At 43.7% G+C, this 117,559-nt stretch overlaps 7 protein-coding genes and 1 long non-coding RNA gene across 13 annotated transcripts in view; 3 read left to right on the forward strand and 5 right to left on the reverse strand.

Annotated features, from left to right (window-relative positions):
• BTBD18 (BTB domain containing 18) overlaps positions 1–856 on the forward strand; it is a 12,296-nt gene extending 11,440 nt beyond the window's left edge. For all 4 annotated transcript variants that reach the window (XM_081878525.1, XM_081878522.1, XM_081878524.1 and 1 more), the window contains exon 3: positions 1–856. This exon is cut by the window's left edge and continues 3,289 nt beyond it. The gene's annotated coding sequence lies outside the window, so the exon portion shown is untranslated.
• A 315-nt stretch (positions 857–1,171) lies between these two features.
• On the reverse strand, positions 1,172–6,106 carry SELENOH (selenoprotein H). The gene is made up of 5 exons (XM_081878589.1): positions 6,000–6,106; positions 5,014–5,166; positions 3,672–3,817; positions 1,984–2,112; positions 1,172–1,396 (listed from the first exon to the last, which is right to left on the reverse strand). The coding sequence occupies exons 2-4, from the start codon at positions 5,160–5,162 to the stop codon at positions 2,012–2,014; spliced, it is 396 nt and encodes a 131-aa protein (XP_081734715.1). The 5' UTR covers positions 5,163–5,166; positions 6,000–6,106; the 3' UTR covers positions 1,172–1,396; positions 1,984–2,011.
• Positions 6,107–8,299: 2,193 nt separating this feature from the next.
• On the reverse strand, positions 8,300–17,925 carry TMX2 (thioredoxin related transmembrane protein 2). The gene is made up of 8 exons (XM_081878559.1): positions 17,563–17,925; positions 15,169–15,229; positions 14,247–14,360; positions 13,382–13,458; positions 11,454–11,560; positions 10,113–10,178; positions 9,564–9,693; positions 8,300–9,445 (listed from the first exon to the last, which is right to left on the reverse strand). Exons 1-8 carry the CDS (start codon positions 17,749–17,751, stop codon positions 9,302–9,304), a joined length of 888 nt encoding a protein of 295 aa, XP_081734685.1. The 5' UTR covers positions 17,752–17,925; the 3' UTR covers positions 8,300–9,301.
• A 71-nt stretch (positions 17,926–17,996) lies between these two features.
• On the forward strand, positions 17,997–23,060 carry MED19 (mediator complex subunit 19). Its single transcript, XM_081878574.1, has 5 exons — positions 17,997–18,362; positions 19,501–19,757; positions 20,892–20,988; positions 21,146–21,240; positions 21,396–23,060. The coding sequence occupies exons 1-5, from the start codon at positions 18,140–18,142 to the stop codon at positions 21,462–21,464; spliced, it is 741 nt and encodes a 246-aa protein (XP_081734700.1). The 5' UTR covers positions 17,997–18,139; the 3' UTR covers positions 21,465–23,060.
• A 9,509-nt stretch (positions 23,061–32,569) lies between these two features.
• On the reverse strand, positions 32,570–75,512 carry ZDHHC5 (zDHHC palmitoyltransferase 5). Its single transcript, XM_081877428.1, has 12 exons — positions 75,352–75,512; positions 63,093–64,492; positions 44,171–44,292; positions 43,005–43,162; positions 42,243–42,415; positions 41,972–42,074; positions 41,804–41,895; positions 40,234–40,366; positions 39,718–39,841; positions 38,731–38,843; positions 35,197–36,086; positions 32,570–34,280 (listed from the first exon to the last, which is right to left on the reverse strand). The coding sequence occupies exons 2-12, from the start codon at positions 63,194–63,196 to the stop codon at positions 34,115–34,117; spliced, it is 2,178 nt and encodes a 725-aa protein (XP_081733554.1). The 5' UTR covers positions 63,197–64,492; positions 75,352–75,512; the 3' UTR covers positions 32,570–34,114.
• Positions 75,513–80,256: 4,744 nt separating this feature from the next.
• Positions 80,257–88,158, reverse strand: CLP1 (cleavage factor polyribonucleotide kinase subunit 1). Its single transcript, XM_081877613.1, has 3 exons — positions 88,026–88,158; positions 82,630–84,983; positions 80,257–81,359 (listed from the first exon to the last, which is right to left on the reverse strand). The coding sequence occupies exons 2-3, from the start codon at positions 83,233–83,235 to the stop codon at positions 80,688–80,690; spliced, it is 1,278 nt and encodes a 425-aa protein (XP_081733739.1). The 5' UTR covers positions 83,236–84,983; positions 88,026–88,158; the 3' UTR covers positions 80,257–80,687.
• YPEL4 (yippee like 4) lies at positions 88,085–96,225 on the forward strand. 3 transcript variants are annotated; one of them, XM_081878409.1, is made up of 6 exons: positions 88,085–88,225; positions 88,583–88,619; positions 90,353–90,676; positions 90,992–91,035; positions 94,321–94,429; positions 95,056–96,225. In XM_081878409.1, exons 3-6 carry the CDS (start codon positions 90,536–90,538, stop codon positions 95,143–95,145), a joined length of 384 nt encoding a protein of 127 aa, XP_081734535.1. In that variant the 5' UTR covers positions 88,085–88,225; positions 88,583–88,619; positions 90,353–90,535; the 3' UTR covers positions 95,146–96,225. The 3 variants fall into 3 exon arrangements, with proteins under 3 accessions (XP_081734535.1, XP_081734536.1, XP_081734537.1); XM_081878410.1 differs by lacking the exon at positions 88,085–88,225 and adding an exon at positions 88,254–88,454; XM_081878411.1 differs by lacking the exons at positions 88,085–88,225; positions 88,583–88,619 and adding an exon at positions 88,688–89,295.
• A 420-nt stretch (positions 96,226–96,645) lies between these two features.
• Positions 96,646–104,226, reverse strand: LOC309351100. Its single transcript, XR_014160689.1, has 2 exons — positions 103,972–104,226; positions 96,646–97,308 (listed from the first exon to the last, which is right to left on the reverse strand). It is a non-coding gene; the product is annotated as an uncharacterized lncRNA (long non-coding RNA).
• Positions 104,227–117,559: the final 13,333 nt, after the last annotated feature.

Genomic DNA, 117,559 nt, shown 5'->3' on the forward strand with positions numbered 1-117,559 from the left:
TTCTAAATACACAGGAAGTGTGTGTATCACAATTCAGTGAACAAAGTCAGTTGTGCACTCTAGGGTAACCAGAGAGTGACTGTGTTCTCAGTGACTCAAACTTATAGTTTGTTTGTGGCTTTAATTTTAATTTTTAATGGTAGGCAGCTAAAGCAACTTTTAGGCCTTGCTCCCTGCCCCACCCTCTTAAAACCCAATCTGGTGAACAGTTACACCAGCAGCACAACTTGGGAGTAGAAGGGACTTTACAACACTGGAGAAGACATGGGTGGTGGCCTACTGTTCCCACCAGCTGTGTGCACACATCAAACACTTTATCACAAAGGTCACACTGGAGCTAGAAACAGCAGCATGACTTTTGCTGATGCCTCTCACTGCATCTGCTGTACTTTTGAGTGGGTGCTCTTTGGGCTGCATTGCAAAAGCTCGGGGCATTTATTGGAGCAGCTGCCTGGAAATGTTAAAAGCCCCTTCAAGGCTGTCTTTTCACTACTTCCGATAGGACCGACCACTTTCACTGGCTATTAATGCTGGCTAACCGTCTGTGGAAGCTGATTTAGTAAACAGTTACATGCCCTGCTGATTTTATTTTATTTTGTACAGAGATGGCTCTCCAAAGTCTAACAACAGGTTAAATCACTTGTTTTATATTCAAACCATTTCCCTTGTTTACAGCTTATTCAAGGAGAGGTGTATTCAAGTGCAGTGACCCATGCCTCCATGACGCTGTGCCAACTACTTCCTTTTGATAGCCCAAAGCTCTCATTGTACAGAAAACAATCTGAAGAGTAGATGGCACAAAGGCCGTAAGAAATGTTGAGTTGTGACTTTGTTCAATTAAAGTTCCTATATTCCCCCCTGAGTTGTCTTTATTTTGTTTAAACTTATGGCAGCTTATGGTTTAGTTGCAGCATTGGTAGAAAAGAAACAAATGTTTGCCCCACCGCTTTCCCCAGGAAAACCTGTTTAGTGCCAAATTGGAACAAACATCAATCTGCAGAAAACTCAATTGACAGGTTTTTTCCAGGGGAAACAGCAGGACAAGTGGAAGTGTAGATGGGGCCTTAGTGAAGCTGTAGCACATGCTGCACTAAGGTTTGTCTAGCCAGATGCTGTCCTAACTGAACAGAATTAAGAAATATATAAGAATTAAGAAAGTATAAGGCATGGCAACAGTTAAAGCTTTATTGAAAAACAATATTTGCCCATCCCCAAATGACTAACAAAACAAAACAGTAAAGGGGTCAGGAAACAAGCAGCTGGTACGTTCTTCCTTTCGTGGAGGAGGGGCAGCAGCTTCAGAGATGCGACTGGAGTTTCATTATTTACCCCACTTAATCATATCCCATCATGGATGCTCCACCTCTCACACAGGACGAAGTGTTCATCGGCTGTGCTAGATGCAAGGACAGACAGCCATTAGCCACAGATCTTGCTCAGTAGAAAGCAAGCTAATGCACCATTCATATACTATGCTGAGTAGCTGCGGGGGGGGGGGGGGGGTATGCTCTTGATTTCACCTCCTTCCCTTTCTCAGGAGATGCCAGCACAGATGGATAGCACAGCTATGATCCAAGATTCCCAGAGCTGAAAGGGAGGGGGCACCCTTTCCCCCTCCCTTGCTGCCACCTCTACACCCATATGTAATTAGGCCAGTGGCTGCATACTGCCAACCTGTGCTGTAGGTGATAGTGTACAAGACAGATGGATGGATGAGCAGTCCTCGAAGTATGTGACTTAATGATGGGAGCAGTTAATTTGCCTTTCTTCCCAATTCATCCTCTACCCAGCCCGGGGGGGGGGGGGGAGACAACAACAACAGAGAGACCACAAAAGAAAGAGTAGCTTTTAGTCCTATTTCTTGCTCCAGGCAGTAATCATTTAAAACTACACAGGAATTGGAGTGGTGGTGAGGCCAGTCCAATAAGGCACTGATGTCCAGCAGATCTCGGAAAATATGGCTGCTACATTGTACAAACCTACCATTGGTAATCCTGCCCAGTTGTTTGCTTTATTCTAGGTTGCCCTTCAGCATTTCAACCACCTTGTTTGGTTCGGGAAACTTGAGCTTCCGTGGTGGCCCTTTCTTGAGGCCGCTCCATAACTCCACCTCTAAAAAAACCCAATAAAGACAAAATCAATAAAGATAGAAGACAACTCACCAGCAGCATTTCTATTGTGTTACTTCCAGTCAGCCACAAGCACGCAGCCAAGATGCCATGTCCCTCTGCTGGCTTGTAGGTAGGCTGTGCATTCATTAAACTATTGGTTGCTCTCAGAAATAACTGGACATAGCAGTAGCTGAGCAAGTTACATCTCCAGTTGCCCAAGATCTCACACGTTGAGCCAGTTCTACAGCTGAGCTTGTGTGTGGAGTGGTGGAAAGAGAAACCGAATCTAACCGGACCACTGGGCTAAAGCTTGATCAAAGAGCTGCTATGTAGGTCTTGCCAAACATTCAGCCCAGTATCCTGCTCCACTTCAGAGAAACCCTGTGAGCAAGGCTCCAGGTGATAACTGGAGCAGCTAATAGTGCTGGAAGTTGTGCAAGCCACCTCTGGAGAACTCTCAGTCTCTCTTGGCACTGCCTGCCCACTCATCTTCCAGCAGCAACTAGCTTCTTGGACTTGCAGCAGCAAAGGGGAGTAAGGGATAAATAAGCAGGTAGAAAGCACAACAGAACTGGAAGGGGAACTTCAGAATATGGCTATGGTATCTGGTTGAAACCTCAGCTAGCCCAGCTTTTTGATACGCTAGAGAGAATGACCTGGAAGTAGGTAAGTCAGGGGTGGGGAACTGGCCTTCCAGATGTTGTTAAGACTTCAGCCACTCTGATTAGCTCAGCAACATCTGGTGGGCATGTATTGTCCACATCTGGTTTCCTTTTTATGCCAGCACACCCACTCTCTGTACTGTCACTGTTGAAGGTTGGAGGAGTATTTACTGAATCCATCAAATCTAATAAACTGTCACAGGCACCACAAAATAACCATTTCACCTGGGGTGGGGGGTCTGGCAATTATTAGATCCTGCCACCAAACAGTTACAACATTATCAGACACATTCCGAAGCAGACAAAGACTACAGATAAAACATCTGACCACCTCACCCCACTCCCGAAACAGGCAACCCATCCTAACAAAAAACACACAACCCTCAAATTTAAAACTAATTAAAAATTAGGAGAAGCAGAGGATTTTGGTTGGTGCTAAGTGGTGCCCTCAGATGTCACACTAGGGATCCCAGCAATAAGATGTTCAGCTGCTGATGTTTCAGCCTCAAATTTCTAGTTATGTATATTCTGATGCGTACATACAGGGAACCACAGCTACTATTTATGGTCACACAGCCATCCCCCCCACCCAAATTCTATGGCACAAACCACAGCTGGGGAGAGATACAGAGTGTTTTCTGATTTGCAGTGGGATATGGAGAAGAGCACAAGGCAGCCTAATTGCTTTTTGTACTTGGGCACCCTTATGGCTTGGTGAGTGGATTTGTGAACATCCGGTCACACATATTCTAGGCAGATGAAAACTACACCAAGAACTCACTGCCGAAGGTTTCTCTACCAAGCTATATTTGGTGTATCACTAACCCCAAATAGATACGGCAACTCCAGGAAGGTCCCTACTGTCTCTCACTGAAAAGCCTCCCTTGAAAGCACTTACTGGTGCCATCTTCTTTCCACAAAGCAACCTCAAAGCTATTCCTGCGCGGTTTCTCAGGGTTCACCATCACCACGATGTCAGGAAAGGTCTGGTGCAGTGCCTCGCTGACTGCATTGGCACTGCGCCCATAGACTCGTCAGCTTTTACTGTGGAATGAAGAAAAGCTTTCAGAGAACCACCTGAACTGTGATTTGAAAGTCTCTGTTGAACCCATACAGGCCCAAAGCAATGAATGGTTTGACTACGTGGAAGAAAGCACAACCCCATCAGTGTTCAGAGAGTTCAGCCCAAACTTCCCATTCCGTTTTCTACTTCATAGGAGAGATGCAGCATTTAGGGATGAGATTTCCTGTTCAAAAAATGTGTTCTTACTAGAGCTGTGGCAATACTCAGTTAAAAAATAATCAATTATAAATTTGGTGTGTGTGTGTGTGTGTATATGTATGTGTGTGTGTGTGTGTGTGTATGTGTATATATATATATATATATATATATATATATATATATATATACACATACACACATATACACCACCTGTGATTAAATCTGCGGACCAATTAAACTTTTAATACTAGTTCTGATACCAGTTTGCTTGGTGCCTACTGTATTGTCACTTGCAACTGTAGATGCAATTTTAGTCATACCACATTTATAATTTTAGGGCGTTTATTTTTGTATGAACATTTGAATGGTTTTACTCTTTTTTAAAAAACCATCCAGGGAATTGGATTCAAGGGTGATATAATAATTACTTATAAAGAAATAAGTAATCAGCCACAGATGGCAAACAACACCTAAAGAGAGTTATTTCCTCCCAGATGAAGAAAAAGGAGGAAATAATACTTCTACACATACATTATTTAAAACAAAAGCAAAAAAGGTATCTCTTTCTTTTGGAACCATTTCTCCCCTCAGATGCAAATGTATGTAGATTTAATCAATTAAAACTAAAATAATTAATATACTTAAGGGTCGCATCCAATACCATCAGTGTGCTAGCAGTTTTCACTCTCTCTTTCAATGCTGGGCAACAGGTCTGCTGGTGGAACTGCCTCTCATGAATGAAATGTCACAAAAATACCATTACTATTTCTGTCCTTAGGAATTGTATCTGCAGGTGCAAGTCGTTCACTTATGGTACTTCTTGTGCAAAAGGACCCACTATCAGAGCAAATTCAACACTGGCTCACTTTAGGATTGTGCTGGGTGCAACCCCAAGTTTTCTTCTCCCTGGCAGCAGCCAGCTCTACCCAGGAATCCCTTCTAGAAAGCAAAATGCATGAAACAACCCATGGGGGTACCATCCTTAGTCAGATGATGCAAGTAACGGGCAGGTACACACCAATGCTCAATGATCACACGAAAGCCCAATTCTTCATCCTTCTTCGGTTTCTTGAGCGATTCCTCAGCAACATTCATCTCCACTCCTTCAGATGTTGCAGTCTTGGCCTGAGGTGCCTCTGCCTTCCTCTTCCTCCCTTTGGGGGCCATTCTACTACAAAAGAAAACACAGGAGGGTAGGAAAAATAATGCCCCACTCGCCCCACTGGGCTGCACATCTCAATGCATGTGGCCAGCCTTCCTAAGAGGAACAGCCAAGAAGATGCAACTCCTTTGGTTTGCTTTTGCTGCCTTATACCAAATCAGATTATGATGCATCTACCTCAGTATTGTCCAAAGGGAAGGATAGATCTTCTGCATGCAAAATGCTGCATGCATGCATGCAAGTAAGCAAGCAAGCAAGCAAGCAAACTGAGCCTTTCTGCAAAGAACATTATAGTATCAATCCTGACAAAGTAAAATACAGTATCCTAATGTCATAAGGAGGACACTAGAAAGGCTTAAGTGTTAAGCATTTAGAAATTGGGTTATCAATTCTCTTGCAAAACACAGGAAAATCTATGGAGGTTGATTTACGTGTACACACTTTCAAGCAAAGAGAATGCGAGCCTGTAAACCAATATTCTTAAAAACCTTTTTAATTAGTTACACAGGGTGGGGCCTGGGGAGAAAGTGAAAAGCAGCTTTTACTGTACTTGCAAACCGCCCAGAGAATTTTTCTGTTAATGGGCGGCATATAAATACTGAAATTTAAAAGAAAAGTATTAGGAGAGCTGGTTATCCCGAAGAAACGAAGATAACGGCAGAAATAGACCCCCCCCAAAAAAGGGCGCCAAAAAAATCCAACTAGAGGAGGAAAAAGCAACAGCAGTTAACCAGAGCGGCAGGCAAGATGAACCCAAACAGCACGAAGCGTATCCCATCGTTGGAGAGACCGAAACAAAAGTGATAAGAGAGCCAGATTGCAAAAATTCTGGATAGAGACTCCTACCGTTGCACAAGCGAGCAATTTCCCGGGGCTTTTCTTCTTTCTTGCAAACGGCGCTCCAGCCCGCGCGCAGCAAGAGGACGACAAAGGAAATGACACTGTGGCACCAACCACGTGCGCCGATGATGGGAGGGGAGACCCGGGAATATTAACGCTAAAGTCGGGAAAGTCACAAAGCAGCAGACTCCTAGCTGGCCAGTTCAGCAAATGGGACGCCCTCTGAGGATGCCAGCCTTTGCTATCAAATTTTTTTGTTTTGATGAAAGAATAGCAATCGCAGGACTTTTAACCGCCGCCCCCCCCCCGTTCAAAGAGGTTTTGCAAGGTGGTTGCTTCCACTTACACAAGCCCCTCTGCAAATCGCGAGGAAGTTCTGCAGCAGCCAATCCCGGCTCGCTCCCCATCCTGGCTTCTAAGGTAGCGCTGGTTTAGGATTTCGCTGCAATTCCCCGCTTAGTACTGATCGTGGGCAACCAGATTCCTTTTCATGCGATGAAGCAGTGGAAACATCCGCTGCACCATGCTGGGTTGGTTCTTCTACAAAAGATCACTTAATGCGGATGATCCCTATGCATTAGTTTTAAATATAGAGGGTTTCCCCCCCTATCTATTCCGCTATGCTAATTGAAGGTACAGTATAAAAAGAGCGTGGCAGGGCGCAGGAAGTATTAGAGTTGAGTGATAAACGCTACTGTTTTGCACTGTTTCGAAGTCACATCGCTATTACCATATAAAGCTGGCTGTATATTCTAGTAAATAGGCATCAGCTAGGTATTGTAATAACTTCTGTCCGAGGTTTGCTGTTTAGCTCTCTCTCTTTTGCCTAAAAGAAAATGGGTTTCTTAAAACCAAATTCCCCAAACTCTCCCTATCTTCTAATGCAGTACTCTCTTGTGGCATGGCAGCAGGCAAAGGACAGATCCACACATTGACAGTAGACCCTCACAACTGTTCACATGGGAGTATCTGGTTGAAAGCAGCCATGGGAAGCGCTGTCAGTGATGGCTGTGAACAGATGATTCACACTCAAATCATCATATGGCACTGTAGCAAACACAGAACCTTTTGTATTTTTATGTTGTGGCCACTCTGTAATCTTTGGATGAAGGGTAGTATACACATTTGATTAATAAAATACCTGTGGGAAGACACATCCACCTCCTAAGTTAGGAGCCCCCAACTACTTTTAGGGAACTTGTTTCATTATCTAACCTAGCAGAACCGCTTCCTAACCACCTTATGCAGTTCCATTGTAAACTGAGCTGCCTGCTTATAGTTCCCAAAGTTTGTGCTATTTTCCTTTCTCTGTTTATAGAAGTCATTCCAATGATGATCAGCATGGCATCCCTATCCTCACCTTTCCTTCTACTTCATGCTTTCCAAATTGTTCCCATTTCTCAAATCTTTGTCTCTGATTGCATCTGCCTTTAATTAGGAGGAAACAATATAGGCATGCCCTTCAGAAGCACAAGCTGGCATTCTGATCTAAGCAAGGTCCTTTTTATTCCCTTCTTACAGGGCTACCATTATAGTGCTGCCACTCTGTGGCCTACACTGTCCTTTCACATCTGGCTTGGCAGTGGTGTCTTTTTTGGCCCAGCCTATGAACAGTTGCATGTCTGGGGAAGACAAAAGCAATGCCTTTGCATGTGTGAGGAACAGCAGTACATCAGATGATCAGAGGAAGCTGAGGGCAGTTATTCTTCAAACACAATTTCTTTTTTCTTTAAAGGTTTAAAAGCAGGTGTGTGTGTGGGGGGGTCTGGATTGGTACTATGATGCAGGGTGTTAACCCTTCCCCTAATTCAGCCTCACTGACAGTTTTCCCCAGGGTGAAAACATACACCTATCTATAGGATTGGCCTCAGCTGGCTATTCAGGAGGGGGAATTTTAATAAGGAAAATAGAAGAGGAAGACTTAAATCTCTCCCCCCGCCATTGTAGTCCAGCTTCAAACTGATGCTTCCTCCATCTAAAAACTGGTGGAGACCCTAGCTGGAGTTTTCCAAGATCTTCCCAGCAACTGACTTCTACAGCCTGGTAGAGAGCACCAAGAAGGACAGCGTAGCAAAGCCCCCATCCCATACAGAAGAGTCGAGCCCTAAACAGTGAACAAAATTTACTTGGACACTAGGAAACATCCTTTAAAAAAAAAGTACCAAATGCCCTGAGATCTATGGATGAAGGGACAGTATACAAATTTAATAAAGAATAAGAATAAGAATAAGCAAATGCTTGCATAAATCACTAGATTGTGGTCATAGTCCAACTCAGAAACAAAAAGAAGGCCCCAGAAGAAGACATTCCCAAGTTTGTTTATTAGAGATAGCCGTAGAAGACAATTAACAGAAGTGTGAAGGTGGATGAGTACAGTGAAGTGGAGCTTGTTCCTATCCACGAACAAACTCCCTGGGATGGAAATGGAGTTAGCAGCTATAAGAACCCTGTCAATTATGACTCTGGACGGCAGAAGCTGCTACTCCTCCAGTTTGGGGGCAGAAGGGACCCCCTTCTTACTGCACACCCTCAGCATATTACACCACGCAAGCAGCTGATGATGATGATGCAGAGAACAGGAAATCCATAAGGACTGCATGGCTGCTGCTTACTCTCTGGCACAGCAGCACTTTCAAGTTCAGCAAAGAAACATTGTGTGTCCACCCATCGGCTTTTAAAGCCCAAAACTTATGGGAAGAGAGACCACGTAAGCTCTGTTGTCAGTACAGTAGAGGGCAGTGGGTAGCAAGTAGTCAAAACTGGTCAATGATACCTGTAGCTTCTCAGCCACAGATACAACCCTGCATAAAGCCAATTCAAACAGGAGTGAGGTGTCACAGCTTTGACAGGAGGGAGTCAATTCCACCGAAAGTGGTGATTCCTCCCATCCTGCCCATTTACAGTGTCCACCGAGTTCTTGCTCCCCTCCCCTTATTCATTGCCAGAGAAGCCTGCAGCCCCACATCTAGATGCAGAAACAGGTTCTAGCTTCTATAGAGTTGGGGCCACATCTTATCTTGCTGAAACTACATCTAGCAACTCCTGGAAGGAGGATCAAGGGATGGGGGAAGTCCAAACGAAATGTGTAGCTGCCAGCGGAGAGGCACTGAGCCCGGGAGGATAGAAGCTCCCTGGCAACTACACTCAGAAGATAGAAGCTCCCTGGCATGTACAATCATCTCCCAGCACCAGCATTGTGGGCGAAAGCAGCTTGTGGCTGATGTCCCAGGAGAGAGATCAGAATGGCAATGGAAGAGGAATGGGGAGCTAAACAGTAAAGGAACACAATCCAGTCCTCTGGGCTCTATTTGTCCTTCTTGCTCTCTCCATTGGGGACCTCAGGGACAGCAGGCTGTTCTGGAGACTCCTCTGGGACCTCAGGCTGCTTAGACACTTTCTTGGCTCTCTGGTACAGCTCGTTCAAGTTGAATTCCCGAATCACATTCTCCTGTGGCAAAAAGAAAGATCAGCATTGTTTTGTGTTACCTTGTACTGACCCCCAGCTAAATAAAAGGCGCACATCTGATATTGACAGCATACAAATGAAACTTCAGATAAGAGTGTACCTCTGAAAAATTCCATGAGACTGCTCGTCCCTTTTTATCAATCTGTGGCCGGCGCATCACCTCCTTCCCACCTTGGAAAAGGATTAGTGTGGGCAACTGCTTAGTGAGAGGAGATGTACTGACTTTGTACCTGTGAAGAGACAAAGGGCTTGAGTCCAGGGAGAATAAGAAAAGGAACATCTAGCCAGAGATTGATATGGGCCAGGAAATTTTCTAGTGTTTTGTTTTTCCTTCAGGAAATATTGTTCCACAGGTTCATTAGTCATAATGAATGCCAACTACAAATAATTATTAGGTTACCATAGCTGATCCTAAGTTTTTAGCCTTGTTTATTAAATTCAAGTAAAATAAACATGCTAATTACATGTCTCTAGGAAATCAGAAAATTTTCTCATTTGAATTACTCTAATATGAATTACTCACAACACGGCATCTCCTCTTCCCACACTGCCCTGCTAATGCAAAACAAGTTTTCATGGTGCTGCATAGCACACACCTAGCCTTGTGGTCTTCCTCATTCTCCCAAGGTTCCTACAGCAAATAGCTCACCTGGTGCTCACATCAGGGTAGCGGCCCACATCCACCTTCCCAAAGTTCAATCCAGTGCAGTTGTATCTGGGGAGGCACACAATGGTTAGTATGGAGGAAGAAACACCATGAAACAAAGTAGATGCTTATTATTTCATTAATGGTCACATCCTGTTTTCTTCCTGCATGGAACTCAAGGCAGCATACATATGTGTCCCAGACACTTTCCCATCCAGACACTAACCAAACCTAGATGATCTCAGCTTCATCCAAGGTTGTGGCATCATGTGCTTTCAGACAATAACACAGAATATTCAAGAACACGGAAGGCACAGCCTTAAGCTGATTCCAGGGGCTTTCTCCCTTCTCTCAAGTTTGAACTACTCCTCTGATTAAGTACTGGGAAGCTTTAGATTTTACTGTGTTGAGTTATACAGCCACCCTTTTCCTGCTTATGCAACCACAACGTTGATGTATAACTCAACTCTACAGGGACTAAAAATGAAAACACTTTCTACACTAAGGCCATCTACTGGTCATTGCTGGAAGCAATGGGTTGCTTCAAAAAAAGCCATCGGCAGCCAGGCCCTTGCCAAGAGCCACTTAAAGAGTAATCCTTCACTTTGGTACCTCAGTACAAGGGGGGGGGGGGAGGTCTTTGCCTCAACTGAATGTCTGGTGGGGTCACCAGAATCTCCTATGGAGTTTTATCCAGAAACTGCCAGTAGCTAATGAGCTATTGCCACCATCCATTTCCCATTAGTTCAACTACTAGGTCTCATAAACCTCAGAACGGGAACCACAAATAAAGTAAACTCTCTTGGGAACTAATTTTCTTCAATTTTAAATTGTCATTCTATAGAAAGGCTTAGCACTAACCTTCCGCAACCACAAGGGCCTGGATTCATGGACATTCCCTATTCGTTAAGGTACTTTCCCATTAAAGTTTGCTTTAGAAGATACTAAATTTTCCTCTTTTAAACCGTAACTTGCATGGCTATAGTAACACTCTTTCTTAAAACCAGCAATACATTGGGGGCTGCATTCAGAATAACCTGGTGAGTTTATCTTTGTTCATCCAACAAATGAAATATTGTATCTTAGAAATATAAGAATAAGAATAAGTCACTTTTCAGCCATAGATTTCAGGGCAGTTCACAGCATAAAAATACACACTCACCTTAGCCCAATAGTTATCACACTGGAACATACTGGACTCAATGCCTTTCTGTACCCTTCGGCACAACAAAAATGGTGAGTGCTGGAGGTAAAGTATGCTTCACACTTTAGGCATCACATATGCTGAAGTCTGCCTGCCCCTGCACTAAGACACCATACTTTATTAAAGAGTAAACCACTCACTTGAGAGACAAGTCTGCATAGATGGGAGCAAATGACTGGCACTCATTGGACCAATTAGCAAAAAATTCCACAATCCAGGTTACCCGCTTGTCCCGTTCTAGTTCCTCCTGCAAAAGAGGGATCAAGGCTGACACAATGCACATCCCTCAAATGTCCTCATACAACACTTCAATAGAGTTGAAAGGATATAGAAGGACAATCCCTATCCTGAGGCAGGATCACACAACCATCAACACTTCTCTAACCTGGTGCCCTCCAACATGGTTTGTATTCCAGTTCCCATCAGCCCCAGCCAGCATGGCCAATGGGGAGGGATGACAAGAGTTACAGCTTAATAACACCTGGAGGGCACCAGGTTGGGGAAAGTTGCTGCACAGGAGGACCAGCAATCACAATCCAAATCCATAGAGTTCCAGGAGTTGAGAGGCACTGGCAAAGAACAGGAGGTTATCAGTAGAAGCCTGCTGGATCCGAGCAGCCAGTCCAGCACCTTCTCTTACAGTGCCCAACCAGATGCCTATGGGAAGCCCACAAGGGCAGAGTGTAACAGCACTTTCCTTACTTGTGCTTCCTAGGAACTAGGATTCAGATGCAAACCACCTTCAGTATTGGAGGCAGTACACAACCATCATGGCGTAGCTCCAAATAGTTCATATACTAGACCAGGGATGGCCAACTCCCAAGAGACTGCAATCTACTCACAGAGTTAAAAATTGGCAGTGATTGACCCCCTTTTGGGGGGTTCAGGTCAAAGTTGTTGAGTTTTTTCAGGGAGGAGGTAAAACGCCGAACTTTTTTTAGGGGAGCCACAGTTGTTTAGCTTCTTTGGGGGGAGCCAATGATGTACCAGTGATCTACCGCAGACGTCCAGTGATCTACTGGTAGATCACGATCTACCTGTTGGACATGCCTGTACTAGGCTCCACCCAGCAGTTACCTTCATGCTTGCACTTCTCTCTGTGTTTAAGACTATCTGGAAAGTGCTCCCTTTGTCTGAACTTCAGAGCTCAGGGCAAGGCTTTTTCAGTTGGGCTGAACCAGTCCCATTCCACCACCACTAACCGACATCAATTTAGACTGCCAATGACACTCTTTGTTCAGATCTTCATGGGTCTCAATACTCTCAGTTCTCGTGTTAATATGTACCATTTCTATAAAATATTTCAAATAATATTTAATATTCCATATCTATAAACAAAATTTCCACAATGCTCACAGGGCGGTAAGACTGCATGCAACTTTAAAAAAAAAAAACAATCAGCAAGAGGAAACAGTGGTACAGAATAATAAACTTGGGGCCTCTTTAAGCAGAACTAATGCAGTGCAATGGTTAGATAAAGTGTCAAAGTAGAACCTGGAAGATCAGGGGTCAAATCTGCACTCAGTAGTGAAGCTCATTGAGGGACCTTCGGCCAGATACTTTCTCTCTGGCCAATCTACCTCAGAAGGTAGTTATGAGAACAAAGTGTGTGTGTGAATGTATAGAATATATGCCTCCTTGAGCTCCAAGAAAGAAAAGGTAGAACATACAGTTGGAGCAGCAACAGTGACCATCTATGGCCTGGGAAGTGGACAGTTATCATCATCATCATCATCTCTCTGCTGGTTCAGTCACTGCTGCTGCCAGGAAAAGCCAGGAGCTGCAGACTACCCACTTGCCCAAGAATAAATGTTCCAGATCCAGGGACAAAAGTGGGAGGGGAGCATATTTTCCAAGGTGGTCACTGTGGAGCCTTGTTGAAGCAGTGTCTCCTTTTCAGCCAGCACTGCCTATTTCTGTTTTAACAAGGGTTTTTATTGTGTTCATTTTCTTACTGTAAAGAAACGAAGTCAGCATAATACAATACACTATACCCAAAATAATAAGCTATACCCATTTTATCCAAGTCCACAAGAACAAATGAGAGTGCAGAGAATAAAATACTCACATCTATTGTTTTATCACTGAAATATTTGATGTATTCAGGACCCAGGTACAGAGGTGGCTTGCAGGTCATCAGGAACACTGAAAAGGCACACACCAAGCACAGCTTAGCTAGCACATTGGTAGGCAAGCTAAGGCCCGGGGGCCGGATCCGGCCCAACCGCCTTCTAAATCCGGCCCGCGGACGGTCCGGGAATTAGCATGTTTTTACATGAGTAGAATGTGTCCTGTTATTTAAAATGCATCTCTGGGTTATTTGTGGGGCATAGGAATTCGTTCATTCCCCCCTCCCCAAATATAGTCCGGCCCCCAACAAGGTCTGAGGGACAGTGGACCACCCCACCCTGCTGAAAAAGTTTGCTGACCCCTGGTTTAGCACTATGCTGGGATGGGATTAGGAAGCTGCTTTATATGGGACCAGAGTTTTTGTCCACCTACTACAGTATTGAATTAAAATGACTAGCAGTTGCTCTCCAAGGTAGGTGCTCTACAAAAGCTGTGGTTCCTCCCTGCTTTTGAGATTGGCAGAATTCTCAAAAGCTTCCCTGGATTATATTCTCCTCTTGCCAGGAATGAAGATTCCTCCAGCCCACAGCCCTCCTCCAATAGCTCAAGAAAATGGAATTCAGGCAGCAGGTTCCAGCTGCAGTGTTAGATATGGCAATCATAGGGTAGTCTTATTTCCACTTAATGCAAGTTGGCATTGCCCTATAAACAAGAATAATGCTCCAAAATAGAGGAATTATGAAATATTTATTATGTGGTAATGCAGAACTGGTGGATTTTGCATCTAAAGTCCTATTATTTATGATGTCCAAGTCCTCCTCAATTGATAGAACTAGAACTAGGATATAACTAGGATGACTCACCTATACAGAGGGTGAGGTAGAGCAGTCCCATTCTGATGTCAAGGCGGAAAAAAAGGATGACATTGGCTACTTTGCTGAACATGAAGATGTTTCCCACATGCTGGTCCACAGTAACTTGAGAGAGAGAAAGAAGCACATTCTTATGGCTGACAGGCCCAGTAACAAGCTGGAATTTTGACTGAAGCTTAACTTTTTAAAAATTTGTGGAAGCTTTCTGTGTAAGACAATTACATATTTAGAATGCCTATTGATAGATACACACACACAGTGTAGTTTTCTTGTCAAACGAGTGCTGTCCTAGGCTAACTGTACAGTTTTGTATTTTACAGCATTTGCTGTGGCTTTTCCTGCGAGCGGTACTAGTAAGTGTGTTATTTTCCTGCTTCCCATATCATTTCAAGCTAAACCCCACATTCTGCATATCCTTTCATCGTAGGCGGTCACTGTTCTCTGTTATATTCTTATCACCTCCATATTGACCTTCACTTAATCTCACCCATAATACACCAAGTCTTGGCACATGGAAGCTTTGCCCTGCTGGTCTCCATATCTTTGTATTGTGGAACAGAAAACAAAAGAAACAGACAGGTCACCTTTTGAAGCCACTCCTACACCAGGAATGCACAGGGACAATGCACCGATTGTGGCAGAGGAACATGGGCCCAGCAGCAGCTATTCATCTTAAAACTTTTCAAATCATTTAGGTGCTTTCTGTTTCTGTGTGAATTTTTGGCACAACCTCATGCCACTTACATCCTATTCTGTACCAGCTATTTGTCCAAAACATACTGACTGGACCATACTGATTTTAAAGAAAATAAGATTTCGATACAGGTTAAAGCCAGCTGTGAAATCTTTCTTTTCTGAATCATTTGTAAGCTTTACTCCAAAAAGAGAGAGATAAAGAACAAGCATTACTTACTGGATCTGCGGTTCTTCATCATCACAATGGCACTGAGGAACATAAGAATCTCCACCTCGCGCTAAAAAGAAAGATGGCAGTAAGTGGTTGTACAAGCAGTGGGGAAAAGGGACCAGCTGGCCTATCCTTAGAGCAGATGTCACATTTATCCATCAACTAGCTAGCCATACTGCCAGTTCCAAAGGAAGCTTACAGTTGCTTGGAAGTTTCAGGACCACAAACCAAGCAGGTGCACAATGAAATAAAACTAGAGCTGACTTTTATGTGACGGCATATGCAAGGATCACCCTTATTTTGTACATTTAGTAAATCGTGCAAGTCCTCTATGTTACCTTTTTCTAGTTACATGAAAAACAAATTATGCAGTTAACTACCTCCACGTAAAGGATGATTTGCAGCGGAAATATTTTTTCACTAAAGCAGCTAGTGCAATCTTGCATAAACATCCTGCTCAAATGTTAAAGTGTTTTATGAGGCAATTACAAAAAGAATAGCCATGATATCTTGCTGCAGCAAAACCAAACAATTTTTGTGGCCATTTACACAACAAAATACAGTGTGGTACATCTGAAAAACTAGTGTCTAGCACAATATATCTCTGTTGTAGACTTAAAATACCAAAATAAAAAAATGTTTTTGCTTTATGTGCAGCGCAATTTACATTAAGTGGTACACGAAAACTTTAGGGCCAATTAATTAATATAGGAACTGGTACAGTGGTAACCTACACATGATGAGGTGTTAATAATAATAATAATAATAATTTTATTTATACCCCACCCATCTGGCTGGGTTTCCCCAACCACTTTGGGCAGCTCCCAACAGAATTTTAAAAATAGAATCAAACACTAAAAACTTCCCTAATCTTACAAATGGTAACAGAAGTCCTCTCAGCCTGTTGCTTACCTGTTACAGACCAACCTACGGTCACGCCCACAGAATTACACAACCAGAGATGACCCAATCAATACTTTACTCCTACCCATATGATTAAAACATGTATCACATCTAAAGAATTCAAAAGCTGTCTGTCCAAATGTCTCTTTAAGACTGCCCATAGACTGGATCCCACAACTAAACTAGTTTTGTGATCACTACGTTCTCCTACATGATCAATTCATACAGGCAGGAAACTCCACAGTGTGATATGAGAACAAGTGCTATGGATTACCACACTCAAAGCAGCTTCTTTTGAGGTTTGGACTGGAGATACGAAAGGAATTTTGACTTATTGATTTGCTGAGTTGCTATGCACACATGTGCCTTACAACAGAAGGGGAGCACAAAATGAAATGGAAGTTTTCTGGCAGAGTTGCCAAGCATGAAAAAACTATCATAAGATGTTGAGAACTCAGAGACACCTTTATGAGCTCTTTTGAACTTCTGTGTGCAGTTCAGTGCAAGCACAGGAGCCATTTGAGGAAAGGGCAGAAAATGGTAAGCAATAGGAAGAAGCAGAGGAAGAATGGGAGTGGGAACCACTTTGAATTTACTATCTAACCAGGGGCTGTTTGTCATGCGAACAAACACTCTGGTGGTATTAGAAGCATTGAGATTTGAACAGGACAGCCAGACAAATACCAGCATATTGGGAAGCGGAGAACAGAGTAGGCCTCCACTACTTTAAAGGGAGACTAAGTGTGAAAGTCGGCAGATATTCCTGGAGGTCACTCCCATCAGAAGTTGGGAAGAAATTCACCTGTGCTTGGGGTCCTCTTCTGAGGTGGAGGAGCTTATTACATTAAACACAAACTATTATCATGTCTTGCCTTTGTGTGTGTCATTCTGACAACAATTAAAACAACTGGGACCTTACGAGTGTAGGGTGGGTGATTAATAAAATACTAAGCAGCAACTAGTCTGCAGCCCTCCAGATCGGGTTGGCCTCTTAACTTCCACCAACCCCAAATAGCATGCCCAGTAACCAAAGAGTGTGGGAACTGGGGCCCAACAATTTGGGGAGGGGGTATTGGGTTGTTGTTGTTTTATTATATATTTTGTGGTTTTCTATTTTGATTTTGTTCTGTGAACCGTCCTGAGACCTCCGAGTACAGGGCGGTATATAAATTCAATAAATAAAGAAACAATATCTGGAGGGCCGCAAGTTAGTCACCCTTCACTAGTACATGGCCACTACCAGCCATCAAAACAACAACAGCGCTATCAGTTGATGGCGCCCAGGAAGAAAAGAAAGAAAGAAAGAAAGAGAAAAAAAGAAAGAAAGAAAGACAGTCGAGAGTCTCCGGGACGAGGATGCCAAACGGCAGATCTCGACTTCTCTGGGCAAAGGGGAGAAACGTCCCCTTCCCGGCAGTTGGCCGGATGAGCCCCATGGAGGAAAGAGGGCGTGAGGGGGGCGCCAGTCAGAAGGGGCTCCGGGCAAGGCCTCCTCACCCAGTCGAAGTCACAGGGGTTCCCGTCCTCGCGCTGGGTGGGCAGCCCGTGGCATAACGGCGGCACCTTCCGCACCAGCAGGAAGGCAGCCGAGAGCAGCAGCGACAGCGGGTAGTAGGGCTGCGCCAACCACCGGCAGATCCCAGGCACGGAGTAGATCAGGGCCAGCAGCGGAGCAAGCACCGCCATCTTCACCTCACCCTGACCGAGCCCCCGCGCCGACAGCTTCTAGCGCCTGCCGGCGGCGCACGCTCGTCGTTCCTCCGCTCGGGCTCGCTGGTCAATGCCTACGCCAATCAACGGAAAGGCGGAGCTTAGAGCAACACCGCGCACTATCATTGGCCGACTTCAGAATCGCTGGGATGGATTCGGAATACAAATGCTTTCTTGAGGCCTCTCGACGCATGCTGCCGACGTCATGCAGCCATCTAAAAATACGTCATGAGAAAGCAGAGGACCGTCCAATCGGAACGCGGCCCAGTTTCCAGGTTAGTTAGCCAATCATACATAAGAGGAGGGTTCACCGCCCTCCAATGAAAACAAGGCGAGCCGAGGGGACAGCCAAGATGCGAAGCCAATGGGAGGAGATTGCGCGGGGCACGCCGGGATGATGGAGAATTTCTCCGCTCTCTTCGGAGGGACGGAACCGCCTCCGCCTACCACAGCCGCCGCGCTGGGCTTTGGACCAGGGAAACCCGGAGGACCGGGGACTGGGCCACCTCCCGTCCCTGCCGTGACCCCCGTCGGGGAGAAAGCGGCGGCCGCCAGCGGCCCCTTCTACCTAATGCGCGAGTTACCAGGTAAGTGGCTGTTGGAGGGGGCGGGCTTCGGGGGGCCACTCAGCCTACCGGAATGTAGAGGCGGGCCTTGCATCCTTGGCCAATGCCAACGAAGTGCCGCGGGGGAATGGCCCAATAGAGGTACGCGGCTGCGTCTTGATGGGCACTCCTCCCTCTTCCTGTGGGAACTTAGACCCAACAGGCGAAGCTGACGACTTGGCGGAAGCGCAGGTAGTGGTGGGATTTCGACTGGCAGCTGCCGGGGGCCAATGAGGTGCCGGACCAAAACAGGGAGGCGGAGTCATGCAGTGCATCCGCATTTGGCGCTGCCGAGGCGGAAGCCACTGAAGTTCATTATTAACTTCATGGCAAGCCCGTTTGTCTTTTCTGCTTTAATAGATGCTTGCTGTACTAATCTACGGTATATGGAAGGTCCGTCTGAAAAGCATTGTCTAAATACCATAAGCAAATAGGGCCCAGTGAGCATGTAACAACACTATGCCAAAACCTGGCTAAGCACATGAGAGCAAACATTCCCAGAGCAAAGGCTGTGGCTGTTGCACTACCATGGTTTGGCTCAGCACTGCATGCCAACTCGGGGATCATGGTTGTCCCCCCCAAACTATGAGTGATCAACAACAAGCAGCTCATGGCTTGTCGGGAGAGACAGAACATGAGCCCAGTTTGGATGTCATGCATAGCCAAACTTGACCTTGAGTAGTGCATCAGCAGGATTCAGGAAGAAGCACAGCAACCATGATTTGGCTTAGTGTTTTGTGCAAACTATTGCTTTGCTACCAGACGAGGGTCCTACAAACCATTACCTTGAAGCAACCTCCCATGGCATAAGTGGGACCTAATTTCAAGTATACATGAATAGGACTTTAGGGATTTTCTTCCCAGGATGCCTCAGCCTATCAAGAAGAGAAGTACATTTTCAGAAAGCAGAGCAAGGCTTTATCTTGATCTGGCTTCACCAAAAGCATTTTGGGTGTATGAGGCTGAACATGTCCTCTTGTCATCTCAACAAAGAAGTCAGTTGCAGGTGCAAGTAGTGTTGTATTTGAAGGACTTGCTTGCCAGATTCTATCTGCCTTTGTCCTGTTAATCCCAACAGCCAAACATAGGCATTATTGTCATGTCCTTTGTTCTTTGCCAGGTACTACAGAACTAACAGGGAGCACAAACCTGATCACCCACTACAACCTGGAGCATGCCTACAACAAATTTTGTGGCAAAAAGGTGAAGGAGAAGCTCAGCAACTTCCTGCCAGACCTACCAGGGATGATAGATTTGCCAGGTTCACATGACAACAGCAGCCTGCGTTCTCTCATTGAGAAGCCTCCCATCTGCAGCAGTTCGTTCAACCCTATCACCGGTACCATGCTAACAGGCTTTCGTCTCCATGCAGGCCCGGTAAGTTAGAGGTGGGGGCTGCAAGGGAAGAAGGAAATATTGACTGTCGGTTAGAATGTGCTAAGATAATTATAGGATAGAAAACAGAGGAAGATGGAAAGGAGTTGCTGAAACAATTAACAGAAGTGGAATACAAAAAGGGAGGTGTGAGGAGGTCGCGGAAATAAGTGAATGAAATATAAGATACTGAAATTATTTGATGTGTTTTAAACTGTTTTTGTTTTGTTTTGTTAGTTTAATGTGTTAGTGTTATGTAGTGTTTTTGTATTGTATTGTATTGTTCTTTTTTTCTTTTTGTAGTGTTTAAATTGTTGAAAAAGTAATAAATATTATTTAAAAAAAAGAAAAAGAAAATAATGACCTGAATGACAAAAAAATTATGCCAGAGTTGGAAATGGATGTTAGGGTGCACTGGAGAATATGAATACTGGGAGAAACTTCTAAGAGTCCAGCAGAATGGGATCCATCTCCCTTGATGGAATAGGCAGTAGTAGGTAGGCTGAAGTTAGGGAGGGATCCCAGGCAGGAGGAGTCACAAAGAAAAGTACAGTGGAACCTTGGGTTGCGTACTGCCCTCCTTATGAACGCTTCGGATTACGAGCTCCGCTAAAACCCGGAAGTAGGTATTCTGGGTAGTGAACTTTGCCCTGGGGTGTGAGTGAAAGTTGTGTGGCGGCAACGGCGCGGCAGCAGCGGGAGACTCCATTAGCAAAAGCGCACCTCGGGTTAAGAATGGTTTTGGGTTAAGGACGGACCTCCGGAACGTATTAAGTTCGTAAATGGAGGTACCACTGTACTGCCAAATTTAGTGCTCTCTTTTGCGGAGCAGGTATGAAGAGGAAGGTTGACTCATATGTGAATTCCAGAGTATATCTTTAGCCATATTCTGTGGAGGGTAGATTGCCAAGGAGTCTAGGGAGCTCCGAGCTCATAACAGACCCAAGTACTAAGCTTAGTGAACATAGTAGAAACTTTTCTTGCAAGTTTTGATGGGGGATAACGGTGGGACCAGGTTACCAAAGAAACAAGCAACCCCCTCCCTGCAAATGATTGCACCTGTGGTTATTTACTGGAACAACAGATGTGGTATTCAGTGGACTAACATGCTCTTTTGTTTCTTTTGCACTGCTTCAGCTGCCAGAGCAGTGTCGCTTAATGCACATCCAGCCACCTAAGAAAAAAAACAAGCACAAACACAAGCAGAGTCGTACGCAGGATCCTGTCCCTCCAGGTAAGAAGCTTCCTCCTTGGGCCCTGTGGTTGCATTTGCCTTCACCAACCCCTGCCCTTCCTTTCCAATTTAGCATTCCACAGTCTAGCGGCCTAAGCTACCGCAATTCCAGCTTCATCCAAAGTTCCTGCTTCAGTTCCTTTTCTCTTCTTGGCAGAAACTCCTTCAGATTCTGACCACAAGAAGAAAAAGAAGAAGAAAGAGGATGACCCTGAGCGGAAAAGGAAGAAGAAGGAGAAGAAGAAAAAGAAAGTAAGTTGGGAAGAATGCTTCCACCAGCTCAAGTAATTGTACCCTCAGGTGCCAGAGAACTGACTGAGATGTGGGGCCTTTTCTTCTGGCCTTTCATTATTGTTGAGAACTTTCATTCTCATTCTTGCATGTGTGTCCATTTTATTTTTCTTTAGAATCGGCATAGCCCTGAACACCCTGGTGTGGGCAGCTCTCAGGCCAGCAGCAGCAGCAGCCTCCGGTAAAGTCCTGCCACGGAGTTATCTTGGAAGGTGCTACAGCTTTGACAAGAAAAGGAGGAACAGCAATAATGGGGGAGTCACCACAGACTCATATACTTCCCCTGCTTCCCCTTTACCCCCACTGAGTGGAACTTCTGGGACTCCATTGACCTCTCTATAAGGAACACAGACTTTGCCTGCGACACAATGCAGACTGGTGTCTTTATATGGGAGCCCTGTCAACTCGGGGAGGGTTTTTTTCTTTTGTTCCTTTTACAGAATGGTCCTGACTAAGTTGGGATGTGTCTGCCTCGTGATTTAGTTAAACCTTTGTTGGAGCACTTGGGAGGGTCTGGAACCTCCTCTCGTATCATGGGCTTGGAAACTGCACTGTGAATAGATAAGGAGAAACTCTAGAAGTGCTTTCTTTTGTAAAGTGTGGCCCAAGGCTAGTGGGTGAGTTAGTTGCCTAAGTAGAAAGAGCTAATGTGATCGGGCTATTTCTAAATAGGAAAATGGGAGAAACTGCAGAACTGTGAGGTGGGAGTAAAGAGAAGTTGGTTTTACCTTCCCGGAGTTGATCCATGCTGATAAGTAGGCCTGCTTTAGTATCATCAGCTAGAGTGTTAAGTCGAAAGCATTGACCAAATTTCTTTTAACTGTGGAAGCATGTAAGTCAAGAAGCTATACTGTGAATCCAAGGACAGAACTGGGTATATGGTGATATTTTCCCCTAAGGGCTCACTTACCAGGTAAAGGCTTCTCTACATGTAATCCCTTTAAAAATAAAACTTGAAAACAAAAAAAGGTGACATCATTTAAATCTTTGCCAGCAGAAGGGAGAAAGTGGAATCTTCAGCAACAGACTTCAGCTGTGAACAGATGGAAGCCTCTGTCAGGAACCTGGACAAATAGAAACCATTGTTTTCCTCTGTCCTATTCTTCTGATTTTTTTCTGAATTACTACCTCAGCAGAGCACCCTGGCAGAAATGGTTCCTTAAACTGTCAGCTGGTCATCTTGCTGGCTAGTCTGTCCCACTTTTAAAGACAAAGATGGTGATGAATCTGCCCCTATCTACTGCACCAAAATTCTTTGGAGTGACAAGAGGAACGTGCTTGGAAATAGCCTGCCGTCTTAACTGCTTCTTCTTTCCTATAGGAAGGGAAATTTAATCCACAGTAAAAACATCTCTTTCCTGAGCTTAAAAATCAGAATGAGGGTGGAACTGCACTTTGATCAAGACTGCCTCTTAGGGACAAACTGGACATGAGAATGTCAGGACCCTGATTGGAGTTCCTGTAACTTCTTAAAATCAGATTCCCTCAATATAAATTTTCTGCCTCAAGGGGTAAATGTGGGTCCCACCCCCAGTGAATAAGCTGCTCCAGGGAGACTTTTTATCATGGAAACAGCTAACCCTCCCCCCCCCCCCAGTGCTGTGGATCCAGTCCAAACCTCCCACCTGCCAATTTTAATGAAATAAAAAAAAAGTTGAGAGATCCCTGCACAGATCACCTTATCAGTCCTTTCACAGAGATGATAGATGTCACTTGGAAATGAAATGCAGGTGCTCTGGCTGACAGTATTAATAAATTGCTTTCTAGTGATATGCTCTATACTGCTTGTCTCTTATGCTGGTCTACTTGCACAAGAAAGCTTGCTTAATGTCCAAGGACTCCTATGAAGTAGGAGTTTGTGCAGACTTCATGTTGCTCCATGGGGGAGCTTGCTTTACAACCAGTGCTTTTTGTGGAAAAGTATAGATTTTTTGGTAAAGTAGGCCTAGTTATGCATTCAGATACAGAGGTCTTTCACCGATTGCAGCAAGATGCAGTAATTCAGTTGATAAGGTAGAAAGTGGAAATCATGAAAATCTACTCATCTCATTTATTTATGTTTGTGTCCTACTTCCCTCTAAGAAGCTCAAGACAGCATACATACGGTACTTTCTGCCCTCCCTCTGCTCCACTTTATCCTGTAGGCTAGGCTGAGTGTGACTGGCCTAAGAACACCGAGTGAGTTTTTGGTTCCCCTACTATGACACCATAATCATTACACTACACTGCCTGGGTACCAAAGGAAGGAGAGTTGGGTTCTCCACCTGTATATCCTCCTCCTGATATACCAGGCTAATAAATATTAAAAGAGGGAAGGGTGGTTGGACAGACAGTTAAATTATTTCTTTTATTCTCTTCCCGTTACATCTTGAAGACATTTGTAACCAAAATTACTAGGTCCTGGATCTATTTTCAGTACACTCCCGTTGCTGCCCCCTGAACAATCTGACTGCCATTTCCTTTGCTCTCAGTACTTTCAGAAGAGCAGTATGAGCTGTTTATTCCATCACCATCCTCTTCACGCTTTTGCTACAGAGAGCAAGACTGAGCCGAGGCAGTAAATGGGGATCATATAATAATGCTTTGCTTGCTACTCTTCCACGTGCTTACAAAAGAAAGTTGATGATAATAAAGGGAAAGGATGAAAGTCTACTCCACTCCCGACTCCTCTCTACCCCCAATTATCCCATGCATCTAAATTAAAAGCCATTGCTAGTAGGAAAGGTGGGGCAAAACTGGCTGGTCCTGTTCCTCTAAGTCACTGGTGATTTCTGCATCCTGAAGAACAGGTAAGGAATACTTTCTGTTCCCAACCCAGAACCATCAGAAAAATACTGTCATCTCTGCAGCCCTGGGGATGTTTCAGGGAAGGGAAACATGCCTTCAGCCTACCCCCCCCCCGGAATGTTAGAGAACTTCAGCACCCATTGGCCATGTTCACTGGGGTTGATGGGCATTGTAGTTCAAGAACATCTGGAGGACCAAAGATTCCCCACCCCAGATCATCCTATGTGTCAGGTGGGTGTTCCCATGCAAGTAGCTCCACAGGCAGTATTTTAGTATTAAGAAAAAAATCCAGGCTGAACTGGGCAGCATCAATGGGAATTGTGGAAGGTAACAGAAACTGGTGTGAACAATCTGCTTCTATATTCTTTAGAACAACGTAAATAGGCAGCACAGGCGGACACACCTGAGAGGAACGAAGTCACCATGTCAGCCACAAGACAATACAAGCAGGACTAACCATAGGGTTGCCACTATTTCAAACAGTGCAAAACCAAACTGAAAAATTGTTGAGCTTTCTTTAGTTTTAAGGGAAAATGAGCACTGCCCGCATGGGCTGCCATATGTTTGGATTTTCCCAGACATTTGGCCAATTTCTGCTGGAAAATGTGATATTCCAGTATGTCTGGGAAATTCTGGATGTATGGCAATCTTACTAACACCCAAAGCATTGCACTGGAACAGTTTTGAAATGAGAAAACACCCATCAACTACTAGTAGCACCAGGAAGGTGTGCAATATTTCTCTGTACGTAGAAATGCATCACACCAATAATGCGCAAATCATACATTAACAAAAAAGGATAGTGGCACTTTAAAAGACTTAATGGTTATTGTGTCATAAGGTTTCATAGGCCAGAGCCCACTTTGTAAAAGGCACAAAACGGCTTCCTTGGTTCACATGTAAAAGAGGAGGCAGCATTATAATGCAATGCAATCCTAGCAGAGTAGGTGCAAACTTTCCCAAATATTAACAAACTGCCGAAAACAAGATGGTGAACAGGAACACCGAAAGTGGGACAGCTGTGAGAGAGGCACTCCCTAACTATACTGAGACATAAGTTAGGGTGTCAGATCTGAAAATGAATTCCAACTCGGCAACATCATTCTGGAGCCTCCCTTTGAAATCTTTTTTGTTCCAAAGTACCTTAACTTTATAAAGTCTCTTACACAACGGCCAGACAGACTCCTGCAACATGAAAGCTGCCATACTTTATTAGCAGTTGGGAATGCGCCACACCCTAGCTGATTATATCTTTCATCCTTTTGCCTGATTATTTGTGCTCTGCAGCATAATGTAGCACAACTCTCTCTTGTATTACTGAGCCCTCTGACTGTTGTGTTTCTGCACAGATGTACATCTCCACCCACTTGGTGCTATCTGACAAAGTGATCTCTAGCTCATGACAGTTTTTTCTGCAATAAATTTTGTTAAAGGTACAATTAAACTGCTAAATTTTGTGTGGAGATTTGCATATTTACAGGAGAGCTTTGGGATGAAGGTTCGAGTGGTGTGCTAACTGCAGAAAAATATGCCTCTCTCCCTTTTTACTGGTTTCTTTTAAACTTTTATGTTAGCCTTTTTCTCTCTGCACCCCACAGCACCTCTTCTCCTGCTATACAGCCACAGGGCTCCCTGCACCACCTCCTTCAGCCCACAGGTAAATCTGCACCACAATCTCTTTAACAATGCAGTAGCCCAGCTGAATCAGACCAATACCCATCTCATCCAACATTCTGCTTCACACCATGTTAAACCACCTGCCTCTAAGCAAGCCTATGAGGACAGGAGAGTGACAGCCCTTTGCTGCTGTTAACCTAACAGCATTTAGTGGCATAATGTTTTGTAAAGACTGAGGCACCACTGACAAACCTATTCTCCAGCCATCTAATGCAGCAACCATCACTGCTTAGAGCAGTGAATACCATACCTTTTAAGTATGCACTGGATGAAGTGCTACTTTTTTAATCTTCAATCTACTCCCCAGCAAAGTTCACTTGGGAATCCCAATTTCTGGTGTCAACAGAAAGGCAGTAAAGCTCATCCAACATTATGCATAACATTACAAGCCTCTGCCATATTTTCTAACCCTCCCCCACCAATCTAAAAAGTTTACACATTGAAAGAGGTCCAGTCCTTGGCTAGCTTATCCGTTGACAGCTGGTAGCTGGTCCCAGATCCACTAGCAACCTTTGAATGCAGACACCTGCTGGTGTAATGATGTGTAGACAATCCCCCTCTTTTTTGTCTGGGTCCTACATATTCCCACAAAGGAGAAGAAATGGGTCACAAAAAATGAGGTTTTGTCCTTCTGCCAAGGAAATAGTTAGTGGTCTGAAATCTGCTACCAGGTCATGCTGTATGGCAGACATTCAACTTTTGCAGACCCAGGGCCCACTTTTAACTCAAACATGCATTTAGGGACCCATTTCTTAATCTCTTACCTTACTATTTGCATGGTGGCACAGCTCCTGTTGCGACCCACTTTGGATCAGGCCCTAATGCACCAGCTGAAGACCAGTGGTGCATGGAACTATTATTTAGATACACAAATATGCTTCAACATTAAACATCCACTGTATTGAACATTTTGGTTTACCTATATTGACAGCAGATACTAGCACTGAAGAAAATTGCAGTGAAACAATGATTAAATTCAACAAAAATTGTGGCTTTCCCTTCAAAACAGAAGTCACAACAAAATCACATTCCATTCTTCCTTCTAAGATTTAGGCACAAGTAAGCTTAGATGGATTACAAGTGGCAGATACCAAGTTAGGCAAGGTTAAAGACTATTCTTTTGTAATTTGGGAAAAATTATGGCCCTGAAAGGTCTGCTTTGGTGGGGTTTCTTTCTTTTTTTGTGAAGGCTGTAAAAGAACTTGAGTGGTCCATAGGGCGTAGCTGCCTCGCAGACCAATGTATTCTATGCAAATACAGCAGTCTTTGTGGACATAACCATGCTATACATACAGCTACCTATGTTTTTAGTTTTAGTTTTAGTTTTAGTTTTGCAAGTCACACAGATATCTGTGCTTCTGTCAAATTTTTTGAGGAGTAAATAACACCTTATTGAGTGATGGGAATACCTACCCATGCTCTTATCTTTGTCAAATGTACATTATTTTGATTTCTATTTTTGATCAAGTATTATATTTCATTTTGTGGGCAGCTGTTTAACATGCAACACAGCCAATAGTTTAAAAATCTGTAGAACAGACAAATTAATGTTACACAACTGGACTATTAACCATTAACTGAACTATTACCCAAGTAGACACCATCACCAATCACGTCTGTGGCACTTTTAATTAGCAAAGTGTGTTACAATCTTTATTTGAGCCCTCACAACAACCCTGTGAGGTAGGTCACTGCTGTACTCCATTTTTAAAATTTGGAACTGGGATCAAAAATGATTTGCTCAGTGAGAAACTATGGCAGAAGCAGAAGATGGATCCAGATCTCCTGCCTAGTGCTTAGCCCTATTCTTTACTCATGACCACATCTGCTTTGTGGGGGTGGGGGTGGCAGACTTACAAGCCTGGAAACATGGCAGCCTTCTTCAATGCTAACCATTAGCTTCTTGCAGCCAAAAGCCCATATTGTTGACTGAAGCTCAAAAAGTCACTCCCTGTTCATTGGTTTCCGTCTGCAACGGTGTGACTCAAACATAATTTTAAGTTAATTTCATCACAAAGTTACATCATTACTCTCCAAGGGGGTCTCTTGAAATTTGGTATGACAAGACTTGCAGATTCTTAATGCGTCACTGTGTGAGAGGGGGACAAGCCTGTGCAAAGCTGTACAGCTAGGCCAATCCAACCTGTATTAGCAGAACCCATAATACTATTCTGTGCAGCAGTGTCAGAAAGAGATATTTAAAACAGAGTACCACAGTTCAAAAGAATATGAGACTTATGAATACAAGAAGATAAGGAGTGGAGTGTGTTCAGCTCACAGAAGATTAAGGGATGCTGTTGACCATCTCAAAAATAGCAGATACAAAAGGGGTTATTAAAAAAAAAAGGGGGGGGATGACCAGATTTAAAATTATAGGAAAACTGCCAAGAGGAAAGTGCTGATCAGCAATGGAACCAGCTGCTTAGGCAAGTTGTAGAATCTTCTCCCTTAAAAGATCACCAAGGAAATGCTGGGAACGGAAGCTTAGAAGGTCATCAGTTTCAAGTAAGGACCCTCTGCACAATCACTTACAATACTGCAGTTGTTTTTCACACAGCACCATCTATGTGTTTGGCATGTTATAAAGTACAGGTCTGACATGCCCTTATCCCAAGCAGCCTTCAATCTAAAAAAAGGCAAAGAACAGAGGCAGGGACAGATGAGGGAAGAATATGCAGTTATCACAATTATAATTGTGGGAGGGGGACCTAATAAAATCTCCAAATCAAACTGCCAGCAGAGCCCATAGTTCCAAACAACTAAAGGAGCATCCCATAGGGGAAGCCCCCACCCTCTTTATCCCTGACAAAATATACCATGTTTCTCCCCCACCCCCAATATAAGGCTGTGTCTAGGTGCTATATGTTGAGTAGAAATTCAACAGGGACAGTTTTCATAATAATTTCTGTGCAATTTGCACCAGAAGCTGGTTGAGGCTGTCCCTTCCAACTTACACTGCATGCAGATTTGCCGGTATGGAAGCGTACCATGGCAATGTGCACTGTTGTAGAAGTTAAGTTAGTCTTGTCTCCTAGCAAAAAGGCAAATGGACAGCAGCTAGTGAGAAGCCAGGGTTCCCAAGATTACTTGAATTAAAATTTATTACAGAGCAGCCTAATGAGTCCCACCCACAGGCTATGAGAATTACCGGTAAGCCTTTCTACAATCCTACTAGTCTTTACCAGGAACTCCCTTTTCTTGAAGACTGCCTGCTATAGGATTATAGCCTGCTTTCATGAAGGTGTCTGTCAGATGCTTCGTCGCCATTACTGTCCTACCACAGCCTTACACAGCTCTTCCAGATGATGAGCAGGTATTGGGAGATACAAACTAGGTTCAAAGGCTTCTCCTTGAGGCAAAGTAAGCAACATCAAGGCTCTGGTTCAGAAGTGTAATTGGGGCAATTAGCACTCTTGCTGTCATCAACAAGAAGCAGAACACTTAAAAGAGCCGTTGAAGAGCTTAAGCACACAATCTGGCATAATTTAAGCTAACTCACCAAGGTGGAAACATCTATGGAAACTGAATCACTCTAGAAGGACCAAGCAGGCCTAAAGCCATTACTGCTGTAGCCGGTTCTGAGCCAAGCCCCTTCCTTAGTCTCTAAAGTAGAAGAATTAAGGAGAATCTGTTTCCATAGTTAATAAAAAAATTAATGAAATAAAGCACTGACTTTCTGAATGAACATCATGGTTGTTATTAGCACTTATGACCTATATATTTTACATGTTTATCTACCAGAAATTAGAAATCATATTATGTGGATGTATACAAAAAGCAATTGTGCGTATTTATTTATTTAATGCACTTTTATACTCCACCCTTGTTCTATAAAGCATCACTCAGGGCATCTCTTTTATCTTCTATATAAACGGTACTATTTAGGTAATATTGGCATGTCAATAACTTTCCCACACTGGAATCAATGACAAGCATGGGTTTAATACTGAAGTCAAGGGGACTTTGTCCTGCCTTGTTTTGGCTGGATTAAGACATCTCACCCGGCAACTGTTGCCATATAGATAGCTGCATCACTTGCTCATAGCTTTCTCCAAAGTCCTTTAGATTACTTTTCTGTGAAATTCTATTATTCGGATATAAAAATTACCGGCTGCAGCTGAGCCGCATGCTCCTCACAAGAAGTGGTTTTCCAACCATCTGTATCAGAACTGCAGGGTAAGGAGGATATATGCTTGATGTCCAATATTTTCATCAAGGTGTGAAGGAAACAAAAACAAAGAGAATGTAGACTTGAATGTAGTAAAGATGAAAATTTCACCAATAACACAGAACTTCAATTCCCAAGCCTCATTTGGAATGCTGTGCTGTTTTATCAATTGAGATGGAACAGTTTAGAATGTAGCAAGTGCAGTTGAGGGTTATTTACAAAATTTTTGTTTTAATGGCATTTTAAATTTGTTTTTTTACTTTTATATTGCAAGCCACTTTGAGGCCTAGCCCTCAACCTAGGATATAATATGAAATTTTTTTAGAACAAGAAAGCTCAGGTTCTGAGATCAGGCTTTCTAGCCCCACAAAAAGATGGCAAAATACACTTGTACTTTAAATGTATAATACATTAAAGATAAAGCAAAACATTAACACAAAATGGTTCAGCAATAAATTCAGCTTTGCGATTAGAATGTTACTGGTTAGAAAAGAGCTACATGAATTTCAAGCTTTTCAATTAATATAATGAAATAAGGTAAGTTGTAATCACTCTTTAATTGTTTCAGGTAGTGGCTGACAAAAATCTCCCCCTTGCTTTCTGACATGAGAAAGAACTGTGCTTAGACATGCTGAACTAGAAAGGCTGCTGAACATTAAAACTCACCCCATTAAAAAACTGGATTTAATCCTAACTTCCACACTTAAGGACGGAAGTTCCCCTCTTTTACTTTATTTGCTGGCAATCTTAACTGCTTTGTATTTTTTTCACAGTAGCACATCTTCTGTCATAACAGATAATTTTACGAGCCCCCAACATAGTACTATGGGACGCGGGTGGCGCTGTGGGTAAAACCTCAGCGCCTAGGGCTTGCCGATCGCATGGTCGGCGGTTCGAATCCCCGTGGCGGGATGCGCTCCCGTCTTTTGGTTCCAGCTCCTGCCCACCTAGCAGTTCGAAAGCACCCTTAAGTGCAAGTAGATAAATAGGTACCGCTTTCTAGCGGGAAGGTAAACAGCGTCTCCATGTGCTGCGCTGGTGCCGGCTCGCCAGAGCAGCTTAGTCACGCTGGCCACGTGACCCGGAAGTGTCTCCGGACAGCGCTGGCCCCCGGCCTCTTAAGTGAGATGGGCGCACAACCCTAGAGTCGGACATGACTGGCCCGTACGGGCAGGGGTACCTTTACCTTTACCTAACATAGTACTATAGTGCACTCAAAGGATGCTGACTGGAAATATTTGCTTTGGTTCAGGAGAGAACTGTTGGACTTCCACTTTCTATCTGCTTTAAAGTCATAACAACATTGAAGTACAATTTTTATTCTTCCTCCTGCTGGCTTTTGAAACCATCTGCCACACTATGTCAGCAAGGTTACACCTTTTATTAGTACACTCCTTTTAGGACTCTTCTCTGTCTCACAACATCATCTTGCAAGCTATCTTCAAAAAGTCTTGCTGTCAATATTACCATGCTATATAACACTTGCAATCAAAAACTGTGCCATATATCAAGGTCAACATACAGTATTTTAAATTCAGAAAAATATTATTTTCAACCCCTGAAAATGAAGTTAGTGGGAGGAAACTATATTTTTCTGTATGAGGTGCAGTCACCTTAGAGCACTTGTATGATCAAAGAAATCTCCAGAGGTTCAAGATTAAGAGGCAAGCTACATGGACCACTACTTACACAGAAGGAATTAATGTACATCCTTCTCTAACAACTGCAGCAGGATTTGGACTGTGTTGGGCAGGGAGACGAAGTTTAACACTTTCCCTGCTGAAGCCTGCTATTTGCATCAGAAGGGAAGTGCTGACAGAACTTCCCTCCTCAGATGAAGAGCACTTACAGGGAGGGCTTTCTGGCAGAAATGTGGCTGAGAGGGGCAGGGAAATCACCATTCTGATCTTGCTTCACTCCCCACCCCACCCCCCTGTGCATGTTTACTCCTTTAATACAATGTCACATAGGTGGGATGGAACTATGTTCAATAGTTTTCTTTCAGGTTACTCAACAGAAACATATCACTTAGATTCTGATATATAATTATTTGGTTTTAAGAGGAAATTCTTCACAGGTCAGACTGATTGGAGGAATTGCTACTTCTTCCGGGAGGGAATTTTGCCGTCCCCCGTGGTTGATGGCTTGGTTTTCTTGCTTGAATTTGCTGGGATGTATTTGCTCTGCAATAACCTTGTGTAGGGCATATGAGCTATGCTTATGGTTTGGGTTCCAAAGCATAATGCAGTTGGTGAAGGATGGCCTTTGTTTCATACTGGAGATGTGTAATAAATGGCGGTTGCTTCTTTTCCACTGCCTGAAGATGTTCATTCTAGATGCAACTACTTTCTGAACCAGTCCTCCATTGTAAGCCTCCTCTGTAATGAGGTTTGGAATGTAGACGACTGAATGAGCATTCCTCACTTACCTTCTTGGGAAACCTTTTGCACCAGCTTTGGGAATCAGCACAATGCCTGCAGTTCAAATTACCAAGGATCAGAAACTAGTAATGTCCTTCCTATGGAACCATTTTGGGTGACACGGCAAGCAATACTGAAGGACAACCACCAGGACCTCTCTCCTCCCCAGGTAAACAAAACAAAACAAAACAAAACAAAACAAAACAAAACAAAACTACACAAGCATGGAGGGAGTGGCTCATTATATAATTTTTTATTCCTCATTTTAAAATGGCTAGTCATAATAAAAATAAAAGTGTGGCCCATTGCAGGCCACAGTAAAGATATTGCCATAGAGAAAGAGTCAGTAGCGACTGGAGATTGTTGGATTCCTGGGTTGCTCTGATTTTTACTCATGGGCTTTTAGGGGTTAAAAGATTTTTGGCATATGGAAAAATATTGCTTTTTGGTTTGTTTGTTTGTTTGTTTTCCCTCTTCTTTCTCTTGCCCAGTTTGTGAATAAAGAACCATGATACCACAATAAATCAATATGGAACAAATCATAAAAGCAATGTAAAAAAGCAGGGGAAACCACCTGGGGGAGGGATTTACTAAATACAAGTAATATATCCACATAGGCGACACAGCTCTAATGCCACTGCCACCCTCCTCCTGCTCAGCACCCAAAGCACGTTCCTGTATCCTAATAGTATGCAACTGGCACCTGTGCATGCTGATTGGCCTGGTTTGTAGGGTATGGCATCCTTTCACTGGGAGTCATTTTACTGAGAAGTCAAAGCCTGTTTGGAGCTGAAAACATGGGAAGCCAAACACTCCCATAGTCTTCTTACCCCCCCCCCGAGCCCCCCAGAAAAGAAGGATTTATTCATGGGGGAAATCTTCCAGAAGGATAGAGCAGGGATTAGGAAGCCTTTGTCTATTCCCTTCATTTCCTGGAATCCAGAGTGGGGCAGAACAAGCCAAACTCAAGCCTGGCCACAGGCACTGGGATGACCAGGTCAGTGGTACCAATTAGGTAACATATTAGCATTTCCTCAGCCATACTTGTCCAAGGATAGTGATTTAACAGCAGTTTTTGTATTTTGCCTGACCCATTCAAAAGTAAACAAAATGATTCATCTGATACAGCCCTTTGGACTCCTCAAAAATTAAAATGCTCCACACATGGCTTCCTCAGGCCCAGCTAATGGGGTCTGCCAGGGCCACCCCACGCTCCATATGGATATATATATATATTTTAATATTTATATTTATATATTTATATTTATATATACACACACCCAGTAACTCAGAACAGGAAAAAATAGCATCCGTTAACAATAAAAAAAAATATTAAAAATGATCCACTCCTACCGCACTAGGCGAGCGATTGCACAAGGTCCACAACTGACTGTCCTGTTGGTAGTGGGGCAGCCTGCAGCCTATACCTTCTCTCACAGAGGGTGCTGAGAGCAACTCCCTCCCCTTCTCTCTGGGCAGTGTGCGCTACAAATTGCAGTCTCTTTGTTGGTTGAGAGGAAGAGTGCAGGCTGTGGAGATGAGCAAGGCTAGAATCCTGCTGTAGTGTTTAGGGACTCTCCCAATCCCAGATACTTTAGTTTAAAAAGGTAGCTGTCCCTTCAGCTCTCCCCCCCCCCCCCCCCCACAAAACTGTATTTGTAAAAAAAGGTCCATGCATCTGATGGGGCAACCATTTGTTGAGCAAGTCCCAATCTCCTGCTCATCAGGGATAGAGCATTTTGGAATCAGCCAGGGAGGAGTCAACAGTGGGGATATCACCTCCTCATACAGAGATCTCATACGTAGTCCCACCCACTCCAGAGACCTTCTTGACTCCTCCACGAGTGGGGCTGCTGAGAGGTGGCTGGCCAGGGGTGGGTGAGGTTGAGCTCAGGCTTTTGGGCTGTCCATTGGACTTGCTGTAGGAGGGTCTCATCTGCATCTCGTCTCTGGGGAAAAGGAAGGATACAAGGATGTCAGGAAGTGACCACTCATTCAATGGCAATGGAAATGGAGGATGCCTCACACTCGGTAAGGAAAGGAAAGCTTGGGATACATCTTACACTGCTTAAGGAACAGTGCACTTTTTGTATCTACAGAGAACTTATTCTAAATACTTTCACCACCCAGGTAAACACACTAATCTAGAAGAGGATAGGATACTACACACAGAGAATTATTAAGAAAAGATGCTACATGTACCCAATACAACACTCTCTAGAAGGAAAAAAAAAAAGAGGTTCAGTGGGAAGAAAGCTTTTCAGGAAACTGACAGAAGGGCTCATGCTTCCACCATCATGAGAGGAGCAGGTGATTTCTTACAATCTGTCCTTTCCCTGGCGGACCCAAGTGTCTCTTTCATGCATGCCAACAAGACAGGGAAAAGGACCACACTTGGGTAAGGTAGAAAGGCAGACTCATATATAAAAGTTTTATATATATAAAAGTTTTATATATGAGGTAGAAACCAAGCAGCTTTCACACAGATCCGGGTATCTTCTAGGAAAGCCAATGGCCACCACACACACCCAAGGAAAGTAGGGGTGTTCAAAGCCACACACACTTCACAAAAAGGAATGTGGTACTCTAGAGATATGCACTGCATTGTATAGTGGAGGAAATGGGCTGGTTCACACACTGGAGGGAAGGAAGGAAAGGAGGGAGGGAGGAAGGAAGGAAAGGGCAGACGAGTGCAGGCATTATTTGTAGATCTCCCCCAGCTACTCCCTCCAAATGCTGCTGAAAGAAACAAAAATTATCTTGGGGTCTCTGGTCAGATCAGAGATAGGACAGGGTTGAATGCGGCTGATCCTCCACCAAGTCAAGGAACACTTAAAGCGCGAGGCAGGTGTCACTTGTACTTACTTTGGTGCCAGTAAAGGCTGCAAGGCCACCTCCTCAGTCTCTGGGACAATGGCCTGCGAGGACTGTTTTTGGCTGCTGTAAGACACAGATTTGCCCAAGTGTGGGGCTGCAGGCTGGTCTGGTGAGCCTAGAGAGCGCACTCTTAGTGCATGTGGTGGTTCTGGCTTGCCAAAGCGAGGTGGCACTGGGCGGGTGAGTGGGTTCTTGCCCAGAGGTGAGCGTTTTGAATCGTCCGAGGAGGAGCTGGTACGTGGAGCATTACTGGAGCCTGGGGTGGACTGGATGCCTGAGTCCCCCAGTGCTGTATCCTCCTCTTTGGCCAGGGGTGGTGGCGTGGGTGACTGCTGTAGCAGCTTCTCCCGCTCCTGCATGGAGGCCACAATGTGGCGTGAAAGATTGTCATAACGGACCGGTGAAGGGTCACGGGGTGGCTGGTGCTTGGGTGAGCCAGAACTTGGGAAACGACTGTGCAGGTCAGCCTCCCGCTGCTGGGCAATACGTGCCGAGAGGAAAGGAGATGTGTAGCCCATGGGGGCCTCTGGCTCTGGGCCTGCCTGCACTGACTCAAAGTCAGGGCTGTCAGAGGGTGTGAGAAGGCTGTCGTAGGACAAGCTCCCATTGCGCGTCTGGTTCACCAAGCTCTTGTAAGATGTGGATGTGGTGCCCTCGGAGCGGATCGACTGAAGATGGCCCAATTCAAAGCCCATGCCTTGGGCAGACTTGAGGCTGGACGAACGGGAGCCACTGGATAGTGGATCAAAATGGAAACTTTTGCCAAAAGTAGGAGACCGAAAACTCTCTGGCTCCAGACTTGGCTCAGAACGGTAGCTGGGGTTTCGACTGCCCTCAGCAATGGAGGTTGCCTCCTTCAAGCTGTCTCCTCGGCTTAGCTGCAGCAGGAGAGAAGGAGGGAAGAGGAACATATGTAATAGTCATTAGCAAGCCTCCTGGGATGTGGATATTAATTCATAACTATTGGGTGCAGAGTTTGCTTTCTCAAAGCTCCCATAAGCAAGGACCTCTGCTTAATGTAAATGAAGTTCCCACATTTCTTGATGCAGAAACCCCATTTTTTCAAAAACACTGTAAACACAATTATGTAAGCTAGATAATCAAGTTATTACTTATTAAGAGTCAATGTGGTGTAACAGACTGTTACATTTGGACCTTGGTTTAAATCCTCCCCAAAGCTGTAAATTTCACTGTGTGCCATTGGCTCAGGCAAATTCCTTTATCTACCCTATTTCACAGGATTGCTTTATACATAAGGATTGAACCTGGGATCTTCTGCTTCCAAGCATATATTCTACCACTGAGGTATACAGACCATTCCTTATATAAAGTAGAAGAACCTCATTTACTTCACTCAGAGCTCCACTAAGGGTATTTACAAATGTAAAAAGAAATTCATTTTTTGGGGCGTCTTATTTAATAAATCATTACTTCACTGATCAAATTCTAGCCAGCCATGGAAGAAGCATTAAGAGTTTAATAGGGGAGCATTTACACGTATTCACCATTGCATCTAACATCAAGCTGAAGTGGTTGAGTGCCAGTAATTTGGAAGCGAAATAGAGCCAACCCAAGATAAGGTAATGGTTTCTACATACTAATGGGACTCCCTAGGTAGGAAGGAATACATAGATTGGTGAATTAAAAGAAAAGGCAATGCTGAAAGGATCTTAGCTTCCACATTTACAAGAAGGGACTAAATCAGGGTAGCTAACCTGTGGCTTATATCTAACCCACAAAAGGACTTTTGTGCTCCCTCAAGACTACCCTCAAAACCTGACAAAAAAATTTTAACTGATCACTCTTGTTCCCTCCCCCGTGCTGCCATGATACCATAAAGTTTTTGAGCCCCCGTCCAAAGATTTGTCCATTAAAAAAAAAAAAAAAGGAATGATAAAAAGTATTTAGAATATCATACAATAACTGACAGGAAATCCGTTTGGAAGGCAGTCTCGAGAACTGCAATTCTCACCACAACTACTTTTACAAATTGGCCACATCCTTTGAAATGTGGTCCGAAGAATTGCCAATGGGTCAATGCAGCCCTTGGCTCAAACAAGATTAGCTACTCTTGGTCTAAAATGAACCAGAAGCTGGTCACTCATAATGAGTCTAACTAGTTTATGCTTGAGAACTTATGTATTTATTTAAATTTCTATGCCGCCCTTCATCTGGGGAACCACAGGGCAGTTTACAATACAGAAACACAAAAATACCTAACATAGTAAGGTAAAGGTAAAAGGTAAAGGAACCCTGGACAGTTAAGTCCAGCCAAAGGCAACTATGGGGTGTGGAACTCATCTCGCTTTCAGGCCGAGGGAGCTGGTGTTTGCCCACAGACAGCTTTCCAGATCATGCGGCCAGGACGACTAAACCGCTTCTGGCACAACGGAACACCGTGACGGAAACCAAAGTGCATGGAAATGCCTTTTACCTTCCCGCCACAGCGGTACCCATTTATTTACTCACACTGGCGTGCTTTTGAACATAGTAACAGATAATAACAACAATAACCCCGCCACACACACTTTAAAAGACCATAGTTTAATTGGCCAAAGGCCTGGGAGAGGAGGAATGCTTCTGACTGGTCCCTAAAGATATGTAACAAAGGTGCCAGGTGAGCCTGCCTGGGGAGAGCATTCCACAATGGGGAGCCACTGCAGAAAAGGCCTGTTCTCGTGCTAACGCCTCTGGACCCTTCATGGAAATAGCACACCAATGAGGGCTTCAGATGATGAGCACAGGGTGCCAGTTGGTTCATATGGGGAGAGGCAGTTTTTGAGGTATTGTGGTCCTGAACCATTTAAGGCCTTATTATAGTTCAAAATCAGCATTTTGAATTGGGCCCAGGAATTAATTGGACCCAGTGCAGTCTGGCCAGGATTGGCTTCATCTGCTCAAAATGTCTTACCCTTCCTCACATGCACTGCTACCAAATTTCCTTCTCCGTATTTTTTTTTTAGCGAGATTCGAACTCAGAACAAGGGCAGTCCTGGGGGGAGGGGGCATTAATATTTTGCTGTATGTACCACTTGTCTCTGTCTGCTAACTGAAGACAATGCTTCATATATTTGATGAAGTGAACTCTAGTCCATGAATACTTATGCTGCAATTAGGTTACAATCATATACACACTTAGCAAACAGGACTTGCTTTTGAAAAAAACAAACACACTATTGCACTGTAAGACTCTCAGCCCTTAATAATAATAATAACAATTATTATTATTATTATTATTCATGGGAAGAGACAGAGAACTGAAATTGGTGAAATGGTTATTCTGGCCAATGAAAGACCCCTCTCAGCCCCACGATTCCCAACATTGTACCATGCTAGAATTCTCCATTTATGGCATAATAGCAGCTGTACAATACACTAGAGAAATTTCTTATAGAGAAATTGTCAAATTAAGGCACTAAACCACTGCACAATCTCAAAGAGAATTCCCTTTCCAACTCCACACCCTGCATTGTCTCCTGAAAACCCCACTCTTCATGTTTAACGCCCTTAGTTCTTCATTACCTTGGCGCTGGTGGAGTGAGGCAGTGCAGCTGAAGTACTGCTGCTGCTATAGCCAGGTCGGTACTTGTACATTGTTGGAGTTGGAGGGCTGTCCTTGCTTAGCAAACTGCTGTCTGTGGAGATAAATGGGAATCACACACATACTTACAAGCAATATAATATAGTTACTTACAGCTTTTCCTGGGGAGTTCCCAGCAATCCTGGTTTGAATGCTTTTGCTGAAATACCACATATCACAAGTGACTGATCCGTGAGAACCAGTTAAGAGCCTCAGGCAGGTGGACACACCATGGAGGTCAAGGTAAGGGGTGTATTGCAGGAGTGGAGGTGAAATGGAGCAAGAGGAACATTTCCTCAATAAAGACATCACACAAGAAGCTTCCAATCTGTACATGCACACCTTGCTAGTCCTGACCCTTGGGGTGTTCAATTTTGAGCACTGCTAGATGGGAAACAGTAGCACTGACTAGAAAAGAAAGCTCCAAGCATTTCTCCATAATCACATTTTCTTTCAAGGCACTACACCCTGGAAACACTACAGCAACAGCAAAAGCAGGTGGTTTCACAACTACACGAACTGGAAAAACCTCTAGCCTTCTGTTACTGTTCTATATAAGCTCTATGACAGCAGAACAAAGCACAGACCTGTCCTTCCAAGTAACCCGTTTCCACCTGAATGTGGAACAGTCAACAGAGGGAGGAACAGTTAATAAATCCCCAAATCCTGACAGCAGCCTTCACGTGTGGACAAGAGCTAAAGCTGGAGATTTACATGATCGTAACATCTAAAAGGTCATAACCTAGCTACCAACTCAGCACCTGCTCTAATAACCTGCCTGAGCACTGAGGCAAGCAGGTTGTAAACAGTTCAGTATTGACCAGCTTCACTACTTGGCACTGCAGTCAGAGACTACTTCTCTGATGGCAAATCGCTGTAGAAGTGCACAGCTGATTGGATCCCTTGTCTCTCTGGAATGCTCCTCTTACCCTCATTGGTGGCCAGGGTTAAATGCGTCCTCAGACCTGTGTAGCGGCTGAGGTCTGGCTTGGGTGGTGGCGGTGGCTCAGCATCAGCAGACTGGCTCTCCGTCACCTCAAGGCTTCCTTTGGACTGCAGAGACAAAGTGCAGAAGAATGAGACAGGACCCAAAGTCCTGAGCATTGTCCCCAGCTCTAAAAGGTTGAAAGTGTTATTTGAAGGACCTGCAGCCATCTAGCATTTCTGCAAGTGTAGTTGTAGACTGTGCATGTCTCAGTTGCTGGATGGGAAGGGAAAGGGCAAGTAAAAATTATATAGGATATAAAAGGGGACAACTCTCATGCAGCAATAGTCACATGGGAGGAAAACAGACCTTCACTTGTCAGGGAAAACTAAGTACAAGTTGTGATAACATGGGGGAAGGATGTCCAAGAGGCTCATTTGGTTCCTACTCACGAATGCAGTGGCACCATCAAGGTCTGGAGAAAGCCAGTGCCTCGGTAGCACCTTCATCTCCTCCTTACCTTTGTTCTCTTTAGCTCAGCCTGGATACCATTGTCCATTATCTTTACAGCTATCTGTCCATCTGATATTTCTGGTCGCAGGAATGGTGGCTTCACTGTAACAGTCTGCTCTGCCTTTGGCCGACCAAGATACCTAGTGAATCATGGGAAGCCAGCAAAGATGAGACAGTGCCTCCTGCAAACATGTGAACCAATGATGATGTTTACATGCTCTGGCAAGAAAGTCTGAGGAATGTTGGAGGCATTTAGTTATTTGTATCCTAAGAACTGCAAAGGCAATACTGCAGGTCACAGTTCTCTCATTCTCTAAAATCGAGTCCTGGTATCACCTGTGGCTTCACTGTACATTCCCTTATGCGCTTCCCAGCTGTACAGAATGCACTCAAAGTAGTGTCTTTACACCCTTTGAGTTTCTGTTACATTACAGGCCATATTGCCAGAGTGAAGGAAGAAAGTCAAGCAGTGATGTGACAATATCTGAGAGAATGCACATTTCCCTGATGTAAGTGTGCTGTCAAAACAATTATTATTTTTAACAAAATACTTAACAAACTGATGTATAACAGGCCTAACTAGTTGAGAACAGAAACAAGCCAAGGTGCATTTTTTATCCCTTTGTTTCTCTGGATAGGAACCTAGGATTAAAAACTGAACACAGCCATCCTTCAAGGATATAAGGCATTGGGGAACAAGATACACCTTCTATCTAGGAAAACTGGAGAAAATTAGAGGCCAAGAGATAACAGTCACCAGAACAAAACAGATGAATAATTACAAAAAGTGTCAAATCATGGAGTAAGTAATGCATTCCTTCTTCACAAGTTACATTCATTGATGTAATAAAAGTAAACAGCTTTTTCACACCTGTAGTCTGTTCACACTTATAGGCAGCTGTGATGAGTGCAAAACACAGAGCATGCTGAAATAGTTTATACAAGAAACACTAATAAATGCGCAGCAAAGTTACTGGATTATGATTTACATGAGTACAGACATGTAGTGATATAAAGTCATACAGAGTTCTGTTCTCTCTAACGTTACATACATATGTGTGAGGAACACTAGAGCTGTTGGAATTGGAGGTATCAAGGAAACATAACAAGGATCTATTGTTAATGAGCCTTGCATATAACCTCAAGCAGGAATACCACATATTTTTGTTCTGTGGATAGTTCAAGTAAGCTCACAACCCACTCCCAAAGACTGATTATACTCAGTGGTATAGACGCACCTTGACATACAGATCCCAGGAAAAACAGCCACTATAAAAATTAATTAATCTTTCTGCCACATCTTTAAATAGTTGCCAGCAACCCCTTTCTTTACTTCAATCTACAAGAGGAAGAAGCTTATAGCTGCTGTGTTAGACAACTGTACTTCAAGGTGTGATCTGGCTGTGAGCAATGACTTCCCACATCCCACCACCTCACTGTTGGAACCATTCATATGACTGATCCCAGAGAATCTTCCTCTGCTTCTCTGCTTGTCTCCATTAGCAATCAAGACAATCTAGCTCTTCTCTCTCCAAGAAAGAAGCCTCTACAAATTTCTTAGGTGAGGCAGAATTTACCTGGGGGCTGGGGAGCTGCAGAGAACACGACTGACGTTGTTACAACAGCCATTGGTGAATGGGTTTACTCCACCCCGGAATTTGCCTGTAACCTGCAAGGAGAAAAGATATGTCAGGGAAATAGAGATACTATGTAGTGAAGTCAAAAACTAACTGTAAAATATCTACCTGCTCATTTGTAGTACGACCTCTGGCTACCAAGACCACATGGAATCCCGTAAGGCCTACAACAGGTATGAAAAACAAGCCAGCCACACACATCACAGCCATACTGTCAACAAAGTCAAGGAAGCAAATCATGAAGGAACAGCCTACAACTTTGTTTTTGGGATTCCTTTCCCTCCCACCACCCATCAGTTGGAAGTATCTCAGGTGAACAGCCCAATTGTTCACCAGAATTTGATTAAGGAATTCTTTGCACTCTAGAAAAAGAGGATACGTGACAGCCATACGGATCCCAGAGAGCTCTTCAACTTGACACAGGACAAACAGCAAGCCAAAACCGAATACACCCATGATATGTGCTGTAAGTGAGAGCAGGAACAGGAAGAAATAGCGATAATTGCGCCGCCCAATACAGTTGTTTACCCAAGGACAGTGATGGTCAAATTCCTATTAGTGAAAGGATAAAGAACAGAGTTAGAAGGACATCACCTCTGTAAAACAATACAACACCTGTAGAACCCCTCGAAACTCCAGGAAACCTGAATCCCACCCAGATTTTCATTTCCACAACAGAAGATGCAACTCCTATAACAAGGGTAAGTAGAATGGTTGTGGTCAACCGGCAGATTATGAATTATAATTGAATGGTGCCTCATCACCTCTCCTGCCTTTCAATATGTGTTGAAAACACTTGTACACACATCACCTTGAATTTCATTATGGAAGGTGAAAAATAAATATAAAATAAACAAACACGAATACTAGATGAACGCATTTGCTATGGATTACCTTACCCACAATTATGCAATTGATTCTGCCCCCTCCCTCTCAAACCACCCTGGAGCACTGGTAAAAAAGGAAAGCATGCAAGTCTGAGGTGTCTATCCTAACCTGTAACACACAAAACTGAATCTTGCAGCCCAAACAGTTCCTGAACTGGATCTCAAAGATTACAGAATGTCCCAAGTTCATTATCAACAATCCAGCAAGCAATTCCAATCGCTCCAACACAGCTCTTCTCTTCCCAGTCTCTCACCTCCACACAGTTGTCGCAGACACTGCAATGAGAGCAGCGTGGGGGCCGGTAGAAGCGACACGTTGCACACCATTTCATGCGCACTTGAATACCCTTTATCTCCACAGTCTTGTATAATGGAGCTCGGAAATCATCCTCCTTGTCCTCATCTTCTTCAGCTGAAGCAGCAAGAAAAAATTATAAAATCCAATGAAGTACAGAGCATGTCCAACATGTCCTTGCCCCCAGTTTCACAAACCCATTCACCCTGGCACTGACTTTTTGTTTTTGTGCTTCTGGTGAGACACCCTATCCCCTCTCAGAAGTCTAGAGAAAAGGGAATGGATTATGCTGACCCTTGATACATTTTGTAAATAAGCCCACAACAGCTTGAGGGTTGCTGGGTTTTTTTAAAAAAAGTCTAGGAGTCTAGTATTCTGCATTTCCATGCTGGTCACAGGAGGAGAGGAAGTCCCCTAATTGGTGTCTGCTATGGAAACCCAGGACACCAGCTTCTTAGCAGGCTTGTAAAAACCTGTTTTGTCAAGAATGCTCCCATAGGCTCGGCAGAGCTAAAGGATTGGCTTCCCTTCCTCCTCAGCCAGTACATAAAACAGACCAGCAGTGGAAAAATCCATCTCTCCTCTACTAGCTCACTCAGCTGCCTGCATGGAATGAGCCTTGCCACCTACAGTTATCAGTGAGCTGCTACATACTAGGCTGTCCTGTAATAAGCCATGGAGAAGCTCTGAAAGCAGAGATGCCTGGGTCTTCTGAGTGATCCCAGGATAGGGATAAACTCCCAGTCAGCTTGATGCTAGGCAGAAGAACAAGGTTTGTCCCCACAGCTAGGGCCTTCAAAAATTTATAGTGTGACACCACAATCAATACTTCCCCCCCCCCCACCACCTTAGACCAGATTTGGTGGAAAGAACACATTTGGCTAGCTATCAAGACCAACCAAAATTTGTAGAACCTCCCCCCTCCCAAATATAGCAATAGCTTCCAATAATGAATCCAGCATAATTCACACTATAAACACTGTTGAGCTGGAAGATTCCTACCTATCCAGATTACAATAATTTATGCTCTGGATCTGGAGAGTGGAAGTAGCCATCCCTAATCAAAACATTTTCAGATCAATCAGTGCCTTGGAAATTGCTTCACAGGCAATTTTCAGTTCTCACCTCGAGGAAAAATGCCTGGATCCATGAAGGTGGCCATACTAAAGTTGGCCAGCACAAAGAGGAAGACCACAGCATTGTAAATGGGGATGATTGGGGAGATATGCAAGCTCAGCCCTGGGCACCTACACAAAGAAAAAGTAAGTTAAAACAGATCTAGTAACATTTTAAGATTAACTATAAATTTATTCAACCTTAAGTAAAAGCACTGAGGTCATTCCACCTAAATAAACCTGGATAACCAGCAACTGAAAGAGAAAACTCATCAGGAGTTTTGGAGTAAAGTGTCATCTGTAAGCTGAGGGCACACATTTCTATTTCGCTATAACATCTGAATCAGGAGTAGTTGTGCAAGCCCTGGACCAGTACCTGAATGTGGTGATGGACTGGATGAGGGTTGAGTTTGAATTCTTGGAAGATGGAAGTCCCATGTCCCAAAGATAGAACAGTTGCCTGTTCTGGATAGGATCACACCCCCTCTAAAGGAGTATGTAGGTAGTTTGGGATCCTACAAAGCCTATACTCCGCTCACTTCATGGCAAATGGCCAGCGTTAATCCAAATATACACAGGAACCCATTAGCAGTGTGGAAGCATCACTCTGTCAAATCACTTAAGAATTAACAAAACAATATAAATATGCATTTGAACACATGGCCCCACACTACCCACTTTGGTTCCCAAAGATGTGGATAAAGTTCTTCAAAATTATTCACTGAACAACATTTTCCAGCACAAACCTGATTGGCTGTAATATTTGGATAACTCCAAAATGTGTAAAGTTCTTTAAGGTGAACCACTGCTTATGTACCACTGCCATAATGATCGTGTAGCATTGAGATCACCCAACTCTGTGTAGTACTGGTCTTCTGTGCTTTTAATAGTTGCATTTAAGTGGCATTTTCCCGTTTATAGCAAATGTCAGCTCTGCTGAGGCCTAAGTACTGTAAATATTTTAGTTTCTACTCACTCCAGTGATGAAGAACCCATTAACATACATAGCTGGAATTCTTAATGATATAATGCTACCAGTGTTCCTATAGATGCCAATGTGTACCTCTCACATTTATGTGAGCTCAATTTGTGCACTCGAAGTGCTGGGAAGTTTAAGCAAGCAGTTAGTATAGTAAAGTGCAAGCTGGAATGCCCAGGTTCCAATTTTACCTCAGCTATGAATTCATTAGATGGTTTTAAAGCAAGTCAATATTCTGAGCTTCATTTACCAGTATGCAATATGATACCATTATTAACCACCTTGCAGAGCTATTGCAAGGATTATGGAGATAATGTGCATAAAGTACTTTCAACACTTAGGAAAAGTACAATAAAACACATTTTTGTGAAATAGCAACATTCATCATTGGTACATATATCTAGCAGTTACCAGTTTTAAATGGTTATTGCTCTCTATTCAATGTACACAGCATGGAGCGTTAAGTTAATACTGCTGAAAATGTTTACATAAATAAGAAAGTACCATTAGTAACATTTGCTTTCCCAGACACTACTTGAGTTTGCGTATGAGCTCTATGAGGTTTGGCATTTTGGACACACTATAATCAGCTGTAACCAAATTTGTCAAGGAACAGAACACAGTAAGAAAGAAAAACAAGTTTAGCTTGTTTGACTAGAAGATCCATATGCAGAAGAACATCCCACATAAAACCTACAATAAGGCTACGGGTTAAGGAGGGAAGGCGCAACAAAAGTCTGCTTAGAACTAAGTTAGATAAACCTAAAATATTTGCCCACTAGATTCAAAACTTTAATGGAGCACAGCCAGAAGAGTATCAGAGCAAGCTCCTGTTTATTTTTAATTAGGTAGACAAAAAAGCTAGGCGTAGCCTTAAGTTATCTGAATGTAAATGTAACTAAACTATAAAGTTTGATCAAGGATGATCAAAAGTAGATGCATTGAGATCAATGAACTTAAATTGCTTTGGTCTACTGATTTCAGTGGGTTTACTTGGCAAACACTGGATACCACCCAGTAATGTTCCCAGCCCAATGGGGAAAGGAATTACACCTCCATTTGTATCTTAAGACAAATGAGTCAATTCATTTCAGATCAGTTGCCCCATAACATATTATTTTCATTTACACATTTGTGAAAGACTGCACTTTTTCATTTACTTTGGCCACCTCATGAGAAGAGAAGACTGATGTTGGGAAAGATTGAGGGCACAAGGAGAAGGGGACGACAGAGGACGAGATGGTTGGACAGTGTTCTCGAATCTACAAACATGAGTCTGACCAAACTGCGGGAGACAGTGGAAGACAGAAGTGCCTGGCGTGCTCTGGTCCATGGGGTCACGAAGAGTCGGACACGACTAAACAACTAAACAACAACAGCACCTTTTCATCCTTTTAAACACATGGTTATGAACGAATTAGGATTCTAATCTATGTTAGTAAATACAAATCAAGAGCCTGGAGATAGGTACTGCCAGTGAAAGAAAAGGATGTGGTTTTGTAAATTTGATGTCAAAATAAGCTCTGAAACTTTTAAAGCTTTCAACTTAAAAACCCCCAAACAAACATTATTTATACTGCTTTGGGCAACAAGGTTTTTGAAGTGGTTTGCAATAAACACCATAAAACTGATAAGGCTTAGATTAGGGCCTGGATGAGAGAAATATGTATAGCAGGCTAAAAAAAAGTAAATAGGCAGGCAGATAACTGCAACTGGTTCTGTACATAACAGCCTTATTCCCTAAGTCCACATAGTGGTACAAGAATAATTTAGAAATCTAAGGTTTTATTGGAGTCTTTAATTCTTTTATTATGCAAGAATGTAATTATAGGTGATATTAGAATTGTAAATAGCCATTTTAAAAACTGTCACACCTTTTTTTATTATTTTTGGTTTGCATAGGTAAACTGATGAGATTTAGAGGCTACCGCTACCCTGAATAAGATATTGCAGTTCACCACAGGGATTGCACAGAACAGTCTGCACTGGTTCTATTGCATGGCTTCCCATGGGGTGGGCGGGAAAGGTGTTGATACGGCATGTCAGTCCTGGCAACTGTCCTACTATATACTAGACACACTGGGTTTACATTTGCTCTAACCTGAGACATCTTTAGAATGAAAGCCAGGCAACTCCCTCACCTCGACTTGTCTCAATCATAGGACATAACCTGAAAAGTAAGATGTGTAAGATATACCTACCACAATGCTTCTTTTAGCAGCACAACCTCACCCAATTGTATTAGGGATTACTCCAAAAAAACATTGTAATTTAATTATGCTTCTGTACCAGCCAATTGGCTGTATCCAACACTGAAGCTCCATTCGGAATACAAAACATATTCTTCCTCTCTTGTCCTCTCCAGCCCACAGAACACCCTTAAAATATTTTATTTTTAAATTGGGGGCATATATGGGGATGAAAGGAAATTGTAGTCCCATTGAACTAACAGAACTCTGCTTGTTCAGCATTCAATTCCCAATCTGACCCACCCTAAACACTTTCTTGGTGCAGTGAATCTTAACAGTGAGTTTGCTATTTTACTCTTCAAGTTATGGCATATGCTGTCATACCATCTCTAGTTAAATCATCAAGTATTTTTCTCGAGGACTTATTTCCCACTAAGCAGACTGTGCATGAAAATAAGATGCATTTATTTTCAAGAGACCATGTATATCAGGCACATCCAACAGGCAGATCGTGATCTACCGGTAGATCATTGGCTCCCCCCAAAGAAACTCAACAACTTTGGCTCCCCTAAAAAATGATCAACATTTTAGCCCTTCATACCCCACAAAACAGGGCTTCCTCCTGCCTCAGAAAAGCTTAACAACTCTGACCTGAACCCCTGAAAAATGGGCCTTCCTCCTTCCTAAAAAAAATCTCAACAACTTTGACCTGAACCCCTAAAAAACGGGGGTTTCCTCCTCTCTGAACAAAGCTTATCAACTTCAACCTGAACCCCCCCCAAAGGGGGTAGATCACTGCCAGTTTTTAACTCTGTGAGTAGATCACAGTCTCTTTGGAGTTGGCCACCCCTGATGTATATTAAAGCTATGTTGCTGTGCAAAATGCAACTTAATACAAAAACTTGAGGTCACCACTCTTAAAAGCTGTTTTTAATTTGGTATTTACCCAGTGCTGTAATCCAGGAGTTGCCTGGTCACCAGTGGGAAGAGAACAATTGCTCCTGACAACTAAGACTGGCAGAAAGAAAACCTTGGCACACCTGCAACACCATGTGGGATATGGGTGTGCCTATGCCCTCTTCATGGGCAACTGGCCTTTTCATACAGAATGGTAACTGCTGCATAATGCTGCACATGCCACCCACCAAGTAGCCAGGGCTGCTCCTTTCATTACATTACTTGTTTGAGCACTACATAGAAATAAGTGGGATGTGCAACAAAATATTGCAGTTTGGAGTGTTCATGTTCAGCGTGCCAGCCAGCAATGTATTCTCCTAGAAGGACACTTCATTCCACTCCTCATCACATCTAGTAGCTGCAGTGTATGCTCAGTCCTGACTGAGAAGCGTAAATAAAAACCAATTTAAAAATTATAAACATTTAAATCAAGATTTTATTTTATTTAAAAAGATAAGTGCCAAGTTTCTTTTCAGGAAAGTTTAGGATATTAATCTGAAGAAATGGATATTAGCTCTACAGTTAGTCTCTTAACTATAGCAATGTTACATTGAGTTAAGTGACACTTTCCTATAAAAACTAAGGATAAACAATTTCTCAAATTTCATTATTTACACTCATCCACCAGACATTAGCTTTTCATTTTCACTTGAATGAAAATAGCCAGCTCTACTCTGCCCACTAATTATCTGGGCATACTTGGATGTCATGGGTATTCCCCCCCCCCTTTTTTTGTTACTTTTTTGACAAGTGCAAGATGCAATCCTTTGTTTTAAGAAATAAACCATATAAATTCCATTTAGTTGTAAATTAACATGATTTAATGGTCAAATATGCACCATTGTGTAGGAAATATATGAAGAGGAAATCAATAGAAAAAATTATTTAAATCAGCCTTTTCCCCTTTGCAAATATACGCCAATTTAGTCAAACTTAATTCAAGCACTAGAGCTAATCACAGATTGTCTACATAACCCCCCTGACAATGACAGAACCTCATCCCATCACTCCTAGGGGGACTTGCTATATTGCATTCAAAGTGCATGGCAGCAAGGCGTATTGCATTCTAGTCACTCCAGGCTGTGGGCAGCTGGATTTCCCATTTTTAAAATGCTAAACAACAGAAATTGCTTTAAGAGGGAGTGCTTCAGCCCTTGGGCTACCTTGTAAAGTGATCTGCAGGGCTGTGAATCTGCAGGGCTGAAGTGGACTCATAATCTGATGCAGGTCAGTATCCACCTGTATCAGATTAGAATTAGAGTTGGAAGGAACCCGAGGGTCATCTAGTCCAAGAATTTGCTGATCCTTATTGCGATTCTTAATATTTTTTTTGTTTTGTAGATATTTTTAAGCTGCTGTAACCTGCCCTGAACATTAGACTACAATGGAAGGGCAGAGGATTTTTTTTTCTAAATCCAATGTGCCAAATAAAGGTACATCACCATGCACCATCAACATTTAGCAACTTGTTACTTCACACCCCATTAGCCACCCTGGATAGCCACACAAACTTCCCAAATAACTGTGAACCCACCACTGTGTTCACTTGACCTCCTGCATATCCTATAGTAAGATGAAGGTTCTGTGAATGTGGTGGTGGGGAGTTAAGGAAGAGAATATCCACCTTGAACCAGTAGAACCAGTCTGTGGTACTGGGAGATGTCAGGAAAATTGAGAGCAACAGTGTGATTATAACTTGTGCCTCTCTGGGCTTGTTCACTGCAGGGTATGTGGCCATATTAAGTGATGGGAATGGGGGGGGGAGAGAGATTTACCTTTGCATCTGTGTAGCCAGGTATTTCAGCTGGCCACAGTATCTATGTGCTGCTCAGAATAGGTGTTAATTACAACTCTGGCAATATTAGTAACACCACAAGTTAATATGCCACAAACACCATACATATCTCACATGCAACTGTGTCTTAGGACAGAAGCCAGACCTATGTCATATAATTCCATTCCTTAGAGGAACAATGCAGGTCAATTCTTCCAAGACAAGGTACTCATTCATATGATTAATCCACAAGCAAACACACAGGCACAGTCTTGGAGGTTGGAAAATGATAAGATGGTACCCACTGACAAAATCACTATACTGAAGAATCCTTTCTACAGAAAAGCTTGGGCTCAGGACCCAGCGGGCTTCCCCCTTGAAGACGCCAGTGTAATACCCTAATCTGCTTTGCTGCTGGGAGTTTAATCCCATAGATTTAGGGCAGCATCTGTCCTTCTTTCTCCAATCAGAGCAGTCTGCGATAAACAGATGGATTTAGGCAGCAGGAGCAAAGAGCAGGGAAGGGAAATGCAAGGCTACCTCTAAAAAATGACATATGGAGTAAACCAATTGACAGAATGCTCAGAGCCCACTAAGGGTATCTAAGGGGCATATATTAGATTAGCAGGGAAGGGTGAGGCATCCCTCCCAATATAGTCTTCCTCTCCTCCCCCTCATTATCAAAATATCTATAAGGCAAAGGCCAGTTCAACTCTTTTCATTTGTGGGTCAGTGAGAACACAGGCTTAATCTACAATACAGGCCAAAAAGAAGCTGAAGCAGCAGCTAAAAACCGACTCAACAAACCCTGCCTACTGGCATCAGGCCTGTGAATCATTAATGGTGGGCTGGTAGCTAGAGGCAGAGAGGTACTGTCAGTGTATTCTGAACAGCAAAATTAGGCAATACAAACACACACCAAAGCTAGGAAGACAATAATCCGCCGTGTATATACAGAGAATACAACAGAAGTTGATATTTCCTGTAGGAGCTAAGGATAGAAACTTGAGCTTATGGGTGAATCCAAAGAACATGATATGGAGCCTTTTTGTTCCATGAGACTAGAGCTATGTTGTCCAGGTGTCACAGTGATATGCAAAAGGATAAATGAACACATTCAAATTATTATATATGCCCACATCTCAAAGACACTAGCATTCAATATGTCTACAGAAACAGTCTTAAGGCCAGACAAAACCATGGGAATTATAAGCCTCTTGCAGAGTGAAATAGTAGATGACAATGATGTTGCTGATTCTTGATAATTTTTTAAAGAAGTTATTATGTACTGCATATACATCACAGGCCAAGCACCTAAAAGATGGGAATAATACATCTTTTACCAAGCATTTACATGCCTATATTTTAATGATAAAGCCTTCTACTGTGGAAAAAATAAAAGAAATGAGGGAAAACAAGTAAGAAGGCTAGTGACAAAATGAAAGGTGGTCAAGGTATTCAAAGTAGACAGGCAGATGCTAGAGACTCCACCCTGTCAGAGGAGGTAATGTTTAAAGAACTCAGACAGGAACTTTCAAGTCCTATCCCAGTAGTTAACCCAATTTATTTTATAACTTTCTCCCTACAGAAGAGATCTAGGTCAGAAACCTTCCCAAACATCTAATGACACAGACATGCCCAGCCCGTGTTTGTATTTTCTCTGCTACAACTAAAGGGATGAAGAGGTGAGGTGACTCAATCACAGCTCCACATCCATTAGTGAACTGTTTTAGGCCATAAGCTATACACTAGTGAAGTTCTAAGTTTGGCTGTTGCAGAGACAGCTAACAGTGCAAAAGGAGAATAGAATATAGGCCCTACTCTGAAGAAGTTGGATACCCACATGGTGTTCCTGATCATGCCAGTCATAATTACTGCATTTCTGCTAAATTACTGTTTGAGTCCAAATTTCTCATAACTTCTTATATGTAGGCCAACCAACATTCAACTTCTTAGAAATTCCTTATGGGTGCCACAAAAAGCTATTATGTTTTGGACAAATGAAAAAGTTACTCAACCTGCTTGGAAGTGATTGTTTTACATGCAAAATAAAATATGAAAAGTATACATACTTATATGAGAAGACACTTGCCAGTAAGCACACTACTGACATAGTTAGTGCCCATTTAATCAACTACCTTAATGCAGGAGGGATGGTGCTTCCAAAATGCTACATTAAAATCTCAAATTGTGATATGGATGAATGAATTTTTTGTGGCATCAATGATCCATTGGTACCAACTGTTTTTCACCTAGACCAGGGAAATGGGCCTGGACAATGAATTTCAATGACACATGGAAACTGAGACTTATACTTTATGGAACTTTCTCTATTGGAAGCACAACCCATTCAGTTTCTTAAGATGCCTATGTAACCTGTGTCTAGAACCCTGACCCAATCAGGATCTACCAGTATTAGAGAGAAAAGTTCAGTGGTTTGCTCTTACGATTTTAGCCTTCTAGTTCAGGCATAGGCAAACTCAGCCCTCCAGATGTTTTGGGACTACAGTGGTGCCTTGCAAGACGAAATTAATTCGTTCCGCAAGTTTTTTCGTCTTGCGAGTTTTTCGTCTTGCGAAGCACGATTTCCCATAGGAATGCATTGAAAATCAATCAATGCGTTCCTATGGAAACCGCCTTCAGACCAGGTCCGGGGACAGTCTGTCCCCCGACCTCTTCTGAAGGCTGGGGGGGGGGGACAAGGGCTTTTCTTCCCACACCCAGCATTTTAAAAAACCCCGGGACAGCAGAAAGCCCATAGGGAAATCTCCGGGGACCTCTTTTAAATGCTGTCGGTGGGGAGCAAAGCCTTTCCGCCCCTCCGGCCTTCAGAAGAGATCCAGGAAGGCCGGCGGGAGCCGAAAGGCTTTGCTCCCCACCGCCAGCATTTTAAAAGCGGTCCGGGATAGCAGGGAAGCGCTTCCCGCTATCCTGGACGGCTTTTGAAGGCAGGCAGAGGGGAGCAAAGACTTTCGGCCCCCGCCGGCCCTCCTGGATCTCTTCTGAAGGCCGGAGGGGCGGAAAGGCTTTGCTCCCCACCAACAGCATTTAAAAGAGGTCCCAGGAGATTTCCCTATGGGCTTTCTTCTTGCGAAGCAAGCCCATAGGGAAATTCGTCTTGCGAAGTGCTTCAAAAAACGGAAAACCCTTTCGTCTTGCGGGTTTTTCGTCTTGCGAGGCATTCGTCTTGCGGGGCACCACTGTACAATTCCCATAATCCCTGACAACAGCTAGGGATCATGGGAGCTGTAGTCTGAAAACATCTGGAGGGTCAAGTTTGCCTATGCCTGTTCTAGTTTCTAGATCCCCTAAGAAAAGAGATGCAAATGGTATGTTTAAGAAAACTGCTTCACTAACATGCTTGCTCAGGTTTTTTTTCTTTCATTTCACTTTATACATCCTGTCCACATGCATGAATGGCATTCTATTACTTGAACTCTAGAAATTCTGTTCACATTAACATTCTGGTTTATTATCAGGGAGGGTGCAAAGAAGAGGAAGGGGGAGCAGGTTTCTGGAAATGTGAAGCTGGTACTAAGGCATTTGCAACAAATTTTAGCTCTTTATTTTTGTACAGCCATCAATGGAAAGGCAACTACATAATATATACGAGAATCATTTAACCAAGTACCAGTGTTCTGAAGATTAAAATGAGGCAGCTGCTTACTATTACTCTAAAGATATTTGCAGGCAAATATGCCAGTTAGTTATGCCAGTTAAGCTTGCCAGAAGAAATATCAACAACCTCAGATATGCAGATGACACAACCTTGATGGCAGAAAGTGAGGAGGAATTAAAGAACCTTTTATATATTTTTTAATGATATTTATTCAAATTTTCAAAAATACAAAAGCATTTAAAAACATCAACAGAATAGAAAAACAAAAAGAAAAAAGGCAAAAAGAAAAAAGAGAAAAAAGTATATAAATTCAAAATTACTTCATTTCATTATCTTGTGTCTTAGACCTCCTCATACCTCCCTTTTTGTCTTCCAGTTTAATCATTATTTCAGCAAATTCTTCCCATATTTGTCAATGATAATTTATCTTAACAATCTATCTCAATTTAGGAATATTATCTGAATTAAAGAACCTTTTAATGAGGGTGAAAGAGGAGAGCGCAAAATATGGTCTGAAGCTCAACATCAAAAAACCGAAAATCATGGCCAATGGTCCCATCACCTCCTGGCAAATAGAAGGGGAAGAAATGGAGGCATTGAGAGATTTTACTTTCTTGTGCTCCATGATCACTGCAGATGTTGACAGCAGTCACGAAATTAAAGGATGCCTGCTCCTCGGGAGAAAAGCAATGACAAACCTAGACAGCATCTTAAAAAGCAGAGACATCACCTTGCCAACAAAGGTCCATATGGTTAAAGCTATGGTTTTCCCAGTAGTGATGCATGGAAGTGAGAGCTGGACCATAAAGAGGACTCCCTGGTCCTGAATGGGGTTAACTCTGCCCCTGAAGAACCAGGTGCACAGCCTGGGAGTCATTTTGCTGTCCATGGAGGCACAGGTGAATTCTGTGTCCAGGGCAGCTGTCTACCAGCTCCGTCTGGTATGCAGGCTGAGACCCTATCTGCCCGCAGACTGTCTCACCAGAGTGGTGCATGCTCTAGTTATCTCCCGCTTGGACTACTGCAATGCACTCTATGTGGGGCTACCTTTGAAGGTGACCTGGAAACTCAATCCATAATCTAGCGCAGCTAGACTGGTGACTGGGAGCAGCCGCCGAGACCACATAACACCAGTCTTGAAAGACCTACATTGGCTCCCAGTATGTTTCCGAGCACACTTCAAAGAGTTGTTGCTGATCTTTAAAGCCCTAAATGGCCTCGGCCCTGTATACCCGAAGGATTATCTCCACCCCCATTGTTCAGCCCAGACACTGAGATCCAGCACTGAGGGCCTTCTGGCGGTTTCCTCACTGCGAGAAGTGAGGTTACAGGGAACCAGGCAGAAGGCCTTCTCGGTGGTGGCGCCTGCCCTGTGGGACACCCTCCCATTAGATGTCAAGGAAATAAACAACTATCTGACTTTTAGAAGATATCTGAAGGCAGCCTTGCTTAGGGAAGTTTTTAATGTCTGATGTTTTATTGTATTTTTAATATTTTGTTTGAAGCCACCCAGAGTGGCTGGGAAAACCCAGCCAGATGGGTGGGGTATAAAATTACTACTACTACTACTACTACTACAACTGGACCTCCAAAACCTACCTGCTGCAATAGGAGTGCTAAGAAGCTGGCAGTTTCCAGATAAATCCCAGAAGGCAAACAATCCACCCTGTATCAAACTGCAGCTTCCAGCTACATTATAGACAGTTTCAGAAAGGTTGGTTGCCAGGGGTTTTTCTCAGAGGCCACAAAGGCCTTAACCCCCTCCCCCCACAAAAAACCTCCACACCTGAGCAACCTATTTTCATGCAAGATGATATAAGAATTTTGTAACTTAAGAATATGGTGACTGAGACTACTTGTTTTCCTCTCCCCTCTACATCATTTTCCCTCTTCTGTTATGGCTTTTTAGACTGTACACTGGAGAACAATTGATTTGTAAGCCACTCTGGGCAGTTTTCCATCAGAAGAGTGGTATATAAATATTTTGAATATATAGACATGAAATAATGTATGAGAGGCCCCTCAGAGGCTCTAGAAGAAACTCAAAATGCCCTGTAGTAAGTGTATTTTTAATAAGCTTCCAAAACATTTAAACAAAGGGGGTAGGGTGGGAATAAAAGTGGGATTCCTGGAAAAACCTGAAATTTGCAGGTGGGGGAGCGGAACTGAAACTATCAAGTAAAAAAACAAAAAATCTAAACCACTTTACTACTTTAAAAATATGGACAGCATTATACATTATACATTACATAGAATTGTATCATTCAGTCTATGAAGTGTAAAAGTATTTGTAGCAACATTTTCCAAACAGCAAATATTTAGTCCCAAATGTTAGAGCGAGCTGCAAACACCTGCACCTTAGCATACTCAGTAAGAGTTTAGTTTGTACCCTTGCATTTTGCAAGGTTAATTGTGGGTAATATTCCTACCACAAGACAGGGTTGTCCACTATCATCATTATTTATACAGTGGTGCCTCGCAAGATGAAAATAATTTGTTCCGCGAGTCTCTTCGTCTTGCGGTTTTTTCGTCTTGCGAAGCATCCCTATTAGCGGCTTAGCGGCTTAGCGCTATTAGCGGCTAAGAAAAGGGGGGGGAGGGAAAAAACTCGCAAGACGTTTTTGTCTTGCGAAGCAAGCCCATAGGGAAATTCGTCTTGCGAAGCGCCTCGAAAAACGGAAAACCCTTTCGTCTAGCGGGTTTTTTGTCTTGCGAGGCATTCGTCTTGCGGGGCACCACTGTATTGGCCTTAGAAGTCTTGGTGCAAAGAATAAGAAGTAATCAGGAGATTAAAGGAATTGCAGTGGGGCAACGATCCTATAAATTAAAAGCTTTTGCAGATGATGTGGTGTTATCACTAGAAGAACCATTGGAGTCCACCCCAAAGGTTTTAGAAGAAATTTTTAAAAATATTGAAGAAATGGCAGGCTTTAAACTGAATAAAAGCAAAATGTTAGTGAAAAATATGAAGGAGTGCAGGGGGGAAAGAATTAAAGGAAAAAACAGGTCTTATGATAGAGAAAAAAGTAAAATACTTGGGGGTATGAGAGAAGAGTGAGTAGTTGTGCTTGCACTAATAGGTGAGGAAATGTAGTTAGGAAGCCCTGGAAGTGAAATTTAGGCTGTGAGGTAGGATGATGAGAATCTGGACTTTCAAGATAGCTTTCTCTGAAATCCTACCAGTTTCACACACAGAGCCAACTAGACAGGCCAGGCACAGCTTTGCAGTATCAATGAGTGGATGAGACGGTGGTGTCAGGAGGAAGGATTTGGATTTTTTAGGCACTAGGGAATGTTTTAGGACAAGCTGAGCCTGTACAAAAGGGTCAAGCTCCACTTGAAAAAGGATGGAACCTGACTGCTGATGCTTAAAATAAAAAATGTGTCAGAGCAGTTTTTTAACTGATTGCAGGGGGTGAAGCCAACGGAAGCAAATCTTCCCACTAAGGTGTAAGGGGTATGATTGTTTAAATGGGTACTGGCAGTGGAGATGCACATGACGGAAGTTCAGAAAGAAGAAAGCACCATAGACTAAAATGAAAAATGACAAAGACAGTCACTTAATGCTATGTTGCATACAACTGAGTAAGTGTCCCATTAGTGCAAGGATTTCTGCTTGTGTGTTGGGCCTTTCTTCTCCTTTCCTCTCATCTGGTGCCCTCTTAATCTGTTCTAGGGATTCCCCCACCACTCTGAACAATATCTGAGGACAGCAAAAAGAGCCATTTACTTAAAAGTAGGTTGAATACAAACAACAAAATTTAAGTGTTTATATACTAGAAGACTTGAGTCAAGATGGATGAGCTGGACTACTTGGACTTTGAGGAAAATACAGAAATAGTAGGTGTTATGTCTGGAGCTTTAATCCTAGAATAAAAGGTGGGTAGGATTTCAGAATGTAGTGATCTGATTGGCTGTTAGAGCCATCCAATCCGGCCCCAGAAGGGAAGTTTAAACCAGCCTATCAGGTGTGACCAAGGTGTGAATAAAGGATATATAGCCTGGGGTCTGGGAGGGGCAAGCAGGCAAGCACAGACAGAGCCACACCCGATAGGCTGGTTCAAACTTCCCTTCTAAAATTTTACATTCTAAAATCCTACCTGCCTATTATTCTAGGATTAAAGCTTAAGACATAACAGTAGGCATAACAGAAACCTGGTAGAATGGACAGAACCAATGCACACAGTTATCTCTATATACAAACCCTATAGGAAGGACAGGATGGGGCATACTGAGGTGGTGTCACTCTGTATGCCAAAGAGGACATGGAGTCCAATAAGCTGGAAATTCCCAAAGGCACAGATTCTTCCCTAGAGTTGTTGTGGGTAGTGATATCGAGCCTCAAAAAGTAATTTAGCACTAGAGAAATGCTGTTGCTCCCCCTGACCAAAATGCTCAATGATCTTGAAAAGGAGAATGAGAAATCAATGGAGAATTAAATCAAGGAGGCATCTAAAAGAGGAAATGCTGCAGTAATAGGTGACTACCATTATCCTCACATGGACTAAGTGCATATTTGTTTCTAGATACTCAAAATGACTCTGCCTTAGAACAACAGGTAACGGAACTGAACAGGAGTGATGACCCTGGGGACTTAATCTTGAGTGGTCCCCAGGACCTGGTGCAAGTGTAGTTGAATCAGATGAGAACTGTGGTCATAATACTATCAAATTCAATGTATATGTGAACAGACAATTGCAAAAACAAACAAACAAACAAAAACAAGAAACAACAACCCCTGAACCCAGTCACATGTGACTTCAAAAAGAGGAAACTTCCCAGAAAAAGGAAGTTAAAAAAGGAAGTTGAAAGGCAAAGTCAAGCAGGTCATATCTACCCAAAATGTTTAAATGTTGTTTTAAATTATAAATTAGAAGTTCAGCTAGAATGTATTCTAGAGATCAAGAAAAGTACACCAGGGCCAAGAGAATGCCTGCATGGTTAACAAGCTTGATTGTGACAATCAATCTCTGTATATTTTGCTAATGGTTAATGTTACAAGGTAAGATATTCTGAAGACAGCAAAATAACACTACTAGAAAAACAAGATTTATTCCTGCTGTCACTCTGCAAAAAGAGTAATCAGCATTTACAATGCTATACATTTACTGCTCAGATTCTCAGGGCCATATCCCAAACTAAATGAAAGGTGAGGCGATTGAGAAATTCGTAGCATACAACACAGAAGTCTGTAAGATCATAGTTGTGGGAGGGTTCATGCAACTGCTTACCAAATAATCATGAAAAACAACTTCAAGTACTCTTGAATGTAGACACCCCCAAGATCTGTTGAATCATGTTTTTCACTGTAGATAACAGGCTTCTTGGAAGCTCAGCTATTACTGCCTGCCAAATATACTGAGTCACATCTTCAGACCTAGAAGGCTCTCTTTTCATCAACAACTGGAACTGGACTGAGATATTTGCTCCAATTTTTTTAGTCAAATAGAAGCTTTAAAGCACACATTCAAGAATCTTGCATCTAGTAACCTGCAAGGTTAAAGCATGTCTGCTACAAGCAGCAAATAAATTAGTGAAAGAAAGCTAAATTATATGTGTGTACTGCTGAGGAGCTCAGCTTAAATGAACACTACAGGAGCCAAACAATAGTTCTGCCCTCATCACAGCATAGCAGAATTGCATCATATTGTGAATGGGAAACCGTGTAGCACAGTCCAATGACCACTGCTGACATGCCAGCTCATACTAATCATCATCAATGTATTATTAATTACTACTTATTTATTAATTACAGTGTTCAAAACCCCACAGGTGCCAGGCACGTTTTGCGACTGGCGCAGGTTGAATTATTACCATGTGGAGATCTCTGGATGCCAGGTTGGCGACTAATATCTCCATCTGTCTGGGCCCTCCAGCTTTCTTAAGCAGGTAAGCAGAAGAACTTATTTATTGCATTTACATTCCATCCTTTTCTCCAAGGAGTACATGGTTCACCCTCCTCCTCAGTTAATCCCTACAACAACTCTGTAAGGTAGGTTAAACAAAGAGGCTGTGACTGGTCCAAGGTCATCCAGTGAGCTTCATGACTGAGTGGGAATTTGAACCCTGATCTCCCAGGTCCTAGTCTGACACTCTAACCACTACACCACACTGACTTCCAAGAGCACTTCTGCTATGGGGCAGCTATAAAAATTAAGTGGATATATAAATATGGGGAAAGCAAAATGTCACTTACAGAAGGATCTGAAATATTTTCCATGAGGCTTGAATTTGTTTTATTCAGAATAGCTTTACTCAATGTTTTAATGCGTTGTAAACCACTTTGAGCTTTTTTCTTTAAAATATAAAGCAGTATAGAAATAATAGCTATTATTTTTATTATTATTTCTTCAAACACACACACACACATGGCATCTTGGTTTAAGATATATAAGGTTAGCTTATACATCTAAGTTCCTAACACTGGTGATGAAGTTGACAGTAGACAACAAAAGCTTATGTCATAATTAATTTGAACTTTTGTATCATCTCAGACACAAGGCTTCAATGGAATAAGTACAGAATCAGCTTAAGTCAGTCAAATGAGAAAATAAGTGATGCAGATGCGGGAGTTAAAGTTACCTTTATACTTCAGTAACACCCTGCATCACTTTTGAAAGAAACTATTAAACTCGTACCCCTATTCCTACAACAATGTGAAAATGCTACATGCCCATCTCAGGTACATGTTGGGAAGTATTTTTTAAAGTATGCTTCAGACACTACATGTTAACAGGTCTTCAAACATCAGGAGTACAACTATGTTGCTTGTGGAACTTTCAATTATGAGACAGAAGCAGCCCTCAGAAATAGAGGTGATGTTCAGAAATGCCATGGAGCATGGAGAGAATTACATTAAATCCATGGCTCCCACCCCAAATGACTCTGAATAAAACTTAAATGTCAGGAGGGCTTCAATCCTTCTTGAAGAGAAGGATAGTTATGATTCAATTTTAAAATGTTATAAAGTAGGCTAGCCAACTTCAACTAATCTAGAACTAACTGACTGAATTTTCATTCTGAACAAGCCATATATATGTATACATATTTCTAGCTTATAAAGCGTAGGAACATCCAGTAAATACAATTGTAGCTCTCTGCAGAATGCTTCTATAGTATACTTATGGTGGGGAAAAAGCTTAAATGCTGTACTACTTTTTATGAGTACCTTCTGTGGATCTGAAAATACATACCTGTTACAACTAGCCCCATAAATGCCATCAAAAATTGCTTTCCTGTTACTAAGTTCACTGATTATGTATTAAATAGAAGGATTCCACTACTAGAATTCAAGCACATCACATGGAAGTGATATATACTATTCAGACAAGGTCTGCTAACAGTTGTGGTATATCACCGAAGTTATGAGCTGCTGAGCTGTTGGTAGAACATGAAACTCTTCATCTCAGAGTTGTGGGTTTGAACCCCATGTTGGGCAAAAGATTTCTGCATTGCAGGGAGTTGGACGAGATAACTCATGTGGTCCCAACTTTACAGTTGTATGATTCTAAGATAGCCCCTTCCTTAAGCATTACTTGTTATACTACCTGGTGAAGAAGTGGTATATTTATTTATCCAGAGGCTATGTGCTAGCAAACTTAAACTTTCTGCTATGCAGCACTTTAAACAATCATATTTTGTATGACCAAAAACTTCTGTGCACAAATCACTATTCTCGCCTGTACATTACTTAGTTCAACTTGACTTCACAAAAAACTATCATGGAAAACTCTATCACTGTGTGTGTGCAAATGTTTTAAAAAGTATTTGAATCATATACAGTGGTACCTTCGGTTAAGTACTTAATTCGTTCCGGAGGTCTGTACTTAACCTGAAACTGTTCTTAACCTGAAGCACCACTTTAGCTAATGGGGCCTCCTGCTGCCACTGCGCCGCTAGACCACTATTTCTGTTCTCATCCTGAAGCAAAGTTCTTAACCTGAAGCACTATTTCTGGGTTAGCGGAGTCTGTAACCTGAAGCGTATGTAACCCGAGGTACCACTGTATTGCATAAAATTATCCCTTCAAGTGTGCACAATTTAGCCATTTTTTCATACACATCACTGCAATTATTTAACATGAAGACCAGTGACAACCTCAATGGTAAACCAGGATAACAGCTCATGAGACAATCCCACCTGTGGCTTATTTTCCTGCCCAAGTATCCAAACTCCTTGTATGACAAGCATTCTGTTCAACAGAAACTGATGTTTTTGTAGTATGCCATTCACAATCTCAGATTGCCTATTGCAATTCTCTTTTATAAATGTCAGTGGACATTTTTCACAGCAACAGATTCTGAAACACAATTGACAACTTTGAAGGTAAGGAGGCTTTCAGTTTTTATAATTAATTGTAATTGATTTTACTCACTGTATGATTTTTAAATACACCATTTAGACTCTGGTAATTAAGCAGCATATAAATATGTTAAATAAAACAAATAACAACCAGACAAGTTATTTAGGCTATTTTAATGGTCTCACAGCCTTCAATTAAGTTATGCTTAACAGATATTACTCTATACAGTCAACATATCTGATTATTTTGACTACAAATAAGCCTCCCAATGCTGAGCAAGCTTTCCCTTTTTATCTGGCAGATAAATCTTCCCCTATTCACCATGGCAAAAAACATCACTCCTCTGCATTACAGGTAGAATTGTGAACCCCAATATATACAGTAACCTCAGTGCTTGTGCCCAAACTAAGCTCTCACACTTCCCAGCACAGTGAAACATTATTTTATCTACTGGGTGTGGGTGTGCATTTTAATCTAGGTTCCACTTACATTTCTTTCCAAGAGGTCCCTATAATAAAAGCTGTAAGAATGGCTCTCTTCCACCAGAGAAAAACTGAAGTGTAACCTTGGCCATTGCATGTGAGCAAGATGTGGTGGCCTGGTTTGCACAAACAAATCCTGCCTTAGTAAGACAGGATATACCCGAGTATTATACACTCACATGGTGGTTCTTTGCTAACTGAAAACTATGGCTTCTCTGGCAGTCCTCTTCCAGAATCTAAAGCCAACTTCACTTCACACATAATGGGAAACTATGCTTAACTTTGGCTTCCTGGTTTGTTTCCACATACCTATACAGTATTGTAGGAGCAAAAGCAAGTGCATATACAACCAATACCTTTCCCCTTAAACTTATATTTAATATGCCCATAAACATGACTGCAAAGTTCAACAAAACTAAACAAAATTAGTCATCAAATCAGTGGGTTCTGAGTGCCCTGATTCAGATTACCATTTCTGTAAAGTCAGCATAACAAAAATGAGTACACAGCTGGTTTTTTCTATCCAGGAGTACTGGATTTTCTTAACAGCCTCTAAACTTACATGCAAAACTGCCAACCCAGTCTACCCTTGCCCCCCTTCCCCAAATACTATATATTTTCTTGACTCACGTAAAAGCAAAGAAGAGTGTGGTGGATCCTACTAGGAAGATTGCAGCCGCTGATACAGGGACATACTTGCTGGGTTTGAATCTCTTTCCAGATGCTGCTGGCATGTTGGAGCTCTGATCGATGATCCGCCCTGCAGCATAGCCTAGGCCCAACTGGAGTCAGAAAGGACAAGAAAATGCAGGAGGGACCTTCAAAAAGAAAAGCAACTGTGCAAAGGAGAGACTTTTAAATCTGTATTCAAGTTCTTGTAGTTAGCTGTTACGAGTCAGATCAGATGTATGAGTCACTACGATCCAGATGAAAATGAATAGTAGTATGCACAACCAAAGTAAGTGTCACAGAAGACAACAATGGGAATTCTATATGTAGTCCCAAGATTCTTGTGGGGCAAGGAAAATTAAAAATATAAAATGAGAGCTTGTACTCCAATTGAAAATTCTAGTGGTTCAAGAAATTGCGCAGGTTCCTGTACCAGGAAAGCCCTGTAAAAATGTGCGCTTCCTAGAGTAGAGATGATCCTCTTCTGAGGTGACACAGAGTTGAAAAATGCAGCAAATGAAGTATCAGAATTGGGCTAGAAGTTTTAGTGCAAGAGTGCAGGATGAGCCAAATAAGCACCCCAAGGAAGGTGATCAATGAAAGACACAAAGTATATACTAGGTTTTGATGGTTTGCTTTGTTATTATTTTTGTTTCAGAAAACACATGGTAATTTTGCAATGTAGACTCTGGAACAAGTTTCTCCTTTTTAATCTGTTTGTTGTTGCTCAGCGGAAGGTTATTGTGTTAGCAAATCTGCCATGCTTGTGCACATCATTCTCTGCCCCCCACCTTGTGCCGCAAATGTTCTCTTCTTTTAAAGTAGGAGCACTCTCCCCTGATTTCACCAGGAACTAGGGTTGTCTGGCATTCGTTGTTTAATTTTGTTTATTTCTCTCTTGACTACTAAATCCGGGTAACAGCTGGCGCAAGGTTGAGCTGAAAATCCTTTTCTTTCAAGGGGGAGTAGGGGGCACACTGCAAGGCTGGTCTTGCGTTTTAGTCTCCTTATTTGTTCCCTTGTGTACAACACCAAAAATCCTTCAACAAGTCCAGTTTTACTGGTAAAAATTGAAAATTAAGTTTGAGATTGCTTCATTAATTATGGATCAGTTGTGTCTGGAGTAGACCCAGTTAGAGACTGAGTTTTCAAATGTTTTCCTAAAAATCCAAAATGTAACTGACAGTAAAAAGAAAAGATGCCTGGGACCTCCACACCCATGTCCTAGAGCACTTTGTCTGCTCCAAGCTGTTGCATTCTCACGCCCCCTTCACACAAATAAAATTAATCCTTATTCATTCATATTAGCTTTAAAAGTCTTTAAATCATTTTGCCAACTTGTCATCTTGAGCTTCTTGTACCTAGAAGAGATAAAAATAAGGTTAAGCATTCAAGAGAAAGTGCAGTGCAGCACTGATCCTTAGTACAGATCTGAGAGTTAAGAGCCAAAGTACTTTTCCCATATGAGAACCTATAATTATGGGTAACAGTCTTATGTGACTCAGTTTCCACATCTGTAAAACTTGTGAGACATGTTATATTTAGGACACACATCAGGACATATTTTGCACTCAGGGAGCTTCAAACATCCATTAACTCATTCCGGATTGTGGGATTATCTAAAATTATCTATTAATGTTAATAAAACTGAAGCCCAAACCCCGGTGGTTTACCTTTATTTTCAGCATATTCAGAGCCAGGACTCCACTCTTTTAAAAAGGCAGATTTACAAAATTACTACACTTCAAAAGAAAGTGTACATTAAGGCAGCTAACTCTTTGTTCTACTAGAATTAGGTGATTTGTTTCTCAAAATGTCAGGGTCAAATATTTCATGGCTCGTATCTTAAAAGGCAGACTCTTTACTATTATAAAGTTTTTATCCTTAAAATAGATTTGCAGAACCTAACTTTCAGATCTGTTACTTTGCCCATCAATCCTTTAAGCCTCTCTCCAGCTATGCACATCCCCTTTGACTGTATTTCCCATTGGTCAGATTCTCTCTCTCTCCTTCTGAACTGCCTTCTGGATGTTGCTTGCAAGATGATTAATAGCCCTCTCTTTCCCTTGTAGGTTTAACAAATAGATTCCTACAAGCAGGAACCTTGTAGTGTTTTCCAGCTCAAAATGCTGTTGTGCATCCCCAACTAATAAAAGAACTCCTGCTCAGCAGCCAGCCTGGATCAGGAGCTTTGGAATGCTGGTCAGTGTTGCTCCCCCCCCCCCCCGCCATGGGGTGGGGTTTCAGGGAGATTATTGCTGAGTCCCCCAAGCCTTTCCTTACCCCACTATATAATACCAAAGGGTTCTGTACTGGTTGCATGCCCAGTTGATAACTGAGTTTATAACAATATGCGGGGGGGGGGGGGGCTTCTAAGAAGTGTGGTAAAGGGAAAATCTGTGCTTTTTTCTTTTTAACTTCATGCTATTTTTCTGCAGGGGCATCTGGAAAAACACCATGCCCTGAAGGAAGGGGAGAAGAAAGAAGCTTGGGGATTGGGGATTCCACCCATCCTGCTCCCATTGTGGCCCCTCCATCATCCAAATGTCATCACATGGATTCCTGTAGAACCAACTTGCCCTGAGGAGACTGGAAAAGAGAAACAGCCTGGTGAACAGCCAACACCCAGCTGCCATAGCAACCCTTCCCCCAAACTGCAGTCACAGTTTAGCTTCTTTGCTACCTATCAACAAGAACATCCCACAAAGAAGGGAGGTATGATCAGTAGTAATGAAAAACGCATATGAGAAATGAGACACCTGAAGAGTGAACTAATTGACATGATACAGGGAACTGTGGGATTAAATCATTTAACAAAGACGTTTCAGAACCTTAAAACCCACTTTTCTAATTATTTACTAAGTATGATAGTACTGTCTCTCAGAACAACTTTTGGAAAAAAACATCAATGATCAGAGTAGAATAAGACTATTGTTTGAGATTACAGGATGAGTCAGGTCCCTAGAAATACAGTAGGAGGTCTGTATACTTTGACTACCCAAATCCAAATAAAATTTCACGAAAGAGCTATTCCCTAGGGCCTAGAGCCAACTATAGGCTGAGTTATTTTAACTGGACCAGACAATAAATTCCAAGGCCAATAGAAACATAGCAAGAAGGTGTGGTACTCAATGTCTAGGAGTAACTATATTAAATGTGATGATCCCACTAGAATATCACAGAACACTGCAGGACGGTACAATAAATGAATATGTACAGAATTTTTTTTACAATACCTCAAGTTCAAAGTTACCCATCTCCAATAAAAAAGGGAGTCGAAATACAGAGGACAAAGGAACTAGAGAAAGGAAGAACCTAAGGGGGGAAAGGCAATGAATCTGTATATAATTTAACTGTACATCCAGAATGTAGCCATTTGGGCTCTCTGGAGCAAAGGGGTAAGAAATGGTGCTAATGGAAATTCCAGGGCAGGCAGTGAGAGAGGACAGACAAGACCTTGCAGACAGTAACTATACTAAGACTATTTACTTATGGAAACCATCCTCCACTGCTGTTTAACCATGCTGATCCCCCTTTGTCTTATTTGCATCTTTTTTGAGCAGTGACATGAATTTTATTTAACCTTCTACATAGCTTTAAATAACTTCCAGGCTTCCTGGTGGGATCTGATACTTCTGTGTCTTACCACTTCTGTGTCTTACCATCTTCCTTTTAACAGATTCAAAGGGTGGGATTAAACTAATGGGTTCCCTCAGTGGAAGTCCTGTGCAAAGACTAATAATAATAATAATAATAATAATAATAATAATAATAATAATAATAATAATGTATTTATACCCCGCCCATCCGGCTGGGTTTCCCCAGCCACTCTGGGCGGCTTCCAACAAAAGATATAAAATACAGTAAGACATCAATCATTAAAAACTTCTCTAAATAGGGCTGCCTTCAGATGTCTTCTAAACGTGAGATAGTTGTTTATTTCTTTGACATCTGATGGGAGGGCATTCCACAGAGCGGGCATCACTACCGAGAAGGCCCTCTTCTGTTTCTCTGTGCAATGGGGCTTCCCCCACCCCGTACACATGCTAAAAGTAATTGACTCTGGGAGGATCAGGGAAAACCCTGGAGGAGGGGGGGATTGCTATGCATGGCAAGGAAGAACATGACACTGAATTTCTAATTTGGTAGAACTGCTGCACTCTACACACACACAAAGAAATATAGTGAAATGTTGGCCTTTCTGGGAAATTTCCCATACTCACATGCTAAATTAAATTAAAAATAAATCTGATAGCATTTGTTCAATTATTTCCAAGCAGACTGACAGCATTTCTAGAAGTGACCAGAGGAGGTTGACTACTGCAGAGAGTGCAGAGAGAAGAAACACCAAGATGCATCTGCAGCAGCAGAACAATCTGCCCCAGCTGCAATAACCATGCCTGTCCCGTATCAGTCTCTACAATCACAACAAGCGCTGTAACCTTCCAACAGTTTAACCCTCAAATTGTCTCCTACTGTCTCCAAAGACAGATGCATGCCAACCAACCGGACAGCACTTACATCTTCTATTAGATCCTGAGGACTGCTTTGGATAATTCAATAGTTGCCTCATTTTATTGGTTGTATGACCAATTGTTGCATGGCAAAATGTGTGGGGGTTTTTTAAACCAGAAATGTTATCTGACAGACCTATGGTCCCCCAAAAAGCTTTTGTTGCTTTGCCCACCAGCAACTGAGTGAAAACAACAAGCATTTATGTTCCTACATTTTCTACTTATATGCCACTTGAAAAGAAAGTGGTTAAGAATTCAGAAACTGATGCTAGTCAAGGCACATTGAAATTAATGGATCTAAGTTAATCACATCAATTAATTTCAACAGAACTTACTATGAACAGAACTAAGATTGGAAGCAATCCTGAAAACTAACCATGATTTAACTCTTGCATGTAACAGCAGTAATTTAGCTATCAGTGTCAACCAGTGATGTGGGGTTTCTGGAAAACTTCTGGAGAGAATTTCAATACAAATTATAGAGTAAATTGCATGAGATAATTTCTGGTGCCTTAAGTGATTTAAATTAGAATATTTATTTTATTTGTATTTAGAGGAAAAAGCCAAAAACACTGCCAAGCTTTTAAAATATTTATTAGTAACTGGTGTGCATTCAGTATTATGAACAAACTTATGAAAGTGAAAAGTTTCTATGGAGAAATAAAGCACTGGAAAATGTTACACCCACATCACTATCTCAGCTAGACAATCTACTTCCAGAATCCTTTTAAAAGCAGCAAATCTATTTGTTTGCTCCATTATCTTCAGTATAGGTTCATCTTTTCCCAGGCACAGGTCAAATAAATGCATTTCTCTCTAGAAAAATACCAGTCGCAATATTTTCCTTTCAAGATGCCCGTTCCCCCCCCCCCCGCCCAAAATGCTCAAATTACAACCGCTTATATGCAGATTTGCACCTCCATAAATTGTACAGTTTCAACAACATCCTGCTAGAGGGAAGGGCATATGCCTCCCTACAGCCCCCCAGGGTGACCTACCATACTGTTTTGAAAAGTACCCCAGTGCCCTATATCAGCTTTTTAGGGGGCACATAGGGAAGAGGGTATTGGCAAAAATCATCTCCCTGTACCCTTCCTCCATCACACCACTACTCTTACCACAAGACTCAATCCAAATCAACACTTGCTATTTCAAACAATTGCCCTAAATTTCAACTGTATATAATAATGAAAACTCAATGAGTACTATGTTGTTTGCTGGCATACAGAATAAGAATTCTAATTCAGGTAAGAGCTTGTCAATGGAGTTTCATGCTGCAGCATTACCTGAACCATCCTCGGCAAACTGCTTATTCTGTTATTCATGTTATATCAAATTAGAAAAAAATACTTGGTGTTCAGTTTTAATTTTCTACAATCTCTTCTTCCAATGTGACTCAGATACCTCATTTCCAGCACATCTGATATTACCCTCTTTATTCACTCTTCCTTCTTAAAAAAAATATTTTCTGACTTGAATTATCAGCCCTCACACTTTTCACACATTATCATCTTCCTATAGTTAAATAATGAACATGTACAGTGGACGCTTGGGTTGTGAATGTGATCCGTGCGGGATGCACGTTCGCAATCCGTGTCTGCGCACGCGTGGATTGTGGTTCGGTGTTTCTGCGCATGCGCAAAGCGCGATTTAGCACTTCTGTGCATGCGCAACCACTGAAACCTGGAAGTAACCCGTTCCGGTACTTCCGGGTTTTGGCGGTCCGCAACCCAAAAAAACGCAACCTGAAGTGGCTGTGACCCGAGGTATGACTGTATTGCTGATTTTCACCCTGAAGCCCTTTCATTCAGCCACCATGCTTCCCGATTTACCAAGGTTACCAATACAGTACAGTGGTGCCCCGCAAGACGAATGCCTCGCAAGACGGGAAACCCGCTGGACGAAAGGGTTTTCCGTTTTGGAGGTGCTTCGCAAAATGAATTTCCTATGGGCTTGCTTCGCAAGACGAAAATGTCTTGCGAGTTCCTGCGGGTTTTTTTCCTCCCCCCCCCTTTTCTAAGCCGCTTATCTGCTTATCCGCTAAGCTGATAAGCTGCTAAAAGCCGCTAATAGCGCTAATCCGCCAATGGGCTTGCTTCGCAAGACGAAAAAACCGCTAGATGAAGAGAATCGCGGAACGGATTAATTTCGTCTTGCGAGGCACCACTATATAAGTAAAACGACTCTCTAAAGTGTTCCCTGGTATTATTTTCTTCATGTTCAAATATTACCTTCTATAGCCTTTCTGGTTGTCTCTTATCCACCTAAGCTTCCTTTTAGATGAATCTGTTTCGTGATTTTCCTCACCTTTCCCCAGACACCATTACTCAGGTCACCATTACTTACTTACCCATACTGTTTTTTCACCTCACTGAACTTAACTCCAAACCCTTAGTCAAAGCAGCCAGTTTTGAAATTCACCCATTCCCCCCCCCCAGCTTTCCCCAATTCCTTATCCATTACATTTTCATTAAAGCGTCAATAGTCTCAGGTGAACCATCACAGCAGTACCTTCAATCTGCCTCCTTACACAAGCTCCAATATTCTTTACACCTCCAATTCATACATATACAAAGGCTGTACTACTGATTTCAATTTCTTCAGCTCCCTAAACCCATAATTTCCTCACTCTAGAACACTATCAACAGTGTTTATATTAGGCATTAGTCTTCCTGAAACAATACCATATTCTTTTTTCAAAAACTTATTGGCATCTCACTCACCACCTCAAAGTACTGTATTTTTCGCTCCATAAGATGCACGGTTTTCCTCCTAAAAAGTAAAGGGAAATGTCTGTGCGTCTTATGGAGTGAATGTGTGGTCCCTGGCAGCGGCGGAGCTGGGGACTTTGGTTCCCGGAGTGGCACGTCGCCCGTGCGAGCGTCCCCCACCTGTGCGAGGGGGTGGGGAGAGGTGAGGCGGGGGAAGAGGGCTTTAGAACACTCTTTAGAGGGGCTCTGTGACTTGCATGAGAGCAGCCAGGAGCCAGCACGTGCTCTGTCAAATTGGGACGGGGAGCTTTTTTCTTGCTTTCATTCTCTAAAAACTAGGTGCATCTTATGGTCAGGTGCGTCTTATGGAGCAAAAAATACGGCAATGCTATCTGTATTTACCAAGGCTTACTAGACTAGAATTCTAAGGATACAATTCTGTGCCACATGCTGCAGTGGGTTTTTAGCTTTTTCTATTTTATCTGTAAGCTGCCTTGGGTCCCAGACAGAGCAAAAGGTGGGAAATAATGATCATAATAGGTGGAGAGGAAGTAATGGCATATATGATACACAAGCCCACTTCTTCAAGCCACTTTACAAATTTAGCTGTTGTTTTGTTTCTCAAGCCACTTTGCACAATATAGATGTAACTGCGAAGCTTCCTAAAAACAATCTCACAAGAGCTAGTAACTGTTTAAAGATGTTTATCCAAATAAGGCCCAGTTTTTAGCTCTAGTGCTGCAAAGTTCCAAGAATATATTTATTCAGATCCTAAAGAGGAGTTGTCTCTTAAACAGCTAACTTCAAATTATTGTCAACAGTTTTCCATCATATTAAAAAAAGTTTGGCTTGAATAGTTGTTTTTAAAAATGTCAATTTCCTGCCATCTTAAACAACTAGGTTAATATTAATTTAGCCATAAGAATGCTAGTTCTACAGTTCATCATCAAACAAAATCAATGCCCTAACACAGGGATGTCCAACAGGTTGATTGTGTTTGACTGGGAAACCCCCCCCCCCCCACAAAAAGGGACATTCCTCCTCCATTCCTCCCTAAAAAAAGCTCAACAACTTTGACCTGAAACCTCCCCAACAAAGTGGTAGATCACTGCCAGTTTTTTATTCTGTGAGTAGATTGCAGTCTGTTGGGAGTTGGACGTCCCTGCCCTAACAGATTCACTGTGTGAAAAGAAGATATTCTATGTAAAATTAAGAACCATTTTTTCAGATATGAATGAATGCATAAACATATGCATTTCATTCTCATTGATAAAAAAAACAGCTCTAGTGTAACCAGTCACCATCAGATCTTGCTTCTACATGTAAGTATGGACTTTTTTGCAGGGTGGGAGGCTGGACCAAGGCAGAATAAAGTAGAAAACACATTACAGCAGCAATGACAATATTACCCAGTCTGCAGGTTCCTATATTCCCATATTTAAATGCACAAACTGTCACAAGTGCTATGATTCTTATATAGGGATTTTAAGGACATTACCTCTACAGTGGTACCTCCAGTTACGAACTTAATTCGTTCAGGAGATCCGTTTGCAACCCGAAACCGTTCTTAACATGAGGTGCGCTTTTGCTAATGGTGCCTCCCACTGCTGCTGCGCTACTTCCAAAGTTCCCAACCAGGAGACCTACTTCTGGGTTAGCGGTGCTCGTAACCCGAAGCATTCATAAGGTGGGCGGTACATAACACAAGGTTCCACTGTATATAAAAAGAATAGCATGCAAAATATATACAGTGCAATGTCACATACTCAGTTGCTAGATTTTGCACTGCCCTGATGGACATATGTCAAAGGACGTTTTGTCTCACAAACCAGGCCTAAACAGAAGGCCCATAATAACAAGACCTGTGCTGCTTCACGTTCCCTCCCTTATAGTCACTTTTAACCGTTTGTCTTTTCTCTCTTTCTGCTTTAAATTTATGTGAGTTATAACCACTTTTAACTATTTGCTTTTACCCCTCTCCTCTTTAAGACTTATGTGCTTTATTTTATTCACGTGTTTGTATCTTATGCTGGTCTGCGACCTTAATAAAGTTTGTTGTTGTTGTTGTACAGTGCAATAAAGACACACAGTCTTGTAGTAATATCCACCCTGCTCATATTAAATTAAAGCTTGCTGGCTGGGTAGACTCAAGCTGGTGCTCTTGAGCTCACTAAAGAGCTTCTGAACCAGCATATGCCTCTACTAATGGAAGTGTGGGGGCTATATTTGCATATTATCCCCCCAGCCCCTGAAAACAGGCTGCAGATAATTGGCAGACCTATCAGAAGAGGGAAGAAGGTGACACAGAGGCAGGAGAGGTGAAATCAACAAAAACTGCTTGCTTTCTCTTTGCCGGATCAAAAGCACTTATGTGAAAGTATGGGCACCAACTGAAATGCACCCACACTCAACTTAAAAACGTACACTTATTCTTTAAAGTGCTTTACAATTCTATTCGGGTTCAATATTTCCTGCTTTCCTTTTATTTTTCCAATCACATTTGAAGGGATCTCTGAAATATTCTGATATGTGTCCTTGCCTGAATAGTTGCTAGAACCTTCTTTTCTCTTCATTATCTACAGGGAAGGGCAAAGTTCTCATCATACAGTACAGGATACGTTTTCTTGCACAAAGATCAGCTTATCACTATATACTGTCTCTTCTAAGTGAACCAGGTTTTCCAAACAACTGGAAAGAACGGGAAACACATATACAGCTATGATTCATTACTGTGATTTATACTTTTCATGATAAAATACATTTAAGGAATGGAGACATTACCACAGTATACTCACTAATTAGTTAAACTTTATCAAGATTTAGATATGATGTAGTGTAACTTTTACCTAATCAAAGCCTCTATCACATGTGAATCACACTGGCCCCACCTTCAGACATGGGTGTTGATTTCACACAAACACACCATGGAAGCAAAGCTGAAAGCCCAATAACTCTCTGTGAACCACATGTACATCGCCTTGGGTTCCATAGTGGAAGAAAGGATATAAAAAGAATAAATTTTCAGAAATAAAACAATGCCATGTGAGTCTCTCTGGGTATTCCACAGATGGGCACTACTACCAAGAAGGCTATACTCAGATGACAGAAGTGCCTGGAGTGAAGTTTCCAAAGACGACCTTAATGCACATACAGGTTGGTATGAGAGCAGGCAGCCCTTTGGGTACTTGAGTCCTAAGCCTTGTAGGACTTGAAAGATAAGCTGCAGCACTTTGAATGGTACTTGGAAATGGACTGGAAGCCAATGTAAGTTTCTGAAGACCAGTGTGATGCATTTCTACTGATTAGCCCCAGCCCCTGGTGGCTATATCTAAAACTAACTGCAGTTAATTCTTCAAAGATTCCCACATATAATACATTTCAGTAATTAATCCTAGGTGTTACAGAGCATAGAAAACAGTGGGCATCAGAATACCGTATAGGTGACATGCCATATAGAACAGAGGGGAACAGTTGGGGTTGCAGGGAGAATTATCACTATGGAAATATAAAGGAGGAAACAACTGATAAATGATTGTACTGATCAAGGAGTTGTGCATACTGTATAGGTGCAGAAGGAAAGAGGCTTAACAGAGAGAGGGGTTCAGGAAGAAAAAGGATTAACAGGTAATGACTTAAAAGGAAAAACAACAAGCTAGAATAGTACCCCCCCAAAAAAAAATTTCCTAGTTAATGTTACCATGCAATCTAAGTTAATATCTAAAAGCGGCCTTCAAATTCATTTAAATTGTACATGCCTGGTATTCTTGTTGAGGAGTTAGGATAATAAGGAAAACATAAGATACTTCAATTCCTGAAGTGCTTCTTGAAGCAAACATTAACAGATGAGGGAGGACCTGCTCCATCCATTACCAAGGTGACTTTGTGTACAGGAGATAAAAAGGTTTACTTCCTGAAAAGCAGGGCAGAGGCAAATGCTGGGATGTCTTCTTAACACTTTCAATCAGTCTTCTTAAGTAAAAACATGGGGTCTATATAACTGCCCAGGAAGCATTTGTGAGAAATACAGATGGCATGCTCTCCTGAATAATCCCTAGAGAAGAAACTAAATTTCTTCACTTTTCCACCATATGAACACAAAGTAAGAAGCAAAGGAGAGGAGGGCTTGGTAAAGGTAAGAAGTGAAATATGGTGTACAAAATATAAAAGTATCAGCTAGTTAACAAGTAAGTATCTTTGCTTTTCAGCAAGATCTTTCAAAGGGTTACTTATGGAAAGCGTTATCGTCAGGAGAATAAGTAATGCCATCTACATTTTGCAAGGCTATGATTACACACCCAACACAATATGGAAGACAAGCCCCGTTTCTACATTTCCAATTTGGTCCCCTCACTCCAGCTATCGCCAGGCCGGGCCCAAAACTATAATTACAAACCTATTAGTAGATACGTTACCCTTAAAACAAGCGGCCTTAAGTAGGCCACCACCTTGTCAAGTGACCACGGTTTTATAGAACAGAAAGTGGGGGAGGGGAGAGAGGGAGGGAGGGAGGGAGGGAGAGAGAGAGAGAGAAGGAGCTTATCGGGAAAGGAACTTATCCACTCATAAGTATTACCGACAACACAAGCTGCTACCGGCACGGAACTCAAAAGAAAACCACTTCGCAACCCTCTAAAAGCGAAAGTAACAGTAGGTGTCGCCAAGAGAGAGCGGGGGTGCGGCTGGGGCCACCTACGCGGGAAGGGCCCGGAGGGGACGTAGGTGGGGTGGAAGTTACACTCTCGGCCAGCCCACGGCAGGAAAAGGGTGGGCTGGGGAGGCAAGGCAAGCGAGGGGGAGGCACGCGACGCGGCTACTTCCTTCTCTACTCCCTCACTCTTCACTACCCCGAGGAAGGGCAGGGAGACGTTAGGCCCCGCCGAGCCGTTGCTGAGGGAGTCCCTCTCCACGCCCGCCTCGCCCTTAGGTGGAGGTGAGCCTCTCCCTCCCGTGCCCTCGCTACCGTCACCCCCCGGCCCGCCTCGCCTGGCAACTCACCCGCCAAAAACGTTCCCGCTGGTGCCGCCGCCGCCGCCGCCGCCGCGCCTGGCTCCCGCCCTGTGAGGCGAGGAACTCGCTCGCTCGGCCCAAGCCGTGAGGAGAAGCACCAAGCAAGGGGCGCGGGGCGCGCACGCGCGCTCTCAAAGCCGTCCGGGCTCGCGACGCGGCTCGCCGGTTGGTCAGGTTGCTGCTCGCCCGCGCTCCCCCACGCGCGCGTGCGCACTCGCTCCCCAGTACACCCAGCCTTCGCCTTCCTTCGCTCGCGCTCTCGCGGGCATGCGCGGGAAGCGATAGGCTGAATGAAGGAAAGGATTCGCTTGCGTAAAAGGGGAGGAGCCGCGCGTCTACAAATCGTGATTGAGGGAAGAGAGGAGCAGCAGCAATAGCAACAGCGGCATTTCCACACGCATGCGCCGTCTCGTGGTACCCGAGAGGACCAGGACCACCTTACGAAAGAACTGGGAGGGGGAACTGGGAGGGGTAGGGACGAAAGTATAGGGCGAGCATGCGTGAATCGTCCTCCCGTATGCAGATTATTTCTTGACGTCCCGCTTCCAAGCACCTTATTGGCACGCTGCGGCTGAGATTGACAAACCTGATATCCAGTCGTTTATTAGACTTCATATAAGGTGACGATCTAGTGGTGTCATTGATTTAATACGGAATTGCTGATTAAAATCTCTGTTGCAGTTTGTAGTGGATCATTTGTAATATATACAAATGTGGTTTGTGTGTGTATATATATATATATATATATATATATATATATATATGAGTTTAATTAAACATTATGCAAACATTTTCATCTGCATCTTTTAAAAAAATCTGTTTTTGTTTTTTTAATTTAATGTTTAAAATGTGCTGGGCACTGTCCTGCAGCACAACCTTTTACGTGTATACTCACAAGTAGTGCTCATTTATTTCAAAGGGTCTTAATCCCTGGTAAATTATAGGATCGCTGCAGCCATTAAACACACTTCTACTTTTGAGAAAAGGACTCATTGCACAAGACAAGTTTGGACTCTTAAACATAAACATTTCACGGTCAGCATGTGTGAAAACAAAGTTGCATGTCATCTCGTGTTCCTACCTTAATATTTATACAGTTCTGTATCTGAAGAAGTAGGCTGACACTGATCAAAAGCTTCTGTTGTATTTAATATTAGCCTGAAAATGTATTATTTGTACTTTAATCTGTACTTTAATTAAGGGTGACCATATTTCATCTACACCTTGTGAAGCAAGCTCTCCATCTAGCTGTGAGAGATGTGATTTTTTTTTTAAAATGCAATTCTTGTATCCTGTACAGTATTCTATTTTCAGAATAAAACTTACTGTATTTGGAGACATGAAATGTAGAAAGTCAAGAGAGCGATTGTCTAAAAGGTGATGAAGGAGGAATGGTGAGTACAGTGTCACACATCCCTATGATTTGGAACCTGAGGGCAATACTTGAGATCGATGACAAATAAACACCATGGGATTGCAGGTTTAATGAAATGACAAAAAAACATAAGTTGTGGAGAAAACAGAGAAGCAAGATATGTTGTGGTAAGAAGGAAAGCATATCTACAGTACTGCATAGACTTAAAATAGTTTAAACAGCCATTCATTCCTTTTTCCCAAGGAATGATAATTTTGTGCAGAAAGGCTATAGAAGTTTCCAGCACATTTGCTAAATGGTAGTTTACAGACATGACTGTTAAACATAGAAGTTTGTGCTTTAGATGCATTCAGTGTTTTTTTTCCTGGGAGTACTCAAGAGTACGCATTACCTTTCCCCCCAAATGTTAAAAGTGTGGCACTTACTGTAACAACTTCATGGTGAGTACCGGCACCTTTTTTCTATTAAAAATCAAGACTTCAACACAAGGAAGCACCAAGATATACTGTATGGACATTTACAGTGGTTTTTTGAGATATGCAGGCATCGTATCAGTGTGTGACACTGAATATTTTTAGGGGGCACTGAATACTTTGAACCTACAATTTTGGTTTGGCTGAATTAGCATCTGCTACAAAGCAGGGTGGGAAATGTCACATAAAACTGCTCCATAGCACATATTTTGTAGATAAATAGGGCTACAGTAAGATAACATTACTAAAATAAATAAGCTTTTGTATTCATGATCATATGATCCCTTGATCACTTTCCTCTGTGGTGTAATACTTCACAAGAACTAAGATGTCCAGACACAAGCCAGGCAATTTAAGTAGCAGTGGTTGGAACAGACTAAACTGAAAATGATTTAGTTCCAGATTATTAAATTGCAGCTAGTGTCTACAGTTTTTTCCACCTAAAATCCAGTGGTAAACAAATGGCAATTTGAAGAAGATATGCAGCAACTGCCCAGAGAGCCAGGGACTTCTGAATGGTACTTCTGAGGCTAGTACAGGCTGACAGCCATGGTTGACTCAAGACATTTTGCTTCCTGAGGCAAAGAACACAAGCGACCCCACATTCTAAATGGACTGGGAGCAAAATCTTATTTCCAACACTGACAATCGAACAGCATCCTCTACCACAGTCATAGGCAAACTCTGGCCCTCCAGATGTTTGGGACTGCAATTCCCATCATCCCTAGCTAAGAGGACCAGTGGTCAGGGATGATGGGAATTGTAGTCCCAAACATCTGGAGGGCGGGAGTTAGCCTACGCCTGCTCTACCATACCTGAGGACAGAAGGCTAGCTTAAGGGACACAGGGCAGCCTGTATGGCCCACGCAGTTCTTTTCTCCAACACCCAACTACTCATTCACTACTTTGCCTAGCCCTGTCTGCTGTCCACACAAATAACTGCTCATCTCACAAGCAGAGCAATGCATGCTGGAGTGTGCAAGCTGGCCTGGCTCCCTTTCTGCCTGCTTGCTAAATCAGGAGCCTTTCCCAATTGTGATACACTGAGAGAAGGCAACTATGATTTGAGAAAGCTAGCTAGCCAGCCAGTCTGCACAGGTCCAGGAACAAGGAAACATCACCACAGCGGATGAGCAGGGAACAGCCAGTGGTCTTACTAGCTTCTTCACCCCCACTCCCTCAGTAGCTACTGCATGAGGCAACCATCTCTCTCCCCCTAACGGTAGGGTCAGCTCTGCCTTTGATGGGCTATATCATTGGGCTGCAGCTAGGCTGCCAGACCTGCTCTGACAGTGGTACAGAGGTCTTCTTTTTTCAGTCTAGCCAATTGCTGTTAACTCTTCAGATTTTTATCACACAATTCTGTGCACCTTTATGCAAAAGGAGATTTTACAGTGCTCAGTGTGGCTTATGCCCAGGTAACTGTGAACAGAATTGCAGCCTAAACAATGTAAATGCAATTTGTTAACATCTTTAATTTGTGATCTCAACTCCATGTTTCTTTCTTTTTTCTTTCACTATCCATAATCACAGATGTCTGTTGAGAAAGTTTAAAACAGCGGGCTTAACTTCTCACAAGATCTGACAACTGCAATCCATGTTGTGGAAACAATTAAAAGAACAAGTGATCACTTGATGAACTGCTCAGGGAAACCTACCATTTAACAAATCAGTTATGTAAATACTGATCCTTATATCAATACAAAATAAAAAAAAATTTCCTTCCAGTAGCACCTTAGAGACCAACTAAGTTTGTTATTGGTATGAGCTTTCATGTGCATGCACACTTCTTCAGAATTCTTTAGAGTAAAAATAGAGAGTAAAAATAGGTTTCAACCACCACTTTAAGAGCAACAGTGACTGTCTGAGCACTACAACATGGGGGAGGGGAGTACCCTGCAGGGGACAGAAATGTTGTCTTCTTCCCCTTCCTCACCAGGATGTTTATCTTCACTCTCTGTTCTGATTTTCAGACTTTAAGCAGCAGGATTTCATCCTGCCTGCTGTTTGCCAGCTTTGGAAGGGGTCACAGAAGCTCAAACAATCGCAAGCGTGTATGAAAATTCTCTGACATCACTTTTGAGTATTCATGTTTTATTTAAATTGGGGTCACTTGTAGCTCATTGGATCACTTTTTAAATACAAACTTTTAGCCTGAAACAGTAACCTGATTTTAGAGGTATGGGGAGAACCAAACCGTTCTCTTCTAGGTCAGGTTCAGTTGAGACTTTCTAGTATTGGTTCACATTCTGGGAAACAGTACAATCCTATTCAAGTCTACTCAGAATTGTGTTTGAGTCACTTGCATGAGTAAAGCAACTAATAAATATTAATATACTAATGATGATATCTGATTTAATTCAATGGAGCTTACTCCAAGGTATGTAGAGTTAAGACTGAAGCCCAAATTTGGTAGTTTTCAGTGCAAAGCTCTAGCACAGGGTGATAAAATGGCCCTCAACATTTGACACCCACCAGCCCTTGCACACAGGGAAAGCTGGGCTTGGGGAAGGAGGTGTGAGGCTCTGGCAGGGTGCTAGAGTCCTCCCACCTCCTTCCGAAAGCCTAGTTTCCCAGCTTTCAAAAAGAGGTGGGAGGTTCTAGGATGCTGCCAGAGCCAGCTTTGGGAAGGCAGTATGAAGCTGGGGGCGGGGGCGGGGGTGGGCGAGGGGCACATGTCACAAGTACTCTTGTAGCCCACTTGGTATGAGAAGTTGGACCGCCCTGATCTAGCGTATCAGAATGGATTTTCATTCTATGTTTCCATTCATAAGCCTAAGTCATGTGCCTAATTGCAAGCTTCCTATATGAAAATGGCTAGTGGTATTAGTAAGCCATGTTCTTTGAAGTCAAAATTGCCACTACTTTCTTATGCACATTTTTATGTATGTCTTTCTGCCCGATGGAATATTTCTTCTCATCCCTGTATGCTTATTACCCAAACAGTCCCCCTTTGTCCTGCCTTACCCTGTATCTATATGTACATGTTTTTTAATGCTGAAACAAGGTTTTAGTTACATGTAGAGAGAAACACAAACATGAAACTATCAATATTTGGGAATTTATTAAAGTTAAAAATATCTATATATAAAGTTTTTTTTTAAAAAAATGCCCTCTTTACACTATTGTCACTTTCAGATAAGACCAGTTTAAATGAATGACACCTCAAAGGAGACCAATTAACTAGCTAGCAGACAACACTTTTGTCCATTATAGTGGTTCAATAAGTCAAACCCGTGAATTTTCTAAGCTTCATCTTCTACCATTCTACTCAGGGATTCATTCCAACAATGAAGAGAAAACAGAAAGGACTATTTCAAATTGTTCAAACTATGTTCATCCCTTATTGTGACTGCTTTCTCTCTCTTGCCTGGTCTGTGTGAGATGCTGTTCCATCCAGGGTTGTAATGGGTTTGTTTGTGAGGGAGCTAGCAGTTGCCTGGTGCAGTCTTATCATTTTCTTGCAAAGGCCGGTACTACTTAAGATCCATGAAACGAATGTCCATGATGAGCAGAAAGTTCTTGGGCAACGGGCGAGGTGCTGGTGAAAGCACGGTGAAGACCTGGCGTTCAAGGTCAACTCCGGTGACTACAATGAAACCAGCCACACTTGTTTCAGATATGTTCTCATCAGTGCCATCAGCAGTACTAACACTTAACAGATGGTGTACCATGTCACGCCCAGGTGTAACTGGTACCAGTTTGAGTTGGTTGTCTTCCTGCGACATGCCCAGAGGCAGGCAGGAATCAGGGATAGTGGGAGCGCCCACTTTGTATATCTTGACATCGGAGAACTTCACATCAAAGGCATGTGGGTAGAAGCTTCCTCGGAAACCATAGAAATATTCGCGTATGCGGTCATCACGAAACTCCCGCCGGAAGTCCTTGGAGCGCTCGACCACTCCACCTGACTTAGGGAGCAGCACTGTCCGAACAAAATGAGGCAAGTCCCGCTTCAGTTCATTGTAGAGGCGCTCCTGGTCCAGAACTACCACAACATCAACTTCAAAGGCAGAGGCAGCATGTACAAGTGCCTGGTACCCAGATCCCTTCACCCAGCCACAGGTATTGATGACACAGCCACTGACCGAAGCCCGGCGGTTCACTTCACAGCGCTGGTTAAATACATCGGCCAAGCGGGATGTAATCTGCAGAAAAAGATGAAGCAGCAGCATTAACCAACAGGAAACCACACATATCTCATGGGTGAAAGTCTTATGAAATGAAGATAGCTGGCCTCTTTTAGAAGCTTCCGTCCTTGGAAATCTCCAGATTGTTTACTAATACTGAAGTTTTAGCTTAGTCACACCCCACCCTGCTTTTCAAAGTGAATCTGTATTACTTTTTTATAAACATATGAAGCTGCTTATTCTGAGCCAGACCATTTATACAATTAGCCCATAATTGTCTACTCTGACTAGCAGCAGTTCTGCACGGCCTCAATAACTTTCCCAAGCCTGTGACCTGAGAACCTTTTAACTTTAGATGCCAGAGAAATAAATTGGAAACTTAAGAGGCATAGCATACCGTCCCCAACCTGCTGCCCTCCAGATATTGTTGGATTTTGATGGGAGTTAAGCTGAAATAAGCTCCATGACCAATTCACTGTGTTTGCAAAAGACTAAAGCCTGCTGTTTTAAAGAGAAGTTTCCAGATCAACCAAGCAGCATCATATGTTTATTCAGTGCAGATGTTGTCTTCATTAATGTTTTCATTAATGAAATTATCAGAGTGGTTTTTAAATATTTGCCTTCATCAGAGACACATCAAGTCAAACATATTAACAAGATCCTTCCTAAACTGTCCTGCCTTACACAATTTACTTCTTAAACCAGTAAAACCAGCATGTCTTGTGTAAATGTCTTTGTGTAAAGGATAACGATCTGGAGTTTCATTGGTGTGGTTTTTAAGGATTTGCCTTAATCAGAGACAGGTCTGTTATCCAAGTCAAATATATTAACAAGACTCTCCCTAAACCTGTCTTATACAATTTACTCCTTAGATAAGTAAAACCAGCATATTTTAGTTTATTGCCTTGTATAAAAGATAAGGATCTGAAGAGTTATCGACCATTAACAGCCTAGTCCTATGAAGAGTTGCAGGTGCCTATGCCGGTTCAAATAAAAAGGCTTGGGCAGCCCTACATCTACATTGGTCTCCAAATTAATGACAGTTGGAATATAACAGCATGCTGAAGCAGATTAACAGGGTTCATGATAATAATTTATTGACTAGCCATCTCTTGTTTGTCCTCCAGCATAACATAGTCAAAGGTGAAAATGGAAATTCAATTTCTAACTATCATCCCTATTCTCAGTTTGATAAGGATATAAAAAACCTAGCCCAGCCCAGCTCCATGAGACTAGGATGCATGCAAAGGATCACCATATCGCATACTATTTCAAATATGCTGCTTACCTTGTTATAGAGTTTGATGTTAGTGCCAGGTGTGGTGGACCCAAAGTGATAGACCAGAGGGGCCTGAACCGAGAAGCCTTCTTCAACATCTGCAGGTCGCTCAATATAGAGTGCCCCCATGGTGCCTGGGATAGAGATTGAGCCCTGCCCTACATCCAGCTCCACAAAAGTGGGCCGGCGCCCTAGGCGCACAGCATAATTCAGCAGCAGACGGCAGACTGTTGACTTTCCTACATCTGTGGGGCCCACCACCATAACACGAGGTCCCCGTTCATCCTCACGCTCAGCCTGCCACCGCATCTGTTCCAGGGCTGTATGGGTGTTGAGGTACAGCAGCATGGGAGTGTCCTTGGAGACGTAGGCTACTTCAGTCCGACCGGTTAGCTGTACTGAACAGCCATGCCAGGTGAAGACAGCCACTTTGGCACCAGCATCAAAGGTGAATTTCTTGTTGCGTGTCAGTTCCGTTCCAAAGACCTCAGCCATGCCTGTCAGAAGCTCTAGTTGGACCATTTGTGAAGCTTCAACCTCAAAGCGGAGCTCAGTCTCCCTCTCCAACTCAAACTTGGCCACCAGTTTCTTTTCATCTCCAGCTTCCTCTGCCATCTTGTTTCCTTTCCTATGGATACAAAAAAATAATAATTAAACCAACTCATGTTTTAAAAATGAAACATCTACTCTTGTTAGAAAGCTTGCAAAAGTACTGAGGTATCTTTCCTCTCCTGGTGTCCCACCTTATATAACATGTTAAGTTGGACAAAAATGCCCCCTATTATATATGCATTTTTCAAAGGGTGGACACCTTGTTTCCTGTTTATTCTCTAACCTAAATATGTTTCTGGTTAGGCAGGAAGTTTCCCCAGGTGGTCCAGGGAGTCTGAGGGTTTGCCGTTGCTGGGGGACTGCTTATTATCACTGGCCAAAACGATCTGGATGGGCTTGTTAAACTATACATTGAATTGTAAAGATCACAGTTGCACACTCAAATCTCAGCTTAATCAGCCAAGATATGCACAACTTTCAGACACCTGCACACATCCCCTACGCACTATGCTTTGTGTGAATGAACAAACAAGCCAAGAAACTGCAGTTAGCCACAGCTTCCGTTCACATACAAACCAGGAGCAACAGTGAATTACTTCCAAATAATCCAGGATCTGGAAGCCAACTTTAAACCATAGCTTTATATTCTGGCTTTAGAAGCCATTGGCAGCAACGATTAACCATAGCTTTATGAGCTGTTTTGCCAAATGAGCTGGCTGAAAATGCTTGAAGCTTCTGCACATCTCAGCTTAAACTGAGATATGATTGTGCAAACACAGTACAGCACAAACTTCGTCCATCCCTCTTCTTTTGCTTGTAGTACACATTGTAAGCTGGATGATGCGCCTCTGTAAGTGGCTGCATGGGCTGGCTATGAACGTGTGCCTGGTGGCTCTATCTGAAGACAGCTAAGGCTCCGTTTTATTTAGGTCCCTAATCAGCAAGCAGTTTCACTGGAGGATCCTTCTGAAGAGAGGGTGGAGGGGAGCAGGCCAGTGTTCCCATATCACAGCAGAGTCTCAGCAAGACTTCTAGCGGCAACCTTTCCCCCCACATGCTTAACTACTGAATTGGCATTGTACAAAGGGAGGAGGAGTTCGATCCTGGGGCTGAAAGTTGCTGATCTGTCATTTTGATCCATCTGGAACAGTTTCGTTTCCGTAGAAGCGAAACCGTTCCAGATTTAACCAACAGCCAAAGATTAGGATCTATCCGTATGTCGTTGACACTGGGCGAGACACTGCTTCCCCAGCGGGGTTTTAACCCCCAACCCGTTTCGAGTGTTGACAACCGCGTAGCTATCGCCGCGTTTTAGTGCCTGCCCGGCAGAATAGAGGGGAAGGGGCCTAAAGCGAGGCGACGGGCAAGACTCTTCCCCACGAAGAGGCAGTTGCGCTCCTGCCTTCGCGAAGGCTGCACGTCTCCATGGAAACCGACCCGAGGCCTTGAGGAGCTGAGGAAAGTCACCCACCTACTGAATCCACAGGGATCCAACCACACGAGTCCCGGATCGGGCCAGGCAACGGAAGTGTCGGTTGTCCTGGAAGTGACGGCCGCAGCGATTGTGTGATGTACGCATGCCCCCGAGCCGCTCCGCCTCCTTCAATTACCTGACGGGAAAGCGGTTGGTGTTCGCGCGGCCCGCTGGGAAATGTAGTTTCTGACCTCCATGTTTAACCCTTTGTTGTTCAGCTGCTAAATACAAACAAACAACCGCGGAAGCACGTTTCCTACGCTATAGGGTAGGGTTATTTCCTTCTCACCATCTCAGATCAAAAACACCCATCTGGAAAATTTCACTCTCCGTGGTTCTGAAGAAAGAAAGAAAGAAAGAAAGAAAGAGAGAGAGAGAGAGAGAGAGAGAGATTAAACCCATGCAGCCATGAATAATTTCTGCTTCTCATCTTTTGGCAGAAAAAGGCATACTGTATCATGGTCTTTGATTATTTGCTTACAAATTCACCAAACATCCACCCAAAGAAAAACAAGGCAGCACACTAACGATTTATTGTGGAATAAACTGCCTTGGACCAGAGACTATAAAAGCGTATGCCACAAAAGGTCTCATGAAATTTGGGTTTCCCCCGGATTCTCTTTTACTATTTGTTTACTTAGAAAAATACACAATGTTGGGCATCAAAGCCAGTACTAAGTCTTTCCAAAATAGTCCGTTTTGTTTTAAGGGTTCAACTGATGAACTTCCAAGTTCTTACTACTCAGACAGATTGTACCTGCTGCTTGCTACTCTGCACTGAGTCAGTTGTGGTGTAACTGCCCACCCCTGCAAATCTCCAGTCATACCATTACAAAGTTCTCCTTCCCGCCAGCATTGTTCAGTAGCTAAATGTGCTTTACTGGGTTGAGCAGCAGCTTAGAGGCAATGAAGTTGCAAGGATGTCACTTATGGAAGAATCCTATACATGTCTATACAGAAGTAAGTCCCATTGATTTCAATGGACCCTACTCAAGGCAAGTGGCTATGCGATTCCTGCCTTCGTCTGCCTTGTTGCCCTGAACAGGTCCACCCAACAGGATATTTTATGCTTTTCCCCTTTGCATCTTTTAAAATGTCAGTTCTAAATTAGGGGAAATGTTCATAATATTTTATTATTAAACCACAACTATGTTACATAGCTTTTTTTGGGGGGGGGTCATGTTGCTCCATTCTTCAGTTGCAGCTATGGAAGGTACCCTTCTCACTCCACTTAGTTACTGACTGAAGCAGAAACAACAGCAAGTGTAGGTGGGGGGCTTTTTGGAAGTGGTCCCCAGACTGTGGAACTGTCTCCTCTTGCAGCTCTTTAGCCTCCAACCTGCAAACCTTTCAGTGGGTTTAAAAAGCCCATTTATTTCAGAATTGCCCTCTCCTAAATAAAGCCTTCATTGTTAGTGGGGGGGGGCAGAGGCAGGGGGGGACTACCCATTTTAAAACAATTCTTCACATTTGCAGGAAATTTACATTGCTGTTTTCAAATTTACATTGCCTTTTCAAGTATTTGCTAACACTGCTGCTGTTGCTGGGTTTTTGGATTGCTGTATGTATTGTGTTTTTATGACATTGTGAACCACCTTGAATGGGCTGTGCCAAAAAAGTGGCAAAGGGCCTATAAATAGTATTATAAATAAAAGGGACCCTAGGTGTCTGGATGTAGGCTAAGTTTGAAGGAGATCAAAGAGGCAGCAGAAGGTAGGGAGAAAAAAGATTAAGCGAAAATGAGAAAAGGAAACAAAGTATAAGTCAATATAATCAATTCCTTTGGTACAGCCCATATTCATCTTCAGCAAGAATAGAGTCATCTTCAGAACGCTATTACCATGACAGTGATCTTGGTTCCTTTTTATTTGAAGGACATAACAAGATACAGCTTCCAGATGCTTCTGTACCAAACATGATTGGATCAAGTCTGTTGAAGTCAGTAGCACAACCAAGAATAATGTTCTGAGCATCAGACCACTGATTTAACTGTAAACATCACTGTTAATCAAAAAAAGACTTTTCTCCCCTGTTTGTGGTTCATTAAAGGTAGCTTATTAACCACAGAAGACCCAAACAGTTTTTATACTACTATTTGAGTGTTAAAATGAGAAAGAAAGAATGAGATGTCTGCAACTTACGAAAATGACATAGTACTTTGGTGGAAACTGAAGTACAAAGGATCAGGGAGTGCTGTAATTCTAGAACAGCAAGAACAGCCTGTTTGTTTGTTTTATTAGGGCCCTACTTGCATGACTTTCATTCAGCTTGCAGCAACTTAGGTTTTGATCCATCAATCGGGGCTTTTAGCACCGGAAGCAATTGCAGCTCCTCAAGGCAAACATAAATACTGTACACAAAACAGTTTAGCATGCAACCTTCCTAAGGGAGATGAACTGGGTGACTGTGGAAGTCCTTAAAACAAACATTGATGCATTGATGCAGCAACTGCTTGCTGAAGAACTCAAGAATTCAAAAGCTTGCACATTTTTAAGCCGGCAGAAGCTGATCTATCATATCAGATAGGTGTGCCTCCAACTTGTACCTTCAGCCTGCGTGGTGTATGCTTCCACGGAAGAAGGCTAGTGTTTCTTAGTCTCTATAGCACCAGCAGGACGTGTTTGGTCTTCCTGCTGCTGCTTAGTAACAGACTAAATGGATGCGACTCCTCGTCGACAGAACTGGACGCCCAAACTCCTCTTGGAGTTAATGGCCCCACATTGATCCCAAGGCCAAATTCGTCTGGCAACCACGTTGCGGGGGGGGGGGGATGATGAGGTTGTCAACCTATTCGTTAGGGGATGCCAACTGGGGTGCGGGGTAGCGAAGAGAAAGTCTAAGCAATGACAGAGCCTGTGAAGGTTGAAGCGCGTTGAGAGATCTGGGCCTTTGCGTTTCGGGGTGTCGCCAGGATCCTGGAAGCCCTAAAGTGAGTGGCTAGATGTTTTGGGGGCTGGGGTGATGGTGGAGAAGTGCACCGGAGAATGATATTGCAGATTTGCAGCCCGTGACCCTGAGCTGCGTCTCTCGCCTCTCTCCCTGCGTCAGAGTTTGCCACGGGCGCGCAACGTGGGATTTATCACCTGCGCGTCCTTCTCCCTCCCCACCGCCATCCTTGTCGCCGGAGCCACCCCAGCAGCGCCCCCGCTTGCCCGGCTCCCTGGTCGCCAGCTGCCCGTTCCGCCGATCTCTCCACCCCAGCGTGCCCATTGCGCCTGGCATCCCTGCTGCGGTGGTGCTGGTGGCCCCTGCTTATCCCCTCCCTCTCTGATCCGTGTCTCCGGCCCCTCTCTGACGTAGCAGCAGGCTGAGAGCGGGGAGGGGGGGGGGAAGGAAGAGAGTCGAGGAGGAGGGAGGGAGGGAGGGATGGATGACTCACAATGTTATGATGCGGTTCCACAACACACAGCCACATTCGTCTACCGACGAAGCACAAAAGCAGCCCTTCGGCGGCCCTGAAGCTGCGCTCGCCTGGACGCGACCCCTCGCCGCTCGGCAGGAGGAGCAGGAGCAGACACGGACAGGCAGCTCCTCGCCGCCGCCGCCGCCGCGCACACGCGCCCGGGCGCAGGCTTCAAGGTGAGCAGCGCGGAGGGCAAAGGCGGCGGAGGCGGAGGCGCCGCTGCTGCAGCCGAAACTTTGCCTCCCTCGCTCGCGGGGCTCTTGGGGAGTTGCACGTTTCGGCTCCACCTCCGGGCCGCGCCGAGAGAGCCCGATCCCCGCTCCCCCTCCCCACCTGCGGCCAAGTCCCTCTGGGAACTTCGCGACGCCAAATCCGCCTTTATTTTCCTTCCGCGCAGGCAGCCACGTGAGTCAGACTCTGCGGTGATTAACGCTTCGAGTCCCCCCCCCCGCACGCCCCCGACACCTGGACTCCTCCCACTTCACTTCTTTTTCCTACCCCTGATTTCTCCCTTCTTCCCCCCGCCCTTCTAGGAGAGACGAAGTGGACGGGTGAAGTGCGAAAAGCAAGGTAAGAAAGCAGCGCGCAGGGCTTTCTGCTGGGACGCTTCTCGCGCGGCATTGCTCTGGACCCGGGCTGCTTTTGGGGGGGAGCTGGAGTTGCGCGCGGCGTTGCTGCTGCTGCTGCTGCTGCTGCAGAACGGATTGGGAAGCGCTAATGGCCCATGCCCGCACGGTGGACAAATGCATGAGGCTGCTGCTGGGGCTTCCGAAAGTCAGCTTTTTGCGGGGGGGTTGTAATGCCGCTTTGCTGCCGACAGGGGGCGCGCCCGCGCCCCCGAGAATCGCTGTCGGAACGGGGGCGGACGGGAGGAGGCTTTGAATGAACACGCATGGAAATGACGTCGAGGCCCCGGTAGAGGGCCCTCTTGCAGCCACAATAAAAGGCCCGTGACAAGGGTGGGTCGGAAAAGGGAATATTATCTGAGGCTGCTGCTCCTGGCGGGGGTCGTTTAGTTCAATGGGCAGCGGGGTACATCACGAGAGGGTTGGGTTTAGGCAATGCAACGTTGCTGACCTCTTTTCTCAAAGGTTGCTCAGAGGCCTTAGGGCACTCTGCATATTTCAGAATGTTTTCCAACGTTGCCAGTCATTGGTTATGTGACATGCTGTGTAATAGCAACATCTACAATTGGAAGGCTGTAGCTCAGAGGGAGGACAGCTGCTTTGCATGCAGAAGGTGCCAGGTAAAATCTCTGCGTAGGTCTATGACAGCCCCCTTCCTGAAGCCCTGTACCCAGTTAGCGTAGGCAACATTGAGCTGGAAGGGACAATGGCCTGACTCGATATAAGGCAGTGTTGTGTGTTCATATGAATAAGAGCAAAAGCAGAAAAGCTGTTTCTTAATCAGATGGGCCTTTTAGATCATGGGCGTTGCGAAACCCAAGACTCTGATTCTGTGCAGGCTTAACTGGGAGCAAATCATACCATACTCAGTGGGATTTATTTCTGAGTAAACATACGTAGGCTTGAGCTGCACGGATACAATTATGCTTTAAAGCAAAAGCATAATGAAACCCTGGCCTTAACCTACAATTAGCTGACCAGGTTACGAAAGTTGTGAGGATAAGCTGAACATGTTGTTCAAGGCACCTGAGTTGTGGGCCTGTTTGTGTAAACAATGAGAACAATAGGCTGAACCAGGGATTTGAATTGTGCAGACCCCAAACCGCTTAGCACAAATTACAGTGGTACCTCGGGTACTTAATTCGTTCTGGAGGTCCGTTCTTAACCTGAAACTGTTCTTAACCTGAGGTACCACTTTAGCTAATGGGCCTCCCGCTGCTGCCGCACCACCGGAGCATGATTTCTGTTCTCATCCTGAAGCAAAGTTCTTAACCTGAAGCACTATTTCTGGGTTACCGGAGTCTGTAACCTGAAGTGTATGTAACACGAGGTACCACTGTACTACAGTCCTGTCTCTCTTTGAGTTCCCTCTTGAACTTGGTAAAAACCAGGCTGATTTCCCCCCCCCCCCGGTTTTCATTGCCTTTTTATAGAGGTGGGTGGAGGATTCTAATTACCGAACTGTCTGAATGTGGAGCAAGGGCCCAGTGGTAATTATTCCAGATGGATGAATCCACTGAGCTTTCTATCTGCTCAAATACACATTCCATGCTGTGCAGTGCAGAACATGCCATAACTTCCACCTCCAGAAGAGGCCCAGATCACCTCCTCCTGGGTCTGACACACACAGTAGGCTTCTTCCAGGGCTGATAATTACTTGCCGTTGTCTCTCCGCAGGTGACTCCGCTTTCGGTCTGGTTCTCATCTGGGGGGGCCCTGGCAGTGCAGCCCCCCCAAACTTCACTTTTCTGAAACACGGCTCTAGCCAACCTGCTTCGCTGTTTCACTTGCGACCGCCTGTGCGGGGGCTGCACAGCGCCGGCTCCCCCCCCTCGACAGGGCATTGCTCTCCAGCCTGTCATGCCCAGCTGTGAGCCAGCGCCACCCGCCGCCTGCCTCCCTACCAAGACCTTCCGCAGTTACCTGCCCCGGTGCCATCGAACGTACAGCTGTGTTCACTGCCGGGCACATCTGGCCAAGCACGATGAGCTCATCTCCAAGGTACGTGCATCCCTGGGACATGGCAGCAAGTTTAGCTATACCGCTGTTACTTATCTGTGGTCTTCCTGGATCTCTGGCATTGTGTGACCCCCCCCCCAAAGCAGTGCCACCCCAGGGCCCGACTAGGACACTTTCTAAAAGATGGCACCCTACTGGTGGGATACCTTGCTAGCAATACCTATCGGTCTGTCCAGGAACAGACCTGATCTTTCTGGGGATTTTTGCCTTGAAGCAAAGCAGTTGGGTTTGTGGGGGGAGTGGGTCAAAGAGCCTTTCAAGGGAGAGGGTCGTAACTCCTATACTTTATTTCCACAGTCTTTCCAGGGAAGTCATGGTCGCGCCTATCTTTTCAATTCTGTGTGAGTCTCCTACTGCAATTGGTTTTATTTGGTGTGGGTGGGGATGCGGGGGAGATTGGAAGAAGCAGAGCAGAGGCAGAGGGAGAGAGGTGGTTTCGTTTCACACCGGAAGAATGTAGAGCACTGCTACATCTCATCCGTTCCATTAGAAGGAGGGAAATCTAGAGTGATGCTGCTAGGGTGGGGTGGGTTAGGGTTACTTTTGAGTATTTCCAGGGGGAGGTCTTATATATAATGGCCTTGATCCATCATATCTCACTCAGCATTCCATACTATGTAGGCATTCTGATAATCTGAGCTTGACATACTGAGCTCTGGAACTCAAGAGGAAAAAAGCAACATTACCTCTGAATATGTGCCCCTCAGCACCCACTACCTGGGGCTTGGGATAAGGGCATCAGCCAGCAAGGATGACTTCTACCTAGCATTACACCTGAGCCATTCTCTTTTTAGAAATGAAGCACATCTAATAGAAATTAAACAGTGCGTTTAATTTCTGTCTTATTGTAGTCTTTGTTCCCAAAGTCTCATGGTCAATCCTTAATTCAGCGCTGGATTCCTCCCTACATCATCCTGCTGAACTTAATGGTAGCACCACCAGACCTTGCACTGGAACTCCTCGCATCTTGCTTTGTGTCCTTGCAGCTCTCTCTCTCTCTTGGGTGCTGGCTCAACCATCCACAGGATGTTGCACTCTTGACCTTCAGGCATGATCTACCCTTGATTCTGAATTGCTGGCAATGAGAACTCTCTTCCCTCTGATCTAACAATCAATCAGAATCTCTACAAAGTGTTTCTTATTTATGTTGTTTCCTTCAAGATGAACCCTTCGTTCCTCTGCTCTTTTGACGACTCTTGCTGAATGCATCTGCAAAGGCCAATGTATGAGTAATCTCCTGCCTCACTACATAGAGATGTGTCAGAGGATTGCTGGTCATCCTTCAGACCTCTCTAATATATGCAAAATATAGCTCATAGTGCGGAAGGCTCTCTCTAGGTGCCTCCCTGTGTGCCATGGTTTTGACAGTGAAGAAAAGCACATAGCTTTTCCTTCTCTTCATTTCTAATTGGCCTTTGGCAGGGAGAAGGCCTAGTTCCAGGGCAGACCGACGTGAGTCATACAGATCTAGCATTCCTCTGTCATACTTGTTGAACCTAGCCAAGCAAACTGTTGTTTTGGAGTGGCGAATTCTTTCTGCCTGAGAAGTAGATGCTCTTTTCTCAGTGGTAGGAACCTGTGGGATTTGCAAAAGCAAGGACCTGCTGGGCCAGTTCTGCGGGGAATGGCCAATAGGATGGCTTTTACAGTTTGTGGAAAGTTCCTATTGATAGTTTCATATTGGTGAATTGACCATTGTCTGACAGCTGGCGCATTTCATAAGCGAATGATGATTCGATGGCTCTCTTTTCCAGCAGCATTCTGGTTTTGCCCTTACTTGGCCAAACGTGAATGGAACAGTTTATCTAAACAAATGTTATAGAATAGCTTTTATTCCAGCTATGAAACTGGATTTATCGCTCTTTTGGATGTCAGCCCAAAAAAGAGATAAGGAACACAGTTATGGTTCCTTACACCTCACTGGAGAGTTAGTCTGAAGTAATTGATGGGAGACCAAATCTTAGTGTAAGGGTAAGATCTGAATTTCTTTTCCTCTGCCCCAGAGCCCCCTAATTCCACATCTTAGAAGAATTTAACTTTTCTTTCAATGTAGATCGGTTTGAAATCATGAGGGGAAAGCCCTAGTCTTTTGATGGTCCTTGGCTCCAGTAACTCAAGTCTGGCTGCCTCCTGCTTCCACCAGGTTGATCTAGCATTGACTAGGATAAGAACATGACCTAAAGACATAAGAAGAGCCCTGCAGGATCAGGCCAGTGGCCCATCGAGTCCAGCATCCTGTTCTCACAGCGGCCAACCAAATGCCTTTCGGAAGCCTGCAAGCAGGACATGAGGATTCTCTATATAGTAAGAGATTCTTACGACGAGCTGAAGAACCTTATATTTAGGAGATGATATTTGTACTTTCCAGGGCAAATGAAAGTGACACTTCCTGAGTTATTCTAGGTTCCTCGTTGTTTCTAGGCCCCTAGTTAACAGGGGAGCCTGTTGTTTTGTTCCTTTCCCTCTGCTGCTGGATTGGAGAGCATTTTTAAGCTTCCCTGAAGTTTAAACCTTTGGCACTTCCTATGGCTCTCAAGTTGTCATAGGCTGAACACCCCACGTTTCAGCTGACAGAACAGCAAGCTTTTAAGACAAACTCCTAAGACAATTGTTCAGCTGGCTGCGGTAGCCTCTGTGTTACAGCTAAGCATGTACCATCAAGCCTGTGACGAGGCAGAGATATCGTGCCTTGAGTAAAGATCAAACACATCTGTCAGAGCTTTCTCTTCCCAGGGACCAGTGTGGAATTGGAATGGTTCTTCCACTACAATGTGAATGTGTCCCAGTCACACTGGGTATTTCTCCTCATGGCCACAGGAGGCCGCTGTGGGATTGAATTCAGAACTCTTCTCTTGTTTTCAGTGCCCCATCTTGGTTCCTAGATGATGAATAGGTTGGCTTTTCTTTTCTTTTTTGAGACAAATGGTAAAGGCATGAGGAAGTGATTTATTTGTTTTATTTAAAAAGCTTATATCCTGCTCTTTCCCACCAGGTGGATTAAAAAGTGGCTCACAATGTAAACTTATTAAAACCACATCAAATGTGATTATATTTTAAACTGCCATATAAAAACAGCAAATTTATACACTTGTATAAAAGAACCACATGTATGGGAACAGCATTAAACACATTATCAGCCAAAATCCTTCTTAAACGGCTTAGGTTTCAGTCAGACGCCTGAACGAATATAATGTTGGGGTATGACTGTTCTTAAATCTATTTATTTTTAAAGCTTAGGAGATGTCACACTTCTGCATCCTAAGAAAATAGGTGCTTAATAGGTTTTTATCTGGAAACAGGAACTGCTGAGATGTGGTTTCTCATAACCAATTGTGTAAGTCATGTTTCAGTTGCTGAGAACTTTCCATGAACCAATCACATGAAAAACGTAGTGGTGGGGCTTGAAATCCGTTCTTCTTCTTCTATTTTCTTTTGTCTGTCTCTGTCTGTCTGTCTGTGTGTGTGTGTGTGTGTGTGAGCAAATGCACAAATGTTAGGACAAACATAGTTCCTCACACCCTCTTTGCGTAGTGTTTGTGGTAAACTCCCTGTGAGGTAGAACAGAGAAGGGTGGAACTCTGAGAAGGATAAAAAGAGATAGTGCCTTCTAATTTCTTTGACTGCAGGGTTAATGTGGGCTGTGGTCCGGCCGAACAACGCCTCTTGCTCACCGGCCTCCATTCAGTCGCTGACATTTTCTGCGAAAGCTGCAAGACAACACTGGGCTGGAAATATGTGAGTACTGAATACTAGTAGCTTACAAGTCTAGACAATAAATCCCCTTTCGAAACAGGATTCTTGCAAGCAACCTTGTTGGAAAGAGTCAAAATGAGGCAGCCATGGAAAACCTGTCTCTGACTCTGCCCAATTGAGGTGAAGGACCAGGCTGACCCCCTGCCCTACATGTGGGCAACAAGGTCCTTGTCAAAGCCTTATTATTTATTTATTTATTTACCGTCTTTATCTTCCAAGGATCTTAAGGTGGTGTACATGGTTCTTCTCTCCATGCCATCCTCACAACAACCCTGTGAGGTAGATTAGGCTAAGCGATGGTGACATGGCTTAGTGGGGATTTGAACCCTGCTCTCCCAGGTCCTGTCAAACCATTACACCACACTGGCCCTGAGAAACCGTGGCACTTAGAAATGTCAGCCTCTAGCTGTCAGGCCACACTAGTAGAAACTCTTGATTCCTACTTCCCCTGTTGTAATTGTGGGTGGTTTTTTTGTTCACACACCCCTTTTTAGAGCAACTTTTGTGTTTGGGGTGCTGCAGATTCTATGGACTTTGTGTGTGTGTGTGTTTTTAGGCAGATGTCTGAAGCAAATGGGGTTAATTCTCCCAATCTCCTCATTTGCCAGGAACAAGCCTTCGAGACCAGCCAGAAGTACAAAGAAGGGAAGTACATTATTGAGATGTCACATATGGTGAAGGACAACGGCTGGGACTGAGGGGGACTCTGGGCGCACACCCTCCTGCATAGCATGCCTTGCCCTTTCCCAACCCCACACCCACAGCTGGCATCCCGGCACAACCAACCCACCCCACCCCCCACCCCACCCCTCCTGCATAGCATCACCTGTGGGAGTGGAGATACCAGGACCCTTCTCCCAAACCTCTTGTACTTTCTAAGAATGCTGGATTCGCAGAGTGGAGGACCCCACCCCTGCCCTTACAGCAGAAGGGGAAGCTCAGAGGGTTCAGGGGACAGTGCTGGGGGTGTTGGATTGGATTCCACGTGATCTATATGCTGCCCTCCCCCAACCGCTGACAGCGCCTTTCGGGTGGAGCAAGCGGTGGCACCCGGAACCGCACGCAGGTTTTGCACTTTTGCAGTCCGTTACGTAGGACAGAAGCAGTCCTTCCTGGAACCGGACAGAAAGGGCTGTGGGCACAGGGCAAGCTCTTGAGGAGATGCCATGGCTTAGTGGCAAGTGTTGCATGAAGGAGGTTCTAGGTTCAATCTCTGGCATCTCCAGTTTTTTTTTATTTTAAAAGAACCTCACGGGACGGCTAGAACAGGCCCTGGATAACGGCTGCCAATCAACATTGACCAGGTTGAGCTAGAAGGGCCAAGAGGGTCTGAGTCAGGAAAAGGCAGCTTTTTATGCTCTTCTCCTTTCTTGGGAGAATTAAAAAATGCGTTTGACAGCCTACCAGTGTTGGGGAGAGGAAATCCCTTTCAAACAGGAAACAAAGGGATCCTAGAGGTAGGGGGTGGGGGGGTGGGGGGAGAGCAGCCCCTCTCCACATGGAGCCATGGTAGTTCACAACCCCTTTCACCCCTCCCATTCCCTGACACTGCCGTGGTGTTTCCCCCCATGTCTACTCTATGGAGTCTATTTCTTTTGTTTTGGGTCGCCGTGTGCTTGTGATCCTTGGGCACCATGGCTCCCCCACATCCCCCCACCCCACATGAAGACAGGATGGGGGGCAGGTGGGGGTAAAGCCTCAGCACTGTCACCAGCGCAGGAATTTTTTTTGTATAATAAAGGTGTTTTATATTTAAAAAACAAACAAAATCAAAAAGAGCCATGCTACTAATGGCTTCTCTTTTCCTGCTTTCTTGCGCAGCTGCAGCCCAAAGCTAGCAGTTATATTCACAAGGATTAAGCTTGCTGGCCAAACGTCCCAAGAGGACTTCTCTAAAACAAGAGCGGCTGATTGCTTGAACTTGGAAAGCCCACTATACTTCTTTTTCTTTTAAAATAACCAAACATCAGCACCATTGGGATGAGCATCTGGAAACCCACATATACAAAAAAATACAAGCCACAAAGTTTCTCCCCATTCGAAAACTTAACAGAACTGTATGTGCAAAATTACCATATTCTAGGAAGTCGCTGCCCATGTCTTCCTTTCCACATCTAGAATGAGTCAGAGCTTTCTTTCCCACAAATTTTAACATTTACCAGCAATTCAGCAACTTTGAGAACACAGGAGACACCCAGTTAAAGAAGCGGTAACATTTATTAGGCAATAAGCTGCTGTAACGCCTCGGAAAGAGAACAGTCAAAGGTGATTTGCAAGAAAGCAACACAACCCTTCAGCTTCCACTCGGATGCCAAACCATGTTGGCTGTGAACAGGTGATGCTGAACAGCCCCATATATATTTGGGTTGGATGGGAGCACTTCAGCTGTCACAGGAGCTATGTTTTGCTGCTGCTGGGCACTATCAGTTTTCTCAGTTACACCTTCCTTTTGCCTCACATAGCAAGGCTCCATGCCTATCCCCTGAATATTGCCAGTAATGGACGTATAGAGGCTTCATGCTGCTGTGGCCACCCACCCAATGCCCTTTTTACATTGCACTGCTTGCGTTGGGCTCAGACAGTAGCACAATGTGAAAAGAGCCTTGGACAGGGGCCATGCCCAGTGCCTCAGGAGGCTCTTCGCACATTCTTTCCCTCTCTCCGAATTCCTATGCGGAAACAAGAGAACCAACTTCTCACCTCACCCAAGACAAGGGGGATTCATTTTAACTCTTTATCAGTTTGCTTTCTTTGGGGTGCCCTCTGGGCTGCTGTAGTGCCCAAATAATTTCAACCGTCCTCTCTCGTCTTCATTCAGCAGGAACATCCAGTGTTTCTAGAAGGTGATTCAGAAGGTCCACCTAGAGAGGGAGGGGAATAAAGTAGATGGAATAACTTCTTTCTACAGCTGAACTGCTCTCTGTCACTGCACCCACCAGCTCCACATCTGCACTGAGAAGGCTATTCACTAAGTGTGAACTGGAATGGCAGAAGATTAAGGAAATGTCTGTTCTTGTTAGAAGACGGCTAAAAAACTCCCTACTTGCCACATCAGAAAAGTCTTTATTCTAGTGCAAGTATGGTGTCTCATTGGCGTAGCCACTGAACAAACAGCTAGATCCAGAAAGTTGGATTCAACTCTTATCTCTCCCCACAGATGCCTCTGTCTTAGTATTCTTTTAATTCCAACCTGAGATTTGTGGATTGTTGTTTTAGTTCTACAGAGGGATAATACTTTGCATCAAGATGGGAGTATAAGAAATAAGCCACCTTAAAAATAATAATTAGATACTAGGATGGTAGGATTCTTAGGGATGCAGGTGACACTGTGGTCTAAACCACTGAGCCTCTTGGGCTTGCCAATTGGAAGGTTGGTTGTTCGAATTCGCTCAACGGTGGTGAGCTCCCATTGCTGTGTCCTAGCTTCTGCCAACCTAGTCGTTCGAAAGCACACCAGTGAAAGTAGATAAATAGGTACCGCTGCAGTGGGAAGGTAAACAGCTTTTCCATGCACTCTCACACTCATCACAGTGTCCTGTTGCACCAGAAGCGGTTTAGTCATGCTGGCCACATGACTGTGGACAAACGCCGGCTCCCTCGGCCTGAAAGCAAGATGAGTGCTGCACCCCATGGTCGCCTTTGATTGGATTTAACCGTCCAGGGGTCCTTTACCTTTTAAAACCTTTTAATAGAATTCATGTGTTCACATTTCTGGGTATGGATTCAAACCTGTACCGCTCATCTCTTACTTTTGGCCCTACATACAATCTCATATACAAATACTGAAGATCTGGGATTCTCCATTTCCATCATGCCCTTGGAAGATTGAGACAAATGGAGAAAAAGTAGCTTTACACTCCAAATCATCTAGTAGGCAGCAGAGTCAGGGATAAGCAACATTAGGTTTCCTGATTCCATGTCTGTTACTGTAGCTATCAGCTAATCCTCACTAATATTCAATACACAGAAGTCATTTTTCCATTAACAACAAGTATGTGTCTCTGCGCCAACCAAATGCACATATTCCAATCTAGTGGTCTGGTGTGTATGACAAGAGTGTGATTTCCATGTGAACTACTATATGCGCCACAATATATGCTGAATGGTTGATATAGGTTATCACCATGCAGAATTTTGTGTGTGTATGTCCAACGAGCAGCATATAAAGGCTTTACCATAGCTCTGCAAATATATGCAACAAAGTCCTCTGACAGTCTCTCCTGCAACTGTTGCCAGATGCAGACAGACAACTGTGGCATGACTGGTTTGGCTGTGGTCTGTAAGGCTTGAGGGCTGAAGCATTCACTTGACCTAATCTCTTGATCCTATGGAATTCACTATGGATGCTATAAATATCACCATGGGCCTCCAGCAGGAACTTTGGGTGGAATTGTTTTCATGTAACAACCAGAAGCTCTGTTGCAGCGAACAGGGTTGAAAGTACAGGGTAAAATACATGCTCTACCCAGAGGAACTCAAAGCAAATAGATAATAAGGGGCAGAATGGCAAACAGGTGCAGGTGTGGAAGGTTTATTTTCCAAAGCTATGAGTGCTGTCAGTCAAGGCTGGGAGTCTCACCCCACTGCCTTAACCACATCCCATGCTAATCACACCACAAGACCTTGGAATTTGATTCATGTGAACACTAGGTTAAAAAAAAGTTGTAACCCAAGGCAAAACTCTGTCCCCCAGAACCAAAACCTTGCTATCCAATATGGATATGCCTATGGAGACCTCTGAAAGAGAACCAGCAAACAGCTCACCAGTAAAAATTAATGCAGATGTATTTATAACAAAATGCCTAAGTGGTTTGGCTGGGAATTGTGCCATAAATGAAATGGAGAGGCCGACTGATTGTTTTGTGACATGGGCTGGTGGGAAAGGGTGCCCTTATTTTTCACCAACAGGTCATTCACCTACCAGTAGTGCTGAACCTTGCAACTAGAGATGAAGCAATTGGAATTTTTGGGAAATGACAACATGCTTCTGGAGCAAAGGGAGCAGAGAAGAGGCTTTCAAGTGAAAGAACTAGATAAGTGAGCTGCACCACAGATATAATCTCTCCTCTCTCATAAGTCTCCCACTCCCTACCCATATAGGCTTTTATATTCTGCACCAGGGGTGGGGGAGTTATGCCCTCTGGAAGTTGCTGGACTACAACTTCCATCAATGCCAGCCAGCATGGCCAACGGTCAGGGACGATGGAAGTTGTAGTCCAGCAACTCTGGAGGGCTACACCTCTTCTTCTACACACAGGGATCTTTGCTGGATCCCGACTTTTTGTTGCAGTTAGTCTGCATGGCTTTCTTGGCTGCACAAATTCAGTGGTAGATAGCTGCAGTGATCTAACAAAGATAGTGTAGGCAAACCTCTCCTACAATGCAGTTCAGTTCAGACTGTATTATATTGGTTGAGGCCATTAAATATATATCTAATCACTGAACCTTTTAAAGAGGGGAACCGTATGTTTGACAGATAGTGGTTGTATGTTTAATCATTGCTAACTTCTAAAAATAATAGAGACAAGGGCAACCCAAGGCATTAACAATCCGCAAAACCTTGGAAGACAAAAATACCAAACTTGGCTTCATATAAAAGTCAAAAAAAGTGTAAAAGCAAACATAAATGCAATTAACAAAATCAAGATGATCCAGAGAAATGAAATGAAAGTATGCATGACCTTAGAATCATAGAATCATAGAATCATAGAATCATAGAGTTGGAAGAGACCACAAGGGCCATCGAGTCCAACACCCTGCCAAGCAGGAAACACCATCAGAGCACTCCTGACATATGGTTGTCAAGCCTCTGCTTAAAGACCTCCAAAGAAGGAGACTCCACCACACTCCTTGGCAGCAAATTCCACTGTCGAACAGCTCTTACTGTCAGGAAGTTCTTCCTAATGTTTAGGTGGAATCTTCTTTCTTGTAGTTTGGAACCATTGCTCCGTGTCCGCTTCTCTGGAACAGCAGAAAACAACCTTTCTCCTTGACAGAGACAATTTCTTAATTGAACTCAAGCATGTTTTCTGATAAATTAAGGTAAGTAGTTTACTGGGTGGATGCCTCCAAGGATTCACAAGCATGCAAGTTTTGTTGGAACTACAAGAAAATATTGCTTCAATGTGACTGAGCTCAGGAGCAAGGAAACTGCTTGTGAACGCAATACTACGTAAGACAAGGATGAACGCATTTGAAACTGCCCATTTAGCCAAGAACTTTGCCCTTTTCACAAACAAACAAAACCAGCCTCTAGTATACAATATAGAGGACAAATAGTTAAAGACCACTGAAACACGTCCCCAGAACTCCAATCAGCTTTTCCCCAAAGTTATAGTGCTCTAAACAGAAAAGGTAACACAGGGACCTTCTAGAGTTGTTCCCTGAGATTACATATATGGGTTGTACCATAAGGACATCACATCACTTTTGAATAAGACAGTTTAAATTGTAGTTACTTCATGTGACCCCGGAAGAAATATTTCGTCGCGGTTTTTGTTTGTTTAAAAAAACAAGACCGGTTCAAGTTTATTACACCCAGCAACAGAACGGATTGAGTTACACATGTAACTAGAATATATTTTAAAATGTTTTTAGAAGAGCACTGGAATCTAAAATTCTGACTAGGTGTAAAGACACAAAATTCAATGATGCTCACATGTCCAAACTTGAGTGTTAGGAGCCAGTATACAGAGTGGAGGCAGTTTGTCAATTCACACTGATGCTTGAAAGCAGGTAATTGTGCACGTCTGTGAAAGAAAGTTGGTGGGCTGCATCAATTTATGCACATTTAAGGCCTTAGTATTTGGTGGCAGAGCAATCTATTGTCTCTTCCAGTCTGTGCAGGATGCTCTGATTTTTCTCACACACTCAGGTGGTCCGATCAGAGTTTATGGAACGGTCACTCCAATACAACTGCCCCATACCAGGATGCAATGTTGTAATTCCAACCCTTGTTACCTGGGAGTAAGCCCCATTGAATTCAATAGGACACGCTTCTGAATAGACATGGTTAGGCTTGCACTGTAAGCGATCACCAGATCAGGGAGAACAATGGGAGTTTCAAACACTGCTAAGAGGTACCTCACCTTGAAGCTCCCACCCTACTCCACTCCAACTACTTAGAAATGTAGTATCTTAGTACTCTATATAGGCTATCAGAACATGAAATCTAATGGAGAACAAAGATTTCCAAACAGGCTATGTAAAAAAATTGCTGCCTTCACCCCTGAAAAAAAATCAGATTGTTGGCATAAAGATGCTTACAGTATTATGTTATTGTTTCTAGATAGGGTTACTACCTACTGAAATAAAAATTTTAGTCCCTGGGCAGGCCCAGTGTTTTCCAGGACTCAGCAGTTACCAGGGGGTATCTATCCACCCAAGATGCACAGCTCCAGAAACAAGCAAACTGAGGAGGGAGGAAAAACCCCCTGACGTTTCGTGGTTTTTCTGACAATTACTTGAAGCAAAATAAAAATTGGCCAAGTCAGTTCCTCTTCTCCCCCCTACCCCATTGGGCTGGCAACCAAATTTGTATACAGTCTAGTCTTGCTAGCAATACTTATTTAGCAAATTGCTTACTCTCTCAACTTTAATTCTCACTTTATGCAAAAACATGATCCTCAGGGTCCCTTCCAATTCTGATTCTATGATCCTATCCCTTCCTCTGTTTAAATTGCAAACCCCTTCGGGGAGCTGCTGCTTTATTATGTATGAACTGACTCTGCATTAATGATGGCTGTGTACCACCTAGTTCAGGCTTCCTCAACCTTGGCCCTCCAGATGTTTTGAGACTACAATTTCGATCATCCCTGACCACTGGTCCTGCTAGCTAGGGATCATGGGAGTTGTAGGCCAAAAACATCTGGAGGGCCGAGGTTGAGAAAGCCTGACCTAGTTTAAAGGAACTGTAATGATGGGAACTGCAGGTCTGACTTAATACGGTTTAACATTGGCAGCATGCCATAAACATATACCTTGGTCAAACTGCACCCAAAGCAAGGATGAATTGCTTAGGTCAGGGATAACTCACACAAATATTTCTTAGGTCTTTTTCTCAATCTGTACAACATATATATATTGTCTGCACTGAATGCGCTCGTCCATTGCCAACATACCAGCCATTTGAAATTGCCTTTAGCCACGCTGTGAGTAGATGCTTCTGCCACAGATGTGCACAAAACCCAGCAGCCTCTGCTAAAGCTGAAAAATAAACCCCAACAAGTAACCTTGCATGTTTCCCCTTAAACGGGAAACTATTCCCCAGGAGGCAGCAGTGCTATCCTAATGAAAATCACTTTCCCCCGGACAATGCAAACATAGGGAGCTGATTTATATCGGATCAGTCTATGGGTCCATCTAGCTCAATATTGTCTACCCTGACTGGCAGTGGCTTTCCAGGGTTGCAGGCAGGGATCTTCCCAGCCATGCCTGGAAATGCTGGGGGTTGAATCTGGGACCTTCTGCACGCAAAGCAGATCCTCTACTACAGAGCTACGCCCATTACTTGTGCTTGGTTTTTGCATAGGCTTGGATCTCCAGTGGGCAAAAATGTAAACAGAGTCACCGGCTGGAGAAGTCCTCTAGATATTGGGAGCTTGAGGTCTTTAGAATCCCTCTTTTACAGACATCCTAGGCAGTCTTCCTCCTCAGACTTGCTGGTTGCTGAGCTACAAAAGTGTGGCCAATGAGGACATGCAAGGTCCTCTCAACTCAAACCGCAATGTGCATATGTCCTAGTTTGGGGGGATCCAAATATGAACTGAGAAGAACACAGAACTTTTTGTACACGTGATACAGGGTCCCCGCCCCCCAAAGAGCACACTCCAAGCACCTTTTGCGTTTCCTGTAAAACATCCATAACCATGGTGGCTGGAATTGTGGTGCCTACATAAAACCCTTCCAGCTTTTTCTACCCTGCATTCACATTCACAAAAGAGCGCAAGCCCTGAGAGGAAAAAGGTGGTCCGAGGTACCTTCGTGCCACATTTTTTTTTTGGGGGGGGGACGGACGGGCCAGGGAGAAGGGGTGCCTGAAATCCGGGACTACACTTGAAGACCTGAAAAAGCTCGGGGGGGGGCTCGCTCTTCCGGACTCTCTGATTCCCACGGGACCCCTCTTTCCTGGGCCCAGGACACGGGAGAGAGTGGCCCCCCGAGGGATTTTGGGGGACTCTCGCCTCCTGCTTTTTTCACCAGCCAAGGGTTGGCCGGAGGAAGCCTTTCCCCCGCCCTGCCCTCCTTCACGCCACTCCCGGAGAAGCCTCGCTTGAGTGGAACTGGCGGGGGGCTGGAAGGACGGGGGCGGGGAAGGCAGGTTAAAGACTCGGAAGGTCGCCGCCCTCCGTTCCCCGGGGGTCTCTAGCAGCACTCCGGGCGGGGCCCCGTCCAGCCTTCGCCCCTCTCCACAGAGCCGCCACACGAAAACCCCCCCGAGCCCCCGCGCTTCAGACTCGGAGCTTGTGCGAGGGGCGCCGGAGGAGGGGAGGGGGACCCCCTCGCGAGCCATTGGACGCCTTTACCCTTTCAGCAGCTCTCGGGCTTCTCCTCGTCTCTCGCCTCCCCCAGTGGCAGAGGTGGAAACTTGCGGGGAGTTTCCTCCCCCTTTCCCCCGGGCATGGAAGTGGAAGGCGCTCAAAGCAGCAGCTCCCGCTTCTCCTCTCCGCATTCCCTTCCGTCCATCTTGAATACTTGAGATTCTTGAATGGAGCGTGTGGGGGATCCGCGCCGTGCGGCTCCCATTGGCTGCTCGTTAACCCTTTGGAGAGGGGCTTCGCCTTCTCATTGGACGCGGTCCCGTTTCCCCCCCGCCCACGCGCCGCCGCCGCCCCCCACCCCTCGCGCCCCCCCCCGGCAAATAGGGATTCTGCTACAACCTTTCGATCTGTTGTTGCAGCTTGTTTGTTTCGGTGGTCGGTGCGTCAAAGTTCGTTCAGAAGCAGAGGCGCCCGAGGGGATCGTTGTTAGAACAGCAATAACAACAACTACTACTACTACAACTACAACTGCAACAAAGATAACAACTACAACAACAGTACCTTGCCCATTTGACTGGCTTGCCCATCTGACTATACTTGTATAACTAAGTTGTATAGTTGTTCATCTCCACTTCAGAGAAGGCCCTCTGCATGGTTCCTTGTAACTTCACTTCTCGCAGTGAGGGAACTGCCAAAAAGCCATCAGATCTCAGGGTCTGGGCTGAACGATGGGGGTCAGGGGTGCCAACTTGAATGAAATGGGGGGCAGGTAAACCCCTCCCCTCATAATCGATTACAAGAAGCAGTGCACCACACACACCATTTGAATGGCAATGCCCATCAACTTGGGCAGCCCCCACAAATATTTTATGGGGGGGGGGCGAAGGCACTTTGGCTCCTAGGAGTTGGCTCCAATGACGGGGGTGGAGACACACAGAAGCAGTGAAATGGGGCGTCTTGCCTAGTTTACATGAGATGGGGGATGAGGAAGCAGGAACCCACTCTTCCCTTGACTCCTGGTACTAAGAAGGTGGGTGGGGTGGGGTGAAAGCAGGAGCTACTGTCCAAAAAGGGTCGTGAAAATGTTGGCCTTTGCATGCTTCATTTTGGCTCTGCATCCGCAGCAAAATGCCCTGGGCTGCAACTGCTCTCAGCGCTGGCATGCAGCTTATGTGCACTTTTGGGGGCATTTTTGTGCTGTCGTTCTGCCTTCCCTGGATGGTGACAACCCAGCAGATGGTGCTAGTGCCAATAGACATGCCAGTTTTGTTCTGACAATGGCCCGGTTTCAAAGCTGCATACACACCTGTGGAGGAAAAATTGCCCCCACATCCTTTCCCCTGAAGCTTTGAGATCACATGGGTGGAAGCAACTTTCAGCAAGGTAACTGGGATGGTGAGTCCTGTCCTCCAGCAACAACTGGAAGGCTACAGGTGAGTCATCCCTGGTATCCAAGAACACACATCGTCTCTTAAGAGAACCAGGGAACTCCCCGCAGTGCATAGTTTGGCCCTTAGGCACTTTTATCAAATCCTTCACCCCAAGTGACCACAAATTAAAGGAATGCAGAGGAAACAAGTTGCAGACAGAACACGGGTGAGAAAGTCCTCACAGCCTGTGTTGACATCTTGTGTATCTCCATTAGTAGGGCATTTCCTAAGAAAGGCAATACTCTCGACATAACAATTGGGACATTTTGTATTCACTTACACCCTGCACATCTGTGAGACAAAGACTGTTCAGGTTTTCTGAATAAGTACCTATTTTCTACATTTATTTGCATATTTTCCCAAAGCATCGTCATCATTTTTTTCATTGAAGTATGTCGGTTTGTACATCCATTGTTTTTATTTATGGATATGGTAAAGGTAAAGGACCCCTGGACGGTTAAGTCCAGTCAAAGGCGACAACACGCATCTTCTATAACAGGAAGTTATGCCAGCCAGTCATGGGCACTGTTAAAGAATGGTTTGGGTGGCAAATCTAAAAAAATGTAGTATGAACACCGGCAACTGGGAAACATTGGCCTGCGAGCACTCCAATTAGAGAACAGCCTTGACCAAAGGTGTCAAAGGTTTTGAAGACGCTTCAAAGGTTTTGAAGATGCTCAAACTCAGGACAAAAGGGAGAAACATGCTAAGAGGAAGGCACGCTGGGCAAATCCTCACCATGATCAACTCCCACCTGGAAACCTATGTCCCCACTGTGGTTAGACTTGTGGATCCAGAATTGGCCTCTACAGCCACTTTTAAAACTAAAGACTCACTTTTAAAACTGTGTTTATGGAAGACAATCTTACTCGGCTATGAGTGATTGCCAAAGCCCCAGGTCTTTTGTGCTGACTCCCAATCGCTGCTGTCAAGATGATCAAGGGTCTGGAAAGCAAGCCTTATGAGGTACAGTTGAGGGAAATTGGCATGTGTAGCCTGGAAAAGAGGACACTGAGAGGAGAGATGATAGCCATCTTGAGATATCTAAAGGGCTGTTACATGAGTGATGGAGCAAGCTTGTTTTCTCCTGCTCAGCTTCAAGTTACAAGCAAGGAGCTTCCAACTAAATATCAGGAAGAACTTTCTGGTGGTAAGAGCTGTTCGTCCCTCAGGAGGTGGTGGACTCTCCTTCCTTGGAGGTTTTTAATCAGAGGTTGGATGGCCATCTGTCATGGATGTTTTAGTTGAAATTCCTGCATTGCAGGGCGTTAGAATAATAGAATCTTAGAGTTGGAAGGGACCCAAGGGTCTTCTAGTCCAACCCGCAGCATTTGACTCAAATGGTCAAAATGATGAAGAATGGGAAGACCAATGATAAAACTTGCTGACATATATTCAGCATCACAAGGGTATAGAAGAGGCTTCTGGACACCCTCAGAATATCACTATAGTGCTTTGAGGGAAAATAATTTCCTGCTTGCAGATGCTGGGAAAACCAAACATTAGATTTCCCACAAATACCTCCCACAGGCAAATACGTACAAGCAGAATTTCTCACGCACAATCCTGTTTGATTACGGTAAGAGCAGCCCCAAGCAATGCTTTTTACATCATTTCCCGTTAGAGAAGGAAACACAGAAAAGCTTCCACTGGGATTCAGGGAAGGCTCCTCACAGAACCATGAAATAGCAGGAGATTATGGGACTTTTAACACAGTTATTTGTACTGGAGGCTATCATCGCACACGGCTTGCATAGGAAAGGTCCGCACGTAGAAATAAAGAAAAGGGAGCAGGGTGTGTTGCATAAAGAACAGCAATAAAAACTGAATTTTTAAAAGTTCGGAACTTTTCAAGACAGGTTGAGATACTCGAAATCAGCATCAAGATCAGAGAAGACATTCAATACTTAAAAAGCTACAGATTATTATTATTATTATTATTATTATTATTATTATTTGAATTTATATACCGCCCTATACCCAGAGGCCTCAGGGCGGTTCACAGAAAAGATCACAATATATAAAATCAAAACAATAACCCAATAAATGAGAGCGCAGTGCATTTTTGGCATGTTGTTAAGGTTAACTAAATTGAAAATTCCTCAGATTTGTCTTAAACATGGCCGGGGGGAGGGAGTTTAGACAATGTTGCCAAACATTTTGTGCTTACCAATCTTGGCTGTTGTTCACAGTTAACTGACACAGAAGTCTGAAGATGGCCATTGACCAGCTCCACCCATCCCTTTGTGGTCTCCCAGCGATAGACAAGGATTGCGAAGTCTATCCTCTGTAGGTTGTCAGTATAGGAACAATCCTATCCCATTGTTGTACAAATACAAACATACAACAAAGTAGAAGGTAATGAGACTTCCCTGTAAGAATTCACTTTCTTTGTTTAGATAGGGGCTGAGATAAAGGGTCGAGTGTTCCAACATTAGGGATGTTTCCAGACAGGAGCTTTATTTGGAAATGGATCATTGAGATATTGCAAATGGATAATTGACAACAGGTTTTGTTTTGCTTTAACTTACTGGAATTTTCCTAGAAATAGTAAATCTTTATTAAATAGGTTGTGGGGATATGGAATACAGGCAGGGAGTTTGATACCGAAAACATTGTATGGATGCTGCATGCAGGAAGAGCATAGAAGCCTCCAGTGTGTTTTGTGTGGAATTGCCACCACTTCATTCACTCGTTTTTTTACGGGGCATCCACACAGATGAAGCTATCATCCAGTCGTTGTCATGCTGCATTTTCCCATGTGATTTTTCTGTCTTTCTCCTATTTTGAGGGAAGGATTTAAGCATATACCTAGAAATTTAGATTTGCGTAATTAAATTGGATTAAACTCAAGTGCAACAAATTCAGATTTCATAAGAAACAGACTTTTGTGGTTTGGAAAGGGGCAAATACACTGGAAAATGTGAAATGAATGACTAACAAGGAATACATACTGTATATATGCCCCACAAGCAAATCAGGATGAATGATTGTGGTTGTATAATTTCTCTGCAAAGAAAACAAATGCTTAATAAAGACTGGATATAATCTAACATCTGCAAATCATGACAAAAGTTTGAATAAATACGTCATCTGGAGCAGCCCTCAGGACACAGGAAGTTCAATCTCCCCCCCCCCCGAAGAACTGAAGAACAATCTAGTCTCCACAGGTGTAGATGCTTTTAGCACTCATTACTTCTCCATCTGTATAAAAGGTGGGCTTTTCATGTGGGCAGCAGCTATCGGACCTATCACAACTCGGCAAACATTTACTGTAACCTTTGGGGTGGATTCCATTTACCCGGTAATCACCCTATTTTTAAATCAGTCTTTAGCACTAAGATATTATATATATATATATATATATATATATATATATATATATATATATATGAACGAGTTTGGGGTATTAGGCTGTATGCTGATACCCTTCTAATCCCTGGATCCAGCCAGTGTTTGATGATGCATGCTCTAGTCCTCTTCACCTCTTCAGCACACCTTTGCAAGAGCTTCAGAATGTTGCAATTGTGCACAGGAGACTTTAGCTGTTCACACAAATGTGAACATTTTGAAATAACTTGGAGACTTTGGAAGAAATGCCCAAAGGATGTTTTATCCTGGAAGAAATGTGGTGCCATCAATTACTCTCAGTAATTGGATGCTAGTCAGTCACACCCTTTCTTTAAGAACTTCCCAGAGGAATTCAGCACTTCTTTTGTGTTTCCCAGTATTGCTCCATCTCATAAAGTGATATAAAGTTACTGGAGCACCAATAACTTACAGTCGTCATTTCACATTTCCACATCCGTAACTTTTGATTTATGAATCCACCATTTCCTCTGCCTCCTGGGGGCATCTCTCAGATTTTTAGCTTATTCACCTTGCCTGTCATCTCTTATACAACATCTCCGCAGACGTCTAGCTCACAGCATCATGCCCACAGCTGTTGCACATCTTAGAAGATCTAATTTGCATTTTGAAATTTTAAGAAATCTCTTCCTCCTAAGATAGCCCTTCCTTTATACTGGTCTCCCCCCCCCCGCCCCTCGTGCGTAGACCTTTCTACAAGTAACTTTTTCACTTGTGCTTTAGTGTTTACTGTTTATTTACCTTTGGCCAGCAGTTAAGTTTTCACAATTGTCTGAAAAGTGAAAGCTTTTGTGTGTATGGTTGCTACATGTTAAGTTTTATAATAAACTAAGCTGTACACCGGCTCCCTCAGCCAATAAAGCGAGATGAGCGCTGCAACCCCAGAGTTGGTCACGACTGGATCAAATGGTCAGGGGTCCCTTTACCTTTACCTAACTAGACTAGCTTACTTACAACTTTCATATGAACGTAAGAGCCAGACCAGCATCAAGGGTGCAATAGAAGAGGCCTACTAGATTTGACCCAAGGCCCATCTAGTTCAGCATCCTCTTCTCAGAGTGATCATCCACAGTGGCATAGCGTGGGGGGTGCAGGGGGGGCCGGTCGCACCGGGCGCAACATCTGGGGATTAGGGTTAGGGGGCGCAAATCCACGGGTTAGGGGGCGCAAATTACTTGCCTTGCCCTGGGTGCTGACAACCCACGCTACGCCACTAATCATCCAGGTGCTTGTGGGAAGTCCAAAAGCAGAATATCAACAGCATCCTGCTCACTTGTGTGCCCTGTGACTGATATTCAGAGGAATACCACCTATGATACGGAAGGTAGCACACATCTATCAAGAACAGCACCACCAATAGCTTTATTCCCCATGAATTTGTCTTAATTATCTCCTTCCAAAGTCTTGCTCGTGTACCTTGAAATTTGGACTTCTGCACCTTGTGCTTGCTGTTGAATCTGTCCCTATTACTATTAGCCTGAACAAAGATATCTTCCTTACTTTCAAGGAAGGGTTACTGCCATTGTGTTTTGGGGAGCCTGACAATGATATTTAACTGTTCTTGCTGATTTGGTAACTTCTTGGCTTTGAGTCCTGGAAGACCTGCTCACTGCCTTGCAGGCCTTTTCCCACCTGGCCTGGGAGGATAGGGCCCTGCTTGACTCCAGCAACAGAAGCTGAGGCTGCTGAACAGAATCTTGGACTGGGGTATTGTTTAGGCGCTTTTGTTGGGGGGCCCTTATGGGTGTCGTTGATGCTAATTCTTTGTATCTTTATTTTGGATCTTACGATTTATGTGGAAATTGTTCCATTTGGTTGTGTACCTTTTGATGTTTTGCGTATTGTTTATGGCTACTTTTGTAGATTTTTAATATGTTGTAAGCCACCTTAAAACCATAACTTCGGAAAGGCGGCACACAAATAAGATGATTGACTGATTTATTGAAATAAAGTTGTTGTTGTTTTTTTAAAGAAAATGCACAGGAACCCAGTGAAGTTGTTTCAGAACTGGTGGGATGTGTTCCATATAGCCTCCATCAGCATAGCTGTCAACTTACAGATTTGAAAATAAGGGACCAGCAGCCTTGAAAATAAGGGACCAGCAGCCAAAATAAGGGACCTGCAGCCTCACCTGTTCCAGGCACTCCAGTCTTTCTGTCCTCCTGCGGTCTGGTCAAACTCATGCTGGTAGCTTCGAGAACACTGTCCAACCAACTTTGTAACCAGAGGTTCAACTGAATAGAATATGAATCACATGCACCACAAGGCCTATGCAGCCTCAACTTAAGATGGCACCCCGGCCTGGCTTTGCACTGCAAAGTTTGCAGCAGCACATGCAACAAAATGGCGTCCAGCATTCAAAACCCCCCTCAGCTTGCATTAGCTAGCCACACACAAGGCATGCAAGCTCCACCCCCCCAGTCGTTCTTAGACTTCTTATTGGGTGAGCAACACAGCCAAGCAACACAGTTGGAGCCTCCCTCCTCCCTGGCCGGCAGGGAGGAAGGGAGAGGAGCTGCTTCCTTTGAAATTTGAGGGACATCATTTAAGGGACATTTAAGGGACATCCATCAATAAGGGACAGCAGCGGGACATGGCGCTGGAATAAGGGACTGTCCCTTCAAATAAGGGACACTTGACAGCTATGTCCATCAGTCAGTAGTCTAGTCGCTGAATTATGAGTTAGCTGAAGTTTCTGAAAGGTCTTTTACATATTGATTGATTGTATTTTTACACAACCCTTCATCCAACAGGATCCTATCATAGTTTGCAACTGGGGACCCTCCAGATGTCTCTTTTTATTGTGCATTCATGCTTATGCATGGTCATGATGTTAATGGGCTGGTTATACACAGTGCCACTTCCAATACTGTTTGCACCTGCAAGCACTTTGGGGCATACATACTGTTTCCTTTCCAACTAGTATAAGTCCAGTAGCTTCCTGTGACAATCCTGTAATTTTTCATGCCACAGATGTTTCCAGCAGATGCGTGTATTTGTCCCACTTTTGTATATGTTCTCATATATAGCGCAAAAGTGCCGCCCCTCTGGGTGACAATAATGAGGGTAACATTGGGGAAGTATTGAAGAGCAGCTAACAAAGTAGAATGACATGTCAACAGTCCAGTGTAAATCCACCATTAGTTCACTATATAAGACCTATACTTCAGGGTATAAGGCAGTCTAGTGCTTTTTTCTGGGGGTAGGCAGGGGTACGCATACCCCTAAATGTTTTGTGAATCTAAGTTTGGCCTCACTGAGGGGCAGTATTTCAATATGAGTAGGAAAATGAGAGCACCCCTAAACATTTTTTAAGGGAAAAAAACACTGGGGGAGTCTATAAATTCAATTAATAATACAATAATAATAATAACAATGCAAAAAAGCATCTTCCAGTCTGCAGGGGGCCCATCACATTAGAAACAGCAAGAAAAGCAGTGCTAAAACAAGACTTCAAGCAAGAAATACAACTATATAATAAATCCTATTACTGATTTGTCCTGTCCTGTGCCTGTGCCCCCTAGTCCTTTGGCTCTTGAAGGGAAGCCTCACATGTAGCATATTTCAATAGATGAGTCCAAGACAGGTTATTGGGACATTTCTCTGTCCACTTCCTTCATGCCATGCATAATTTTATAAAACTCTTGCCATGTCTCTGCTTAGTCATTTTCCCGCAAAAGAGCCTCAGATGCTCACGTTCCCTCAGAGGGAATGTCCTTCAACCCCTCGGTCATTTTTCTTGTCTTTTTATACATGTTCCCCAAATCTATGATACTCCATCTTTAAACGGGTCAACCAGAAATGTGCACAACATTCCAGTTGTGGCCACACCATGGATTTCTAGTAAGCCATTACAATACCGGCCAATTTGTATCAAAATCTCTTTCCTAATACCCACTAACATGGACTTTGCCCTTCCCTCTCACTAACTACTACATACTGCCTACAGAGTTGACATTTTTGTTGAGCTGTCTACCTCAATCATTACAGCTTTTTCCTAGTTCAGTTTCACTTAGTTCAGATTTCATCAGTTTATCTGTTAAAGCAGGGAGGCTGTAAGCCCTGGGTTCTTTGTGTCGGGGCCCAGATCTCCTGCCCCTTGCCTCCATTCCTACATGGTGCCCTCCAGGTGTCCTTGGACTACAACTACCACCACACCCAAGCAGCGTGGCCAGTGCTTAAGGATTATGGGAACTGCAGTGCAGTCATGCTGTCTACCCCTGTCTTGCGGGGTAGCTGGGTGCCACAGGTGGTCCTGTCAGTGAGGTGGTAGAAGGGAGGAGCAGTAGGAAGGTGTTGGAGGACAGAGCTTTATTATTATTATTATAGGTAGTAGTAGTAGTAGTGGTAGTAGTAGTATTTGTACCCCACTCATTTGACTGAGTATTTATGCTACATAGCCTGTCCTGTTCCCCTTAAACTTGCTACTTGTGGCTACAGTGCAGCTCTGCCACCAGTTGTTGCTGTTGTTTTTAAATACTCATTTATTAATTATTTTGAACACTACAATGTAATAGACATGTGTTACCATGTGCAAATCAAAGGCAAGCAAGAATAAACTTTTGATATAATTTGTTTCTGCTGCATACACTTGTGTATAAAGAAGAAACTAGGAAGGGGTTTCAGGAGCAATGCACAACATCAGGGTGGGTTAGCGATCATGTCGAATCTCTCCTAAGGCTAAACAAGCAAGGCCAGCAGCCTCACCTCCTTCCACCAATTCAACAATACTTGCAATGTGAAGAAACTGGACTTCCTCAAATGTATCCGTCTTGGATTGGCCCTTACTCAATCTGGTGTTGTGCGTCAGTTTCTCAGACAAGCCTATGTACTAAATTTGCCTGTACTAACCAGTAAAAGTGATGTGCAAGAATGTTTTCCATCCCCCAACCTGCCACTATCATGCAAGCAGCCACGAGTAGTGAGATGACGAGTTCCTTGCAGAATAGCTCAGAAGCAGTGAATAAGAATACGAGAGCTGGAGGAGCAGATATTGATACACTTCATTTTGTTCCCAGGGGCAAGTGGTCAAAAAGCTGGTCCAAGAAGCATACTATGTGGAGGCAGTGCCACCACATATGCATGTAGGTACTGTGCTGCACACATTTTCTCCAGCACTTAGCAGACATGGTAAGGTAAAGGTAAAGGGGTCCCTGACCATTAGGTCCAGTCAGGACCGACTCTGGGGTTGTGGCACTCATCTCGCTTTATTGGCCAAGGGAGCCGGCGTACAGCTTCCAGGTCATGTGGCCAGCATGACTAAGCCGCTTCTGGCGAACCAGAGCAGCGCACGGAAACACCGTTTACCTTCCCGCTGGAGCGGTACCTTTTCCCAACCTGGTGCTCTCCAGATACGATGGGCTGCATCAGAGGCATACCTAGAGTCCTTTGTGCCCTTGGCCTTTGTGACCTTGTATCAGTGCCCACTGTCCCTTTGTCTGGCCTCCCAGAGCAGGGGAGAAGTGGCCCCAGGGGGTATGTGGATGGATGGGCAGGCGGGCTTCTAGCCACCCCAAGCCAGAGTGGAGAGGCATTGTTTTTTCAGCCCTCTGGGCCTGCCCCTTGGCAGCTGCCAACCTGTTTAACACCTGCAATGCACCAGCCCCAGCCAGAATGGCCCAAGGTCAAGAAGGATGGAAGTTGCAATCTAAAACATCCTGGGGAAAGCTGATTTATGCAAATTTCTGTTTCGTGTGTGCCTGTTTCCTTAAAGTACCCAGCAACATTCCATATATATTAGCATATGAACATGTGTTTGTATTAACTTTTTTTGGCTTTATATTTTCCAGACAATATCTGCCACACTTTCATGCATCCTCTTCAGTTTCTCAACATCCTTTTCAAAATGGAAACGTCAGAACTGGATACAGGATCTCAGCAGTTCATTCTGTAAATTTCCCAGCCTGGTGTGAGCAATTTCCTTGGCTTGGAAAACCCCTTTTTGTTGTGAAGATTGACACTTGCATTCCTATCCTTCATCTCTGAAAGAGAAGAAGAGAGGCATTCAAGACTAGGCATATTCCACAATTACAAAATCAGTGGCTTGTCTCCAATTTACCTCTACTAAGAGTAGACCCATTAAAGTTAATGAACCTAAATCAGCCATGTCTATTAATTGAAATGGGTCTTCTCTGAGTATGACTAGCACTAAATATAACTCAGTATGGTTTTTTATCAGTATTTCTTACATTTTTATTTGAAAAAACAACAGGTTTCTCGTCCTTCAGGTTGCAGGATCTAAACAGCAACAGGTTGCAAATTTCAGCTTTTGAAGAATTTCAGATTGCCCCAGTGCAAATTGTTGTGGTCACACTACATGTGGGTCACACACAGCCTCTTCTGCCTTATTTTTTTGAGCTACAAGCCCTTGCCATCAGCCTTTGTCCCAAAATTCTTAGCAGTGCAGGAGGACAAATGTGCGGAAGGGGTGCATGAGTGTGTGTAAAAGATCAATTGCACGAGCAGCCCTTACACACTTAGTAACACTGTTTGAACTTTTCTCTTTGGCCAACCATGAGAGGAGAGGAGAAAGTAAAGCAGGTGCAGCCCAGTTAGCTTCTCGTAGGAAACAAGAACGCCCCATAGCAAGTTTGGTTTTTTGCTCCAGGCGAAAAAAGTCAATAACAGTCCAGGCCAAGGGGATGGGGGTTGCAACTAGGGCAGAGTTGGGCCAAGTCTAAGATCAATAAAGGCAATTATCATACTAGAGGCTTGATAGGTGGTTTCAAATTGATCAGGGTGTCCCTAACTGGTCTGTCTCACTTGCTCCTTTTCCTTTGCTCTTCTCAACCTGGGAGGGAAGCTGCAGCTGTCTAGATCAGTGTTTCCCACTCTTTATCCAACTGTGTCCCCCTTCCGACCTTGCTTCCTTCCTGTGCCCCCCCCCCCGTCCTACCAGACAGCTTGCCGACAGCTTGGTGCACACAGCGGTGGAGTGCAGAAGTGGGAGGGAGAAGGAAGCGGAAGCAATGTTGTTGCAGAGTGCGCATGGCGATCCATCCACTGGGAATCACGGTCACTTCTCTTTTCACTCCACTTCTCTGTTTTCCATTTTCTGCACTGCTCTGTTATCTTTTTCTTGTCTGTTTTCTTTTTTCAGTCACTTCTCTGTTTTCTTCACTTCTCACTTCCCTCTGTGGCCCCCTAGTCTCATGCCATGCACCCCCATTTATGCAATTTCCACCTGTGGCCCCCTTGGAATATCCTGGGGGTCCCCAGTAGGCCATCTGGCCCCTAGCTGAGAAACACTAATCTAGTTCAGGGCCATGGAATTTTGCCCCTCTTACGACTTCCATCATCCTTGACCATTGTCCAGGAGTTGATGCAATAGGCTCAGGCAGAGAAAAACTGCTATTTAATTTACTCCATCCGTTCACCCAGGCTGTATATGCACTATGCCTTTAAAGCACATTTCCCCCCTCAAAGAATTCTGGGCAATGTAGTTTGTTATAGGCTGCTGGAAATTGTAACTCCATGAGGGCTAAACAGCAATTCTTTGAGGGAAAGCATGCCATTTCGAATGTGCTTTAAAGGCATGGTTTGTACACAGCCACAGTAATTGATTGTAAAAATAAACACATGTCTCCTAGATAGACATTGTGCATTTTTCCAGAAGGATATCTGAGGCTGTAATCCTATACCTACTTTACTGAGTAAGCCCACTGAACTTAGCAGTTGCCTCTGAGTAGACATGCAGAGGATAGTACCGTGAAGATTCCTCAGGACATGAGTATTCTGCATGTGAACTTTAAGCAGTCAGGAGTGCTCTGATGGTGTTTCATGCTTGGCAGGGGGTTGGACTAGATGGCCCTTGTGGTCTCTTCCAACTCTATGATTCTATGATTCTATGATTCTATATAGTTCTAATATCATACATTGTTTCCTGACATTGTGAGTTTGTTATACCTCCACTTGAAATTATGCCTGTTACCTATTATAGGGGGTCATCTGAAAATGCTGGAAGATTATAATTCAAGATCACTGACAAAAAAAAAGACTTCTAGGATCAATGTGATCATGACATTGATCTTTTAAGAAGCATTGGCAGAAGAGAAAGAAACATATCCAGAAATAAGAGAAAAGGGGGGGGGGTTGGATGATCTGATTCAGCAGAAATAGAATTGAGCACCTCTGTATAAAAAGCTGTTGAGAGATTAAAAACTGCCTGAAGAAAACAAACCAAAGTAGGATTCAGTTGCAGCAAGGAGTTCTCTCCTAACTTTTTGAAACTTGACAATTGAGGTTTTTTTCTTTTTCCCTGAACAGAAACAGATCTAGGCTAGGGGCTCTCACACTTTCTTCTTTGGGGAAGTATAGTGTTCTGATCAACGGAAGTAATAGTACCACTCTATTCTGCCTTTGTTAGACCACACCTGCAATACTGTGTCCATTTCTGGGCACCACAATTTAAGAAGGATGTTGACAAGCTGGAACATGTGCAGAGAAGGGAGACCAAGATGATAAAGGGTCTGGAAACCAAGCCTTATGAAGAATGGTTGAGGGAGTTGGGTATGTTTAGCCTGGAGAAGAGGAGACTGAGGGGAGATGTGATAGCCACCTACAAATATCTAAAGGGCTATTGCATGGAAGATGGAACAAGTGTATTTTCTCCTGCTCTGGAGGCTAGGACCTGAACCAATTCAAGCTACAAGAAAGAAGATTCCAACAAAACACCAGGAAGAACTTTATGACAGTAAGTGGTGTTTGACAGTGGAACAGACTTCCATCAGAGGTGGTGGAGTCTCCTTCCTTGGAGGTTTTAAAGCAGATGTTTGCTGGCCACCTGTCATGGATGCTTTCGTTGGGATTCCTGCATTGCAGGGGGTTGCACTAGA

The sequence above is a fragment of the Podarcis erhardii genome (genome assembly GCF_964252035.2).
Source record: "Podarcis erhardii genome assembly, chromosome: 1".
NCBI classification, from domain to species: domain Eukaryota; kingdom Metazoa; phylum Chordata; class Lepidosauria; order Squamata; family Lacertidae; genus Podarcis; species Podarcis erhardii.

Coding starts and splice junctions, on each gene's coding strand:
- TMX2 (XM_081878559.1), bottom strand. CDS start 17,751: ATGGCGGTGCTTGCTCCGCTGCTGGCCCTGATCTACTCCGTGCCTGGG. Junction 13,459..14,246: donor CTACCTCACCCTCTGTATAG/GTGAGTCATCCT, acceptor GTGCCTTTTCAG/TGTTCCTGATGACCTGCAAG. Junction 10,179..11,453: donor TATGCAGACTTGTCTCTCAA/GTGAGTGGTTTA, acceptor GTGCCTCCCCAG/ATACAACTGCACTGGATTGA.
- MED19 (XM_081878574.1), top strand. CDS start 18,140: ATGGGAGGAGATTGCGCGGGGCACGCCGGGATGATGGAGAATTTCTCC. Junction 18,363..19,500: donor CCTAATGCGCGAGTTACCAG/GTAAGTGGCTGT, acceptor GTTCTTTGCCAG/GTACTACAGAACTAACAGGG. Junction 19,758..20,891: donor TTCGTCTCCATGCAGGCCCG/GTAAGTTAGAGG, acceptor GCACTGCTTCAG/CTGCCAGAGCAGTGTCGCTT.
- ZDHHC5 (XM_081877428.1), bottom strand. CDS start 63,196: ATGCCAGCAGCATCTGGAAAGAGATTCAAACCCAGCAAGTATGTCCCT. Junction 39,842..40,233: donor CTGAGCTAAAGAGAACAAAG/GTAAGGAGGAGA, acceptor TTGTCTCTGCAG/TCCAAAGGAAGCCTTGAGGT. Junction 36,087..38,730: donor CTCACTCCACCAGCGCCAAG/GTAATGAAGAAC, acceptor CTCCTGCTGCAG/CTAAGCCGAGGAGACAGCTT.
- CLP1 (XM_081877613.1), bottom strand. CDS start 83,235: ATGGCAGAGGAAGCTGGAGATGAAAAGAAACTGGTGGCCAAGTTTGAG. Junction 81,360..82,629: donor ACATCAAACTCTATAACAAG/GTAAGCAGCATA, acceptor CTTTTTCTGCAG/ATTACATCCCGCTTGGCCGA.
- YPEL4 (XM_081878409.1), top strand. CDS start 90,536: ATGCCCAGCTGTGAGCCAGCGCCACCCGCCGCCTGCCTCCCTACCAAG. Junction 90,677..90,991: donor ACGATGAGCTCATCTCCAAG/GTACGTGCATCC, acceptor TTATTTCCACAG/TCTTTCCAGGGAAGTCATGG. Junction 91,036..94,320: donor GCCTATCTTTTCAATTCTGT/GTGAGTCTCCTA, acceptor CTTTGACTGCAG/GGTTAATGTGGGCTGTGGTC.